The sequence below is a fragment of the Rhineura floridana genome, chromosome 13, assembly GCF_030035675.1.
Source record: "Rhineura floridana isolate rRhiFlo1 chromosome 13, rRhiFlo1.hap2, whole genome shotgun sequence".
NCBI lineage: Eukaryota > Metazoa > Chordata > Lepidosauria > Squamata > Rhineuridae > Rhineura > Rhineura floridana.
The window spans coordinates 22,177,303-22,321,481 of record NC_084492.1 but is presented as its reverse complement, the minus strand read 5'-3'; the positions used below and the strand labels follow the sequence as shown (position 1 = coordinate 22,321,481).

Genomic DNA, 144,179 nt, shown 5'->3' with positions numbered 1-144,179 from the left:
CATATTTGGGTAATGCCAACCATTTGCAATTAGTCAATAGGGTGTGTACACCTAGAAGGATTTCTAAGCTGGAAAAGGTATAAATTAGGGATTAAAAATAATAATTATGAAGGATTGTGTTTTCTTCATATGCACTCACCATGTGAGTGTGGAAGCTAAACAGCTGAAATCCTATGAATAGTGACTTCAGTTTGAACAGGAAAAGCAGCATTCTAGTCCTCACTGTTGCAGAAAAATTGGCTTGGATCAAGAGAAGAGCAAGCAGAGTTTCACTCAAGCAGTGAAGCTTTCTTGCCTCTTCCTTTCTCCCACAGCCCCTGAAGGTGAGGGGACCCTCCAGAACAGTGTGGGACGTCATGTGCATGCACAGCTGGAGAAAGGAAATCAGCAGAAACTAGTTACTACCTGTCCCTTGCCTAAGCAGAAATGCCTTGCACGTGTGCAAGAGCATCTCTGGATCCTGCTTGCTGGTGCCATGTGAGCAATCCACAGCAACATCTCAAGCTCCAGGAGGGCTTGGGAACAGACACTGGGGTCCTACAGAATTCATTAATTCCTTCTCAGAGTCAATACTTTGCCTCCTGTCCCATCTCCTTAAACCTCCAGGTTTTACACAGGAAGCTGCCTTATACCACATCAGATCATAGAATAGTAGAGTTGGAAGGGGCCTATAAGGCCATCAAGTCCAACCCCCTGCTCAATGCAGGAATCCAAATCAAAGCATTCCCGATAGATGGCTGTCCAGCTGCCTGTTGAATGCCTCCAGTGTCGGAGAGCTCACTACCTCTCTAGGTAATTGGTTCCATTGTCGTATGGCTCTAACAGTTAGGAAGTTTTTCCTGATATCCAGTCAAAATCTGGCTTCCTGCAACTTGAGCCCATTATTCCATGTTCTGCACTCTGGGACGATCGAGAAGAGATCCTGGTCCGCCTCTGTGTGACAACCATTCATGTACTTGAACAGTGCTACCCTATCATTATCCATTTAACCCAGCAACTTTTACTATGACTGGCTGCAGTTCCTCAGACCTGGGGCCAAATGCAGCCCTCTGGGACCCTCCCGCCCTTGGAGCTCTCCCTTGGCCACCCTCCACACCAGCCCTACTTCGCAGCTTCTTCAAGCGCTTTTACTTGGCTGGAATGTATCCTTGAGCTGTGATAATGCCTCCTGCTTGCCTGGATGGAGACTGGACAGAGAGGTGTGTGCGCGCATGCATGCACATAGAAACCTGACTTTTGCAGGCCTGGAATGTAGACAACTGTACAAAGGAAAGGGTCACATCCGTTGCTCCACCCACTTTTGTCTCTGGCTCCGCCCACCAACGGCATGCACCCCCCCCCCAGAAGGTCCCGTATGAGGAAATAAGGCATGGAAAAGGTGCCTCGCTCCTGCTTTAACTGGACACAGCAAGGATAGAACTTGGGACCTTCTGCATGCAAAGCAGGTGTTCTGTGTCTGACCCATGATCCCTCCTGATCTATGCTCTCTCATCAGAAGCCCAAAATTTTTAATATCTTTTTTAAAAAAATTGGAATGTGCCTTATTTTCTACGGAACATAACATTTAACGTTTTCGGTATATATTTCTGGATTTTCTTTACTATGATCCCTGGTCCTTGATCTGATATACTATGAAATACAATAAGCATCTTATCCTAATGTAGTGGGGGTTGTATAATTTGGTAGGCAAATCTTTCAGTTGCCTTAATAAGGAGACGAATTATTAGTAGATGGCTGATTTAATAAACTTTGCGTCTGAAGAGCCAAATTAAAATCTGGATTTCAGTCCTGCTTGCAGTAAGTCATGCCAGTGGGGGAGCATTTAACATTTGCAAGCCAAGGTTTGCATGCACTGCTTTAAGTCATGTGTTCAGTGACCTTCATTTGCTTCTGCAAACAGAGCCACTTCCTTGACTGACCAGGTGATGCAGAGTTTGGCAATCGAATCCAATTTCTCTTGGGCACAGTTCATACATTCCCTGGGAATGCCTGTGTGGAGTTCTGAGAAAGGGAAGCTGCTGCTGAACACTTGCAGAAGGAACCTCCCCTTTTCTCAGAATTCAAAGTTTCTGGCAAGAGATCCCTAGACATGCGAACCAAACCTTTCCTTTTCTCTGTTAAAAGTGTGACTGGTAGTGGAACAACGATTTGCAAGTCCATTCTAGCAGGCTACAGCAGTGGAAGAGATAGTGAGGCAGGATCCATTCCAGCAGCTCTGATGAAAGATCAACCCCAGCAGGCTCCTGCAGTCCATGAACTGTCCCCTTTCCAGTTGGTCATTATAAGAAATGCTATGTAACTTGGTGCCTGAGTTTGCTTTTTTTCTCTTCCCTCCCAATTGCTAAACCACCGTTTGAAGTCGGTTTAACATCCTGACTTGTTCCAAAACTGGTTGCCACGCCTGCCCAGTTTGGACAAAAATGAGAAACAAATGTTAACTAGAAGCTCCCAGTTTACATGCAGCTCACAAAAAGAGAGAAGCGAAGGAACTGTGCATGCAGGCAAAATGCTTGTGCAGATCTTGGCTTATTGAGCCAAGATACTATCATCTAAACCAGCTCAATAGCTTCCTACATGGCCCTAAACAGCAAACCTAAGCCCAAGTATGACCATCTAATGTCTGGATTCGTAACCGCCAAGTGTTGCTTCATATGCACACATAAATCACTTGATGATTCTACACTTGCTATCTCTCAGCCGGGTACAGGAATGGAAAAGGGCGATAGCTCAGCAGGAGAGCATCTCACGCTGAACATCCTAGGTTCAACCCCTGGCATCTCCAGGCAGGAGACATTCCCAGCCATATCTGAAACCCTAAAGAGAGCTGCTGCCAGTCAGTGCAGACAATACTAAGCTGTATAGAGCAAAAAAAGAAAGAGCATTACATTCAAGTTGGCATCGGATTATATGAACGCCATAATTCTACAGGATCATTCAGACCATGGTATTTCCGATCTCTATGTATGGATGTGAAAGTTGGACAGTGAAAAAAGCTGATAAGAGAAAAATCAATGCATTTGAAATGTGGTGCTGGAGGAGAGCTTTGCGGATACCATGGACTGCAAAAAAGACAAATAATTGGGTGTTACAATAAATCAAACCAGAACTATCACTAGAAGCTAAAAAGATGAAACTGAGGTTATCATACTTTGGACACATAATGAGAAGACACGATTCATTAGAAAAGATAATAATGCTTGGAAAAACAGAAGGAAGTAGAAAAAGAGGAAGGCTAAACAAGAGATGGATTGATTCCATAAAGGAAGCCACAGACCTGAACTTACAAGATCTGAACAGGGTGGTTCACGACAGATGCTCTTGGAGGCCACTGATTCATAGGGTCGCCATAAGTCGTAGTCGACTTGGAGGCACACAACAACAACAACAACATAATTCTACAACGGCTCCTGCAGACATGCAAGTCATTGCATCGTGCCATAGACAATGAATGATAAATGTGCCTTGTGTGAACAGGACCTTCATCTGGTAGCCTACCTTTGCCACCTCCTGGGCCATTTTCACAACGGTGAAAAATTCATTTCGTATTCCGGGAAGGCAGATCTGTTCAAAGACGCATTCCTGAGCCTGAGCAAGCATCATCTTGACCAGCACACTCAACATGGCCGGGCTCATGTCGTAACTTGGAGTGTGAGTGAAAGTCTCTTTTAGATAATTTAGAACTCCTGAAATGGGAAGTGGCGGAAAGAAGAAAAAGAAATCAGGACAAATGGCTAACGAAATATCACACTGAAATAAAGGCTGCGCTAGCAGCTACTTCAGCTGTGTTGGGGGGAGAGGAATGTTGTATTAGATGACATTGTTGGGGATTCAAAGCAACACACACAGGGCTCTGTGACAGCCCCTTTTTGACCCAGGCATGTCTTTACTTGCCCCACACCTAACATTAAATATGACATCAGATGGAGGGCAGATGGGCATGGCTTGGCCAAAACAGTCTCAAGGGCCAAACCCGGAGAACTGGAGGGCCTAATCTGGCACATGGACTAGAGGTTCACCACCGCTGACCAGAACCAGGGAGTTCTAGAATCAGGGAGATTCAGGTTCCAATCCCCACCCTCCCTACACTACTCTCTCACATACTAGCCTACCTCACAGGGTTGTTGTGAGGATAAAATAGCAGTGATGAGGAGTACCACCACATAGGCTACCCTGAGTTCCTTAGAGGAAATATAGGTGTTTTTTTTTAAAAAAAGTAACATCGTATTAATGGAAGGCAGTTGGGAATAAAACTGTTAGAAATGGAAAAGAGAAGGGATATTTGAGAGTCTGAGGAGGAAGAGAAATCCCTGAGTAGTTGAGCCAACTGATTTAGGACAACACCCAGAAAAAAAGTCTGAAGCTCATCCACAGCTGTGCCAAAGTGGCAAGCAAGGCAGAATGGTAAGATCAGCAGAACCAAGTTAGGTGACAAGTTTGGAAAATTAAAACAAACATTTACTGTAGTATAAACATTAAAGTAATGCTTGCTGGGTCTGAAATCTAATCTCAAAAATGCATGTTACCCAACTGGTTGGTCAAGTTTTAAAAGCAAGTTTTTAATTGCCCAACGTTACAGATCATTCCATTGTTTGATCCTGTGAACCCCCCCACCCCAAGCAGGTTACTGACATTTGGGGGGCAGCTTTCTTTAAGTTTTAAATTATCTCTTGCCATTGTTATATGAAAAGCAATCTTAGGGTGGGGCAATCTCTTATTAGAATTCCCATTTCTAGTATTTTATTTTACTTTAAAAAGCAACTGAAACAAAAATTGGGAGCAAAGGTTATTCTCAGTTTCTCAGAGAAGAGAAGTGAGTTTTAGATAAAAACTTGCCAAACCCTCAATTTCTTAACAGATCCACAGACAAAAGTCCACAAAAGCTCATCTTAGTTTAGTTTATCCTGACATCATATGTACTTCACCCACTCTATCTATCTATCTATCTAATCTATCTATCTATCTATATCTATATATAATCATCTCTGTATGCACAGGGTTGTGTTTATAGGCAAAAGCCATAGCAACAATCTTCACTTTGTCCACAAAGAACTATGTGTACAATTATGAACGATAACTCATTGTGCAGTGTTATGCGGTCATGCACCACAGGCAGAACAAGAAGCATTTTGTTGAAAAGGCAAATCGAAGCACATCCTAGACAGATTTAGGCAGTTGGGGGGGTGTACATTGCCGAATAATCTCATATGAGGCTGCGTACAGAACATATATTGAAAACTCATTATTTCCTGCCAGGAATCCTGGGAACTGTAGTTTACCAATCATACAGCTACAGTTTCCAGGATCCTTAACAAACTACATTTCCTAGGATTCCTTGGGAAAAATAATGTACTTTCAAAGTGCTTTAAATGTATGGTGTATGCAGCCACAGTCTCTGTGTATTTTGATTGTTTTCCATTTGAAAAGGGGATAATCCTGCACCAACAACCTACGGACATTGGAAACTGCCTTATACAGAGTCAGACCATTGCTCTACTGGCAGAAGCTCTTCGTGGTTTCAGATAGGGTTCTCCCCCAGGCCTACCTGGAGATGCCAGGGATTGAACTTGGAACCTTCTGCATGTAAGGTAGCTACAGCCCTTCCCCAGATTCTGTGACCAGTACAAGTTTAAGCAAATACAAGCAGGACTTGCAGCTAAATGTCGCAGTGTGTAGCCTGCTCCTGTTCAGCCATCCCAGTTTTCCATCCCCTTCCCCCACCCCGGTCCTGTCAGTGTTCCATGGCCACTGATGATGCTTAGTGCTTGTTGGGCTGTTCTTTTGCTCCCCTAAAACTCTTTTTGAACTTCTGCAAACCTTGGGGCTCCCCCAAGACTGCTTATAGCTCCCTCTTGTGCATGGATGGTACCATTTTGGCTACATTAGCAGCAGCACTCACGTTGGAAACAGAGGGGGGAAATCTATTTTCTACATGATTTATTTTGCTTTTTGCCAGTCTTGGGGAGCTGGAAGGATCTGTGCTGAACTGGAGACTCATCTCTAGGCCATCGGCAACCTAACCCCATCCTCCAATGTTTTTTACATTGCAACATGCATTTTTCCATACATTTTGAAGCTCATTATCTTAAATTATGTTTCCATAAAGCAGAATTCAGCATTCATTACCAATTTCTGCATGTACATAGAACTGCAGAATATACACAGAACCCTAAATATTATCTCATCCCTCTTTAGAATCTAAGATTTTAATAATAAGGACAGATTTCTAGCCTAGCTTTCCCCAATCTGATGATGTTCAGATATTGTTAGTCTATAGCATCCACCATCCCTGACCATTGACCACGTTGGATGAGGCTGATGGAAGTTGCAGTCAAAAGCATCTGGAGAGCACCAGGTGGAGGAAGGCTGGTCTAGATGAATGACAACACTGTTATAGGATTAGCACTGAGTTGGATGTCTTCTCTGGGTCCCTTTCAGCCCTATGATTTTATAGCTCTAAGATATGAATCTGCAGAAGAGGAAGATTGCAAAAGTTAAAAAAAATGGTCAAACCAGTTTCTTTTGTTAAATCGATAATCTGGCAGATTCCCTTTTGTTGAGAGAATGGGCCTTTCCTTAACAAAAGAGTTGGCAGAGTACAGGTGATTTGTTGCCATTGGCGCCAATAGCTGGAGACCCTTCTGAAAGGTAAGCCAGAAAGAAGCAGGTCTTCTTCTCTCTTGCCCTGGCTGGAAATGATGTCGATGGTGGATGTGTGAAAAAGGACAAAGAAACTGGCAGATGGAAAAAGACACAGAATCTCCCTGTGCAGTATCTAAAACTATAGAAACCCAATGGGGGAGGCACGACATATTGGATTAATGTTAATGCTGCGAGCCCTTCTAGCTTATGCTCAGCCAATTTAATATGTGAAAATAAAGCTATCACAGAAAAAGCCCCCAGTCCCCAGTATCCACCCTTGCAAGGAAATTCAACCCCAGGTATATGCTGGGACCCCTGAAATCTCTCATTGTTCCAAACTGTGAAATCTCTCACTGTTCCAAGTGTTATTGCACTTAGGGTGAGGAGGATTAAAAACATGGATTATTGGGACTATAGGGACCTTACAGCAAATCAGACCATTGGTCTATCTCAAGTGAGGGAATCCTTTGGCTCTCCAGGTGTTGCTGATCTACAGCTCTCACCATCCCTGGCCATTGGCCCTGCTTGCTGGGGCTGAAGGGAGTTGCAGTTCAGCAATATCTGGAGAGCCAAAGGTTTCCCATTCCTGGTCTTTTAGTACAGTCTACAGTGACTGCTAGTGACTTTCCAGCGTTTCAACCAGGAGTCCTTCCTGCTACCTGAAGATGCCACAGACTGAACTGCAACTGCCTGCATGCAAAAAACATGCTCCGCCACCAAGGTACAGCCCTTCCCTTGGAACAAAAGCCGCAATAAATTATATACTAATTGGTGCAATGCCACTAAAGTGACATTAGAGAAGGTGGGGGGGTGACCACATTATGAGGATAGAAATGCAGTTAATAATGGACCACAGTGGCCTATGCCTTCAAACTACAGCTTGTTAATCATTAACCGCAATACTCATTTTGACTCAACTAAATGCGCCACTCAGGGACAGTCCCAGATTTAGAGGTGGGTGGGTGAGAAGTTAAGACTAAATTTGAAAGGAGAATGTTTTAATTTTCTTAAAAGTCCCTGACCTTTTGGGCTCGAATCCCAGCTCTCTTTTGTGAAATTAAACTAAGAAGCTCATGTGAACCTGTCGGCAGAGCTTGGAAAAGTTACTTTTTTTGAACTACAACTCCCATCAGCCCAATCTAGTGGCCATGCTGGCTGGGGCTGATGGGAGTTGTAGTTCAAAAAAGTAACTTTTCCAAGCTCTGCCTATAGGGCTCTATGGAACAGAGGCAAGCAAGAGGAAAAAAGGCAGCTGGATCAAGCAACTCTCCAGGCTTGCTGGGGCAACACCACCCAGCTCTTCCTACCTGCGGCTTTCTGGAAAGCATCAATGGCCTTCTGAAGCCCAGCCTGTGTCTGCCGATTGCACCTCGTGCCAATCTGTGTGTAGAGAGCTCCGGTGTTAAACAGAATGCTGGCTTTTTCAAGTAACAAATTTTTCTGGCAGACCGGTACGCCAGTGAAGGAGTCATACCTTTAACAAAAACAAAAACAAAGTTAGGGAACAAACAGAGGAAATAAGACAAAGTGCAATACTTTCACCATGGGTTGGGTCAGGCACAACACCAACCATGGTTGCTGCTAGCCTTAATTTAGACTGCTGGGTACACTACAAGCTTGCAGGGTCTACTTTGTGTTTTTTCCCAGAATCCCAAGATCCAGTAATTAGAGCCAAGTGCAAAATAGTGGTGTAGGAAGAGAGGCAGACAAACACTTAGAATGAAGACAGAGGGCACCTCTAAGTGCATCTCAGTCCAGGAATTTGTTGCAAAACTGAGCTCATAGCCCTTTCACACACAAATCCATTCCTGCCCCTGCCCCCTTTTTACTTTATTTCAGCAAACTGCTATCCTTAAACAACTGGGTATCTGAAATCCTTGATGATATGCTGCAAAAATCAGCCAGAGACCTACCAATAAATCCTGATTTACCTTTTGCCCACCCTGGTCTAGACTCCAAGCCATGTTCTGTATTCCAGATCTATACAAACAGTACCATGTCAGCCCAGACAATCTCTGGATACCATCTCAAACGCCTGAGAACATAAGAAGAGCCCTGCTGGATCAGACCACAGAGGTCTATCAGAAGTCCACCAGCAAGACATAAGCATGATAGCATTCTCTCACAGCTCAATGGCAATTGGTATTCACAGGCATGCTGTCCCTGATACTTGAGGAAGCATACTGCCATCATGATTACTAGCCACTGATAGTCTCATCTTCCACAAATCTGTTAAATCCCCTTCTAAAGCCATCCAAGCTGGTGGCCATCACAACATCTTGTTTCCAAAAGTAGAGCAGTACCTGAAACCATCGTTTATCGGTTTAGAGTCAAGACTGATTTACAGTGTAGCTTCAAGCCATGGTTTCCTGGTTTGACAGTCACTTGCAAACTATGGTCTGCTGGGAACGGTTTCGTGTTATGTTTGAACTATTTCTGCTAATATCAAGCACAGTGAGTGGGCTAATGCAGATATAACTTTGGTCAATCTCTTTAACTCTGATTCAGAGACATGGAGAAGGACTGCATGGTCCTTCTCTAGAGTCTCCCTTCTTTTCTCAGTAATTCCCCTGAAAAACCACTTTACCTCTAGGTTACAACCATGGTTTTGAATCTAGTGTTCAATCCATGGTGACAAAAACCCTCAATTAGCCTCAACCATGGTTAGCACCAAAAGTGATATAATGTTTAACATGCATTTACAGAGTGCATTATTGTTAAATAAATAAAACCTCTCTTTTTAGTCTCCTGCTGTTTTGTCTTTAAAATGCTTTTAACTACAGGCGGGCCACACTTATACGGCGGGTTCTGTTCCGGACCCCCGCCGTAAAGCAGAAATCGCCGTAAAGCGGAACCCCATTGAATATAATGGTGCCGTCGCACGAAAATGACGCCAAAATGTCGCAAAATCGGCTTTAAAAAAGTGAAATCAAAGCCGCCGCATTAGCAGAACACTGGGAAGCAAAGCACCGGGAAGCAGGGCCCTACTGTACTTGTTTTTATTGATAATTTTAATGTTTCCTGTAAACCGCTTAGAGGTTTTTTACAATCAAGTGGTATATAAATTTTATTTAAAAAATTAAATAAATAAATTCAAACCCAGGAGGGAAAACTGGGAAGAGGGGAAGGATTAGGATAAAGAGCACACGATCTTGAGGCTCACTCCCAACCCCTTTACTACAGTTAAGCATTTGACCAACAGTACATTTGCACCAGCAGAGTGATTAAGTCTTTTGTACTTCCACTAAGAGTTAACAATAATCTGGAGCACATAACACACATTAATTGTTGAGCTTTGTAAACTAAAAAGCACATTTCCCCCCTTGCTCTCTTAAAAACAGCACACCCCTTCTTTGCAACGCTCGACTGGACCCCTAAGAGCCTTTTTGGCCACCTGGCAAGGTTTGCATTTTCCCTTCAGAAACACCAGGCTGCAACCTCCTGGGTCAGATTTCAAACCCGCTACGTGCAGCTGTGTTCCCAATGCATTAGAACTAAGTGTTAGATTAGCAGTCTATTTGTTTTAAAACAGAACTTACCAGGTAAATAATATTCCCAGGTGTCTGCTAGGTGAAAAAAATCGGTTCTCTACAAAGCCAAGCTGAACAAAATAGCTCATCAACATCTCAACTCCTGATTCATCTCTACTGGGGGTACGGCAGGCCTTAGAATACATAAAACATACATTAGCCATGACATATAAAGATATGCCACACCAGCACATTAGTACAGAATCCTGTGGTACCTTAAGGCACAGAAATATGGTGGAACAACCTTTCATAGACCAGAGCTCACTTTGTCGTGCATGAAGTGGCCTCTTAAACAGTTAGGTGTACAGAGAAAAGTATTTATAAAAGTGAGGCCAAAGTGAAGGCAAGTGATAGCAGAAAATATGGCCACATTGTTACGCAGCACATGAATGAAGACAAGATCCAATAAGTGTGTGTATCCCAATTCCAATTAATCATCAGCTATAAATTGATGGATAATAAACAAACACCTAAAATATGGCAATTGCTTTTTGCATTGAGCTCATTACTTCCAATACCTACCAAGTCCGTATTTTATCAAGTCCCATTATCTACCAAGTCCAGGTATAGGGTTGTGTTTTGTGCTCCCTGCCAATGTGGCCAATGCTTCTTGGGAGATGTCTAGCCACTCTTTTATCTAAAATTTTTTTTTTAAGTTCTCATCTACAGTTTTATAAAAACCTACAGCATTTTCTAAATAGTTTCAACTTACTTGACGTAAATCCATAAGATCAGCAATTTCATGTTCATATTCAGAACCGTCTTCACTGTAGTGTTCCAGAATAAAGTCCTGAGGGTAATAAAGAAGGCATGTTGAAGAGCTTTAAATGACATAGTTCAAATCCTGGATTTGTTTCCTACAACCACACAAGTATTTTAAAAACATTCACAATACTATCAACAAAAAATGAAAAACTCACATAATTAGGTACTCCTGAAATGACACATGCATTTGTCACTATATATCTAACCTTGCAATGTGCATCCCTAGAGTTGATGATACTTGAATCCACATCTAATTTTTAAAATAGCCCCCAGCCTTGGGTTATAACACTGCACTCTGGGAATGTTTTTGGTAGGGTAAGCCTGTTGCCTAATTCTGACATTTATTTGCCCTCTGGCAAAGACAGGCTTCCTGCACATAGGTCTGTTTCATCATCCCATTCAGGGCACAAAAATACCATTGAAATGGACTATGGATTTTAAAACAAAACAGGAGGGGCAGGGAATTCAGCAGAATAAAGCTGAGAAGTCAGATGTGTCCAGTATTGCTGGGGAGCACATTCAGAGAGAGGATGGGCCACAAAGGGAAAAACTGATTTCATTCATGGTATAAATATTTACACAGCTTCCTAGTGCACCAGACGGAATCTTGATCAACCTCTCTGTCTTTTTTTAAAAAAAGGTGTTTCATGCAATTTATTTAATGCACAGAATCAGCAGCACCAGAAACACTTGAAACAAAATCTGTATTAAAAGTCACAATTGCCTGCCTGAGCCAAACTCTGCTCTTTATTCAAGCTTCTGTTGAGATTTGTTTGGTGTTTTACTTACACCAGGAAGTTTAAAATTAGACCTCTTCTACCTTTTTTTCGATTGGCTCATAAAAGCAACCCAAGGAATAACTTTGGACAGACAAGGGATTTTTATACCACCAATTCATTGGATCAAGACAATACGCAAAAAAGAGATCAACCCATTGATCTAGAAAAGAGACCCATAAAACCTCACAACAATCTTGCAGTAAAAGCAGTAAAACCTGTAGACAACTCACTAAAAGCGATAGGCCACAAAACCAGCCTTGGTCAACTCTGGGGCAGTTATCTAGGACTATTCTGCTGCAGTACTGCAATAACCTCCAACATGTCTAAGATTAAATGAATGACACCCGTTTATCATAACAATGGTCATTGCTCAATTCCAGTCAGCACATAGAATCCCTCCATTCCTACCTTTGCAGGACCTGGCAAATGGGTTTCTGGCAAGAAGACTTCCATTAAATGTCATCTAAGCCAGTGTGGTGAAAGGTTTAGGGTGTTGGGCCTGGGAGACCAAGGTTTGAATCCCCAATCAGCCATGAAGCTCACTGGGTGATCTTGGGCCACTCACTGTCCCTCAGCCTAACGTACCTCATAGGGTTGTGAGGATAAAACAGGGAGAACCATTACACCACCTTGAGCTCCTTAGAGGAAGGGTGCGATAAATGTAATAAACAGAGAAAGAGACAGACCAGCACACTAGGTTAACGGCTTTGAAACAAGCCAGGATATCGAGCCAACTTCAGACCATTGCTCAGTAACCTTACTTGCTCCAAAGCTGTTAACCATAGTTTTGAACATGTTGGGAAACAATAGGTAATGGAAGACTTCTGGGTTTGCCGGTCTGTGCAATGGAACTGCATGTGCAGTCCAAGGGTTTTCTATATCTCCAGCTTAATGAAGCAAACTATGATCGTCTAAGTATGGCCATTGATCAAGTCCTGTTTTGCGTGCTCTTTTCATTTACTCTGCAACGGGCAGTCCCGAACTTTTTAACAAAAACCAAGAAAGGTGTTTGTTTTTTCACAAAGATATGCTCAAAAAGCACAACCGTCTACAGTCTGTTCAAAGGGAGCCCCACCAGCATGGAAACTGGCAGGCTGTACATTATATGGGCTGCTTTCAGACATGGAGCTAATTGCATTAGTTTAACGGATTAAAATGGTGGTGCTTCTGTTCGGATTTCTAAAGTTCCTTTCACACTGCAGTACCTGTTGCGTTAAGGAACAGTAGCTTTTTCAGCCGATATACCAGCATTTCACGCAACAGTTTCACACAGCTGCAATGAGCATCTTGCTTTCGTCCCTCACCCATTATACACATGCACACTGTAGCTCCTCTGTGCAGGAGGCCTAAGATCTCATCCCGTCGCCTTGCAACCCCTCTCCCTTTAGCATCTGATATGCCTGTCACGTGATCAGCTGCAACTACTGAAAAACTCCTGCGATTTTCCGGGTTCCCAAGCTAGCAGGCGGATTGTTTCTAGCATTATTTATCATGAAAATTAGCACTAAACTTGCACTATATTCCACTAGAATTCCAAAACTAGCTTGTACATTGTGTGAAAGTTCACATATAATGCACAAACTACCAGGTAAGAAATTGTCAGAATAACAGAATAAAGTGCAGTGTGAAAGCAGCCATGGTGTGTTAATGTTCACTTGCTCATCTCTGCAGGAGACACAAGAGGCATTCATCCCCAGCTCAGAGATTTCATTTCTACAGACCTAGACTAAGAGGCTAAAAGGACAATAAACCCAGCAACTCACACTAACAACAGTTTAACAAGGAAAGGCCTCTGTGGACAGATGTGTATCCACAAGCACTGTGTTGGCAGCCCCTGTCTATCTTCCTATAGAAAAGGATATTTACTAGGGGATAGCTGCAATGATCTCTGCCCCCATCCCCCAAGTCTCTGTACTCAATGGAAATAACACAGTAGAAGAACCACAAAGATTTTTGCAATTTTAATATGAACAAGACATCCAATATCATTGTGTTTGTTAGAAGACCTGCCCTGTACTCTTAAACCTACTCTTGGGGTTTAGGGCATGCAACATTTAAAAAATATTTTCTCTTAACCATAAAAGCTAGAAATAATCTAGGTGGCAGTTGTGAATTTACAACATTTTTCATAACAATGCAACACTGAGATCTATTGTCAGCTCAAGATTTTTATTAACATCATCATTTATTATGTATTTACTGCATATGCTCCAAACCAAATTTTGTGGCTTGAAAATTCCTCTTAAATTATTATCCTGGGAACACATGAATACTTAAACCATAAAGAGAATTTGTATCTGCATCATCGCCCCAACATCTGCAATATATACTTTTCCCCCATTTAAAATATTGCTGTTAAGAGTTGCTTATTAGAAACTCTACCTTCAAAGGAACTGCAAAGTCAACATCTTTGGTCTCTTTCAAGCCAAGTGGTATCAGAGGAATGCTAAAAGCCTCCCTGTGTGAAAAAGAAAAAAAATTAAAATCAACTTTTTTTGCTTTTGATCCACAAGCCAATGTGGAAAAGTGGTTTTCTGCCGCATTCCTATATACCATTCATAAGTACGTTCTGAACTTCTATATTCTGTTCATAAGTACGCACTGCTCTTTTTTCCTGGATTGTTTCACATATATACCCAATAGGATCTATTGCATCATTTTAATAATCAAAAGTGGTTTGCAATTTCTTCCTTCACTCTAGCAACAAACTGGTTCAGTGGGTAGTTATAGTTTCCATTTCAAAGAAGAGAAAGTAGAGATGAAAGATAAAGTGACTTGCCCTAGGGCACTGAGTTTAACCTAGGCAGAAATTCCTGATCATCTATTAAAGCCAACCTCTATTAAGGCTGACCTTCTAGTTCAGGGGTCGCCAACCTTTTTTGAGCCTGTGCACACATTTGCAACCCAAGAGAAACTATCATGGGCACCACACCACCAAGCACACACTTCATTACACTGGCTACAATAGAATGCTTGTTTCAGTTCTAATTTCAGCGAGTGGAAGGAGCACCTACAGGCATCAGGAAAGGCTTCTGTGGGCACATGTGCACCCAGAGGCACCACGTTGATGAACCCATTCTGGTTACTGTACCATACAGAAACTCTCCAATTTATCAGAATAAGGAGCCTATAAATCTATCAGCCACCACAATTATCCAACACAAAAGTATTGAGAGGATCCATCTGGAAGTTCAACCGACTTTCTGTCATTCTGGATCTCTGCAAGATTAGGACTTCTTCAGAAAGCAAGTTGAGACAAGGCATCTGAGAGGCAAGGCAAAGCCAGTTAAGAACATAAGAAAAGCCTACTGGATCAGGCCAGTGACCCATCTAGTCCAGCATCCTGGTCTCACAGCGGCCAACCAGATGTCTATGGGAAGCCTGCAAGCAGGACTTAAGGACAGCACTCTCCCTTCCTGCAGTTTCCAGCAATTGGTATTCAGAAGCATACTTCCTTTGACAGTGGAGTTCACTACAGGGTGCTTCCCTCCCCCCTTTTGAAGACAGTCCTCCATTTGAAAGTATCCTCTACTTGAAGGGCTATTCTGTCTAAGTCTGGTTTATAGATTGAAAAAATGGAAATGGACTGCCTTCAAGTCGATTCCGACTTATGATGACCCTACGAATAGGGTTTTCATGGTAAGCAGTATTCAGAGGTGGTTTAACATTGCCTTCCTCTGAGGCTGAGAGGTGGTGACTGGCCCAAGGTCACCCAGTGAGCTTCATGGCTGTGAGGGGATTCGAACCCTGGTCTCCCAGGTTGTAGTCCAACACCTTAACCACTACGCTACACTGGCTCTTAAGAAGCCTAAAAAGGGAGACATGCAGTAGCCTAAAAGCTGCCCATCAACAGTTAGCATCTGGACAGAAGATTAAGAAGGCACATAAGTCACCAAGTCACAGTCTTCCCCACTATGGCAAGAGGTATCGCATTTTTATTGAAATTATAGTAATCATTTATAAATTTGCAGCTAGACATATAAATTAGCACAGGCAACTTTCCAGCAAGCCCATGTCCTCTTTTGTCCATTTTTTTTTTTTGCAATGTATAAGCGCACCCTAGTTCCCTAAAGGTAGCCCAGGCAGGTAAAGCAGGTATGGAGAAAAAGCAGGTGCAGGCCTGAGGCCAAAGGGAAAGGCCTAGCAGAAACACAGTAGCAGATTAAAAATCTGTCAAATGTGTCTCCAAGGTCCTTTATTACCTAGAGCAGTGGTTCTTAACCTTTTCCACTGCCAGCACCCCTTGGATTTCCAAAATATGCTCTCGCACCCCCTGAAAAAATACAGTTCATTTTTTTTAATTTAATTTAATTTTAATGCGTGTTTTAGCCTAACTTAGCTAAGATAAATGACAGTTTTCCAAAATCTTTGGTTGTATAGTTACCGCCTCGCACCCCTAGAAAAAGTGTCTCGCACCCCCGAGGGTGTGTGCACCCCAGGTTAAGAACCACTGTGAGAAATACCTAGTCTACACAAGTAATGTAATAAGATGGTGGAACTCAGAGCTGGCACTCCTTCAGACTGCAGCGATGCCATTTTTTCATGTCCCTCACACATACACATTGGTTTACAAACCCAACTCCTTGCACAGAACTAGCACAGAGGGATGAAAGGTTCTAAGTTGTAGCCAAGGCCACCCTTGCCCACCTTTCTCCTTGCAGGAAGATATCTTTGAACAATGCAATCCTTTCCTCTCCACTTCCAGTATGAAATGGGGTGCTGTAATCCACCACCTCACTCTTCTGTATGTAAAGGCTAAGCCAAGGTCTGCACACAGGAAGGAGAAATGATACAGGACCAGGACAGGGCAATGACCAAATCAGAGGGGCAGGGGTTGGAGGAACAAGGCAGGCAACCAGTAAAGCCACTTGAGCCCACAGAGGCCTATGGTTTTCCAAAGAGATGCAATGGCCTAAAGGAGCAAGGTCCTAGACAGGCTCCAAGAAGGGCTGCAAGAAAGCCAGAACAAGCATTGCCATTGATGAGGGAGGAGGGTGGCTCCATCAAGCCCCATAACTGCCATCAGCTATCTGAAGTGCCATCTGCACCCATATGTTTAAAGCAGTATCATACCACTTTAACCAGTCATGGCTTCCCCAAAAGAATCCTGGGAACTGTAGCTTGTTACAGCTGCTGAGAGTTGTTGGGAGACTCCTATTCCCCTCAGAGAGCTACCATTCCCAGAGTGGTTCAACAATCAATCCCTCTTCCCAGGGAACTCTGGGAATGGCAGCTCTGTGAGGGAGAATGCTTCAAATAAACAATTAATAATACCAATGTGTTACTTCCCACAAAAGAGTGTAGGCATTCTATTAAGTACAGCCCCTCAGCATTTCTGCATAAACATCCAATGTAGTACAGAGTAGTTCCAGGCTCTTTTTCTCCCCACCCACCCCTGCTCCCCTCATCACTGATACACAAACCAACAACCTGATCCAGAACAGGTTACAAAACCAGTCATTGTTATTCCAAAGCATGCCACTTACAGAGCAAAAAACCAACAAGACAAAAGCCAAACCAAATCCCTGGCATGAGCCACGACATTAAAATGAACCCTTTGCTTGTTGATGTGAAGCATTCCCCCATGATCCGTCTTTATTAAGCTGCCAGGTCTGTGCACACATTTCCATGGGCAGCTGTGTTCCCGCCAGCTCTAAGATGAATGTAGAGTGGAATTCAATCTCTCATTGTGACCATTCGAACTGCCAACTTCATGGCAGCGGGTAGCACGGGGGGGAGAATAATAAACTTCTCCATTTGGATTGGCAGGGCACACTGTTGGAAGTGGGGCAAGAGCAACTCCTGTTTGGGTTCTTTTGTTTGTATTCCAGAAGGAAGATAGAGTTAGGGTCCTCCAGCTGGCTAGGCTTGCCTACCTGTGCTCTTCTCTACCTAACTTCCCTCCATTGTAAACTGATATGCTCAGGGAAGTTGACCTGTCCCTCCTTCCTTTGTCTTCCTCTTCGACTGTCCAAGGAGAAGAGACATCTTTGTCTTTGCTCTCTCTCCTGAGCCATGAGGGCAATACCCAAATCTGGGCACTGAGCCTCCAACTTAAGTTAGTTAGAACTAGGCATGCCTTTCCTATCTACTATATATTTCTGTAAATAAAGTAGCTTTTCTTATTTTACTAAGTCTTAATTCTCAGTGATCTAAATGCAGGATAAAAGCCTGCTACTTAGGTAAATACACACACTGGCACACACACAGCTCAGGTGCTGAGTATCTCTGCATATTTCCATAACACACAATCCTTTCTTTAAAAAAATCCATTGAATCTATGCTGAAGTGTGGGCTATGGGCCTGTTAAGATCAGGATTTTATCCCACTCTCCATCAGTCAATCAAAGCAAGACCCCAAGCATGTGTCTCTTTAAAAAGCATGCTAGTATTTGTTTGCAACAGTGCTCCTCAGGAGATGTTTAATTTGGGGAGGCAACAATTATTTCATTTGGCTCTGTCCACAGTCTCAGCTGGTATTATTTCAAGCAGTCTCAGGTGCATTCCGCTTTCTAAGGCCACATCTGCACTATACAGTCATGGCTTCCCCCAAAGAATCCTGCAGTTTGTTACAGGTGTTGAGAGACCTCGGGCTACAATTCCCAGAATTCCCTGGGAAGAGGGATTGATGGTTAAGCCACTCTGGGAAGTGTAGCTCTGTGAGGGGGTCTCCTAAAAACCCAGCACTCATAACAGACTACAGTTTCCAGGATTCTTTGTGGGAAGCCATGATTGTTTAACATCATAGTGCTTTTAAATGTATACAGAGCGTATGGGGGCAAAATTAATACATTGCTTTCCCAATATGTTCCTTTCCCTCTTTGCAAGTGACGTGGTAGAGTAAGGACTGCACAAGGCTATAGAGTGCGGATGCCACATCTGGTGAACGGATAGCATTACCAGTTGGTGTGCAGACCAATGGCACTGCCAGGCCACACTGGGCAGAGCTACCTACTCTCCAGACATGATGTCCTTTTCATGCAGTTCTCGTGGGTGGCCGCCAAACCATGCCCCCCAGGAACAGTACAGCCCCCTTTTGCCCTTAACTGCTGCCTCTGAGTGGCAACCACATGTTCAACCCCTCACACACACACACACTCTATAGGCTATGACCTGTGGCAGTGACACTGCAACTATCTCTAGGCTTTTCCAGATGACCTTTTTATTGAGCATTCATTCTGATTTGTTTTCACAAAGTTTGCAAGGGGGTTATATGACATTGGCTGTTTATTGAGTATTTGTTTCAATTTGTTTGCATGGAGGTACAAGACTGCATCAAGTGAAGCACCAGCAGTGACATCAGTAGGAAGGGCTGTAGCTCAGTGGCAGAGCGTCTGCCTTGCACGCAGAAGGTCCCTGGCTCAATCCCCAGCATCTCCAGGTGGGACTGGGAGAGAAGCCTGTTGGAAACCCTGGCAGCTAGTCGGTATACAAAATACTGAGCTCAATGGACCAGAGGGTCTAATTTGGTACAAGGCAGCTTCCTATGTGATTGTTATCCCGCACTTTCCAACGCATTTTCCTGTCACTTTCCTTACTGCAAAAGTTTTGATTTTTTTTAAAAGGGAAAGGGAACCGTAAGAGCACCAGATCCCCTTTTAATTCCACAACGTAAATTTGCTGGTATACGAGTGAAACCCACCCACACATTAGCAATGGTCCGGAAGCAGCCTCCGTCAAAGACAATGGACTTGAAGTTTAAGAGAATTCAAATGTACACTCTGGGATAAATCTTTTTTTTTTTTTTTTGCAGGAGGGGGAATAAATTATTAAACGAAAGGGAGAAATAATTATCAAAAAGTGAACCAGCATTCAAGCTGCAGCCTGGCATAAAGCTTCCCACTGCCAATCTCCTCTCCCCTTCGTCTGTTGGCTTTGAGCAGATTAATACAAAGGAAGGAGTTAGCCTTCGCCCTCTCTGCCGCTCCCCATCCAAACCATCTCCCCAAGGCATTTCTGGGGATTAGAGATCAGAATTAATTGCTTTTAATACCTTTTCCAAGGAGGTAGTAAATACCCTAACTTAATCTCCTCAGTCAACAGCCAGACCAAACTGAATATTTTTGGCTGCCCCTTGCACACCTTGTTCCCTACAATTTTTTTTCCAGCATTCTCCGCCAGCCAAACGTTCATTTTTACTCTCAGGTAGCATACAGATCCATAGAACAATAATGCAATACCTCCTCCTCTCCCTCTGGCACTCCCACCACTTACTCGGTGTTCTGGTAAACCTCGACAGAGATGTTGAGTCCTTCCAGTTCTTCCTTGAGGATCTGCAGATCCGAGTTTACATAACTGAGTTCAAGCAGCACCTGCTCTCGCACTTTGTTGTTGGTAGTCGCTCTGCCAAAATCAAATTTAAAAGGACACATGCCTTTGAGAGTGTTTTGAGAACAGCCTCTTAGCTGTGTAGCAGGCCTCAGTGGCATTCTCTACATTTCTAAGATTTCCCCCTTTTCCTTAAGAACAGATGTGAAAAAACTCTTGTTCAAGAATGGACATGGCCAGCTGCCAAAAAAAAAAAAAAAAAGTAGAATGGCTTACAGATAATACCAGTGGCAGCAGTTGAACAAGGCATGCGAAGACAGCAGGCTAGTTTAGGGGGCACAAGTGGTCCACACAGCCCTCCAACAGAAGGAAATGGTCAGGGAGCGACAGCCAGGGGATCTGCTATTGCTACCTTCCATCTGGGGCAGCTGTCTTATTCTACCTAATGGTAGAGCTGGCCCTGACAACAGAGGGAAACAGGTTTATATCTTTCAAAAGATGACTTATTAGCAACAAAGATCAGCTAGAATCTGTGAAGCCCTCACCTTCTCCAAGGAGGTTTAGCTAATATTTTTGCCATGGCTTCAACTTCAAAACAATGAATTAGGCCTATGCCCTTTCAATAAAAGGGGGCCATTTTAACAAACCTTTTCCCCTCGGTTTTGAATGGATGATGACTATGATGTTTTTGCTGTTAGCATGCTGCCAAAGCTTTTTGTAATGGTACTGTAGAAGGCATGTTTTATATATTTTTCATGAACTGCATATGTTTTTCAATGAATGTGTCAATGTTATAATGTATTTTATTTATGCTTATGCTTGTAAATATGCTGTAAGCCACTTGGAGACCTCTGTATAACAAGCAATGAATAGGTCTAATAACAAAAACAGCAACAAGTATGCACACAGCTTTCAGTTCCTAGCTTGGATTCTAAGTTAACTTAAGGAAGTTCAGGAAGCATGTCTCACATCCCCTCCTCCATGACACAATGTTTAGGAAGGACCCTGTGCCCCATCCCACATTGTTCAGTGGGGTGTGGGGGCAAATCTCCTGTCAGGCTTTTGTGGGGGACACAGATGGTTGCAAGAAGAAGAAAGGGATGAGAAACGTTCATTCTGCATACTTCCTTCGGCTAACGTACCTTAGGATCCAAGCCGTTCTATTTATGAAATGAATTGTTTGAAATATTCCAGTTATATTATGCATTGAGCAATCATTGATACTATTCTAATGGCTTGCTTTTGCTGAAATACCTTTTTACTGAACAAGTTATGAAAATACATCTTATTGCATTTGTTTGAAACGCTGATGCTGTGTCTGTGTCGTTATTGGCCTTATCCAAGTTGTAGTAAACACTGAGTGCATTGTTTAGTGGAAAGGCAGAAGATAAATAAATTAGATTTGTTTTAAATTAAAAACATGTGAAAAGAAAAGCAGAGGAGGACTTTTAGAGCAGACACATTTCCTAAAGATGAAAGCCTAAAAATATTACATTAGGTCTGCATGCAGAATTCCCTGCTACAATTTATTCAAGGAAGATATCGGGAGCAACTGAGCACCTGGCTGGGAACTGGAGGCTGCTCCTGTCAAAAAGAACAAAGGCTGCATTCTGTGACTGTGGACAGAGGGAGGAGGAAAGTCGTGGGAACATACCGTAGTAGGTTTTCAGCACCAGCTCTCATCCTCACTGCTTTTAGTATCTGTTGGTTCAGGACTGCTCTTTGGTTTTGCAGTTTGCTCCGTCCAGTCTCTGCAAGAGGGTTGCATCCCTGGATTACAGAAATGCATTATTGGTCAAAAGCAGATGACCAAAGAATGAAAGAACGAACAAACCAACCATACATGTCATCCAACACAGTGTTTCCCAATTCTCATTAAAGAGGAATTGTGTCTTTGACCAAGTCCTGTATCTTGAGCCAAGATCTGCCAACAGACCTTTTGTTACCCTTTTTAATAGTTTCTATTCTTTATAACTCTTCTGCAAATCTCACACAGTGACAAGTGGAACCCACAACAAAATGTTACAGCGTTGTCTGATATGCCTGTTCAAGACACTCCATTCCATTCCATTCCCTCTCCCTCCTCATCTTCTTTTTCCAACCCCCCCCAACAGTCAGTATGCTGCGTCCACTGAGCATGCTCAGCTGTTATTGGTAGTTTGAGGTTTCTCCTTTCCCCTTTTCCAGATTTTTTTTCCCTGACAGGCTTTTCTTCTTATTTTTCTGCAAGCCTTTAGGTTCCCCCGAGCCTGCTGATACTTCCCTCTTGTGCACGGATCATGGCAAAAAAAGGCTCTGTTTCGAGCCCTTGCCAACTTTTTATGGCAGTGGAATACAGAGCAGATCATCTGAACAGGAATACAGTTGACGAGCAGGTTCAAGCAGAAAGAGGTGGTCTTCCAAATACCCTGGCCCCGTGTGATAGGTGTATTATTGTTATTGGTTTAGAAAAGTTTGTTTTATTAAAATGTATATATAATATTTTAACTAATTTGACATTTTTATTTTAGATTTTAGTCATATATGCTAAGATTCATGTACTCACCATCTGTTTTTAAATATGTGTATGTTTCATTGTATTTGATATGGTCTGAAAACTTACTCAGTAAACTTATTGTTGTTATTATTAATATATAAAATATAACAACAGCAGCAGCAACAACAATAAATATCCTCTCATCCTTCAGCCCAAAGATTTTTGGGAGAGCAAACAACAATCCATTAAAATACAACAAACCAATATAATAACCAGCCCAGCCAATGGCTATATTATGTTAACACACTGAACTGGGCCCAGAAACAACAAAAATGGAAACCAGTCAGGGCCTGCCTCTCTTTAGGCAATACGAGCCCCTGCCTTCAGTGATGAACCAGGAGAGTAGCAGATCTTCCCTCCAAGCCCAGTGACCACTGCCTTCAACATATCCACCTGCTAGCCACAACATGCTGCCACCCCCATCCCTCAGCCCATTGTAGCATGGCCTCAAGGAGTGCTATTGCTGCTTTGCTACTGGGGGAAAGTAGTGATGGTGGCACTCCCAAAGTGCTATCTGGACCCCCCCCCCGTGCCTCAGTCTGAGGTAGGGTCCTTCCTCAGTGAGTGGTCTTGAGGGGAAGGTGTTCCAAAATTTACTACTGTGCAACTTAAAATAGTATTTCCTGGCACTGCAAAGCAGTGGTGCCGCAGGCACTCTCTGGGGCCACCTCATCCACAGTTCCCTGCTCCAAGACCTTTTCTCAGAAAGACATTCCTAGGCGAAATGGCCCAGATGTCTTGGAATGCGTACGCTGGTGGTGGTAATGCAGCAGCACAAATTACCCCTAGAAAAAGTTGGAAGTGGCAGGTCTACCTGCCTCAAGTGGCGCAACACCTTGCACTAGCTCTGAAGCCAGTGTAAATTAAACAAGGTTGGAGCAATGTGGTTAGAAAAATAAACCCCAGAAATTATGCTAGCTGCTCCATTTTACACCAGCTGCAGTTACCCAACAGTTTTCAACAGCTACCCAGAGAGTGGGTTACAGTAATCTATTCTGGAGGTGACTAATGTGTGCATGTGCAACAGAAGCCAGATCTGCTTTCTCCAGGAAAGGGTGCAGCAGGTACAACAGTCAACCTGAGCAAAGACACTCCTGGCCATAGGAGCTACCTGGACATCAAGAAGCAGGAATGGATTAAGAACATTCTCAGACTGTGAACCTGACCCTTCAGAAGGAGTGCAACCCTATCTAGAACAGGCTGCATATATCTAGTGCCAAATTAGTATTCTTACTGACCTAGCATACTTCTGTCTTGCCTTGATTAAGCTTCAGTTTGTCAACCCACATCCAGCTCATCACTGTGGCCAGACAGGGATTCAGGGTTCCTACAGCCTCCTTGGCATCAGAGAGAAAAGAAATATAGAGCTGGATGCAAACAGTACATTGTATTGATGACACCCAACCACAAATGAGCTTTCCCAGCAACTTCATGTAAATACTGAACAGCACAGGAGATAGAAAAGAACTATGAAGGAGCACCACAAGCCAATGGCCTAGAGTTCGAACACTAATCAATCAGCACCACCCTCTGGGATTGTCCCACCAGAGAACATCCTAGTTAAATGTCACAGAAAAATACCATGGTTGATTGCTTCAAAGGCTGCTTAGAGGTCCTGCAGAACCAACAGCAACACTCTCCCACTGTCCAGTTCCCAGCACAGATCATCTAACAAGGCCATCCAACTCTGGGTGTCAACTCAGATTGGAGAGGATCTCAATAATCAGTATAGTCCAAAAATGCCGGAAGTTGGGTTTCCATCATCCCCCTCTCCCCAACACTCTACTAAAAATGGTAAATGACAAGAATGGACAATGGTTATCAAGGACAGTGATGTCCAAGAAGGGCTCTCTCAATAAAGCATAATTGTTCACAGAAAATCCACATAGTCCACTACCCATATGGTGAGTTTGCCTTCTGGCTGACTAAGAATGCCAGGATAGACATAGGTCAAAAGAGCAGAGAGTTAATCTCAGTCCCCCAGGCAGCTTGTTCAGCCCCTGAGTAGAGGGCACCTTAAAAACATTTTTTTAAATGCTGGCAAATAGGAATTCAAAATATCTTTCCAATCCTGGCTATCTTGATGATTGAAAACATGACTGTCTATAGGAGGATTCTATAGTGACAATGGAGTGTATTTTCCTTCAATGTTCTATTACAAAATCTTGATCAGATAGAAAAAATCTGGCCTGCATTCAGGGTACAATCTCACAAAGAGAACCAGAAGGCATTCCACTTCTGCTGTATTGTTAAAATAGAAATGTCTTCATTTTTGTGGTCAGTGATAACAAAAATCCTCTTATGGATGGATAAGAAGTTCAAATATTATTATGACTGTAGAACAAAGTTAAAACAGTTTGCTTAAGAAGAACAAATTCAGCAACGATGGTGACAAGGCCTCAACATCAAGAAAATACTGGCATCTAATGCTGGTTTCAAATTTTAGGAGATCTGATAAGGCCGGTTTGAGGTGATCCATGGCAAAAGCCCTCTGGCAGGACCCCTCATATTTATAGGCTTCTGACTGTGGGTTTACCTGGCAGCACACAACCATTTAAATTTCCCACAGCACCTCAGAGTGATACTACATTGGGGACATTGTGAGAAATTAAAATGGTTGTTTCCCATTGCCATGTAAGACTGGCTAAGGGAATTGGGCACGCATCAGAGCTGGCTGGCAAGGCCTTAGCTCTGACTGGGAGTTCCAGGGTGGATCTGATCCCTGCTAAAAACATAAGGGCTTCTTCCAGTGCCAAATTTAAACATGCAAGCCCCACTGCAAAGAAACAAACAGGAGCACCCTAGTGCACTCTCACTTGTTCCAGGGGAGCGGCAGGTGGGCTTGGCCTGTCAAAAACCTATGTGTGGGCCAAACTTTGCAGAATCATTAACAGCAGCTATCCATCTCAAAAATGCCTTATGCAGGAGAACGTACACATTACAAAGAAGGAAATGCACCACAAAAAAGGCAAGAGGACACTGATTTGCATACATTTTGCATATCCTGATGTATATATGCAGATTAAGAAATTGTTATGTTGATTTGAGGAGAAATACACTACGTCTCACTTTAGTAAAGAAGACTGCGACCAGGTTGACCTGTATGTCTGCTCAGTTTGGGGAGAGTGCTCTTGCACTCAGATCCTGCCTGTGGGCTTTCCATAGGCATCTAGTTGGCCATTCTTATAACAGGATGCTGGACTAGATGGGCCATTGGCCTGCTCCAGTGCACTTTTTTTATATTCCAGTCCAGGGGCTAACTATTGATAGGCAACTTCAAGTCTCCTGATCTCTCTTTTTTAGGGTTCTTAATTTTAAACAGGACTTGGACTGGACAATTCTTCAAATAGAAGATTCATTAAAATGAAAATGTGTCATCTGTAAAGTAGGACACATGGCTACTCTAAGGATGACTTCCTAGTATGCGTTATACTCTGATCTGATCCCTCCATCTTCCACTCTGCTGTCTTTATGGCATCCAAAATCTATTGTCTGGAATGTGATGATTTTGTTTGTATTAGCATGCTGCCAAAGCTTTATGTTGCTGTATGGGTGGGTGTGTTTTATTATTTTGTTTTTATGGTATGGTATATTTACTTTTGTTTTTAACACTGTTGTAAGTTGCTTGGAGACCTTCGGGTGACCAGTGAGTAATTTATACTAATAAATAATAATTACAATAATAATAATAGACCCTGCCACATGGCAAGTCTGCTTCTGTTCCACAGATCAGAAATTAGCAACATCCATTACATATCATTTACCAATAATGTGTCAGAAATAATGGACATTCCTTTAAACTAAGGCAACCAGGCTACCAACATTGCCCAAGAATTGTTGCTTAAGGTATGATCTCTTGGATCATCTCCTACGAAAATTGTCTCACTGGACTGAGGTATTTCTTAGGCACCTTGATTCCATGTCTCCACAACTTGTTCAACATTCAAAGTCTCAAATCTAAATCATGTCTCTGTTCATTCCAATGACAAAATAATTGCCTAATCACCACCACATCCTGCAATAGCTTTTTCAGGAAACAGAGTTCGAAGCCTCTGCTTGAAGTCCAACTGTAGCAAATGCTGGGAAATATTTGAAGAAACCTGTAGGAGCTGAGAACACCACCAGCTGGCATAACAGCATCATCCAACGTCCATTCATTATTGGGTCTAGGCAGGGTATAAAGATTTGCGATATTTTTTATGTCTGTAAAACACACCCACCAACACTGCAGATATGAAAATAGGGACATGCCAATAACACCACAATCATAATTGCCAACAATCACTGCCTAGCCCCAAACTACATATTTACAGCATTTGGATGCTATGCAAAACCATTGTTTAGTATGATGTGAACAAGCTGCAGTAAGCCTCAGGCTCATGTACTCCCAACTCCTCCTCTGGTGCAGCTGCAAGAACGTAACTGGAAACTTTCACTTCTCTTTTCATTATAACCGCAGTTTAGTGTTGTACTCAAAACCTAAACTGTGGTTAACATTAAATGTAGTTTGTTTAAACAAGCCATAGTTAGATTAAACACAATTTGTCAAATTTGGGCAATAAAAGAAGTTACAGTAATCTAAACCAGAAACAAAAGCTTCACAACAGAAGGAGGTATAGTAGAGAGGGCAAACATGCAAGCCACAGGTTCACTATGGCTCATTCATGCGCTCCTGTTGGAAGGAAGTGCAGGATATAAATCAAATAAATAAATAAATAAATAAAAATGTCACATGAAACTATAGCTTATCATGATCTATGATTTATTCCATTGCTGAAGCTCTGTATTACTCTATTAGAGCCTGTCCTGCAGTATTTAAAAAACCAAGAAGCTATTTGTTCATTTGTTTGCCTGAAAAACATAAGTCTCACAATACATTGCCAACAGTTCAAACTGAGCCTCCCCTGCCTAAGAAAAGGACTTCTCTGTACTTTAAGCTTCACATGTGTGCAGACTGTGTGTATTTTAGACTCACAGATACCATCCGTGCCCATAACTCAGAGGGCTGGACTTAGCCATACTTAAAGCAAACCCATGGAAATAAATGGGACTTTAGTCACGACTCGACCCAATACAGAGATGTTAACTTCCATAGACCTGGAGGAGAAAGCCAAAGAAGCATGTCAAACGTAGCCAACTCACACTAACAAAATTTCAGTGTTGTGTCCCCAAAGGAGGGAAAAACAGGTACAGTGTTTTACATGCTCCAGTAAACAGGGACTGTCCCTGATAAACAGGGATAATTGGAACATGTGGGTAAAGTAGTCCAAGAACTTTGCATAATCATCTCTAGGAAGTGTCATGTTTGCCAAACTGCCTGAATAACATGCCAGTGTGAATTAATCTTTAGTTACTGACAAGCTTTGCTCTGAAACCAACTATAAGGGAGACCCAGAATTCAAAATCTGTGGGCCTGGTTCAAGTGCTACTTCTGGGGGGGGGGAGGTTGAGGTTGGGGAATCTCAACCCCATAAAAATCTCAACCCCACCCCCCACATACAAACTTTGCACCATGGAGAAAAAAGCCAATATTGAATCCAAGCTCTACTCTATGTATTTGAGCATGGGGAATGAATTACAGCTCACTGGAAGAGTACACACTTTCCCAGGTTAATTCCCAACATCTCCAGTTGCAAGAGGATCAACAAGCAGATGGTTGAGTAGGACCAGCCCTATGCTGAACTATAGTGAGCCACATGGCTAAGGCAGCAGACTGGACGGGTCAGGTTCCGTCATGTCTCCATTCAGCGACAGATAATTGGCTGGCTGGCTAGCAGGTGGCCACTGCCACCACTCCCTTCCACTCAGCCCACCTGTCTGCTCACTGCCAAACAAAACAGTGACGTGGACACTTCACTCTGAGGAAGGGCAGACCAAGGCACAGTTGGCAAGATCTTTTGGACAGCACCTGTTGCTGTTTTGCTGCAACAGCAGGAAACTATCTAAAACAGTGGCTCCCCAAAATTTTCCCCTTACTTGAAAACTGTGGAGGGTCTCAGTGGACCACTTAATAGGTAGTATACAATGCTAGCCCTAATCAGAACAGACCCATTAAAGTTAATGGACAGAACTAACTTAGGTTAATTAATTTCATTGGGTCTACTCTGAGTAGGACATTGCGCAATACAATCTAATGAATTTTTTTTGCCTGTTGCAGCAGTTGTAATGTCCTTTACTAGATGCTTTTTGATTTTTAATTGTGTTTGTATTGCTTCCTTTACTTCCTATACGTGGACGTGGACAAGGTGCTTGGACAGGTTCGTGCGACCACTTTGGTACTGGATCCTTGCCCCTCTTGGCTAATTAAAACTAGCAAGGAAGGAACAGTTGGCTGGGCCAAGGAAGTGATTAATGCCTCTTTACGAGAGGGAGTGGTCCCTGACTGTCTGAAAGAGGCGGCAGTGAGACCACTCCTGAAAAAACTTTCCTTGGACCCAGAGGATTTCAGCAGCTACAGACCAGTAGCCAATGTTCCGTTCCTGGGCAAGATCCTGGAACGTGTGGTTGCTGACCAGCTCCAGGCGCTATTGGATGAAACCGATTATCTAGATCCATTTCAATCGGGGTTCAGGCCTGGTTTTGGCACTGAGACTGCCTTGGTCGCCCTGTTTGATGACCTATGTCGGGAGAGAGACAGAGGGAGTGTAACTCTGTTGATTCTCCTTGACCTCTCAGCGGCTTTTGATACCTTCGACCATGGTATCCTTCTGGAGAGGCTTGCGGAGTTGGGAGTTGGAGGCACTGCTTGGCAGTGGTTCCGCTCCTACTTAGCGGGTCGTCTCCAGAAGATAGTGCTTGGGGAACATTGCTCGACACTGTGGGTTCTCCAATGTGGGGTCCCGCAGGGTTCGGTTCTGTCTCCCATGCTTTTTAACATTTATATGAAGCCGCTGGGGGCGGTCATCAGGAGTTTTGGAGTGCGTTGTCATCAGTATGCTGATGACACGCAGCTCTACTTCTCCTTTACATCTTCTTCAAATGAGGCAGTCGACGTGCTGAACCGTTGCCTGGCTGCGACAATGGACTGGATGAGAACTAACAAACTGAGACTCAATCCTGACAAGACTGAGATGCTGTTGGTGGATGGTTTCTCTGATCGGATGGTGGATATATACCCTGTCCTGGATGGGGTTACACTCCCCCTAAAGGAACAGGTGCGTAGTCTGAGAGTCATCTTAGACTCTTCCCTCACACTTGAGGCTCATGTAGCCTCGGTGGCCCGGAATGCGTTCTACCAACTTCGGTTGGTAGCCCAGCTACGTCCCTATCTGAGTAAGGAGGACCTCACATCAGTGGTACATGCTATGGTAACCTCGCGTCTGGACTACTGCAATGTGCTTTACGTAGGGCTACCTTTGAAGACGATTCGGAAGCTACAGCTAGTGCAAAATGCGGCAGCCAGACTGCTAACAAGAACTAAGCGGTCTGAGCATATAACACCTGTGCTAGCCCGTTTGCACTGGCTTCCAATATGCTTCCGGGCCAGATTCAAAGTGTTGGTACTTACCTATAAAGCCTTATACGGCGCGGGACCACGATATCTGTCGGAACGCCTCTCCTGATATGAACCGGCCCATACACTACGGTCTACTACGAAGGCCCTCCTCCGGGTTCCGACTCATAGGGAAGCCCGGAGAGTGGTGACAAGATCTAGGGCCTTCTCAGTGGTGGCCTCCGAACTATGGAATGGTCTCCCCGAGGAGGTGCGCCTGGCACCGACACTATCATCTTTTCGGCGCCAGGTTAAAACCTTTCTCTTCTCTGAGGCATTTTAATTCCTGTTAATTCTAAATTATTATATTTTGATTTTAGACTGTACAGTTTTTTGTACAGTTTTGTATTGTGATATACTGTATTGTGTTATTTTTATTGTATTTTTATTGTTCACCGCCCAGAGAGCTGTTGGTAGTCGGGCGGTATATAAGCTTAATAAAATAAATAAATAAATAAATAATAAAATATATAAAGTTTTTTTATTCTGCAAAAAAAAGTCTGGCTCTGCAACTGATTTCACCTGGAGAGATATGCAAACCATCAATATTTATTTATTTATTAAATTTCTCTCCTACCCTTCCTCCTGAAGTAGCCCAGGGCAGCAACCATAAGAAAACAGTTTAACAACAATAAAAAGAAAAGCATTCTATAAACAGTTAAAAACCTTCTAAAGCACACAGTTAAAAGCATTCTTCCATCCAGTGGTTTACGCATTTGTGTCTCAAATGACTGCTTCATAGCCAGCACTCTCAGAACAGTTAGCAAAAAAATTTGACACTGGGTAGTCAATATTCCAATCTTAAGAGTATAATATGATAATAAATGAAGCTGTTATCAAATCCGGAAAAGCAAAATATAAAATGCCTTGTGCCTAGAAGAAGTAGAAACCAGTTCCACACACCCTCCTTTAAACACTGACAGTGCTGGATTTCAAAATTAGAAATCTCAACCGTGGCATCAACAAAGCCCCAATTGCTCTATTCGTCAGAATAGATGTTGTCATGTAATGTAGCCAGAGGGTATGAGGCATTTCAATTGATACCATGGGCGTTTTCAACTGATAAGCTGAGATGCATTCTAATGGCACAAAGTTGGATCTAGGTGTGCCTCAGTGGTTAAAATGAGACAATCTGCTCTACCCAATGTTACTGTCCTACCTCCAGAGTAAACAAACCCTGACTCAGTAAATACTTCAGTGCACACACAAATATATGCTTAGCCAAGGAGCTCCATTAACTCCTTTGTCTGGGCGCTCTACATTAGAGGACTTTAATTTACTTCCTGTATCTGCTGGAAACTTCGGTCACCCAATGAAGGAGTGTCGATCAAAGAGTCTGACAAAAAACACATGCGATACAGTATATCACTGGTTTTTGGAGTTCACTACCCCAAGATCTGATGATTGCCACTAGGTTAGATGGCTTTTAAAAACAAAAGGATTCAGCAAGCTTGTGGAGGGTATGTTATTATTAATTCAGCAATGAAAATAGTTACCTAGTGCGGCAGTTGATGGCTACAGGGATGGTCCAGCTATAGGTTTCCTGCATCAAGCATGGGCTTGGACTAATGGTCTACAAGGCACCCTTCAACTCAATGGATAAATCTGCTTCATACATTTATTCCACTTTAAACAGTCCTGGCTGCCCCCAAGGATTTTTAAAGTGGTATGAGAGTGCTTTAAATGTATGGGGTTTCATTCAGCTAAGGCCTGTTCAGAGTAGACCCACTGAAATGAATGAACCTAAGTTAGCTATTAACTTCAATGGCTCTACTCTGAGTAGAGCAAGCACTGAATACCACCCATGGCACGGGTATGGCCTATAATTCTATTATTAGCCAGATCAGCTAAAGGGATCATCCACATTCCGAGGTAGTCTCTCTCTGAATAGCAGTGAGAGAGGGCTTCATGCCCTGCTTGTGGACTTCTGGAGACACAGGGCCAGCCCTATAATTAGGAAGAATGAGGTGGAGCAGGTGCTGGAGGTGGTGGTGAAGAAATGCTCCCCCCACCCAAAATAACCTTCCCCCCCCCTACAGTGGAGTACACCAGTCCATCACCTGCCTTGATGTAAGATTCAGCTGTCATTCTGGTGGGCTTTTGTATGTAGGATGAGTGGACTTGGGGAAATGTGTTGTTCTTATCCTCGAGTAGCAAAATGTCCTGGGCCCAAGAGGGCATCTGGATGACCAATGTTTGAAACAAGAATGCTGGACAAGATGGACCTTGGTCTGAGCCAGCAAGTCAATATATTCTTAGGATGGTGTTACTGACATAAGTAATGCAAAGCTTAGAACCTCTGTGTACAAGTAGAATTGTGAAGAATGGTTATTTAAAAAATCAGCACATGGAATATTTTACCACCTTCTACGTGTACTCAGCCACACAGTAATTACATAAAACTGAGTCATATTCATGACAGCAGAAAGGTGGGTCATAGCATAGAGGCCCGAAGCAAAGTCATCAACTCGACCTTTCAGAGAAGTAGTGTGACCCGGGGTTTGTTAAAAGCCATGTGATCAATCACCAGAGGCAATGCAGAATTTCCTCCAGTTCCCAAACAGAGAAGCCGTTGTAAACTGGAAGATAATTTACCTCCCCTTTTTTCAGGCTGTTGATATTGCCTTGAAATTAAACAAGCAGGGGGCCCTTAAGCAATGGAACCAATGGTGGGTCCCGTTAGGCGAGGAATCTGTAGCTATCCAGATGTTGTTGGATTCCAACACCCATCAGCCCCAGCCAGCATAGCCAAAGAGCAGGGAGAATGGGGGTTGTAGTCCAGCAACATCTGGAGGGTCATAGGCTCCCCATCCCTGCTTTAGATAAAGGTGTGCAAACGCCATGACCATGTGTCAAGAGACATTGATTAGTACATTTTCTTTAGCCTTCCACCCAGACTTCCTGTGTTTAAACCTTTAAAGGCACGAGGTGGGTGTTCAAACAGAGAGGTCAATTTAAGATCTTCTTTCTGTATAATCATTGACAAGGACCCAAAGTTCTCTCTCTTTCTGATTTTCAAACAGTGAAAAAGAGGGCAAAGAAACACATCCCTATTTAGTAAAAAGGAAGCTGGGTTTATTTCCATCCAGGCTTCCAGGTCATCTGCTGCAGTTCAACCTGCACCAAGGCACCTGTTCTCTATTATAATACTTCTCAGCCCAGCATCTCATCCAAGTCTTAGACCACTCCATACATTATACGCAAGAAGGGGTCCTCACATAGTGACTAAGGAGCAGGGCCGTACAGCTGACCTCGCCCCCAAGCCACATGACTTCCCTTGACTCACCTGTGATGTCCATGCATTGGTCACAGATGTCAGAAGGAGGAAAGCCTACACATGTACATCTCTGGGCACATAAGCATCCCTGGAAGCCAGTAGCCTGACTGCACAGGGTCCAGCTTTCAGGGAAGTCTATGTGAATAGGCTTTCCTCCTGTAGGTGCCTGTCAGAGGTGGGGCTGGGGGAAGATACACGACCTTGAGGCAGGGCCAGCAATGCAGTCCCACTCTTTAGTAACTAAATGCATATGAGCCACAGAAATACAGATTTGCTGTAAGGAGAGGGAAGAGTGTAGGGAGATCAAGCTGTACTCAATCATTTTTGTGTAATCCCAGAGTCAAGTTACACAGAGAATAGATAATAGGGAGAGGCTAAGGGGGAGGGTTTGGTGTCTTCGGGTCCTGCTGGAGGGCTTTCCAAAAACACACAACTGGCTGCTGCTGGAAACAGAAATGGTGGACTAGATGGGTCTTTGGGGCCAATGCAACATAGATCCTCTTAAATTCGACCGTAAGAAAGGTCACTGTTACTACTGTTTTATACATAAGAACCTATAAGGTAGTGACTTGTACAAGGCCACAAATCCCTGAATGTTCCACACACGATTTACTGGAAAGTATTGCTTTTTAACTAACTAAGCAATGTACTTTCATGAGATTTTATGCCAGCAGTTATCTGGTAGATATTCCCTTTTACAACTAAAAAGGAACACTTTGACTTAAAAAAAATATGAGGAAATAATTACTCTTTCAAATTGTTCTTCCTTCAGAGCTCAAAAAAGGAACACTAGTAAAACAAGTATTTTTCTAACACACCTTTCTCTTTATTTTTTTAAGGATCCTTTTGTGCTTCTAAAAGTCTTCCCCAAATTATTAAGCAAGTGCAAGGAAGCCACTGACGTTGGAATTACCTTTGGGCATTTTAATGATCAAATCCACACTAAGAAAAGAATTAGTCAAACTATGCAAATAAGAAAGTCAAACAGAGTTTCAGCCAAAGCCTGTTTCTCTTTGTGAAGGTGTTTTATTAATGTGAGGAATGTACTCAACATTCCCACCCATTGGCACACGCACCGTCCACATGAAGATGAGTTATAAATGTTAACAGCTCGTTAGTTCTCCTGAATCAATATCTCACTTGTCCCATTTAAATATATAGCTGCACACTTAGTAATAAGGAAGTTACCAACTCTAGCTAACTTGCTGGAGAGTATGTTTGCACATCACGCTGGAGTTACTGTACCTACAGCCATGTCATACCCTGTGACTAATCTCTCAGCTATCTCTGACAGGAGCAGGGCTGCAAGGAACAGCAAGATGTTCCTGCAATCACCTCTTTCCTACTTTGACCAATGTTTGAAAATCCATAGATGTTAAAGTCCCCCCACCCGATTAGAAAACCCCAAGCATCTCATACTCAGCCACATCCATGTTGAAAGCAAAAAAAATAGGTCACTTAAAAAATAAATAAACAGCATGCTTTTAAAATACAGTTTAATCAGCATGCTTTTAAAATACAATTGGGAAGTAAGAAAGTTAAACAAAGGCAAATGCATGAAAGACATTTTCGTACAGCCATATTTTAAGGCAGCTATTTTCCTGCTCATATAAACAACTTGGGATGTAACCATTAATGTTTATCTTCGTTAAAGAGCAAAGAAGCTCCTGTAAGGAGCTCTGGTTTGATCTGGAGGCTCCACTTGTACAAAGATTGTCATTGCCATGAACAACGGAAGACCAGAGCAACAGTGACAGATAAGAGTCACAAGTAGGGGGAAGACTAACCCTAGTATCAGTTGTGGGCCACCCAGAAAGTTGGCAGGATTGATATATGTTGCACTAGTCCAAATACTTTAGGAACACTTTTTCACTATATAACTCCTTTCAATTGTCACCTCTAAGATTTTATTAACATATATTGGGCACATAGTACATTTTTCCTTAGCAGCTTTTTGACGTTCGCCTCCTCTTTGAGCTTTTTTCACCCTCCAAACCTCTAATAACAACACCATCAGATCAGTGGCTGGCTTTGCATTAGTCACAGCTAAATCTTGTCAAACATTCTTTACCTGTATGCAATTGACTATAGACTCAGCCTAAGTAATGCCTCATACAGATATTAATATTCTATTGGTATAAATGTTTTTGCTTATAATTTTTATATTTGATTGCTATCTACAAATCTGGAACTTGTCTCATGTACAGTCCCCTTTTCTATGAAGAATGGTCAGTACAAAATGACTAAACAAGGTTTTCTATAAGAGGGAGAAGGATATGGTGTTTTCCAGATACCAGCAGTACTTCAAATGGATTTGGTAAGACTATACCCATTACTCAGAAAAAGTGCCACATGTACATCACTTCATTTGCCATATACATTTTTAATGAAACATGCAAATAGATCACCCTTGATTATTTTTTTAACACGATCATGCATGGAGATGACTGGTGCTGAAAGCAAGTCTTCCAGTGAGGTTTTTGCAACTACCCTTCAGTAGTTACAACAACCTCTTTTGAACTCTGACAAGTGTCAATCATCTGAAGTCACTGAGACAATGGACAATCGACAGGTGAATGATCCCATCTGCCAAAGTTGAGGAGGTAAAAAACTGGTAGGATCCAGTTCTTCATCCCTGATCTAGAGTATCAGAAAGTCTTCAGATGCAAACTGAAAATTTTCAGATTTAAATTACCTTATGCAAATGGCTAATATGTTGTCCTTTGGTTCCACAATTCTCATGCAAGAAATAGGAGGAATTTAATGTTCTAATATGGCTTATTAACCTCACCCCCTTTAGTAGAGAAGAACCAAAGTTAGATACTTTTTTCCTACAAAGAAGTGCTTTCTATGCGGGAAATCTGATATGTTTGTCCCACTGTTTAAAATGAAAATGGTTCACTGTCTGCACATTATTTAGGCCTGATGTTACACTACATAGAGCCATCTTAATCAGACAGTGTTCGGTCAAGCTTATATGGAAGCACTTGCATAACTTTCGGATGAGGCACCTGTTGAAATCTGTTGATGCCGAGAGCTCACAAAATGAGCTGCCAAAATTTTAGTAGTGCCCTAAATGTAACCTGGTAATCTAATATGCAGGGAGATGTTCCCAAACCTTTTAAGTACTCACCTGGGGCTAGTGGCTGTATTGTCAGGTTCTTAGCAGGCTGAAAAATGCCCTGATCTAAAATGACTTATCACATTTCCTTTTGAATAGTTTCCCCTTTACAATTCCAGGGCCAGTAGCTTCTTTTATTAATCTGCTCTTAGCTAAAGTTAACTCAGGTTTCAGACTTGCTTTGTAACCATCAGAATTTGGAGAATGTTTAAGGAGAGGAGGTATTCTCACTGTGATCAAGTTTGCAAGTTGCTTGCTACAGCCATAGCTGTAATCCATATACCATTAAAGCAGAGACATTGTTTGTTTATTTTCCATCTTTCTACATGGAACTCAAGGACTCTTATCCAAGTACTGACCAGACCTGAACCAGCCCTCAAGTTAGAGGCTGGATAACGTACCTTCAAAATATTCCCTGGCTGGAATGTAACAAGCTGCCTTCTACAAGATCAGACAAATTGTCCATCTACAGCTGGTATAGCACAGTGGGGAGGACAGCCTGGCTAAGAGTCCAGAGTCTGTGAGTTCAAATCTCCGCTCGTGTCTCCTGGGTGTCAAGGGCCAGCTAAAGATCACCCCCAAAGGGAGTGGCTCAGGGGTTAAGTGCCCTGCCATCTGTGCAGCCGTGGGCAAGGTGCATAGTCCCAAGGAGCCCAGTTGTCCCCCAGCTGGCAGTTGCGGACAAGGAAGGGCCTGGCTTGTGCAGCTGTGGCAAGCTGAGCAGGCCCTAGCCAGCTGGGGAGGACTAGCCTCAGAGGGAGGCAATGGTAAACCCCCTCTGAATACCGCTTATCATGAAAAGCCTATTCATAGGGTCGCCATAAATCAGGATCGACTTGAAAGCAGTCCATTTCCATTTCATCCCAGTATTGCCTTCTCTGACTGGCAGTAGCTCTTCATGCAGGGGCCTTTTCCCCTTCACCATCACAAACCTGATCAGTTTAATTGGCTATGCCAGGGATCGAACCTGGAACACACTCTGCATGCAAAGCAGGCGCCTTCCCTGAGTTCAGCTTGAAGCTCAAGTATTCCCGCTGAAATGGCTTGTGGATCTCACTGCATGAGGGTTAGTCCAGAAACAGGGGCTGCAATACTTGATTTTAAAAAATGGCTTGCACCAAAGAGATCTTTACTTTAGCTCAAGGAACCACCCACTTGGTTTGGTCTGGAAACTGCAGATATGCAGTCTTTAGTAAAAAATTAAGCTGACCTGGCTTCTGGAAATCCCTGCTAGGTTGATTTATTGCAAGTGGGGGTGGGGATGTCTTTCCCTTTAAGAAGCTGAGATTCCCATCTCAGAGTAGAAGAGCAGCGAAGGGCAGGGACTACTTCTGTACCCAGTGCTGATAATTGCAGCAGGAGAGGGGGAAGAGCTCCTCTAAAATGGGAGGAACGTATCATACCGTCCAATTTATTAAATAGGTTGCTTACTACTAATTTTCTCTCTTAGATGTCCCCCTGGGCTGGAATGTACCAAATTAGCACCTAGTGCTGCAGCATACTATCAGGCTATACCTATTTGGCTGGTATAATAACAGCTTCCTTGGTTTATAATAGGATTGAATAGGTCCTAACCAGAGCTTGGAAGTAACTAGTTACAAGTAACGAATTACTTGTAATTCATTACTTTTTTGAGTAACGAGTGGGTAATTCCTTTACATTTTGACTGTAATAGAACTAGGAGTAATTTTACTACTTTTGTGGAGTAATTGTAACGTTTCCAGAATTACTTTGGGGCATTACTTGGGGAGGGGGAGCAGGGGAATTCTTCTGCTCCTCTGATTTGTGGATAAAAATCATGTGTCTCATACTGGGCTTCTGTCGCTCTTTCCTCATGCTCTGTGGATGGGTAGGAGGCGATGAGGGAGGAGGCGGAGAGTGAGACGGGGTGGAGTGGAGAAAACAATTATTTTAAAAAATGGATAGTGGTGGTGAAGAATGGAGTAGAGGGAAAAAGGATCCAGAGGTCAAAAACATGGATAAAGGAGGAGAAGGAGGCAGCAGGAATGGAGATAAAGAACTGTGGAGGTGAAAGATGACCTCCCTCTCTCTCTCTCTCTCTCTCTCTCTCTCTCTCTCTCTCTCTCTCTCTCTCTCTCTCTCTCTCTCTCTCTCTCTCTCTCTCTCTCTCTCTCTCTCTCTCTCTCTCTCTCTCTCTCTGTGTGTGTGTGTGTGTGTGTGTGTGTGTGTGTGAGAGAGAGAGAGAGAGAGAGAGAGAGAGAGAGAGAGAGAGAGAGAGAGAGAGAAAGAGAGAGAGAGAGAGAGAGAAAGAGAGAGAGACAGAGACAGAGAATACTGTGTTTGCACTTGGCACACAAAGTGGCCTCCACCACACTCTCTGCCTACTGTGCTGCATTTGCAGTATTTTAACCTTTTCGCATCTCAGGTGAAAATGTTTGCTTGAGTGTCCCTTAGTTGGTGGCAGGGCAGGGTCTGGGAGATGGTTAAGTGAGAGAGGTTATGCTTGCTGGCTGAGTGGGGGGGTGCACTTGGTTTGGCGTGCAAAGATCTGAGTAGTGGCCTCAGTCTTCCTCCCCACCACCCTTACCAGCGGAGAGACCACCATTGCTATCTTATGAATAAAAATAATTATTCTACTACCTGTTTATTTTTAATGTTGTTTTAGGCTACTTAGAGGTGCAGCAGCCAAGGCCAGCACCTTGTAGGCATTTTTTTAAAAAAGGTAACTGAAATGTAATTGTAGTGATTACTTTGGAGGAAAAGTAAAGCAATCAGTTACTTTCAGAGCAATTGTAATTGTAACGGTGATTACTACTTTTTGGCGCCATGTAACTGGAACTGTAATTTATTACTTTTTAAAAATAATCTTCCAAGCTCTGGTCCTAACGTATAATGAGTTTCTGCATTCTGAAAATTGGAGGGCACTAGATTTGTGTCAACAACAGAGAGTGTCAAAATATAACATTGCAGGCTCTGTAGTTTTTGTTTGTGTTTAAATGATGGTTTGAAGTTGGAAGCAAGTGGCAATCCTATGCACAAAAACTGGGGGCAAGCGCTATTGAACTCAGCAGGAGTAACTTCCAAGTAAAGACACACAGGCTGCCCAAGCTCTAAGAAAAATGGAGAGTGGCCCCTGAGCAGCTGGTGAACCTTATTGAAAAGCTTGCTGTCTTTCCTACTCTCTCCATCAGAGAAAACAAATTGTTGTTGTTGTTTATATCCCACCCTTCCTCCCAGCAGGAGCCCAGGGCAGCAAGCAAAAGCACTAAAAAAAATTAAACCATCATAAAAACAAACTTTAAAACACATTAAAACAAAACATCTTCAAAAATGTTACTTAAAAACAGCTATCAAAATGACTCTGATTGTCATATGGTACATGTTAGCGGTTATTTGTGGGTGCTGCCCCATCAGTGGAGGCGAGTCCATAGGATAAAAGGGGCACTGCCCACTTTAAACCCCTAAATCTATAGCCCAGTCCTTTTTCGGTTCATTACACTGTGCTGTTTGTGCATTTTCTCTGACAGACCTCCTGTGCCTTCAACATCTGAATTAACAGGTGGAAAGCCAATAGCTGTTCCCAGCGCCATGGTGCAATGCTGGGTGAAAGTGTTCCTATTTAATTTCTGTCCATCCAGCCACCGTTATGGACACAGTAACACTGCTAGGAAATATAGCAATAATTCTCACTCAGCGTTGCTCCATTTATCAGCTTCCAAAAGACAACTACTGTTATGATCATCTTGCTCTAGTTAGATAAATGAATATATTAAAAAAGTAAAATCCCCAACACACCCACTGTTATTATTAACATTTATACACCACCTTCAAAAGAGGCAAGGTACATAATGTTTGAGGGTTGTTGTTTTTTTTACAAGAAGAAAAAAGCCCTCCAAAAAGTCAAATTGAAATAATAAAAATTACATTTTTGACAATACAAGGCACAGCATCACCACCTCTTTGTCCAAATGCCTGACGGAGCGACCCATTCGATCAGAAATGAGAAATGTCTACTGAGAAGTAAAAAAAAAAAAAAAGAATCCCTTTGCGTTCTATGGGACTCACTCCCGCCAGCAGGCGAGTATGTACGATCAGAGTCCGGTTCCATCACGCCCCACCCCGCCTATCGGAGCGCCGCCGGCCGCCAGCCTCCGCCAGCCAACTCATCCAGCCACCAGCAGCCACCGATAGCAAATGGGGCCGATTGTCTTGACTTGCCTTACGAAAGTAGCAGTCTCCCCTCTGGTCCGCCGCTCGGCAGCCCGAAGGCAGCAACGCGTCTGTCATAGCCGTCCGTCGGTCCCGAGTCGTCCCACCTTGCGCTGCGAGAGAGACGCGACAGCCCAGGCTGGAGCTCACCGCCTGCCTCGGAGCCCTTCTCAGCACTGCCCTGCGTACCACCCGGGCAGCCGCAACTACAGCCGCCGCCGCCTCCACCTGGGTAAGAAACGGCTGGACCAACCCCTGAGCCCGGCTGCCCTCTAGAGTCCACCCTCCTTGCGTCGCTCCTCCTCTACCTGGGGAAGCCCACGGGGTGTGTGTGTGTGTGTATGGGGGGGGGAGAGAGAGAGACGCTTCCTTCGATTTGTGTATTTGTATGGAGCCAGGAGAAGTCCACTCCTAGCAACTGCCTTTATCAGGCTGAGCCACAAGAGTCAATAGAGATTTCGGGGCGTGGAGGAAGAAGAAGCCGTTTTTCTCGAGCTGAGAGCAAGAGGGAGAGTCAGCGCCTGATAGATTCACAAGCGAAAGGAGGTTCCACGCTACCCAGCAGCTTCTTGCCTTCTGATGTTCATTTCACCAACCGAGTTGTCATGGAAAGTTTAGAGGACACTCTGGTCAGGATGCTCGGCAGGAATGTTATCCCACAATCCCTTTGTTTGGCCAACCACAATGTTACAATATAGCGTGTAAGTTTTTGAGTTCTCCAGAACTCTTCCTCAGACTAGAAGCATGCAATGTTTTGTATTTGATAATAAGTGTGTGTTCGTTGTAAGCTGGTTTGGGTGCAGCTCACTGTGGAAAGGAAGGCCAAGCAAGAGATGGATTGATTCCATAAAGGAAGTCACAGACCTGAACTTACAAGATCTGAACAGGGTGGTTCATGACAGATGCTACTGGAGGTCACTGATTCATAGGGTCGCCACAAGTCGTAATCGACTTGAAGGCACATAACAACAACAATAGCAAACTAAATCAATTGATCAAAGCAAAGGGGTGGAGGGGGAAAGGTGGCTGATGTTGATGGAGCCCGCATTTAGTTGCAGTCGCCAGATGGAATGTGGGAGCAGGTCACAGGCATTCAAATTAGGTTCTTCTAGATGGTATGCCCTAACGTGGGTTTTGGAACTTTTCTTTAGGGCCAAACAGCAACATTTGCTTTTTGTATAATTAGAAGAGCATCATTGTGTCTCTCAAAAACTGGAGAGACACAGGAAACTCCCGACTCCACCTGGAATATAAGTGAGTCTAGTGCCACCTAGTGACTAAACCATATAATGGCAGTATCCACGCAGATTGACTATAAATCATAGGAGTGATGTGTGTGTGTGTGTGTGTGTCAAGTGTCAGCTGATCAGGTGGCAGTTGAATAGCACAGTGTCTTGTGGTATTGTGTTTACATTTGAAGGGGATGTCCACAATGCCCCACCCAATGACTGTGAAAATAATACTAACACTGGTGGGATCTGTCTAGCTGTCACGGCAGGGCCGTGGATAGGGCCCAGAAATGATGAGCCAGGAGAGGGGAACCAGCAGCTGTAGAACAAGCCAACAGCCAGACCAAAGGGCAAGTCAAGAACCACAGACACACCAAAAATTCACAATTAAAGCAACCAAGGTTGCCAAAAGGTGCTAGAAGAACCCAGGAAGGCTTTGTTTCTCAGCAAAGTTCAGGTGGAACAGAACTTGGGTGGGCATATTCAGTCTGGACCCAGAGTGCTCTTTCCTGAGAAGCTGCCACTTGCAGTTCTATGGCTTACCAAAGAGGCAACCTCCCCACAGATAACCAGCAACTCTTCATGCTAGCCAACGATGGAAGTTTTTTTTTTTTAAAGAACTAAGTGTTTGTGTAAATTATGAAAATTTACTGATAACTAGTCCATTGAGTGAGTCTTAGCTGTGCCACCCAGGCCGACTGAAAAACTCCCCCCTGCGTTATGAAGCTGGCAGTCAGAAGTGAAATCATTTTGGCCCTACCTGTTGCTAAGTTCCTTCACTGTAAAATTCCTGCGGGGGGAGTTTTATGTGTACACTTTTTGTTGTTGTTTGGGTGAGCTTTTTGTAGAATGAATCATTTTATGAGTAGACAGCCCCAATCTTTGAAGAACATGAATTCTTGGGCTAATTCACCACAAGCTTTTTCATTGCTTCTTTGGCACGGGCACACAGTCGCAATTGGCGGTTGTGTGCATCAGAGGGAAACAATTAGTTGCCAGGAAACTTTTCCCAGCTGGAAGCGTTCTTCTCCCTGGTGCTTTAGAGCTGCTTCTTTTGCCATCGCTTTGTCTCTATTTCTGGAGAGGAATTTTCTTTCTATGGCTTCTCTTTATCTTCTGTAACACAAGAGATAATGTGGTCGACTATGGTTCATTACCCTTCCCTCCGTGGTGATGACTGAGTCATCCTCTGGAGCGTGGGGAGCTGCTCCAAAAATGCTGTTCATAAAAAAATAAAAAGGCTCAGGAGGAATTAGAACAGACTTCCACCCAACATTCTTGGGCACCCAGTGGTGTTCCGGTTAGAGGGCAGTGTACACTGATAAAGTCTAAAAATACAAAGCTACACAGGAGGGCTTTTACAACCACTATGTCAAAAGGTGCCAAGTGTCAGTTTTGCAATGATGTCAGTGCAAAACCCAAACCTGCTGTTCTGAAAAGCTGTGCATGGAATTTCCTATTTATCGTGAAATAAAGTCAAAGGCAGAGACCTCCTACTCAGTGCAGTGTACGGATGTTTTGTAGAAAAGTACTCCTGTTACCGACTAATGCTTGCCACAAGATTTACATGATAATAAAAGAAGAAATTTAAAAGTGCAGCCTGATCAGAAACATATTAATTCAGACATGGGGCCCACTGAGCTAAACAGGGCTTATTTTTCATTTGTTTGTTTGTTTTGTATTCATTATTAATTAATGTAATGCATGTTAAGGCTACTTCAGAATCAAAAGGCCGGATAGAAATCAGATCAGTCGGTCAATAAGTGTGCACAGGATTGCAGCCTAAATTAGTTGCTACTGTGCAGAACAGTTCTTGATTATATCTACAGGACATATACAGAGTCTGGTAGACTCCTGGATTGGACTGTGACACAATGGGATCATTCCTTCTCACCTGTTTAAGGAGCCTGGGTAGGAGACATTTATGTAGACTACTTGCTTCTGGCAAGAAGGGTTTAAGTGCCCTCAAGCCAGGCCAGTCACCAGAAGGCCATTGTGGGAAGAAGGGAGCCGAGTGTTGGGGAGATCTTAGATGGGAACACTCAGGAATAAAGATGGATGCCTCTGAAGGCTGCAATTCTAAACACGCTTACTAAGGGACCAAGCCCCACAGAACTCAACAGGACTTACTTCTGAGTAGATATGGTTAGGATCGTTCCGTTAGTCACGTCTTGACTAGGGATTCTCTGCAAAGATATCAATATCAAATCAAAGCATGGTTGGCAACCCCCTGCCTGTAATGCCCTGTCTGACTTTAATGTGACTGCTCCAAACCTCTTTACAGACTTGTCCCTTCACTGTAGAGAGACGTTTGGGAAATGAGTAAGAGCTGAGAAGATTCTCTACCTTTTCCTGCCTATCCTGTGGGCTGCTATAAACTCATTTTGACAGCCAACCAAATCCCAGTGAGTAATAATTGACAGAGAGAAAAAACGCATGGTTTGGTCTACCTTCACAGGCAGTAGATTGGGAACAACAGCAATTGAAGCCACACTTCCCAGTATGTGAATTATTTTTTATCACTGTTGGGCAAGAAACAAACCATCATGCAAATAACAAGGTGCATCATCAGTGGATTTAGGGGGGTTGAGCTGACCACATGGAACCACTGTTGCTGCTTTTATGGATGTAAGAGAGTGAGATCAGAGGTAAATGAAATGCAAATAGAAAAGAAAAACAAAAGACAGTGATGATTCCCTAAATACAATACCATACCAATTACAACAAGATTCCTATGAGCAAGGCAGTAAACTCAGCACCCCACAACCTGTCAGTGTTCTTAACTAAAAACCAAAACTAAAAAAAACCTGGCAACCAGACAGCCAATGTCACAGAAATCCCCATGCAGCACAACCTGACCTGGGGACTACAATTAGTGCAGAATGCTGTGGCACAATTGCTGACATGAGTGAGATCCTGTCAGCACATAATACATCTGCTCTGAAATCTGCACTGGCTGTTGATTTGCTACCAGGTCATGTTCAAGGTGTGCTTTCCATGTTAGGGGTACCACACAGTACTTGTTCTGCTCTTATAAGAAATTGATTCTTTAGAGTGGCAGCACCTACACTTTGGAATTCCTTGCCTATTGACATTAGGCAGTTGTCTTCATCATACTCTTTTCGACACCTGCTAAAAACATTTTTTGTTGAAGCAAGCCTATCCAGGCATGTAAAACCTATTATGTTTTTTATGTGATTTTAACTCATCGGGGGGTTTAAATGGTTTTTGCCAATAATTTTATTGTTTTAATTCCTTCTGTAAACCTCTTTGATGTTTTTGTACAATAAAGTGGTATATAAATGTAAGTAAAATACATAAATAAATTTCAGAGTCAGTACGGCCCTTGGGTCTCTTTATTCTTTTAGGAACAAAGGAATCTGCCTTATACCGAGTCAGGTCATTTGGTACCATCTAGTTCAGTACTGATGACGTGGACTAGCATTGGCTCTCCAGGATTCCAGGCAACAGTCTCTTCCAGAGATTGGATTTTGGACTTTTGCATGCAAAGCATGTGACCTACCACTGAGCTACAGCCCTTCCTCAGTTTAAAAATTATTTTTAAAATTGTTCTTTTCAATTCGCTAATGAATGCACAACAAATGCAAATCCACACCATGCATTTAAAACACATTCAACATACATTTGAAGCACATGAGTCCCACAACAGAACTATGGGAACTGTAGTTTGGTAAGGGTGGTGAGAACTATAACTGTGAGGGGGAAACGACACTTCCCAGGATTCTTTGGGGGAAGTCAGGCACTTTAAATGCGAGTTGGATGTGCTTTAAATATATTATGTGAATAAACTTTGCCTGCGTATAAATAATTTTAATTATTTTTTAAGATGGAAATCAGCTACAAAGTTTACTTGGTGACTCCCATCTCTCAGCCTAATCTGCCCCTCAGGATGAAAACAATGGAGGGGGACTATGACTACTCAAGCAAGAAGGGCACACTGAAAATGTAGAGGAAATAATCATATACTACGATAGTGTGAAATCAGATACATACTGAGACATAGTATGAAGAAATATTGATATAAACATGATTGTCAAAGATGTTTATTATTTACACAACTTGTAAAGATATTTATAGTTCAATCCTGTATGCATGTTTACTCAGAAGCAAGTCCGAACTGCAACTTCAAATGATAAGGAACCTTCACTCACCCAACCCAAAATTAAGAATCATGCCACTTTAAGCAGTTTTGCAACTGTTTTATACTTGTTTTATGGTTACTGAATTTTAAATAGATTTATTTCCTGTTGTGAGCTCCCTTAGTTTCCAACCCTACCTCACAGGGTTATTGGAAATATTCAATATATATATATACACACACACACTGGAGATGTAAAAATACATATATCCTATAAAATAGTTTATTGTCAAAACCAGTTGGTCATTGCAAAACTTAAAAAAAAATCAGTATTAGTTTCCTACTAAATAAAAGCATTAACCTTTGGATGAAGGGTGGGTAATAAATTCTAATTCTAATAATAAGTCTAAGTAAACTCTGCCTAGTTGCTTTTTTAAAAAAGGATTGGAGGGGGAGAGAAAGATTTACAGCACAATCCTTTGCTATGTTCACTCAAACGTCCCACTGATTTACAGCACAATCCTAATCATGTCTACTCAAAAGTAAGCCTTACTGAATTCAGTGGGGTTTACTCCCAGGTACATGGGATTAGCATTGCAGCTTTACTCCCAAAAAAGTGGGTAATGGATTAAAATTTCATATTGGGAAGGTTTTCAAAACAGGCTATGAATTAGAGTCAGACAAATAAACTGCCCTCTTCAACAGCCCACTAAAATTTAGACTTGTTTTATTTCTTATAATTAGAAAAGTATAACATATTATACACTCAATCAACTTCTGATGTGCATACAAACAGGAAAAGGAAACTATTTTCAAGATTTGTAGTGGGTTCTAGCTATTGCCTGGAGGTCAGCAAATCTCTTGTCAATCACAACCCTCACTTCACTTATTGGCTAAAAACCTGAAAGGGCAGGGATTAGAGCAGCCAGCTTTTAACAGAAGTTGCGGGGGGCAGCTGACATTTTGATGTATGTCTCTTGAACCAGACCACGTAGAAACTTTTTTTAAAATGAAAGCTAAGAGTCCGGAGATTAAGATGGCTCATCTGGAGACCCAAAGAGGAGCCCCAAAAATGGAGTCTCCAGGGAAAAACCAAAGACTTGGCAACCCTACTTCTGAGATGTTACTTGGTATCTTCTATAGGGCCATCATAGTGTGCAAGTCTAAACATAGGCATGTACACATACTCACCATGGTGTCTGGCCACATTAACGGCTGAAACTACTATGGCAAAAGAGGTTAACCCAGAGTAGTTATTGGGATTTATATTGAACTCAGAAATTTAGTGGCTTGCCCTAATGTTCAATAATTCTTAACCATGGCTGATTTGCCAAGTTTCTCATAGAAGAGAACCAGAAGTGCATTCAGAGCAACTTAATGTAAATGTTCTGCCTTCAAGTCGATTCTAACTTATGGCAACCCTATGAATAGGGTTTTAATGAGGCTGAGAGGCGGTGACTGGCCCAAAGTCACCCAGTGAGCTTCATGGCTATGTGGGGATTCAAACTCTGGTCTCCCAGGTCGTAGTCCAACACCTTAACTATTACACCACACTGGCTCTCCGAGAGCAACAGAGGAATACCCTAATTTGTTTGTTTTATTTAATCCCACCTCTCCAAGATTTGAGGCCGCTGACAGAATCAAAAAAGGAAAAGAAATACTGCCACAATCAAATCCACAAGATGAAGCAACAATGCATTCATTAAAACAGCACTATAAAATAAAACAACATAGGCTGCAATCCAGACTTCATTTCCCAGGGAGTAAGCCCACTGAATTCAGTGATATTTACTTCTGAGTAGACAGGATTAGGACTGCAGCCATAAACATTAACGGAACAAATGACAACATCAGTTGCATATATATTCTGAAATGTAGGGTCTTACAACTTCTACAGAAGGATGATAAGAAAGGAACAACTGTGTACCTCATTGGGGAGGCAACTATGGTAAGGAACAGAGCTGAATCTGTAATTGCAGCCCCTGCAGGAACTTATTAAGGGGTGAGGGGCTAGTCTCAATCTAAAGGTATCTAGCAGATTTTGATCTTCGGGCATTTTGATACAGATGCTTGAAGAGCAGCAATAATATATATTGATATTGGTCATCTTGGATTTCAGTGTCATATTAGGATACTAGAAAGTGGTAGAAAATAGCACCAAGCCAACATTTTAGTATCAGAACATGAAAGACTTTTCATCTACCAAGTAACACTAATTATGAGCAAAGCCACCAGTCAGCAGCCAAATCTATCACATATTAGGACTCAGTTTGGCCATGTAACATGATAATAAATGAGAGAGCACCTCTGAGAATATACAGACTGTCTGTTCCAAAGGTCAGGCAAAAACATTTATGCATTGTCCAGCTAGTATGGCAATGTGATGAGTGAGCTAAGATGACTTTATCAATAAGAATTTTTCTCTTATGGTTGCCAACATTTTATTGGCCCTGCTCCTATTTCTTTAAAAGCACAGAGGAAACAAAGCAAAATGAAAAGGTTCCTGGGATAGAGATAAAAGGATAGGGAAAAGCTGCTTTCATTTGCACTTAATAAAACAGACTCTCTTTTGTTTATTAATGTGAATACCAAAATATGCACAGAAAGCTTGATAGTGGTTGGTAGAATAAGAAAAAAACCCATTTGGCTATGGCATATGAACACATGTTTTTGCCACATAAACATGGCAAAATAGGCACAAAGGTTGTGCACATATGGTAATGAACATGGATATACATATTCCTCAGACACACACTTATGCATCTTTTTTGCTGTTCTTTTTGCTGTTAATTTTGATGTTGTTTCTGTATTTGATTATTATGTGAATTGCATCATTTCATTGTAATACTTTTGTTGGATTGTTCATGTTGTTGTATTTGAATTTGTTTGACATGTTATGCAATTAATTGTTAATTGTATTGTGATATTGTGTTTTGATTCTGATTTGACTTTTATTGTATTTTATTGACTTTGAACCCAGTCCACCATGAAAAAGTAGCATATAAATAAATTCGACTGAACTAAACGAGATTGGAAGCTTCTTGGAGCATGGCCTTCTTGTTTTTACTTATGTGTAAATTACCATGTACACTGATGGCACTGTATAGATGATTCATTCAAAAATGTTTATTGCATGTTTATCCTCTCTTTCCCCCAAGGATCTCAGAGGTGAGCATATGGTGTGCTCCTGACAATTTTATCCTCAGAACAACCTGAGAGGTAGGTTGGGTTGAGAAAAGGTGACCAACACAAGGTCATCCAGACAGGTTTATGGTTGAGCAGGACTTTGAATACAGGTTACCTATTTAGCATTCTACCAATACTACATGGCTCTCAAGTGTGCATTATTCATGTATGTATTTATTCCATTCCATTTATGAATTGCTTCTTATAAAACATTTCAAAGTGATTAACAATAAAAACATAAAAAAAAAGATGCTCGGACACAGGTTAGAGCAGCAATAGCTGCCTACCAGGTGGCTATTGCATCAGCAGAGTGCTGTCCCAGGAGGTTGTTCCAGGTGGTCCAAAGCCTGGTCGGTCCAGTTGCTCAGGAACCCTTGGAACAGTCTAAGGCCTCCTGTGACAAATTGGCAAAGCACTTTGCTGATAAAATCGAACACCTGAGGAGCTCGATTCCGTGCGCCGTGGATACAGTGAGTGAGCTAGAGTTGGCCAGTTGCAAACTGGTCAAATGGGATCGATTTCGGCCTCTTCCTTCTGAGGATGTGGACAAGGTGCTCTCATCTGTAAGGCCTACCACTTGTCTAAATGACCCTTGCCCATCGTGGCTCCTTATGAGCTGCAAAGAGAGATTGGGTGAGGGGATCAAGGCAATGGTAAATGCATCCTTGCAAGAGGGTGTTATGCCACTAGCCCTCAAGGAGGCTATTATTAAACCCATCTTAAAGAAGTCCTCCTTGGATCCCCAGATCTTAAACAACTTTCGCCCAATTTCGAACTTACCATTCTTGGGCAAGGTCATTGAGCGACTGGTGGCAAATCAGTTGCAGACACACTTGGATAAAACGGATTATCTAGATCCATACCAATTGGGTTTCAGGACTGGACATGGAACTGAAACAGCCTTGGTCGCTCTGGTTGATGATATGAGGAGGGCATTGGATAGGGGAGAATTCACCTTCCTTGTCCTCCTGGATCTCTCAGCGGCTTTTGATACCGTAGACCACGGTATCCTTTTTGATCGCCTGGAGAGTTTGGGATTGGGAGGCATGGTTTTACGGTGGTTCCATTCCTTTGTCTCTGATAGGCGCCAACAGGTAGCATTGGGTGATGAGGTTTCAGACCCTTGGCCTCTCAATTGTGGTGTACCACAGGGTTCTATCCTCTCTCCCATGCTATTTAACATCTATGTAAAGCCGCTGGGAGCGATCATCAGGAGATTTGGGCTGCAGTGTCACCAATATGCAGATGACACTCAGCTCTATCTCTCATTTAAATCTTCACCGGAGAGGGCTGTGGAGACCATGTCCAAGTGCCTGGAATCCGTGAGTGGATGGATGGGCAGGAACAGGTTGAAGTTGAACCCTGATAAGACCGAGGTACTACTTGTGGGAGACAAGGGAAGGTTAGGAGGTGTTGACCTGGTGTTTGGTGGGGTGAAGTTGCCCCTACAGGACCAGGTCCGCAGCCTTGGGGTTGTTCTTGATTCCAGGCTGTCCATGGAGGCTCAGATTTCGGCCGTGAGCCGGGCAGCTTGGTATCAATTACACCTTATACGTAGGCTGCAACCCTACCTCCCTGTTCAACAGCTCCCGCTCGTGGTACATGCCCTGGTCACCTCTCGATTGGACTACTGTAATGCGCTCTACGTGGGGTTACCCTTGAAAACGACCCAGAAATTACAACTTATACAGAATGCAGCGGCGCGCTTACTTACCAACAGCCGCCGCCGGGACCACATTACGCCAGTATTATTTGATCTTCACTGGCTGCCGGTTGTTTTCCGGGCCCGATTCAAGGTGTTGGTATTAACCTTTAAAACCCTGTATGATTTCGGCCCAGTTTACCTGAAAGAGCGCCTCCACCGCCACCAATTATGCCGCCCAACTAGATCAGCCACACAAGGCTTTCTCTCAATCCCGCCAACCAAAACAGCTAGGTTGGTGGGTACTAGGGAGAGAGCCTTTTCTGTGGTGGCCCCCACTCTCTGGAACTCCCTCCCATGTGATCTTCGACATGCCCCTTCCCTAGATGTATTCCGCAAGGCCCTGAAGACGTGGCTATTCCAACAGGCCTTTGAGGTCCTTGGGATGGGTAAATCTCCATGATTTTGTCATCTATCGTATGCTGCTAAAATACTTGTTTTATATATGTATTGATAACTGTCCAGTATTTATTTTATCTACTGTTATTAATGTGACTGCATTTTATATTATTGTATTTTATTTCATTTTAATGTACGTCGCCTAGAGTGGCTAATTGCCAGATAGGCGACACACAAATTAAATATTATTATTATTATTATTATTAAAAACAATCAAAACAAAAGCAGTTTCAAAACTAATACAGATATAGGCTGGGATAAAAATCTCCATGCAAAAGGCTTGTTGAAAAAGGAACGTTTTCAACAGGTGCCAAAAAGATGGTGCCTGTCTGATATGTAATAGGAAGGAGTTCCAAAAGATATGTACCTGCCGCATTAAAGGCTTGATTCCTACATTGTACTGAGCGATGAGATGGTATCTGCAGGAGGCTGGGTATATAAGAGGTGAGATGATCTTCTAAGTATTTAAACAATAATACACCTATGGAAAAGGACATGTGTGAAGCAGTTCTTACTTTTCTTTTTCACATTCAGCACATAAGGGCATTATTTGATTTTCTGTATGGAATCTCTGCAAATTTATCTTGCTTTTTTCAGCCTGAAGTCATTCATCTGCACTCAAGCCATGACTGAGCAATGTGCTTTTTTGCAGTAGTGTTGGTTGGCTGGTGACGTCCTTAGGGCGTGTTGGTTTGGTCTTTGTGAGTTTGCAACTGTTCTTATCCTTCATGCCAACAGCTGTGCATCAATAATTCTAAAGCTCTGTTCATGTGTGTTTCATGTAGATACATTTTGACACCCACCCACCACCCCCCAAGATTAAAGGGAACTAGAGGGGAAAGTGCCCTGGAACCATCCTTGATGAAATGGACTATAGTCCATGAACACTTATATTATTAAAAACGTGTTAGTCTTTAACGTGCCCCAAGTTTGGTCATATCCACACCATACATTTAAAATACTTTTATATCACTTTAACAGCTCCTCCCACCACCACAAAAAATCCTGGGAGCTGCAGTTTATTTGTCATAGAGCTACAATTTCCAGGACCCTTTGCAAACTACAGTTCTCAGGATTCTGTGCGGGAAGCCATGACAGTTAAAGTAGTATAATAAGAGTGCTTTTTTTGCTGCAACAGAATGACAGGGCTACACCTCTGCAGGTCCTTAATTCTAGGCATTGATCTCAAGTCCTTGAGTGACCTCTTCTGGCCAATGTAGGACACGTTTTTGGAATGCTGTGATCTTCAGACACAGTTGTCTCCAACTTTAAAATAAAGCTGAGGAATCACACAATCGTATATATAAACCTGCCATTTGAGGATTAAACAATACATCATGCATCTGATAAAGCAGATTCTTGGTCCATGAAAGCATATGCTACACTAAATCTGTTCACTTGTGCCACAGGACTCTTGCATGTTTTTACTGTTAATCTTTAAGGTATCACAGAGTACTGTTGTTGTTCTTTTTAACCCTGTCTTCCTAGTTCTTAAAAGCAAAATGATAGAAATATAAGGGGAATGTCATTTGTTCTAAGTGGGCCCCCTGTTGTAGGATGGTGCAAAATAACTGAAGACTATTATTATTTAGATCAGCGGAGAAACTGAGAGAAAGTGGTGGTATCTGAAACAGTGAGCAGACATGCATGTCATTTCCATAAAAGGGAAGGTGCTCCCCCCCCCACAGTTGAAGCTGAATATTAAAATTATCATGTATATAAGTAATGCATGGTAGTTGTTTTAAACTTTTTATATTTACAATTGTTTTTTAAAATTATGTATACATATATATATAATGGCTTTAACAGTTTATATATATAGTTTGATATGTTATTATATTGTATATCATTTCTGGATGCCTCTTGGAAAGCTGCTATTATTATTATCATCATCATCATCATCATTATTATTATTAGTCACATCGCACCCAGTGGTCTCTAGGTGGCTTATGACACATTCTCTAACTATTCATAAATGAAATAAATACATAAATTCATTTAGTTGTTTTTGTTTACACTTTTACTGCTAGGGAGAGATGCTTGTGGGATTTTCTATCTCATGGGCCAAAATAACTTCACTAGCCTGGGGCACTGGGAGAGGGGTATGCAACTAAGTCCTACTCCAAGTAGCCCCATTGAAATTAATGAACCCAACTTAGGCTGCACTCCAATACACACTTACCCGGAAGTAAGTCCCATTGAACCTAATGGAGCTTACTCCTGAGTAGACATGGATTGCAGTCTTAGCCCTGTCCATTAATTTCAACGGGTCGACTCTAAGTAAGCCTAGAGCTGAACACCACCCTAGGAAAGGGGCTTCATTTCTTGCTCCGCCTCAGGGAGCAGACTGTCTTCGCCCGCTCCGGCAGACGCCTGCAACCCTATCCCGGCTTCCCTTCAGCCTAGCGCTAACACGTTTAAGGCACCTGCGCGGAGCTTGCGTAAGCTACTTCCCTGAGAGAGGCGGAGGAGGCGGGCCCGAGCAACCTCCGCCTCCCGCCCCTTCAGAGGCTTGCCAAGATGGCGGGTGGCGAGAGCGACGAGGAGGAGGAAGAGCTGGTGAGCTTCGGCACCCCGTTGGAGCCCCTGGAGGAGGGTGAGTTTGCTCTGTGTGTGTGGAGGGGCGTCGTCGTCGTCGTCTCACAGGCCTGCCTTCCCTTCGATGCGGTTCTCGGAAATAAGTCCCGTATAGTTCAATGGGGTTTATTTCGAGGACTGCAGCGTTGTTCGTCTGAGTGGGAGGGGGATGGACGTTGCAAGGGCCCCAAGGAAGAGAGGAGAAAATGGGGGGCGTTGTGTTTGGCGGGGCTGCTCTTGTATAGGGCAATTTTTCCAAATAAAGGGATTAAGGCAGTTTTGAACCTCTGGGGTTAATTGGTGTCGGGCCTTCATTCTGCCCAGAAGACACCCTTGTGTGTTGCAATCCTTTTATCTCAGAGGTGGGGGACCTGTGGTCCTCCAGATGTTGTTGGACTCCACTTCCCAGTATCCCTGGCCATTGACCATGCTGGCTGGGGCTGATGGGAGTTGAAGTCCAACAACATCTGGTGGGACTAGCCCAGCCTGGTGGTTGCTAAGATTCTTGCTGAGAATGCCGGACTGGTTGGGCCTTTGCTTGATTCAGGCATGCCTTCTTACGTTTGCATGCAAAAGTGCGTACTCAGTAGCACGTAAGTCAGATCAGTTACATTTTAACAGCAATCACATCAACGCCATTGCTATTTTATCTTGTTGTTTTTCTTGTTTAAATCAAGGATGGGAAACCTGTGGCCCTCCAGATGCTGCTGGACTTCATCTTGCATCAGCCCTGACCATTGACTGGGGCTAGTGGGAGTTGGAGTCCAGCAACATAGCGAGAGCTTCACCTATACTCTGCTGACCCCAATCAAGAGAAACAATCAGCTCCTCTTCTGGTGGACAGTGACAGGCAGTAGGAGGAGTAGTGTGGACTATCCTCTTCTAACCTGGATAGGCTATTCTTGAGTAGGGTTTATTTGTGTTCCTGTTCCAACTCAGCAGTCCAACTCAGGGAAAGCTGGCATAAGTTGTGCTGGAGCAAGAGAAGCCGGCATAAAGTTCCGCCGCATCCAGTTGCCATTCAGGAGTCTGTGGGTTGGCTGAACGCTGGCTCAGCCGGGAGCTGCGTGCAGGGACCAGAAAGTAGAAGCCTGCTCTCCCAAATACCCCTACCAGGGAGTAAGCCCTCTCCATTAACTTCTATTGCAGTTGTTTTCTTAGACTGATATTTTTTCTGGCATAACGTCTGCATGGATTGGGACCTGCAGGAGCACTCTGAACACAAGTTGCATGTGGCCTAAGTCCCCCCACCTCTGCCCCTCTCCTGGCACCCCCTCAAGACACCCATTTTGGGCCTTATGCCAGCTCCACTTGCGCCGGTCTCAGTTCAGCTGGCTGGGTCCTGGGCTTGAATGACTTATGCCAGCATAGCCTGGCTCAGCTGGAGAGCCGCCACATCTAATTACCCTCAGCCAAGCTTAAATGCAAGTTAGATTGTGCCCTCACTCAAGTTCACCTGTCATGATGGCTGTATGTGCTGCCACCTCTTCAGAAACGGCAGTAGCTACATATTGTAGCAATCTATTAGAAGTGCTGGTTCATGCAGCTGGTTTCTCTGAATGAGTGTGGGCCTGCAGGTTCCTAAAATAACTGTGTGCCGGACACCACCATGAGGTCATTGCCTCTCATGCTGCTTCAAGGTTTCTTGCTTTTAAATGGAATCAGAAAAGACAGTAATTCTACAAATAGAAGTGTCGCTGAACTCGGTGGTACTTACTTCTGTGTAGATATCCATCAGCTTGCACCATAAGATTGTTCGTATGTAGCTGAATGGAATTGGTCATATGAACTGGACCTAACATAAGTAATATCACTTGTGTGTGTAGCTCAGTACTTCTAAACTGACATTACATATTCTAGTGGTTTTGTTTAATTTTTTCTGGTGATACATGCAGCTAGAAATGTATGTTAGCAGTAAGATGTAACTGGTATGGAAATGTAGGTGAAATCTTGTCACTTGCCATAATTCCTACTTTTCGATCAGATTGGTTAGTGAGTCTGTTTGTTTCTGCTGCGTTATATGGCTTGGTTAACTTTCTTGTATCATCTTGATTATATGAATTGAGAAGGGGAGCTGATAAGTGGAGGGGCTGCCCTCCATATGTCAATGGGGAGAGGACTGGTTTCTAGTCCCTTAGCCCAGTAGTTCCTAAACTTTTGGTATGGTGACCCATTGACTTATCGTCATAGGGATTTTGGATATTAGGTCTTCTCTGCCACCAGAGAGTGGTTCCCAAATGTTAACATGTAAGACTTGAGACTTTCCTATATCCAGTTACAAACATCAACACAGTATTATAATATGACAACAAAACATGGTAAGAAGTATTCATCATACCAGTTAAGGATTAAAAGCAATAATTATTTTGGGTCTACTTATAAAGCCTGTGACCCACTTGCGGGTCACTTACGTGCACCTTGGGAAATGCTGTCTTAGCCCACTGAATCTGTGGCTTGGAGAACTCAGGTCTTTGGTGTGGGGCGGGGAAGTAATGTAATAAATTGGCATTCCCAGACATGATGTGATCTAATTTTCATGTCTTTCAGATAGCAGGAAGGAATGCTCACGTGGACGTAAAAGGTTGCCTTCTTTCCCCTTTCATTCACTCTTCAGATTAATTCATGCATCTTAAAATAATAATTGCAGGTGAACGAATTAAGAAACCAGTTCCTCTACAAGAACAGACTGTCAGAGATGAGAAGGGACGGTACAAACGTTTTCATGGAGCATTTAGTGGTGGTTTCTCTGCTGGCTACTTTAATACTGTGGGCTCAAAAGAAGGTTAGTGATTACTCATGTCTAAAAGTTTCTTACTTTCTTAACCTTCGTGTTTGATTGTTGAAAAAGTGTCCAATAAGAGTTGACTGAGTAGTTGTTAAAATGTTGGTCAAAAATGGAAAAGATTTGGGTTTAAGTTCCCACTCAGTGACAAAACATCTTGGGCTACATCTTAGCCTAATGTTCACAGGGTTGTTGTGAGGATAAAATGGTGGAAGAACCAAATATGCTACCCTGAGCTCCTTGAAGAAAGGATGTAATATTTAAAATATTTTTAAATCATTTTCACCCTGGATTTCAGGGCACAATGCCCTTGTACAGGTGGGCCCCGCTTATATGGCAGGTTCCGTTCCGGACCCCCACCGTAAAGCAGAAATCACCGTAAAGCGGAACCCCATTGAGTATAGCGGGGCGTGTTGCGCAAAAATGACATGAAAATGCCGCAAAATCGGCTTTAAAACTGGGAATGAAAGCCGCCGCATTAGCGGAACACCGGGAAGTGGAGCGCCGGGAAGCGGGGCCCTACTATAATGTGGCTTGCAACAAGATTTTAGAGATAAAAAATCAAAATACAACAATACTGTAACATACAATATCCAGTTAAAACCAGCAGCAGTTAATGCTTCCCAACACAGCAGTGAATTGGTACCTTTTTACTGTCTATAGACATTTGGAGGAATACCTCTCAAACGCTCTTGTGGTTCAGGCTTGATTTATTTTACATTTATATTCCATCATGAACTCAAGGCAGTACGCATGGGGTTCTGGGCAGTTTCCCATCCAGGCAGTGACCAGACCCAGACCTGTTTCGCTTCAGCAAGGTTACTGTACCACCCACCTTCAGATCATGCTGTAATGCAACATAACACCGTTTAGTATAGCAATGTAGCACAGTTTACCATAGAGCTCACTATGGAACAAAGGATGATAATCTGAACAGTATGGGCCCAAGTCATTGGGGCTTCATAAGGAAAAACTAGCACCTTGAATTATGCCCAAAATGCCTTAGGAAGCCAATGCAAATGCTAGATTACTAGCATTGTGTAATTACAGTGCAATCCTGTGCATGTGGAGCTTACTCCCACATGTGTGAATAGGATTGCAGTTATAAGGTAATTTAACTTAAGATGTAACTTTTCAATTTTCCTATGAAATATTACATGGATTCGTCAATAAAGCTTATGTCTTATGAAAATGGATGATTGTCTTTTAAAGGATGGGCACCATCAACCTTTGTATCATCACGTCAAAACAGAGCAGAAAAAACAGCATTGGGGCCAGAAGATTTTATGGATGAAGAGGTAAATTTGCAAAATAATGCAGTAAAATAAAAAACCAAAACGCTATCATCATCTTGGGTCTTTGTAGTTCCAGCTAAATGGGATGTATATATATATGTGTTCTGGTTATTCATTAGTCTTGAGTACATGTGTATACTGCTTATACTGAGGTGCATGATAAATATTTATACCTTGGTTTAGCCAAGAAACAATGCCTTTTGCAGTGATGATGTAATCAAGGTACTTTTTATTTTTTTCATTTCAAGATTACTGTTCTAATGTGGATTTGAGGAAGAATTTGATTTTTTTCTTGTTTCCCTACCCCCCCAAGGATCTTAGTGAACATGGGATAGCACCAAAGGAAATCTCAATTACAGATGAATTTGCTTCCAAAAACAAAGATAGAATAAAAGAGAAGGCCAGACAAATTGCAAGAGTTATTGACCCAATCCCTGGAGCCACTGTGCTGGATGAATTTATAGCACCCGCAAAGTAAGTATATATTAAAGAAAACCCAATGTTGTGTTAGTTTTATTTATTTATTTACTTATTAAGTTTATATTCCACCCTTCCTCCCAGCAGGAGCCCAAGGAGGCAAACAAAAACACTAAAAACCCTCTAAAACATTATAAAAAAGACTTTTAAATATATTAAAACAAAATATCTTTAAAAATACTTTTTTTAAAAAAGCTTTAAAAACATCTTAAAAAGTAATTCCAGCGTAGACTAGGATAACGTCTCTACTTAAAAGGCTTGTTGAAAGAGGAAGGTCTTCAGTTGGCACCAAAAAGATAACAGAGATGGTGCCTGTTTAATATTTAAGAGGAGGGAATTCCAAAGGGTAGGTGCACTACACTAAAGGTCTGCTTCCTAGGTTGTGCGGAACGGACCTCCTGATAAGATGGTATCTACAGAGTGTAGTGATCGATTGGGTATAGAAGGGGTAAGACGATCTTTCAGGTATCCTGGCCCCAAGCTGTGTAGGGCGTTGTACACCAAAGCCAGAACCTTGAACTTAACCTGGTAGCTAATGGGCAGTCATTATGAGTAAAGGGCTCTATAACTGTCAGTGTGTTCAATTTCATAGCAAATTTTAAGGACTTTTTTTTCAGTTTGGGAGTGGGCATAAACAGACTTGGCAACACTACTTTTCCCTCCTTAAAAAACTTTGGTGATGCTAAATTTAGGGCCTGTGTTTTTCTGAATGTTTGCAAATATTGTTTACACAAATATTTCAATGTGCGCAGTTGCAATAACAATTTGTTGATACATTTCCCCTTCAGAATAACCATTGGTGTTGACTTGTTGAGAAAAATGGGCTGGAAAGAAGGACAAGGAGTCGGACCTAGAGTAAAGAGAAAACCACGCAAACAAAAGCCTGGTATATTCCATTAAATTTTATTGTATTCTTTTTTTACAAAAGGAAAAGTGAATGTGGTCTTTCTGTTCCAGTCTATTGGAAATATGTTTGTACAATCCCCATTTATATTATATTCCATTCTGTGCTCTTCTGTATAGTGACCCACCTACACTGGTGTTGCCCGACTGACTTCAGTGGGGCTATAGCAGTGTAGATTTTGAGTGACTTGCCTCTTACATAGATAATGTAATGAAGAATTGTAGAGATTTAACCTTGTATCTTCGCACTTGGTTGCAGACCCTGAAGTGAAAATATATGGCTGTGCTTTGCCCCCAGGATCTGAGGATTCAGAGGTATTGTTTGTGCAACTCTTCTTTTTTGGTTGGGGTGGGTGTCATTGGTTTTTATATTATCTGAGATTATTTAAATGATACAAAGGATACTTTCTTATTATGGATGGAGTGTCTCTTTGAAAACTATTATTCCAGCTTTATAGATCAGCACAAACGTATGTAGAATTTTACAGGATAGCACAGGGAACCAAAGAGAAGCCTTTGCCCCAAGAAGCTTGCAATATAACAACTGGCAGTGGGGCAGAAAAGGGCATCCTGGGGCTACATGTTGCCCTTGGCCTAATTTCAAAAGCCTTCTGCAACTGATCAGTTTTGATCTCTGGCAACCTGTCCTGCAGCCTAGTGGCTGAACAGGGAGTGGTGGGAGGGAGAGAAGAGGTGGCACCCACTTTTGCTCTGGTTTCTCCCTCTGCTGGCTCCAGCCCTGCAGTCATCATGTAGCCTCCTGGCAGAAATAGGTTGTTCATGATGCTTTATTATAAATATTGTACATTAACTTTCTAAAGGAAGAAGAGGACGAATATCAGCCAGAAAATGTGACATTTGCACCCAAAGATGTAGTGCCTGTAGACTTGATGCCTAAAGATAACGTCCATGGACTTGGTTACAAAGGGTTAGATCCCAACAAAGCCTTATTTGGAACTTCAGAAGAGCACATCGACCTTTTTAGTCCCAGTTCTGAAAATTCAGATGTGCTTGGTGATCTGCGTCACAGTAAAGGACGGAAGCTTGGTATTTCAGGCCAGGTAAAATATTACAGGTTAAATGTTTTTTGCCTTTGTGCCTGTGAAGATAGACAGGCTTGTAAGTGAATGTGTGATGCCTGGTAAAATGTTTAAAGCTAAAAGAGGGAATGAGTAGGATTTCCGTTGTTCGGGGTAATAGCTTCAGTGTCCTGCCTAACTTTGTTTGCCACTGATTAGAAGAAAGGACAAAATAGTCAACTGACATTGGTTACCCAGTTCAGCTTATCTTGCTGCAGAATTTGGTTTAACTTAATGCAGATGGTGTACGCATGCATGGGTACAGTATACACAGCCTTGTGTATCATGACATGGAAGTCGCAAGTTGTCTGGCACAATTAATTTGCAGGGCCAGTGTTGTGGGTCAGCGCTGAGCAGCTGCCAAGTGCCCATGCAAGCACACCACTATACATATAGCGTGCATGCTCTACCCAGCTGTACTAGTAGACACTGCCACCTGCCTCTGCGCCTGGATGTCAGCAATAGTCTCCCAACCCACCCTCCCTCCCTCCCTCAACAAGCATGTTGCCTTTGGCAGCAGCTCCTCCTCTTCCCTTCTCTGTCTGAGGGATCCTGCTGTTTGCCTGCTAGCATGTGAGCAAAGCGGTAGGTGCTAGGAGCAGCTGCTTTATATGAGACAAAGTGGTCCTTTAGATTTCCTAGGTCAAAACAGTGTAAGGTTTCAAAGGCATTTGCCAGCATTTGAATTGTACCTGGAAATTAATTGACTAAAGTAGCATCCTAACTTGACAAGCAAGATAGTCCCCAACGTTGCCCCCATAGCCAAGAGAAAGCAGACAAGGGGGCAAATCAACCTTCCTCAGTTCTTTGCAGATGCTGTGTAGGGCCTTCCTCATTCTGGTGCCAGGGACAGCAGTAGGGGCCCTCCCAATGTTGCACTGTGCACAGTTCTCTTGTTCAGCAGCCTAACATCAGCCATACAACCTCATGTGAATTTTTTGAAGAGAAATTTCATCAGCTGTTAAAATTGTATTCAGTTGTAAACATTCTGTATTATGTTGTTTTTCTAAGGCATTTGGTGTAGGAGCTTTAGAGGAGGAAGATGATGACATTTATGCTACTGAATCACTTTCTAAATATGATACTGTTCTGAAAGATGAGGAGCCTGGAGATGGGTTGTATGGATGGACAGCACCCAAGAAGTATAAAAGCAAGCAAGGTACGGAGTTGGGATTTCAGTAGCCCCCAAATACTGTTTAACTGTAACTTCCTGGAGGATGGGATCCTGTAGAAAGAGCTGCCATATGTTCCCAACCACTGCTGTTTGTTTTTTGCTTTGAAGACTTATGAATTTTCTTTTTTTATACAGGAACTGAAAGAGAACTTAAGTACATCGGGAAAATTTTGGATGGTTTCTCACTCACATCTGAGCCAGTAACTTCCCCAAAGGTATGTAAACCAATTTACTTTTTTTCTGAATAAGGCATTTCATAGGACAGTTCCCTTTCTTTACATACCTAGATTTTTGCTGAAATTTGTATGAGGGAAGAGATCAAGAGACATATCAATGGTTTGTGGTAGGAAAGGTGTTCTCTCCACATTACCTCCCTGTTAATGGTGGTAGTGGCTTATATGTATAAACGTTCATTTGCAGTGGCATCAATTCATCTAACTGTTCAATTAACAAGACTAATGTGTTTTTGCCCTCCAAACTCTCCACCACAAAAAACCAAAAACACTTTTATCAAAATGATTTAGCAGAATCAATTCATTCCTACTTGCATAACCCAAACAAGTCTCTTACTTAAATCTGTTTAGGAGGATATCTTCAATACATCACATGACAGGTTTTCACAAACTGCCTGTCCAGACATTGCCTCCTCAATAGGTCTTTGTTCTTTCTCTGCAGTAAAAATAAGGTAGGAAGAATGTAATTGGTTGGGACTCTACTGCCTTAACCTGGCAAATAAGAGTGAACAGCCAGTGGGGGAAATGGCACAGAAGATTGTTCTTCAAATCTGATTCTTCCAGTACTTAGCTAGGGTAGTTTGGGTTGCACAGTGTACCTTGCAATATAATGGAATGTGGCATTTTTGCAGATTTTGGCAAGGTGATGAAAACACTGGAGCAGTGGATGTGTTAGAGACAGCTTGGGACCACTAGTGGTAGCTGTCAGGTAATGGTGCTTGATATTCTGTGGCTACCAGGAATTCAGTAGTGATATCTATAGTTGCAAAGTTTCAGAATGATCAGTATTAAATCTGTGTAGTGCCCTCTGACCGATAGCTGCATCAAATGTATCTAATGCTTAAATAATCAGAATGAGACTATATCTACAAACCATCCATTCTGTTCTGTTGCTTTTTCTTTAAAAGATTTATCCTCCTCCTGACCTGCCAAGGGATTACAGACCAGTCCATTACTTTCGACCTGTGCTAAAAGCTAGCAGTGAGAATTCCCACTTGGTGCAGACATTAGCAGAATCCACAGGGAAACTTGAGATTGATCCAGCCTTCCAAAGCAGACACCAAAAGACTGCTTCTCAGAGGAGGGAATTGCTGGGTGAGACTAGTCTTAAAGGTATGCAGTATGCTGTGCATTTATTTGCATTTCACATGTTTCCATCGTTATATGGATTCATTTTACTTCAACTATTTTTAGGTATTTTATTACCAATTTTTATTAAGGACAAGCTTCCTAAATGTACAGTAGTACCCTCCTTACTGAACATTGATTAACCCAATTGCTTGATCGATATCCCCTTCATAACCACACAGAACTAGCAAAAGCATTCCAGGCTGTATTTACTTTCTCTGTATGCTTGTGTGTATGCCTCCATGCTTCCTGATGCATTACTCCTGTTCCTCTTCATCATGTTTTCAGACTTCACATACAATTTGCCCAGCAGATCCACAGGCTCATGAGCATGAGGGAATATAAATGCTCTACTTCAGTTTGAGACATAGGATCCTCTTCTTCCTGCAAGCAGCATCATATCCAAAAACACTCTAAAATTGCTTAGCATCTATCCCATCTCCTCTGTGCCTTATCTTGATCTGTGCTAAAGGGCTGCCCACAATTAAGAGGCAGATCTTGTGTCCCAAGTTTCAAAAGGAGAAAACAGTTCTGTCTTCCAATTCCCCCCCCCAGTAATCAGGGTTGCTGAACACTGAGTGTTCACCAAATTGCAATTTTGTCTGTTGTAAAGGACCTCCATAACTTGGAATCACTCACTGGTGAGACCCAAGTGTGGCTTCCCACATGTGGATGTGCATACATTTTTTTCTTTTCTTTTTAATAACATTCCCTGTAAATTTTTAAATGAAAAGGTTTCTTAATTGCCCTGTTTTACCCCATAGTGTTATTTTCCTTGTTTAGGTCCAGCAACGTCTGTTCTAGAATATTTATCAGATAAAGACAAAGAGAGAATCCAAGAAGTGAAACAGGCAACAGAACAGCACGTGAAAGCTCCTGTGCTGTCTCAGCAACCATTGCATAACAGACACCAGCTGCCTGCTTTACATGATACTCCACAGAAGTGGCAATTGCTGTTGGGGATGCAGGTGGCCACAACCAGTTCTAGTGACTTCAAACCATTTGCAAAAAATCCAGAAAAACAAGAGAGATATGAAAATTACATAGAAAGTCTTAAACATGGAAAGAAAGGTAATTAGCAAAAGTGCATGCAGCTGTTTTTCATTATCTTAAGACAGATTTTGCACCTTGATCCATGTCTTGTGCTTGAGCCAGAGGGGTCTCAAAAGTACAAATATCCAAATAAGAGGCAAGGTGTCAAACTAATACTAATAAATAGAAATTTAGTGTGATGTTGAATATGTGTATGTCTAATACATTTTGACAGACTCTTTTCTTAATGAGCAAGTAAATCTTCTGTGATGTTAATGCACAGACTTGTGATAATGATCCACTTAGAACTTGTATTTTAATACAACAATGTAATAAATTTATATTTTCTAGAACCAGTTTGACACTTGCCTCTTCAGCTTTTTGTATAGTGGCTTTCCTTTTTTCTGCTTAAACTTTTGCATGCCATTTATTGGTGTGAAGCTTCACTAATTTCAAAAAATGCCCTTCCCTTTGCATATGTGTTATGAAAGTTCATTTCTTTTGTGTTTCAGCTTGGTCTTACGGGCTGCTAAGCACTCCTCCTTTATCTTCTTGTAGATGTACTAGAAAGCTGTTTGGATCCAAGTATGACAGAGTGGGAGCGTGGAAGAGAACAAGATGAGTTTTCCCGTGCTGCAGTGCTCTACAAGCCTTCCAGTTCTGTCTTATCCTCAAGGTTTACCACTGCTAAGCATGAGGATGACACTGACAAAGTAGAAGTTCCTCGAGATGAAGAGGTGTGTTCTTCTTGGGTCCTGTAATAACTAGTGAACAGTAATGATTTGTATTAGCTTCCACAATGCTGATCTATTTAATAGAGTTCTCAAACGTTTATTTTTCAACAAAGGCAATCAAAATTTGTGTTAGAAAGTGACTACTCTGGAGTAGATGTACACTTACTATAGCTAGTACATATTTATTTTTCCTCCAGGACTATAGCTGCTAATCACTATATGGTTATTTTAGACTGCTGTTGATGACAAAGAAGCTGCTGCAAAGATGAAGATGTTTGGCAGACTCACAAGAGAGAAGTTTGAGTGGCACCCTGACAAACTGTTGTGCAAAAGATTTAATATCCCTGATCCCTATTCAGAGTAAGTTGGATGAGTACATTAGTGCCTCCCCCAAAATAGTTGCAGAATACACCATTAGATATGAAATAAAGTTGTAGTGTTTTTTTAAAAACAGTGTAAATTATGTGCGACAAGTCGTCTTGATTATCTTGTTAATTTTAGTCTTGATTATTGTCAGGAAATTCTGTTCCACAAAAGACTAAAATTGTGCTCATTTGTAAACAGTTTACTTTTTTCTCATTTTGTATAATTATATTTCTCTGTGATAGCAAAAAATTAAAAGAAAGTTGATATAGAAACCCCCAAACCCAATTTTTATTTTTCATCAGGTCATGTATTGTTGGACTGCCCAAAGTGAAACGTGACAAATATTCTGTATTCAATTTCTTGACGGTATCGGACTCCGCATCAAGGACATTGAGCCAACCCACAAACGTAGGAGTGCAACAAAATAATACTTCAAACAGTAAGTGGTTCATTTTGTTATCAATGGGAGTAAAAGATTCAAATTGTTGAAATACTTGGGTCGTTTGAATATAGTAAGCTATATCTTAAGGAACAACAGATGGAAATCAGATAGGACAGATGCAGAATCGCAAACTATTTGGAGTTAATGAATTTAGCATCTGGTCCACAAAAATAAAATAAAAAAAGAACTGCTATTTAAGTGCGTTCATTGAATAGACTTTAAAAATATAAGTAGTAATGATAAAACCAATGTAACCAGATGACTTGGGAAATCTGATCAATCACATGGAAAATTTATTCATATCTTTTAAGAGCCAAAGAAGCCATCGAGATGGGATGTTTCTGACAAAGAGAAGAAGAAAAACGATGCTATTAGTGAGTTCATAAGTTTGGCTAGAACAAAGGTTGTTCAGGAGGAGCAACCGCCAACGCCAGTTGAAGCAAAGGACAAAAACAGAACTATTGAAGCTATTGCCAATAAGGTATTGTGGCTCCAATTTTTTTATGCTTCCATTGTACACTCTTAATATACATGGATCTTCCACCTTCATCTTAGAATATTAACACTGGGGCTGATCTACTTCCTTACCTTGCCTCACTTGTTACCTGCGGCCATAGAAATAGTGTTTAGTAAACTAATAGTGTCATAAACTTTGGTGAAGCTCTTTAATATTATTTGTAATTAACAGTATCTTACGATGGCCCAACTTACATGGTCGCAGCTGAATCAGAGCTTACCTAACCTAAGTTGGGATCCTAACCCCAGCAGCAAAATGAAATGCACAATAGGAGAGGAAAGTGAAAGTAGAAACAATGACAGCTGCTTCCCCAGAGCCCCAGGCAAGGTAGTACCACCCACTGATCAGATGATTATTCATCAGTGATGCTAGAAAGCATCGATCAACATCTGGTAATAACACAAACCTTGAGCCAATGTCATTTACCGGTTCTTGCATAGAGGCACAGATAATTTGCCATAACTGGCAAACTTCCCTCCTCATCATAGACATCTGTAGCCAAGTATTCAAGAGGATCGTACACATAACATGTAGGGCACATTTTTGTCACTGGAAGATGGGCTTGATTTTCCCTTCGTTCCAGTGCCCAGTAGAAGTTGTGCTGCCTCTAGTTGTAGACATTGTTAACACAGAAACTGTTTCATACTCTTATACCTTTCATTTTAAAGAAAAAGTGAAGGAACCACAGACGCAACAAGGAGGAGCCACCTCCATCCATAGACCAAACAATTAAGAGGGCTATAGGTGGAATTTGGATAAATTGGTGGCAACTTCTCAGGAGAAGGGTTGAAACCCTGCTGCAGTAAATTATCTGACATATATAATGCAGAATTGCACTCTTGACTCAAGAGTGTCATTCTGTGTTTATGTACTACTGAAGTTCGGGTGAGATGAACAAGTGTTAATTCTGCATCCTACTATCATTCTGTTGATCACTTACCAGTTGTCTCTTCTGTGGAGTACTGTATTTGGTCACAATACAGTACTGGAAATACCAGTATCCATGGCACCAAATGCTGCACACTCTAAACAAACAAAAAAAACACTTTCTGCTTTAGAAGTGTTAAAGTACGTGTCTGAATCTGCTCTAAAGTAAGTGACAAGACTTACGTGCTGAACTAGTGCACAATAAGCTTTGCTAGAGCTCGTCTGATAAATTCTAAGGAGTATAAGAGCCTTCTGGATCAGACCAATGGCCCATCTAGTCCAGCATCTTGTTCATATAGTGGCCAGCCAGATGCCTATAGAGAGCCTGCAAGCAGGATCTGAGTTCAAGGGTACTACCCTCCATGCAGTTTCCAGCAACTGGTATTCAGAAGCATACTGCCTCCAACCGTGGAGGCAGAGCATAGCCATCATGGCTAGTAGCCATTGATAGCCTTGTCCTCCATGAATTTGTCTAATTCTCAAGGATAAGAACTGAGCTCTAGCAAAACTTATTGTGTACTGCAGTTAAGGGAGCTTCCTTTGTGTTTTACATATAAATCCGTTCTAGTTGACATTACTCATTTTAGAATGAGTGTGATGATTCCCCCATTACCCTAAGTCAGGGATGGGGAATCTGTGGCCCTCCAGGTGGTGTTGGACTCCGACTCCCACCATCATGGCCTATGATCAGGGATGCTGGGAGTTGTAATCCAGCAACATCTGGAGAGGCACAGGTTCCTCATCTGTGGCCTAAATAGCGTTCAGCCTTCGGTGAAGCCACTTTTAACTGCATTATTGCAACCCACTGCAGCTCCAGTCCTCTACTTGAAGACCGGTGGTTTAAGCTCATTTTACGAGTATCTAATCTAACGCTTTTTGACAAGAAGCATTTTATTTCTGTCATTTGAGACAGGTTAAGATTGCATGGGAAGTTTGTCCTGTGGCATAACATAGCAGTGTCCTAAATGCTGGAGTCTTGGTTCTATCGTCTATTGATTCTTTTAGGAACATTTGCTATTGATTTTCTTGTTCTTTACGTTCATAATGGAACTATTAAAGCTAAATATATTATTTCTCCTTCAGTATGTAAATCCCTTTACTTTTGGTTCTGTTCTGCAGGCAGTGAGTGAAAGTACTGGCCAGAGTGAAAAAACAATAGAAGAAGAAGAGAGCAGGCCATCTATGGATTTATTTAAAGCCATCTTTGCCAGCTCCTCAGATGAAAAATCATCTGAAGAAGAGAGTGATGGAGAAGAGCAAATGACAACGACAGAACCGGATTCTGAAAGTATGAAGCATTGTGATCTGCCAAGTGCTCCTTCAACTAATATAGAAGGTAAGAATCGGTGGCTTCGTACAGGATAGCACCAGTCCAGACTATGCTTTGGCAATATGGTAATGAGCCATGTGCTCCCTTCTCTCATGTACAATGCTTCAGTTACTTACTTTGGTCCAAACCGAGTTTGCCACTATGTCCAAATGGGGGTTTATGCTTTTCTTCCTAGCCAGGATTGAAAACCATGATTTGAACTTAGTGTACCATGTTGATTTGGAAGGCACATGCAAACTGTAGTTTGCTATCACATCCTAGCAAGTTATGGCTTCTGCAAAAAAGGAAGTAACCATGAGAGAAGGGACGCATTGGGGTTCTTTCGTTACATTTGAATTAGCCCAATGTCTGATGCATTCTTGTGTAGTGCGAGTGCTTTGTAAAATCCTAACGATTTCAGGTGTACCTGTCAAGAGTAGTACAACTGGAGACAGGATACAGTTTATTGGATCTACAGTATATTAATTGTTGATAGAAACCTTTCAAGTCTCTTGTAGTTGTGGTGCAGCAATTGCAAGTACTCTTGGATGAAACAGATTATCTTGACCCATTCCAATCTGGGTTCAGACCTCGTTATGGGACTGAATCAGCCTTGGTCTCCCTGATGGATGACCTTTATCAGGAGAAGGACAGGGGGATGCAATTCTGTTATTCTTACTTGATCTCTCGGCGGCTTTTGATACTGTTGACAATGGCATCCTTCTGAGCCAACTTGGTGAAATGGGTATCAGAGGCACTGTTTTACCTGGAGGTTCTAATCCTACCTCCAGGGTCATTTTCAGAGAATAACAATGGGTGATTGTCTTTTGGCCCCCTGGCAGTTATGTTGTGGGGTGCCTTAGGGTACCATCTTGTCCCCGATTCTGTTTAACATCTATATGAACCCCTTGGGAGCAGTCATCAGGAGATTTGGAGCAAGGTGTCAGCAGAATGCTGAAGATACCCAGCTCTTTTTCTCTGTAACATCTGAATCAGGAGAGGCCGTGCAAGCCCTGGATCGGTGCCTGGACTCGGTGGTGGGATGGATAAGAGCCAGTAAACAGAGTCTGAATCTTCACAAGATGGAGGCACTGTGGGTTCGTGGTTTCCACATTCGGATAATTGGTCAGTTGCCTGCTTACCCCCTGCAAGAGCAGGTTCATAGTCTGGGGGTGTTCCTGGATCCATCTTTGTCGCTAGAGGCCCAGGTGACCTCAATGGCTAGGAGTGCCTTTCAGCAGCTTCAGGTGGTAAGATAGCGGTGGCTGTTTCTGGACCAGAATAGCCTGACTACGGTTGTCCATGCACTGATAACCTCCAGGCTGGATTACTGTAATGCGCTCTGCATGAGGCTGCAGCTGGTGCAAAATGCAGCAGCCTGACTGCTCACTGGGGCAGGATATCGCCAGCATGTCACCCTGCTGCTGAAAGAATTGCACTGGCTGCCCATTAGCTACTGGGCCAAGATCAAGGTTCTGGTTTTGGTGTACAAAGCCCTATACAGTTTGGGACCAGCATACCTGAAAGTTCATCATATATATACCTAATCAATCACTGCACACTGCAGGAGAAGGCCTTCTCCAGATACCATCTTATCAGGAAGTCTGTTCCACATAACATAGGAAGTGGACCTTTAGTGTTTGTGGCAACTACCCTTTCAAATTCCCTCCCCTTAAATATTAGACAGGCAACCATCTCTGTTATCTTTTTGGTGCCAACTGAAGACCTTCCTCTTTCAACAAGCCTTTTAAGTAGAGACATTATCCTAGTCTGCATTGGAATTATTTTAAGATGCTTTTAAAGATGTTTTGCTTTAATATATTTTAAAGTCTGTTTTTGTGATGTTGTAGAGGGTTTGCAGGTGCTATAAGTTCATCCAACACAGTGGCTCCAGAGATTGGGTCAATAACTCCTGCATTTTATAGAAATTTTTTTATATATTTTAAAGTCTGTTTTTAAGATGTTTTAGAGTGGTTTTAGTGCTTGCTGCCCTGGGCTCCTTCTGGGAGGAAGGGTGGGATATAAGTAAAATACATAAGTCTCTTTGCAGTGAATAGTCAATGTTGAACTTCGGAAGAATGTAGAGTTAAGATATGGGATATTGTTTGCCTAGTTAACAAATATGGTAAGAGTTAGAGAAAGCAGACAATCTGATAGGGTTTTTTTGTGGTGAAATTGAGTGTTTTCATTATTTATTGCTATAACTAGATACAAAACAATGCAGACCCATGTTTGATTATGTAACATAAGCTTAGTGTGTGTGTTACACCTCGTTATTTTTTGTACATGTGGACATATATATCAGATTGATCGTAAATAGCATATTTACTTAAATTTTTAAAATTAGAAAAGAAAAAAGTAACCTTTCAAATCTCTCGGTATTCTTTATGAAAGAGAAAATGCTCTGAGGTGGTCTATGCTCATACAAATCTATTGTAAGTTGTAAGAACATTTTCTTATCTCGCCAGTGTCAGATATGGGATTCTGAATGGACGAATGAATCAAGGCACAGTTTGGCTCAGTATGGTGATTCTTGTTGTGGTATTATATTTTATATACCATTTTCAAAGCACCACTTGATTTTTAAAAAGTATATATATAATTTTTCTTCTTAAAGAAAGTGACGTTATCACACCCAAGCTTCCTGTTACCTTAACTCCACCCTCCGTGGATGTAGTTGATCAAGGAGAAGAATTTGGACCAAGATTGCCTCCAGTTGTTTCTTCTGGTAAATACATTTCAGCATAATATGTGAATTCTGCAGAGCACTGTGTATAAACCGCAATTAACATTGTTTTTCTTAGTTTATATTTTTAAAGGATTGCATACAAGAATTTGGAGGTTTTTCCTTATAGAGGTAATCATAGAGACAAGCAGTGAAAACAACTCTGAGATTTGATTAACATTATGCCTACATAAAAAGTAGATTACAGTAGATTCACAAAAATGACATTGCAGTACTAAGTACTAAAATACATGATTTTTGAAACACCTTTAAGATCCTTTGTATCATTTAAGTGCACGTGGATCTCCGAATAGCATAATTAGGGAGGAAATATCACTTTGTATTGGGAGAAAATGGTAAACCTGTATTTCTGTACTTTTATGATATTTTCAGTTTTTTGTTAAGAATTGTCTTACCTGCAAGTACTTTGCTTGCTATAAAATGTTTGCATACAATTAGGTTTGCGTACCTTTGTTTTGTCATTTTTGAGAAATATTTAAAAGTTAATTGAAAATACTATCATTGAACCACAGGCTCCTAAGAAAGCATGATTAGAATCTTGCTCATCTCATTGAGGCCCTGTACAGATTACAGGATCCATAGATGTGAAAGACAAAACATTTTTCTAAATCTTATAGTTTGTACAAAGCAAGAAGAGGTGGCTCTAAGGGTTGCTCATTCTCTGAGAGGATTTCAACAATCTGAAGTTAATAACTAGGCATTACTCGAGTATTTTTGATGTATCTTGACTAGGCATTTCCTCTATACTGGTTGAATTTAGACACTCCTTTGAAGCATGAGGAAATAAAACTTACAAGTTCTTCTGAAGCCACTAAGAAAGAGAAACCTAAAAGGAGCAAAGAAAAACACAAGACCAAAAGAGAGCACAAACACAAAAAGGAAAAGGTAATATATTTCAATTTGACTTTGGATGTGGAAACTTAGATTTATGCAAATAATGGGTGGTATTCAACTAAGTCCTACTCACCCATCACAATTAATGAACCTAAGGTTAGTTATGTCCATTAACTTCAGTGGATCTACTCTGAGTAGGACTAGTGTTGAATACCACCCAGTTGTTCTATGTAGATCTTCCCCAGCTCCATCCACTGGACAGAATTGTACTGGTCACTCCCTCCTCCATCAGATGCTTGTGAAAGGGGTGTTAGCTTTTATGTAAACCTTACATGCATGGATCCAATCTGAACAGCTCGTGATACACAGATGACATAAACAGAGCTTACATTTGGATTCTGCACATGCAGGTGCCTATACAATGCTGCACATACAATGCCTATACTGATCCTGTTTAAATCTTGCGTTTGGTGTTTGAAATGTCTGCATAGAGTAAATGCCACAAGGACTTGAACTTTAGAATAGTTGAAGGTCTTAAATGTACTTCTTAGTAACTTCAGAGTGTTAGGGACTCTAAACCCTCTTAAGCCACAGTACTGTTAGTGCATTCCTAAGACTAAAGCACACTGAAATTGATAGGACTCATTTTTGTTACACACCATCAAGATAATCTCAGTAAGCTTGTTTCAGCCTTTTATCTTGGAATAGCCATTGTCATCTCATACATGATCATAGAATAAAACTTACTTTCTTGTGTGTTTTGAGTTTTTTCTTTCATTGCTGGATTTCTCTCTAAGATACAGAGAGTCATATTAATATTAGACTTGAACTTCTTTTGTAGAAAAAGAAACACAAAAAATACAAACACAAGGGCAAACACAAGAATAAGAAATCGGAGAAGAACAGCAGCTCAGGCACTGCTGATAGCAGTGACAGCAACAGTGAGGAAGAGGCTACAGAAGTACCACCACAGGAACTTTTAAGAAGGTAATGAGAAGAAAAAGCTAAATACATGTACATCCCCAATACGTGTAACAGAGTCCTGATACCATTTTTAAAAATTCCTTAGGAAGAAAACATTTTGCAGTGGGGAGGAAATAATTAACCCTTTTTTTCACCAAGTCATCCTAGTTCCACATGCTTGTTTCCAAAGTATAAGGCTCTATGTTTCTTACCAGTTTACTATTTTTTATAAGGGATGTCAATACAGTAAGGATGTCTTGAGTCTTTGGCACCAGAAGATAGAGACTATGTTTTCGGTCTACATATCTGCAAGTTACATTCCAGGATACATTACTTTTTAATCGCTTGTAAAATTGAGCCCCAAATACATACCTTACAGAGAATACAGATTTAGCATGGGGTAAGAAGTAAGCTGTTGTGAAAACAGTGCAAATATTTTTTTAAGGTGAAGCCTTTTTAAATTAATTTAGCTATCAGAATAAATGTAGACAGTGAAAGAGGAAACAGATCTTAGGAAGGGAACACATATTAGTAGACCATTTTTTTATGTTTTGATTGGCTGTCTGAATTTTCAGATGGGAAGGACCATGGCATAGCGGTAGAGCACATAGCTCAAACCACTTAGGGCTGGGAAAGACTCAATGTCTGAAACCAGAGAGCTGCTCCCAATTAACATTGAGACAATACTGACCTAGACAGACCAACAGTCTGATTTTGTAAATGACTGTTTCTCGGTTTATGGTTTTAAACTTGTTACTTGGCTTCTGCTTCTTTTGTTGTTTTTCTCTCTTCCCCTGCCTTGCCTTATTTTGTTATTTATGCTTCATTGTGTTGATTGTATATTGCTAACTGCCTTGGGATTTGTCTGTTGACAAGATAAGATAGGATGTATATTTTTTAATAAATAAATAATGCAATATCTGAAATTTATAATAAGAGTTTAGGAAATCTGAACACAATCTGATCAAACAATATTTTGAGAAAGCAAACAGGCAGGATAAGGCCTCTTGTATGTAAGCTTGAAAGACAAAGAGGAAAGGATGCTAAATGTGAAAAGAATAATTGTGAAGTTAATAATACTAAAATAAGCATAAAATATAATTTGAATGTGGAAGTTATTTAAAGGAGTTTTATACTCAAGTGTTCATGCCAAGATGGAATAGATGCTGCCCCCACCCCTTTCATTACTCATTCCACTACTGGACAATGATGATAAAGTGTCTTTAGTGCCCCAGTATTCATGGATGAGGTAAAGAAGGCTATAAATAGAGAGAAAAATGAATAAGCCATCTGGTCCAGGTAGATTCTCTTTGGAATAGGGTAAGCACTATAGCTGCCAATAAAACCCCTGAATGATGGAAGGAGACAACTGTGGTATTGAGTTTTCCAAACCTGATAAAGGTTTAACTTAGTAACACACATTCCTTTTTTGTTGAATGTGAAATGGAACAAAATCTGAGCTATGTGGATTTAAATTTACATGAGCAGATTAATATCTTGGGGGTTTTGTGGCCTATGAAAGAAGATGGTTAAATATCTGGATATACTGCCAGCAAATATAAATAGCATGAACTATGACCCAGTGATTAAGATTAAATTAGATGTAAAACACTGGAATACATGGGAATAATTCCTGTGGAATTTAGTGAGAGTTGTTCCTGAGCGGACATGCATAGGATTGTTGTAAGCTTCCTTGTACTACTTGAGTAGCAACAGTTAAGACTTATCAAGAAATACTTGTGTATTGCTTATGCTTTCTGTAGATAAAGTGCTGTAATGTCTCAAACGTTAATAGATCTATTGCAGTTTATACTGTATTTTAGTCTGGTTCATTATGTGCAAAATAGTGCTTGATATAGTGGTGTGCTAGTTCTTAAAATATGGTACTCCAGAGAAAAGAGGACCAGGCTAGTGATATTGTTACAACTAAAAATACAGATGCTAAATGCCCAAGACACATGCGAATGCTGAAGTTATAATGCTTTTCTAAGCAGCATGATTAGCAGTCTCAATTTTCCTTTTCCCCTGGTAATTGCTGCTTTAAATAGTTTTTAGCATCCAGACCATGAATCTTGGTATACAGGTACTCTTATTAAAGTTCCATGTTCTCTATTATGGTGATTATAATTTGTCATTGTGAGTTGCCAGTAGTTATTATTTTTCTCTGAGACTTTTTTGCTGAGACTTTGCTGATACTGCTGTTTGTAGAATTTTTCTGAGGCACCAAAATTGCTACGTGCATATTGTGCTTATAAAGCTGCCCTACAGGTAACAGATTTGTCTCCACCGGTAAGCAATCCCAATTGACTTCTTAAAAAATTCTGAAATGAATAGAGGAATCTATCCCTATGTGAGCTGTGCAAAGGGCAATACAGGATATAGTCCACAATGCCTTCGATCTGGTTTGATTTTCATAGGCCAGTACAATAATTTGTGGCCTGTTAAAGAATTTGCCAGTCAGATATTTAGTGGGCATGGCTTGAAATCTAGGCTGAGTAAATGCCTGTCTGTTAGGAAAAGCAAGTTAATTCCAACAGATAAGCAGTCCTTTTATGGCTGGATTTAATTTTAATATGCCAAACTGAGGACTTTGAATTTTTCATATAAAGTTGATTTTGACATCAGCAAAAATGATATGACCCATCTAATGGTCAGAAATGTCCTGAGATGACATTACAGGGGAAGTTGAATAATTCAGCATCAAACAGTTACAACGTATGTGCCCAGCCTTCTTTATTCTTAAGGTATAAAAAATGCCAGTAGTGAGAAAGCACAGGCTATCTTTGATCTAAAACAGTATTGGGGTTTTTTAAATTTAAATCAAAGTGAGTGAACTTTACAAGTTTAAGTTTTGACAACTTGACTTTCTGAAAATTGATACATTTAACTTGTCTCAATGTTTTTGAGGAACATTGTAATGGCCATTGTTATAAACAATATAAATCTGATGGGTATCTTGGAAGCAAGCCCTTATTTTAAATGAAACTTAGCTCTGACTTGCAAGTCCATAGAAGTTATCTGTTAAAAAAAAGGCTTTTCTTGTATATTGAGAAAACAAAAAATAATTTTAATTTAAAATGCAGGCATTGAGGGCATTAACATGCAGATATTACATAGGATTCCAGGCAAAATAAGATGGCTAGGAGAGGGTGGTATTGCCCTGCCTCCTTGATTATGCCATCAATCCCCGCTATGCAAACATTGTAGACAAATGACCCTACACAGGAAATTGCGCTTATCCAAATGACTCCATTTCTCTCAGAGAAAAATTTGAGATGTACAGTGTAATCACATGCATATCTATTCAGAAATCTCATAGACTTGAGTGGGATTTGCTCCCAAGTAAGTGTGTATTGGATTGCAGCCTAAATATATTTTATTAAAGGGGGTTAAAATATTAACCATTATGATCAGCAGTTTATCATACTTCTATATATTGTGGCAATTGCATATTGTATTTTTATGGGCTGTTGGTTTCTCTTCATTGAGACAAGGATGTGTGTTTGTTCTTTTGGAGATCTGTTGATCTTGGGGAACAGTAACAGAAGTGGGTTTTTTCATAATGGATAATGAAAGTGAGAATGGGTAGCCATGGATAGACTTGTTTGAACTGCTGGTCAGATCAGTGTTTTGAACACTGAATGTTTTTCATTATTTACTTATTCAGTCCCTTCCTCCTTTATTTTCTTTTAGGCTGAAACATCTTCCACTTGTAAAGCGATAGCTTGGATTCTTAGACATCTTGCATCTTTTGATGTCAAAACAGATCTCCTCTATGATGGTAGATCAACAGTATAAAGCATATTTGAATGTTTTGTAAATACTGTATTTATGTTGGCTTTGATAGCATAAAAACATCTGTTTAATTTGTGTTTTCAGAGTTAAAAATCAAACGAAATGTGGTTTATGCTAGAAAAGGTAGTTCAACCTCATTGTAATATGAAAAAGAATCATGAAAGTTCTGCATTTTAATGAAGATGAGCATGAAATTTTTTTAATAAAGTAAATTTACTAATTTTATGCCTAATGTCTTAAAATTTCTAAAACGTCTTAATTAGGAATTTGAAAATTCTGTGAAGCAGGGAACCAAGACCTACTTTCTGGAAACAACTAAAGTAATTGCAATATAGAAGATTTTGTTTTATTATTATGGGGATTTTGTTTCTGATATTTAGGCATGTGGGTGCTTAAATATGCCAAAGCAGCACCATCCATATACCGAGAAGTATTGGCAGACGGGGGGAATCCTAAGGCTTGCAGAGGTGCAAAAAATCCTTAGAAGAAGAAAACTCTGAAAAAGAGGTTAGAACAGCCCAATGAGGACTGAGCATGCTCAGTGTCCACAGAACGTATCATTGGTTGGGGAGGGGGAAAATGGAATGGCCTGCCTCATGGCCGCTTCTGCTTTTCAGCACCAGAGATCAGTGGTCTCATAGTGAAAGCTGATTTTTGTACAGGTGATGGAATATTCTGTCGGATTTTAAGGGGCTTTTGTGGGAGAGGTAGGAAGCTTATGAGACTTTCTCATGATAAATATCTAAAGCGATGAAAGGGCTGCAGAGACCATTTTAAAATTTTCATACATGTGGACAAAATGTTACCCTTTCCCATAATACTAGAGCAGGATTGGGGAACCTGTAACCCTTGAGATACTGCAGCTCCCGTAATCCCTGGCCATTGACCATGCTAGCTGGGGCTGATGGGAGCTGGAGTCTGAAAATATCTGGAGGACAACAGGTTCCCTGCCCTTGTGTCATTTGATGAAATAGATGGGCAGGAGATTCCAGACCAAAAACAAAAATTGCACAGCACAAAATTAACTGATGGAATTTACAGCCCCAGCATGTTGTGATGGCCACTGTCATAGATGGCTTTAAAAGGGGAGTCAAAACATTTATGCATGGAGAGTAGAGTTCACTCTCAGTAGGCTATATGATTGATATATGGGTCCTCAATGTTTTGGGAGACTGCACTCCTACACAATGATGGAGTTGGTTACTAGTTCCCAGTTCCTTGTTTACACGAAAGTTGGAAATGCAGCCCAGTCAGAAAACTTAAAAGTACTAAAAGTTTCAACCCTATCTAAACTTACATGCTTCTGAATCCCAAAATAAGCTCCAGTCTACCACATCATTTATCTCTGTTTCCTTCAATTGAACTCATGTTTGCATAATGCTCATAAATGTTGGCTTACACCAGATGACAATACAAAAAAGGGTATACCTTCCACAATAAGCTTTGGGTCAGTCCCTATCGTACGTGCATGCCTTCAGGACAGTGTCTGCTATAAAAGGCACTGAACTTGCGTCTAGCCCAGTGTTCTGTTTGGGCACAGGACAGTGCCAAACATGGCATTGTCATAGCAACAATATGTGGAAAAGAATAAGGAACTGTGGGTGTACAACCCAAAATAAAGTTTTAGCCACTCCAAATCACACCCACACATTGAGAGTGTCCTGTACAACATAGCATTCAATCACATTGGCACAGGCACTTGATAATGTCCTGCTCCAAAGGAAAGTGTTGGGCTGGATACAATTGTATGGCTTCTCACTGAGGACACTCCTGTATATGTAGGTGTATGATCTGGAGTGGCCGAAACGTACAAATTACAGCTCTCAAGCAGCACTGAGTTTTTATTTATTACGTTCATATTCCACTTTCCTCGAAGAAGCTCAAGGTGGCATACATGATTCTCCACCTCCCAATTTTATCTTAACAACCCTGTAAGGGTAGATTGGGCTGAGAGACAAGTGACTAGCTCAAGATTGCCCAGTGCAGTTCCTGGCCCGGTAGGGATTTGAAAACAGGTGTCCCAGATCCAAACCCACCCCTCTTAACCATTATACTACATTGGAGAAAGTGGAGGGAGAAAGCAAAATGTACAAGCTTTGGGCCCCAAGAACGCATACCTACACTGCACATCCAGGAGAGTGCATTCTGTGATACGGCACTGAATTATAGAGGATATTCTCCTGGGTCTATGGGCATATATGATTAGGGGTGCTCTAAAGCACACCCTCAGTTCCTTGTTTGGGGATCAGGGCGATAATAAACTTTAGCTCATTTTTCTCATTTTCTGATAGATTTGTATTTTAAATTACAAATAAGGAACTGGAAAGAGTAACCAACTGCAGTGAATTCATACCTATCTCAGAGCAGGCACCAATAACCTCAATGGGACTTACTTCTGAGCAGACTCATCTAAGATTGTACTGTTAATATCCATCACTGATTGGGGTTGGTGGATATATTTCTTTCATCTCCAAATCATAGTCTTGATTTTGATAGGGTTGCCTAAGGCTCAGGAATCCCTCTGTCATAGCTCTGGGTGTTGTATTGTTTTGGTGGTGTTTAGAAATATTTAAAATATTTTGCTGTTCTGCTGCGCTCTAAAACACCAAAAGGAGAGTGCTCCGGGACATGTGCAGAGTCCTCAATGCAGCCTCCAAGCAGCACTAAGCTATTTCTCAGAATGGGATGGAGGGAGAAAGCAAAACTGAGGCTCTTCGCGGTCGTGGGGCTCCTGCTGGGAGGAAGGGCGGGATATACATCAAATAATAAAGAAATAAACAGCGGAGCAACTTCTTTGGGTCGGGCGTATGCGAGGAGCTCCAGTCGAGGAGCCGCTGTCCTTTCTCACGGCTGAGGGGAAGGGAACGGGGCAGCTCGCGAGCTGGGCCGGTTGCTAAGCGCTGAGGAGGAGGCGCCCGCTGCGGAAAAGCGACCAGAGAAGCCGGAGGAGGGAATTTCTGGCCTTCAGGATGCCTCCGCCGAGGATCAGCCCGAAAGACCCCTTGGCCATTAAAAGCCCGACTCAGCAGCAGTCTTGGGAGGGAGACCACGAGAAGCTAGCCAAGGTGCGGCGGCGGGAAAAAGGCGGCTCCAACCCTGCTAAAGTTTTGCGGGGGGCCGAGGAGGAAAGTTTGAGGGGAGGGAAGACGAGGGCGCCTTGTGTGTGTGTGTGTGTGTGTGAAATTTCTGCACACAGGAAGAGCTTTAGTTTTTTGTGTGTGTGAAAGAAAGGAGAGGGAGGGGCTATACGAATCGTAGTGTGTGTGTGTGTGTGACAGAATGGATTTATTTTATTGATGACTTTTACCCCAACTCCTTCCAGCAAAAGGCTCAAAGCAATCCATATACTGCGTTTTGGTTTTAGGCGGTGTTATATTATACTAATTACAGTACCGTTTCTTGTAAACTGCCTTGTGTACTTTGAAATGGAAATGGACTGCCTTCAAGTCGATCCCGACTTATGGCGACCCTCTGAATAGGGTTTTCATGGTAAGAGGCATTCAGAGGGGGTTTACCATTGCCTTCCTCTAAGGCTGAGAGGCAGTGACTGGCCCGAGGTCACCTAGTGAGCTTCATGGCTATGTGGGGATTCGAACCCTGTCCAACACTTTAACCACTACACCACACTGGCTCTCCTTGTGTACTTTAGTGGGGTATAAATCAAATAATAATAAATAATGTCCCCCTATTCAGCTGCCTTAACAAATAAACAACTGCTAGGGAAGTTTTAGGGTGCAATCCAACTCGCATTTTATGCCATGCTGAGGGGAGGGATCTCGAGCTGAGCCAGCTGGGTCCCTGCTCAGCTGGGCTATGCCAGCATAAGTCCCTCAGCCCACCTGAGCCAGGACCAGCACGCATGGAGCCAACCTAAGGCCCCCAAAAGGGGTCCCCATATTATTTAAATATATTAATATGGTCCCCCACCCCCATATAGCTGCCCTATCAAATAATCTAAGTTTAGGGAAGTTTTACAGCTCAATCCTATTCATGTCTATTCAGAAGTATGTCCTATTGAATTCTGTGGGGTTTATTCCAAGGTAAATAGGATCAGGATTGCAGTGTTGGTTAAGAATAAAGCATTACCTAGATAAGGTAGCATTTTGTTGAGAAGCCAAATAAGAATGTTGTTAGGTGGCCATTACTTCACATAGCAAGCAGCATGCTGCAAGAAACTATCTGGTGTGTGGAGAGATTTAAAGTAGACTCCAATAAACTATTTGCCCAGGATTCATGAAAATCAGCTTTAGTGTATGTAGAAGAGAGAAACTGAGAGAACAGAAGGTGTTTCATTATTAGGCAATTATTACAGTTTGTACAGTCCTGTTCTTGGCTGGTGTATCTACAAAAGCAATGATAGAAGAGAAAATGAGATATTCTGTTCTTTCACAGATTCATTTTAAAATTTTAAAAGGACATTCGGCAGCTGTGACCTCCTGTCATTTCTGTTTTGATGATACAAAAATTCTTTCTGCCTCTTATGACAGCACAGTGAAACTGTGGGTAAGTTTGTTATAAACCAGTAGAAAGAAATCTGATCATGACGCTGTAAAGTCTACATCAAAATGTACCATATTTAAACATATTTAAACAAAGGGGTTGAATGAACCATTACTAAAAGTCCCAAACAGATTATTATCATGTCCTAAAGTTGTAATCTTCACCTTGGAATAAGTACCACAGCACACAATGGAATTTGTTTCTGAGTAGACATGTATAGGATTGCAGTGTAAACTGAAAAAATGTACATGCCTAATTAAAGTGGCAACATTTCCATTTCTTCCACAATGAAAATTTAGGGCGCAATCCAGCTCGCATTTATTCTGGGCTGAGCGGAGATGGATGTGGTGGATCTCCAGCTGAGCCACCTAGGTCCTGGCTCAGCCGGGCTATGCAGGCTTAAATTCCTCAGCCTGGCTTAGCTGGGGCTCAGCCAGCTCATCCAAAACTAGTGTAAGTCCCAAAAAAGGGGTGTTCTGGGGATATATTGGGGCATGTCTGGAGAGGGGCTGAGGTGAGGGGACTTAGGCCAGATCCAACTTGTGTTCAGAGTGCTCCTACAGGTCCCAATTCAGGCAAAAGTTACACTGGGAAAAAGGTTGGTCTACGAAAATTAATACAATAGAAGTCAATGGGGAGAGCTTACTCCCCGGTAGAGGTACTTGGGAGAGTAGGTTTTTGCTTTTTGGTCCCTGCACGCAGCTCCCAGCTGAGCCGGCATTCAGCAAACCCAGAGGCTCCTGAATGGCAATTGGAAGCGGTGGAACTTTATGTCACCTTCTCTTGCGCTGGCACCACTTATGCCAGCTTCCCCTGAGTTGGATTGCTCTGTTAGTCTAGAGTGCTCATTTTTGTAGGTTTTGGTGATAGTTCAGTACATACTATGTTAAAATAAAAGAGTAGAAAGGTTAGGAAAATTAAATAATACAAATGGAAATGGGTGGGAAAAAGTCCTGAAAACCTGAGAAACTGGGCAGGGAATAAAATATAGAATGTATTCCTTGTGTCGTTGCCTTTTGTACATTTGCCTTTAAATATCCTAAGATGGTCCTTGTTGGAGAGAAATTGAGATAAATGCATCATGGGCCTGATAAGGTAAATAGAGAAAATTGTCAGACTCTAAAACTCAAGTTCTTTGGGCAAGTTATAGCAGAACGATTAAGAAAATTTTAATGAAAAATCTGCTACTTATTAGCATTTAAAGACAGTATATTTTTCAGTCTAAATGCATTACTTAGATCTATCTGGAAAACTCACTATGTTTTGTCCGATAAAATAAATAATATAACTTTACATGTGGCAAAATTTCTTTACATAGCTCAGTCCATACGTAAAAGGTTGGTTTTTATAAATTCATGTAATTAATTCATTGTTGTATTAAGTTTGAAATAATTCATCCTTTTTAATTTGTTCTTGTGGGTCTACGAATATAAATCAATTAAAGATGAAGCTTATTCAAGGCCATAGGTAGTTAAAATAGAATTTAGACCTGGAAAATGTGCGTCTACAGTCTATTGTTAGCCTTAAATAGATGGTTGTTAGAACAGGGGTGAAACAGATAAAATGACACCTCTCTGTTGGCCCATTCTAATAGGTTTCCTGTTGCTTATTAGTTGTAGCACAAAACAGTTTGTAAATAAATGTGTATATGTATATTATAGATGATGTATTATTAATGAACTTTGTGTACTTTTTGGGTCTTTGACCGTAATAAACTAAACAAACAAACATTACTTAATAATCAAGTTTATATTTATTTCTTGAAGGATATTGCCCATTCTATCTCTATTCAGACCTTTATGGGTGAGCATACTGGACCCATTTCTGAATGCTGCCTGAGTCCTGATAACAAAAGGTGATAATTCTTTTGTATTTTATATATTAGTAAGGAATTCAACAGACCTGATTGGTTTACAGCAACAGGGAAAGAACAATGACAAAACTAAATGGACAATGCAGTTCTGTTTTAGAAAGCCAGTAGGAAAAGTTAGTACCATAGCTGGGGGGGGGGGTCAGCTTGTTATATGTATTTTATAAAACACATAAATATATATATATGTTTTTCAAGTCAATAGGAAAATTAGATTTTAAATCAGTGGAGTTATAGTATTAGCACTGCATCTGATGAAATGGCCTGTAGTCCATGAAAGCTTATGTCATAATAAATTTGTAAGTCTTTAAGGTGCCACAACACTTTGTTGTTTTACTGCAAATGACTAAGGCTGCGAGCACACTAGTTGCCTAGAGCAAAATGTTTCCATTGGCCATAACTGGAGGGGCAACAGGTTGCAAAATCTGTTTGGCGCTGGGTTGTTGTTGTTTTAAATGCACTTGAGCTGCACCTTTTAAAGTAAAAAGGGGCAGGGTTTGACTAGCTTCGTGTGCCCTGGAGATGCACTGGAACTGGCAGAACAGTAAGTGTGTCTCTACCCTAAGACAGTTATCTCTTTGGAAATGCTGACTGGTGCAGTGAGGGCCCAGGAGAACCAAGGAAGGAGTGTATATCCACAGTGATATTCCATGGGTTCATAAACCATTCTGGAAAAATGAAGTTGGTGAGTGGCTGGGATCTCTCTAGCATGCCCAACTGCCCTGCAAGCAATGCAGAAAAGAGGGATGGAAAGGAAGCCCTTCATGTCTGCATTGGTTAAGCCATGGGAGGGGGGAAGGACTGGGGAAGGTTGGGGTGAGGGTGAGGGGAAGGGGAGTAAACATGAGGACAGAGAGGGCAGTGCAGCAGTGGTGGAGGTGGGGGAAGCTTGTTGAGTAACCATTAATGTTACTAGTGATGACTATGGACAAGTAACTCTCTTGCAGCCTAACTTACCTCATAGAGTTGCTTTGAGGAGGATAAAATGGGAAGAGGGGAAAACCATTAACATTGCCCTGGACTTCTTGAGGAATGGGCAGGATAAAAATTTATAAATAAAATGGCTCCGGGAAGTTTATAAGTGGGACATGAGGATAATAGCTTTCTGTGGTTGTTTGTACCCACCACCTGGAATTCAGAAATCAATAAGACTGTTGGTGTTATCATCTCTCTCTCTGTCTCTCTCTCTCTCTCTCTCAAAGGACTTTATACATCTCTCAAGATGAAGTGTTATATTCCTATCTCTAAAACGAGGAGATGCTTTCTGGAAAGCCTTCAAAATGCTTAATTCCTTGATATAATGCGTATGACATGTGGCTTGACTTAACTGTACACAGGGATTTTTCCTGCTTTCAAGCTGTGCTATAGATTGTTTTGATATGTGGTTACTGGATATAATTGACTGGTATTGACTGGTGGTAGTGGATTTGTAAGTACACGCAGCAGCTGGATAGTGTGAGGAAGGTGGTGTGTGTGTGTATGCAAGAAAGAAGTCAAATGTTGGACAAGACTTGTTTTAGTTTTAATGTGCACATAAGCAGTGGTTCTTCATGTCACATTAACCCATAGCTAAACTATGATTTAATGTAAATGAGCAGTGTGCTTGTGCACGCTGCTCAAAAGTCCGTTTTGCTGCTCCTCTGCTCCTGATTGTGCTGCAACAAATTTCAAACTTTGGCTTGTCATGTCATCTGTACCTTGGCTGAGTTTGCTTTCCCCAAACAAACCATGACTGGTAAGCCAAGAACAAACTTTGGCTACCTCTCACGGTTTGCTTGGAAATATATAAATCACAAGTCTGGGTTCAGACAGCAAGCCAAGATTTGTGGTTTGTCGCTCCTGGTGCAGTGCAGCTAGGAGCAGAGGAGGAGTGAAGAGGGCACTTCTAAGCAGCATGCACTAGCATACTGTTTCACTTACATTAACCCAGAGTTAAACATTAATTATGGTTTAACCAGATGTGTGAACCAGGCCACTGTATTAGTTGTCAAAACACTAAAAGGCCATCATGACAGCAGTGCTTATGTTCTGGATAATTCAATAAAAAATGTTATTTTGGTATAACGGATGGTGCTGAAAAATAAACTGTGGGAGTTAAATGTAAATATAAACACCTCTTACATAGACACTTTCCAGTTTGGCTTAAATGTTATTGAATATCTTTGTTGTATAGTGGGGATCTTTGTGCCTTTTTTTTTTATTGCTGTGTCACCAACAGAGCAGTTACCAAGCAGCATCAGCTGCTGGAAAATACACAAAAAAACTAACCGAGAAAACCTCATATTCAGAACAGCACACACATCCTAAAGATAGAGCAATGGCAGTTCAGTTCTATAGTCCTAGCGTGTCAGGTGGCTGTCCCTCCAAACCTAACACTGGTCTACCATAGTTATGATCCTGTACAACAGAGGCACTAGCCATAGAAACAAAAGCCACTATAGTAACAGCAGCATCTCTGGCAATCCTGACGCCACCTACCCAACCGCCACCCTACATTAGCCATGCATGGAAGTGACCGTTGAATAACCATGTGATTCCAACCTAGTATATGCACAGAAAACCAAGCAACCAGAAAGAGACCACAGTGCTTCTTTACTTTAGGCTACCATTATGCAGTTGGGAGGATGGTGGCAGTTAACCGTTCTAGCCACAGACTCTAGGGCTCCCCTCAGACAAGGGTTAAAATCCTCTGGCATCACAAACACAGGCAATCTGCAACAGCCAGCTCTTTGCCAAGCAGACAGAGACAGGAAAGGAAGGAGTGCTGTACCAGTAGCAATACTTAGCCAGCTCCATAGCCTAGCAGGTAGGAAACATGCAGATGCAAGGTCTCCCTCGGAGAAGGCTCAGGTCCTGTTGTGATACCAACACTTTCTCAAAGGTTCTCATCAGAACACTCAAGTCAGCCTTTTCCCAACCTGGACTACAGTTCCCATCATTCCTGACCATAGGCCATGCTGGCTGGTGCTGGTGTTGTAATCCAGCAACATCTGGGGACCCAAAGGTTGGGAAAGACTGTTAAGCATCACTATTGGGAGACAGCCGCATGTTCCAAGAAGAACATAAAACATAATAAGGATCTCATACAGACCTGCACCAGGAGCTTCTGGGTAGATCAATTGGGAAGAGCACTACAGTTGCTTTTGAATTTCATGTTGGGAAGATATGTAAATGATGTCTACAAGGCAACATTTACCTGCCAGGTGTTCTACCAGCAATTATTTTAGATGTGGAAGGGGTGGAGGCAGCAGGACTAGAACCCAAGTCCCTGACTCCACAGAGCAATTCCCACAACCAAATAGTCATAGCTGTAATCATTGTTTGGGGATACAATTTTGTTGCTAGTTTGCAACTGTGCTGTGCTAGCACAGGGAGATTTAGAAGCAATTCTGTCCCACCCAATGGCCATAACTCAGTGATATGATTTCTCTTTAAATATAAACTGAGTGAGCAACATCTACTTCCCTGATTCCCAAGGTTTTCTTCTTCTATAAGTGTATCATTTGAAAGTGAGAGAAACATTATAACTCATAATAGCCACTTGATTCTGTCTACATTTGCAAGTGTTATACATCTCAGTTTCCAGTTGGAATGTAACAGACGTGAACAAACTGGAGCTGCAATACTTGAAGATATATCTATAACGTCATTCCTTTTTGCTTGAATGCTATACCTGATGTAGGATTAATTTTTCCATAATATGTGGGGAGCATAATACATGTGCATAAATTACTAATTTTTGCTATCTTTAAAAAAATTAGCATGAATCAAATATTTTTGATGTCTTTGAACATATAAATGTGTTTAATGTTTAGGTTGATAACAGCATCATATGATAAAAGTCTAAAGGCCTGGGATACTGAAACAGGAAAAGTGCTTGTATGTATTGATTTTTTTAAAAAGCCTGTTTAATAACTAGAAACTAAACTTTCATTTCCCTAAATATTTACCCTTGCAAAGTGTACTTAGAATCCTTTGGGGTGGGGAAATAGCTTTGTGAGGGTTTTTGCAGATAAAAATTGGGTGGAAAATCATTATCTCAGCACTTCCCAGGTTCAAATCAATCTCCCAAAGTGGCTAATAAAATATTTCTTTGTTTATTTTTCATTCAGAGTTCTACCTGCTTTTCAAACAAATTCCAAGGGTGGCTTACAAAAAATCAGAAATACAATAACTAAGCAGTATACTAGAAAAGCAGCCAGCTTAAACATAGCTGCATTAAAACAACAGCAGAGATATAAGACATTGCATTAAAAAGCCTGGAGGGGGGGAACTGGTCTTTGGGCATAATCCAAGGCATATTTGCACTGGGCTGGGGGTAGGTGAATGTGGTGGACCCTGGCTGACCTGGTAGGCCCGGCCTCGACAAGCAAAAGCCCCCCTCATCCTGGTTGAGCCACAGCACTGCCAGGACTCTGCCAGCGCTGCTGGGAGTCTGCTGGGGATGGCCAGCCGGCGAACAAAGAGTTGGTGGAAGCCGGCCGGAGCCCCAAACATGGGGCGTTCCAGGGGAAGAGCGGGGGGGGGATTTACGCGACCTCCAAGTCCCCCTCGGAGCACTCCTGCAGGTCCTAACCCCCATGAGAATTCTGCCGGCTGATAGGCCAGTGCAGTAAAAATATTCCCATGGCGGCCCTACGGCGGGGACCGCTTACTCCCTGATAGGCCTGTTCATGGGAGCCGGCTCTTCCCTGCCGGCTTCTGTGCGCATCTCCTGATGGAGCCGACGCTCACCTAGGCCGGCACCTCCCGAGCAGGGAGTGGATGCTGCGAAGCTTTCCACGGGCTCCTCCTCCGCCAGCTCCCCATCATTTGGATTGCGCGGTTTGCCTGGTGTCAAAAATGATATCCGAATGGGTGTCAAGGCAAGCCTCCCTGGGGAGGTCATTCCATAAGAATGTGTTTGTATGTAATGTTTAGTTCCACCCTAATAGTCTAATTCAATTGGTACAGATTTTGATCATGCAGTAAAAAAAAATAGCAATGATAATGAAAGGGCAAAATGTGTTGTATTTTTATATATAATTTCTAGCCCTGGCCAAGATTTATCTTGGGCAAGTTACTTACTAACCTTGAGCTTCCTAATTATAAAGTTGGGGGGAAATGCATTATTACCTCAGAATGTTCTGAGGCATAAATAATCTAATGTTTAGAAACAGGGTATTTTTTTAAAGCTATGAGCCTGTGTCCTCTGCATGTTGCTGGGTACATGGTCAGGTCAGGAGGATTCAAATGAACCATGCCCTAGATTTTAAAAGTGTCGCAAATGTTGACATCCACCCACTCTTCTGCAGGGATAGATGTTCAGAACCTCGATCTGTAATTTAATTTCTGTGTGCATCTCTCTGTGTGTTTTTAAATAAAGATGATGTCAAGAATTGAAGTTTAATAATAATAAAAAAGTCATGTATCTGGCTGATGGATACCTGGCTGAGCCTACTGTTCTTAGAACTGGGGAAGTGAGAGCAAATTGACCACAATCCTGAGCTCAGTTTTGCAAGACTTCAGTAAAACTAACAATTCAATCCTATACATGCCTACTCAGAAGTAATCTCTATTGGGTTCAATGGGACTTGCTCTCAGGTAAATGTGTTTTGGATTGCAGGGTTAGCATGCTAATACGGGATTGCAGTTTGTGAGAACTGGAAATGCTGGTAAATTATATATAGGCCCATTTCAAATAAACAACTAGAGGCTCAGGGTTGTATCCAACTAAATTCTACCCAGTCATGTCCATCAACTTTGATGGGTTTACTCTGAGTAGAACTAACACTGGATAAAACCCTCAAGTTTTTTTAGGCTTCTAAGACCTGATCTGTATCAAGTTTTTAAAAAATGTAGAAAATGAGAATATATCTAAGCATTTCTTTATTCCTACTCTCAGTATGATTTCCCAGAACTTTTGTAAAGGACAAGCTAAGAAAGACCAAGATAAACTTTCTGCCTTGCAAGATTTTTGTAAAAACTTAGGGCCAAATGATACAAGGCATATGAGCTGGCCCTGTATCCACTCCTCTGTGAAGAGATAAATAGCTGGGAAGCTTTTGATTGGAAAAGCAGCATATGGGGAGAAGGGTTAAGCACAGCCATTGTCCCAATCAAATTTGCAACCTCCTTTCATTTCAGTAAAAGTGAAAATGTTTGGAGATTGCTGATGCTTCTACCGGTGTTAATTGAGTGTGGCTATGACACGAATTAGAAGCAGCTAAATTCCTTGCAAGTTATTTATTTATTTATTTATTTATTAAATTTATATACCGCCCGACTAGCAATAGCTCTCTGGGCGGTGAACATAAAATAGCATAAAAATACAATGAATAACAAAATAATACTAAAATACAATCAACAATCCAATACAATAAACATTTTTAAAATTAAATCAGTGTAACTTAAAATGCTTCAGAGAAGAAGTTGTGTTTTCATTTTTTGTATATATTTAATACCTCCAAAGTAGCTAACGCTAGTCTTCATAATGAAGGCCCATTGAAACCAGTGGAGCCTGTTACCTGCATCCCACAGTTAACTCAAATCTTATAAGTGTTACCTTGGTTTGAGTTCCAAATAACTTTAGTTGCATCTGGGCCAGTGTTCATATAAGTTTGGGACCTTGATCATTAACCATAAAAGCATAACCTCAAGGGCTTTTGTTTTCTTCTCTAGTGGACCCTAGAGCAGGATGGCCTTGTAACTTCATGTCATATTTCTCATGATGGTAAATATGTTGCCTCTGGTTCAGATATGGAAAATGCTTTATTCATCTGTAATACAGAAGATGCTAAAAAGGTGGCGTACATTAGAGGTAATGTATACATCTTTAGTTACTATATTTTCCCTTTTTATCTGTTGAGAGATTCCCAAAGACACAGAAGCCACTCATTTCAGTGAAACTTGTGCAGGACATAATTCTGTTAGGCTGTGCCCCTGTCTGTTTGCATACTGGTAGATATGCATGGTTACCTGAATCTAGAGCTTATTTGGATTTCTTATACATTTCCTTGGAAGGAGCAGAACTTTGTACATACTGTTTAATATATTGCTAAATATAATTGTATTTGTTCTTTGCTTTCCTTATTGCTTAGTTACAGAACATAATACAGCACAGACCATAGCTGAAAGCTTCAGTGTCTCTTGATAATGGTTTATCATGACAATTAATGAACATCAGGCTATACATGGCAAAAACTGTTAATTTTCTGAGTACCCAATGTGTTTATTCATGCACGCACACACATCACATATATCACCTCAGGATACATACCTGTTGCCCAGAATTAACAAAGTAAATACTGGGACTAGTTTTTGATGTGTAAATTGTTAAGAGTTAAATAAACTGGGAATCAAGTGGTACATGGGTAGGTAAACTGATTCTAAAAAATTCAAGGCAATATTGCTGTCACAACTTCACCATTACTGAACTGACATTTTGTCCCTGTATATCAGTTGTTGCATGTGCAGTATTGAGTGCAAGAGGGAGGCTTTGAATCCCTGCTAAGTTTCTGAACTACAAAACTACTTAAAATGTGGCAATATGCTGAAATACAGATGTGAATAGCTTCTAGCTCTGCCCACCTATAACTGAAATGACATTGTCCCAAAGAGCTTGCAGTCTTCAGTGGTGCAAAATGGTAGAGTCTTTGTTGTTTCAGAGTATCATAAAAGCACAGTGAAAAGATGCCGTTTTGATCCTCGCAACCAACGAATAGCTACAGTATCATCTGACAAATCTATAAAATTCTGGGATATTAAAGCACAGTCTGCCACAGTCACAATTGAACGGTAAGAAACAGTGAGACAGCTGTCAGTGATGTGGCTGTCATTAATCTATTTCCTATTAGTATAAAATGTACAGAGGTGAAAGTGTTAACATGCCCGCTTTTATACCAGGTGCTTAGTGTGGAATCATTATGCCTTGTTCACTCACATTTTATGGGTGGTCATTCCATACAATGTAGTAATCTATTTGTAATCCTCCTATGTTTTCCCAGTACTACTTATATATTTTTTCTTAAGGAAAGTCCAACTTTTTGGAGAAGGATAGAACAGTATTGCAATTTCTCCAGGTACAGATGTCATAAGTGCTACTTCTTCATATGTTTTAACAGCCGTGGTTTTGATATCGGCAGTGATATATCACAAGGTGAACCTATCACAGCTCAACATTATTTACTCACTATATCCTTTGCAGTGGACACCATTTTATAACCCTGTTAATTTTTAATCAATCTTTTTATTAGCTCTAAAATGCTTTTCCAGCTATATATATATATATATATTTATATTAACAAAATGCTGCTTTAATGAAAGAATATTTCTTTAGTTTCATAACACTGTAATTGATTTTTTTTAAAGGATTGCAACAAAAATACATGATTCTAAATGGCAGCTTAGGTTAATTTCCATTCTTCAACCACAGCAGCTATGTCACACCTGCTGTTTGGACAGAACATAGCAGAATGAACGTAGAAAAAAGGGGCAATAACCTTGATAGTGAGGAAAGTCATTGCAATTCTACTTGCAGCTTACAGCAGAAGAGCAATTATTTATTAGTGCTAGGAACTATTCACCTGAAAGCAGCCCATGTGTACAGGAGAGAGTTTATTCAACCCACTTCAGGGCACTACTAAGATGAAATCTTAGGCTACAATCCAGGTGAAGTTAGGTATTCCATTCAAGTTCCATTGATTTCAGGGGAGAGTTTTTAGCACATTCTTTTTAGGGCAATTCTACACAGGCACTGAAGCTGTGAGGACTAAGGAGATTAGTATTGAATCCTACAAAAAAAATGATAAAACACTGTTGCTGTTAAATCTGCCCTTAAAATGGATGGAACACTTTGTGTAGAATTCACATTTCAGACATGAGACATTCCAAATAATTGCACCTTGAACATAAATCACAGTACATACAGTTTTACTTTCTGCAGAAGTGCTTGTCGTATTTTACCAGCTTTTCTTTTCTGCAGAAGTGCTTGTCATTTTTTCCACATCAAAGGTTGTGCCAGATCCAGACATTCAAGATCTTCTTTCATAAAGACTGCTGCTGTTTTTTAACACTGGATTTTATTGCATTATTGATTATCTTTTCCTTTTCTGTTACATAGTTTCAGGTAAGGCAGAGATTCTTGAACACCAGGTACATAAAGAGACTTTGATTATAATTTAGTGGCTTGATTTTTATGAAAAAGTAGGTAAAGGATTTTTGTTTTGCTGAAAATGAAGAAATTACTACTGTTTTGCTGAAACATTAAGAAAAATGTCTCGAGGCAGTAATTCAAAAGAACTTGCTTTCAGACTCAGAGCTGTTTTGAACATTATAGAAAAGATAGGTCCCCATGTTTCCATATTATGTTGATAATGTCTTTTGTGTATCATTTCTAAGTAAGATGCATGACTATGGATATGCATCCAGGACTCTCTGAGGCCTCCAAAATATGTGTTTGTAGTTTTGCACATGTCTCTTTGAAACAGCAAATATATGGTAAATATATGGTAAAAAACCTGGCTATGTTCAGACATATGGATATGAATGTAGGCGAGCCTCAGGCTTGCATATCTCCCACTCTCCTTTCCTCTTCCAGTGCAGCTGCAAGGATGAGGTTTTTGACTAATCACAGATTAACATTATGTCTGAACCTGGATAAACTTCATGTATTCTAAAATCTGGTTTACTAAAGCAAGCCAACTACAAACTTTAGTTTATGAAGCTGACTTGTTTCAATAAACCTCAGTTAAAATTAACCATAGTGTAGGGTTCAAACACAGCCATAAACTCTAGCTAATCAAAAACAGAAGGGAAAGCTTCCAATCTCCTCCTTGCAGTGCACTGGAGGAGAAAGGTGATGGGAACATGTGTGAACCCAAAGCCCACCTAGGCTCATTCTTACAATGATAAACAACAGTTTACCATTACTTCTAAACGTACCTATTGTAGAAACATGGAATTCCTAATTTCCAACAACGTAGGAAGCAACCTTCAGGTTACCTCTGTACTTATGCAAATCTACAGATCAACTGAGCAATTGCTGCCCAATCTAATTTTATTTGAACATCATTACAACTCAGTTTGTGTGTTTCAGCAGAATAAAATGCTGAACAAATGTTGTTGTTCTTGTTATGTGCCTTCAAGTCAATTACGACTTATGGCGACCCTTTGAAAGTGACCTCCAATAGCATCTGTTATAAACCACCCTGTTCAGATCTTGTAAGTTCATGTTTGTGGCTTCCTTTATAGAATCAATCCATCTCTTGTTTGGTCTTCCTCTGTTTCTACTCCCTTCTGTTTTCCCCAGTCTTTTCTAGTGAATCATGTCTTCTCATTATGTGTCCAAAGTATGATAACCTCAGTTTCATCATTTTAGCTTCTAATGATAGTTCTGGTTTAATTTGTTCTAACACCCAATTATTTGTCTTTTTCTCAGTCCATGGTATTGACAAAGCTCTCCTCCAATATTACATTTCAAATGAGTTGATTTTTCTGTTACACACTTTTTTGACTGTACAACTTTTACATCCATTCACTGGTGATCATTCATGGCCAAGTAAGATTGTCTTCTAAGTTAATTTGGTTGGAAGACACCCGTGCGTGAATTTGTTTTATGTGGGGAGATCGGTGCACAATGATCAACACACAATCTTGACATAAAAAGGCTTTGATCTAATGGCATGGATACCACGACAATTGGAAGTATTTTATCTGCTGCAGCCTTCATCCGGCTTCACAGCTGTTGTAACATACACATTGTTATCCTCCGCCTCTTCTGCCATTGAGGACATTCTTGGATAATTCTTTGTCTGGTTCCTCTCCCTTGACCATACCGCCATGGGTGACCCTGCCGGGAGTACATGACTCCTGACGGCATCGCTCATAGGGTTCATTGGAACATGCAAGCCCACTTACCACTACAAGGTGACAATCCATAGAGTGAGCACATCCATTCATAGAGATCGGGAATACCATGGTCTGAATGATCTTGACTTTAGTGTTCAGTTATACATCTTTGCATTTGAGGACCTTTTCTAATTCTCTCATAGCTGCCTTCCCCAGTCCTAGCCTTTTTCTAATTTCTTGACTATTGTCTCCATTTTAGTTAATGACTGAGCCAAGGTATTGATAATCCTTGACAAGTTCAGTGTCCTCGTTGTCAACTTTAAAGTTACATAAATCTTCTGTTGTCATTACTTTAGTCTTTTTGATGTTCAGCTGTAGTCCTGCTTTTATGCTTTCCTCTTTAGCTTTCAACAGCATTCATTTGAAATCATTCCTGGTTTCTGCTAGTAGTATGGTATCGTCTGCGTATCTTAAATGATTGATATTTCTCCCTCCAGTTTTTACACCTCCTTCATCTTGGTCCAAATCCTGCTTTCCTTAGGATATGTGCTGCATATAGATTAAACAAATAGGGTGATAAAATATACCCCTGTCTCACACCCTTTTTGATTGGGAACCAGTTGGTTTCGCCATATTCTGTCCTTACAGTAGCCTCTTGTCTAGTGTATAGGTTGTGCATCAGGACAATCAGATGCTGTGGCATCCCATTTCTTTTAAAGCATTCCATAGTTTCTAATGATCTACACAATCAAAAGCTTTGCTGTAATCTATAAAGCACAGGGTGATTTTTTTTCTGAAATTCCTTGGTCCTTTCCATTATCCAACTTATGTTTGTGATATGATCTCTGATACCTCTTCCTTTTCTAAATCCAGCTTGGATGTCTGGCATTTCTCAATCCATATATGGTAAGAGCCTTTGTTGTAGAAACTTGAGCATTACTTTACTTGCATGGGATATTAAGGCAATAGTTCGATAATTACTGCCCCTGGGATCCCCTTCTTTGGAATTAGGATATATATTGAACGCTTCCAGTCTGTGGGCCATTTTTAGTTTTCCATATTTATTGACAAATTTTTGGCAAAATTTGGACAGATTCAGTCTCAGGTAACTTGTAGCAACTCTATTGGCATGCCATCTGTTCCTGATGATTTGTTTCTTCCACGTATTTTAAGTACAGCTTTCACCTCACATTCTAAAATTGCTGGTTCTTCATCATACGCTTCCTCCATGAATGAATCTGTCATCCTTGCATCTCGTTTATATAGTTCTTCAGTGTATTGCTTCCATCTTCCTTTTATTTCATCTCAGTCAGTCAGTGTGTTCCCCTGTTAATTTTTCAACATCCCTACTCTTTGTTTGAATTTCCCTTTAATTTCTCTAATCTTTGAGAATAGGGCTCTTGTTCTACCTTTTTTGTTGTCCTCTTCTATTTCTATAAAATAACTATTGTAATAATTCTCTTTGTCTCTAAGTACGAGTCGGTGAATTATTGCATTTAGGGTTCTGATTGTGTTTCTATCTCCTTTTGCTTCCCTTCTTTAACCATTTAAAGAGTTTTGTCAGTCATCCATTGAGGTGTTTCTCTCTTTTTAATTAGAGGTATTGTCTTTTTGCATTCTTCCCTGATAATGTCTCTGACTTCAATCGAAAGTTCTTCTGGTTCTCTATCAACTAAGTTTAAAGCCTCAAATCTGTTCCTTATTTGATCTTTATATTCTTCTGGGATGTTATTTAAATTGTATTTTGGCATTATGATTGCTTTCTTCTTATTATTATTATTATTAATTTATTTATAACCCGCCTTTTGGCCAAAGGCCCTCAAGGCGGCTTACAAAGAAAAATAAACACAAGTATAAAAATACATCAATGAAAGCAATACAATTTACAAAAATTAAACTAAATAACATTATTAAGGAAACAATGTCCAGGAAAGAAACTCAGAATTGAAGACCTTGTCTTAAGAAGACATCCATCCTTTTTCCTGCAATATTTTGCATCTTAATGTCACAATTCCCTGAAGCCTGTTCCAACTGATTGCGGTGGCAACTCCATGGTCTTTTCGACTTTGCCAACTCCTGCATCTTGAGTCCCGATGCCCACCAGTGGCGTCTCGTGGGAGCCGGCGAGGATGATGCTGCGGCTGGGGAGGACTCGGGGCTGCTTTAGCTTTACTCTGATTTGTTATTTTTTTTAGCTGTACTCTGATTTTTTAAAAAACAAATGAACAAATGTTAGCATTAGATAAATTTGCAGCCTTTTTTTAAGGCAGGCAACTGCATGGAGCATGTAGATTGTGGAAGGTGGAAGGTAAGAGAGGTTACAGTCTTATACATACTTATCTGGGCTGTAAGTCCATTTAGCTTCATGTGACTTATTTCTGAGCAGACTTCTATGGGATTGTATTGCATGTAATTGCTCATAAGTACATCTGTCGAAAGTGTACATCAGTAAAGACAGGGAAAAGACAAACTTGCTCTGTGGGAGAAAAATTATGGAGTCTGTTTTTTAAGGAATGTTTGTTTGCACTCAAAATATCCTTGACTAACATGGGTCCCAACTTTTCTGTCTTTTTATCTACCATACCAAAACTAGTGTTGCTCCTACTTTCATTTCACAGGTGGCTGTCCAAAGCTAACTTTATTGGCTGAGCAGAAAGTAATGCAGGGTGTTGTGTGCATTGGATAAATAGCATTACCAGCACTGAGGATAACGAGAGAGAGCAGCAACTGGCCAGTTGGTGTTCTCTGCAGTAGCAGTGCTGAGGTCAAATAGTCTGTATACCCTATAGAAGGGTAAATCCTGCAAATGCTATGGTATCCTGATGCAGTGATTTGTACATCTCTTTCAGGGCACACAGCAATGCAATTTCAGATTGCCGTTTCTCCTTAGATGGTCATTATTTGTGCACCGCAGGTTGGGATGAAGTCATAAAGTTATGGGATATCAGAACAGGGGAGTTCCGTTCTCATGGGCCCATTATTTTGGACCAAGGTCATATAGGTATCGTTGGCTGCTGTGATATTAGTAAAGATGGTGAGTTATGTAAAACACCACATAATTGCATCTTCTACACAAATGTATAAATGTGAAAAATGTATTTATTTCATTTCAGTCACAAGGGTCACGTTCAATCTACTAATTCAGTTCTCACTTTCAAAATGAAATGATTTTCCATTTTGATTAAATGCTTGCTTGTGTAATTGAGGTAAGCTGAACTGGATGGCTTGTATTGCTCTTTAATCAGCCTTCTAAAACACTTCTTAATTGATCAGCTCATTAAGATTTACCATTAAGAGGACATGTCTCAGCAGAGAAATAAAACACCAAGCTATATAATATTCTGAATGCTCACTGTTGTTCTGTTATATTCCTTTGGGCATTTTTACATGGTCTAAGGATGAAACTGTATCACTTCAGAACTGATTTAATGTTGGGTAGGTTTCTTGCCATCCTGAAGGCACATCCCAATATCATTGGCTGGTGGATAGATGAATGATCGTTCTTTCAAAATCTGAACCAGTTATTCCCACCCGCCAGTCAGGCATTTGTTATTTGGCCATGGGTATGCTGATAATTATTGCCCATATCATATTGTACATGTGACGGCTTCATATATGATCATATCATCATATTGGGACAACCCAGGCTTATCTGGGCTATGTGATAATAACCTATGGCCTGATCCTGTAAAGTAGCATAAAAAACACAAAGAAGTGTTTATGGGGGCGGGAGCAATGACTGCAGTTCTCGTGCAATACCACAGTCTGTGAGGTTGTGAGCTGGCACACAAACACAAGTACCAGGAACAGCTTTACTTTTAATTCACAAAAATAATGTGCTAGTTTTCTAAGCGAAAGAAGCTATTACCATAAGGGAACATTCAAACATGCAACCCCTACAAGGTGTTTGAATTGGTGCAGTCCCAATAGAGCTGTGTCACATGATTATCTAACTATGTAACTAGACTCTGAAATTATGCTTGCTTTTAAATTCATTAAAACCTCCAAAAATTGGCTTTTTTTAAAAAAAGAGCTAAAATATGACTTGCTATTCTTAATGCAGTATTTCAGTTGTATCAATAGTCAACTTTTTCCTGCATGAGTGAATCTTACCATGTTTAATAACAAAGCACAAGGCAGACACATGACATTTTAATTTTATATTTCAGCATCACTTGTGGTGTCTGGAGGTTATGACAAAACAATCATTATCTGGGACTCACAAGAGGCATATAAAAAGCTAAGTTTAAAGGTATTATGTAAGCATTCACTTGGGCAAAGAGGGACTTGATATTGTTTCTATAGAAGTTAGCTTGAAATTCCAACTGACTATGCAAGATCAGTCCCTAAATTAATGATATATTTTTAAAAGTGCTGTTTCCATTAGAATCATTCAATTGGGCTCCTTTTTTTCATCTCATCATTTGATATAACAATGAATGTGTCATGTAACTCATATGTCATTTTTAATATCCTGGTGATACTAAGCACTGACAATCCCCCCCTTTTTTTCTTTTATTGTTGGTACGTAACTCAGTGTCCGTAAATCCCCTGATAGTGTATATCAGCAACCATCCTCTGGATACCCTGTCCGTGGCACTAAAGCCCAACTCTACCATTTGCAAGAAGAAACAGTAATTGAGTTGTTGTTGCTAGGCAACTAAAACATAATTTCCAAGGTGGTTCATGATCAACCATTGTAGTAATTTAAACAGAAAGCTAATACCCAGTTTTTATATAAGAGTTCAGTGGGACTTGCTTCTTAGTAGACCTGTATAAGGTTTCACTCTTAGTAACCATAACATAATGAGATGTGTATCCAATAATGCTTAAAGTTAGTTTTGCTTATATTAGACCAGGGGTCCCTAATCTTTTTTGGGCCCATAGGCACAGTTTGAAATTTGAGAAACTGTTGTGGGCACCAGCACAAAAATGGCAACCATCGCAGCTGGCCAGTTACAAAAGATAAATAACTTGCCCAAGAAACTTGAGTACAAGACAGAGGTTGGTCTGAGTCCCAAATACCAAAACATATTTATCCCCACAAGGCAATACAATTTCACAGGACAACTACTGGTACTTAAAGAACCCCCTCCGTACAAAAAGCCCACATAGACAAAAGTCTCACAAACCACAAAAAACACTGGCAAAACACACCAGCACAACAAAAAGAGCAAAACTGTTTAGGCAAAACACACAACACACACACAATAAAGCATACAAGCAAAGCTCTCCTGGTCACTGCCTGCTATACTCTTCACCCCCAAGCTTACCAGGCAGTGGCAGGGCCCCCTTTTCTTCTTCTTTAGTGGATGAGCATACAATGGACAGAATAACTTATGCATCGGCTAGAAGATGAATCCCTGTATTAGAAAAATGAAACAGAACTGTAGTTTTTCCATAATAGTAGTGAAAACAATTCTATATGAACTTCTCTGGAGGATATAATATTTAAAACAGTATATTAAAATATTCTGTAAGTGCTTAAGAAAGAAGGCAAGGAATTTTAGATTATACCAGAAGCCATAAATATGAGTGTGTGTGAGTACACACACACACACATATTCTCAGAAGGTCCTAGAAGATTCTCTTCCCAAAGATCTTGAATGTAGAATACAGTCTAGACATTCACAATGGAAAAGGCTTTTAATAATGTTGAAATAAAATAAAACTAAAACTATCAGTGCAACTATAAGCATGTTTACTCATGTATAACTCTGAGTTCTTGGGACTTACTCTTTCCAAGTGTGTTTAGGATTATAGGCTAAAATAACCCAGGAAGCTTCCTTTTTGTATAACTAAACAAATATTTCCTTGCAGGGTCATACAGATTGGGTGACAGACATTGCAATCAGTAGTGACAAGAAGTGGCTTGTTTCTTCTTCAAAGGTATCAATAAACTTATGGAAATAACTGGAAACATAGTTAGGCTGTTTCCTTCTCCCCCAACTGTTCCTATAGGTACCCCACTGTGATACTTCGATGCCAAAAGGTTTTTGTGGGCCACCTAGGCCCCTCTCAGTTTAAGCATTTTTTTGAAAACTGACCACATGCACTTTTATACTACAGCCATACCCACTTTGACATGTAGTCCCGTGAGGGTTGACCATGAGTCAGTGCAGCCTTCGGCCCAAGAAGGGTTAGCCATCCCTGCTGATAAACATCCTCCTACTTATTGATAAACATCCTCCTACTTATTTTAGGACTGTACTTTGAGAGTTTGGGACATTGAAAAGGCTAATGACATACCTGTGGTAATACAAGCCATAAAAACAAGAGGCTCCAAGATAGCTAAGGTCAGTATATTATTCATCTGCTAGAACGGATAGATCTTCTTAATTACTCTCCAAGTATACCTACCTCTGTATGTGTCTACACATGCGCCTTTCTTTCCCTTTTCTGATCTCAGACTCCTGTGAGCTATAATGGAATTGTTCAGACAGAATCTTCTCAGGTCCATTTGACAGCCTTCTGAGTAGTGGCGTCTAAGGGCAGATCACCATTTGAGCCAGGGCTCGAATCTGGAACTGGTTTTGAATGTCATGTTGAATACAGGAAACAACAATACAGGAGGAAGCAGGGGAGGCTGGTTGCTATGGCAAGGGGGGCAAACTTCTACAATGATTTTTTCTGTACCCCAAAATCCAGAGCTATAGCCCAGCAATCCCATCTACCCCCCCTCCGAGTCACATTCAGAAATCTCTTATCATTCAAATAGTCCCTGGAGTGTTTTCTGTCCATCTCTCTTGGTATAAGCAAAGCTGAAAAATTACAGATTTCTAGGTATTTGATGCTAACTCCTGGGAATGTGAAATTTCTAGCTAAGTGTCCTCAGATGCTTTTGTCAGAGAATTGGTCAAGTGTCCACTGTAGTTTTGCAAGAGAGAAAACCAGAATAAGTTGACTCTGCCTCCAGTGACCCTTCCCCAATTCTGCCTCCCATTGGTTGCCCCACCAGCTCCAGTGGTTACCAGCCGCCATTGGGAGAAAGCTACATTTCCCATACTGTACAGGAGCCTTCCACAACCTGGTGCCCTCCAGATGCTTTAGAGTACAACTCCTATCAGCTGGCTGGGGCTGATGGGATTTGTAGTTCAAAACATTTGGAGGATCCCAAGTTGGGAAGGCTGCTGTAGAGTAGCCACATCATTTCCCCACACTTAACGGGATTAGAGTACAAGAGGATCTGAATCTCAGCACCTCTCCTTGTAAAAATAAATATGTACTTGTCTGAGGGAATAGAAGAGTGGAAAGGCACAATAAGAGCCAGCATGGCACACCTATAACCAATGCAAAAGATTTGGGGAATGGTAGGCAGTTGCTTCAATAGGATGTTGAAAAATGATACCTCCTTCTCATGCAAGTAAACCGAAAGGATCTTCTGACATATTATCTTATGCTATCTCATCCACTTGATCCACTTCCAGGATAGTATCAGCCATTCTAGAGAAGTCACATATAAGGATTCCACACATAGGTCATCTAAGTATACAGAATGGGCCTGGCATATGTATGCATGTGTATTAGTACCACTATCATTTTCTCTGCACAGACTCGTTCTATGTCTAAAAGCTGACTTTGCAATGTATCTCAAACACAGTATGCACTATACTAACATGTTTCTATTAGGGTTGTATCCAACTTAGTTCTAGTCAGAGCAGACTCATTGCAATTAATGCATCTAAGTTATGTCCATCAATTTCCTTGGGTCTACTTTGGGCTGTAGGATAATGGTTAAGTATCTGCTTTGCATCAGAAGGTCCCAGGTTCAATCTCCAGGTAGGACTGGGAGAGACCCTCATCTGAAATCCAGGAAAGCCACTGCCAGTCACTGTAGACAGTACTGAGCTAGATAGACCGATGGTCTGACACAGTATGAGCCAGCTTCCTATATACCTATGACTAGGACTAACAGTGGAAACAAACCAATGGGTTGAATCTAGGTGGAGTTGCAATCTTACCTCCGCTAACCTGAGAGTAAGCTCCATTGAATTAAATTGTAAGGCTTCAATCCTGTACTAACCTGAGAGTAAGCACCACTGAATGCAGTGGGACTTACTTCTGACTAAACATGCATGGGATTCCACTGCACATTAACCTTAGTTAATCAGTGGGACTTAAGTCGTTACTATATTTCCCAGTCATTTTGATGGAACCTAAGTTTAACTACCATAGGCTGGATAAAACCCAATATGATAATGGCCAAGCCCCCCCCCAAAAAAAATATTCCTAAAAATTTAAAACTTATCTAGTAGGATGTCTCTTTAACGTTCATTAGCACTTCCAAAAATGGATCTACATATCTACTTGTTAGAATTAAAATTCCTATTATATTTTAATCACTGATAAGTTCTTTTTTTTAAAAAATCTAGTGTGACGAATGTAAGAAGTCTTTCCTGATCTTCCAGAATGATGAAGACAAAGTAGAAACCAAGTGTGTTTTCTGTCGACTGGCAATTCATGACCAGACTGTTTTACCAGTGCCCCCTCCTTTGCCTCCTGATTTCTAAAGGAATCGGGAACAGACAGATTGTTAAAATGCTCATTTTTTTTTTTAAGTGTATGACTGTAAAGTGATAAAAATTATTTGCCTGCATACACAGAACTCAGAATTTGAAGGATTCACTGTGTCCTACTAGTTGACAAGCATAAAATAAAAATCAGTACTACCTAATGTATTTACACATCTAGTTCAATACGGCTCTCACTAAAGTGTAATTTAAACTTTCATCCTTGAGGTGAGAGAACAAAAGTCATATGAATCTAGTATGGAACACATGTACAGAATTTAACAGTGTAGGTCCAGCTGAGAGGTAAAACTTGTAATTCTAAAATATATTTATTAGAGCAATCAAAATGTCACAAAATAGTGTGCAAACCATGAGGTTTCCATCTGGTCAAAGTCTCTAGATGGAATGTGGGAGAATGTAATAGACATTCAAATGAGACTCTTATGTGCTATGCAGGTTTCAGGTTGCATATTATTTAACAGAGCCTAATTTGAATGTCTGCTATCTCTCCCACATTCAGTTTTGAGATTTTGACCAGTTGCAGACCCTATGACTTTTTCACAGCCAAGTTTTTTTCTTCCCTCCACCCTTTTGTTTACCACCTAGCCTAATTTATTATTTATTACTTTTATTTAGCAGGATTTATATGCTGCTTAATCATCCATAACCTCAAAATGGTTTACATAGAATATAAAATGTTCATTTAAAAACATTGATAAAATCAAATGTTAAAAGCAAGTTAACCTAAAATGTATCAAACAATAAGTAATATAAATAAAATCAGCAGTTGTTAAAATATACATAATAAAATAAAATTGCTTGTTAAAATCAAATGTCTTGGTAGGCTTGTGTAAACAAAAAGTCTTTAGCAGGCACTGAAAATAATAAAGTGAAGGTGCCTGCCTAATATCCATGGGTAGAGAGTTCCAGAGAAGAATATCTGCTGTCACATGGAAAAACTGATTCCTTGCAAGTGTCAAAGTGTTGTTCTGGAGAACTTGAAAGCTTGCACACAATTTTCTGGCATTTTGGTTGACCTAATACAGATTTTGGAATTTTTCTTACAGGCCAATATGGCTACCTTTGTTTTGAGCGTTGGAAATGTGTTCATATTTAGTTGCATTTGTAAATGTAGATACATACATGTGTATGTGTGTAGACTGTTAGAGTTAAGGAACACAAGAATCCTTTTTTTAAAATTAGGAGTACTGCTGTGTCTTGCTGCAGAGCTTCTTTCTCCATCAGTTCACAGGCCTAAATCTCATGGAAGACTACAGGAAATATTGTCTGCCAATTGCTCTTCTCAATTATTTGCAGAACTTTTTCAGGCAGTGAGTAAAAGTTGTATAACAGAAACAAATAAGCTTAGTAAGTATGAAATATTCTGTTACCAGCTCAGTAACAGAAGACTGTCTAGTAGTAATGTTTTTGAATTCTGGGTCTCTTTTCTCAGAAATGCATTTGAATTTACATTTATGTTTATAAGAGATTTATGGTAGAAAAAAACCCCTAGCCTGATACGCAGTTGCTTTTAAGGGTACCTTAATAATGATATATATCTGTAATTGTCATAGAGTTTTGAGTTCTGTAAATGGTATAACTTTCTCTAAACCTCCAGTGTATTTTTCTCCACCTCAAGATTAAATGTACAGTCTTCTAATAAAATGTTATATTTGTCAAGTAATGTGCCAGAGTATATCTTCTTATATGATCCCCTCTTATTAATGTATAATTTTGTGACAATTACTGTCCAGTGGCAAATACTCCCTTTTTAGGGAAGGTGATTGAGAGGGTTGTGGTGCAGCAATTGCAAGCACTCTTGGATGCAATATTATCTTGACCCATTCCAATCTGGAATCAGGCCTGGTTATAGGACTGGATCAGCCTTGGTCATCCTGATGGATGACCTTTATTGGGAGAAGGACAGGGGGAGTGCAACCCTGTTATTCTTTCTTGTTCTCTTGGCAGCTTTTGATACCGTTGACCATGGTATCCTTCTAAGCCAACTTGGTGAGATGGGTATTGGTGGCACTGGTTTACAGTGGTTCCAGTCCTATCTCTAGGGTTGTTTTCAGAAAAGAGTATTGGGTTACTGTCTTTCGGCCCCTGGCAGATGTGCTGTGGAGTGCCACAGGGTACCACCTTGTCCCCAACGCTGTTTAACATCTGTATGAAGCCCTTGGGAGCAGTCATCAGGAGATTTGGGGCGAAGTGTCAGCAATGCGCTGATGAAACCCAGCTCTATTTCTCTGTAACATCTGAATTGGGAGAGGCCATGCAAGCCCTGGACTCTGTGGTGGGATTGATGAGAGCCAATAAACTGAGTCTGAATCCTAGCAAGATGGAAGTGCTGTGGGTTGGTGGTTCCTGAGTTTGGATAATTGGTCAATTGCCTGCTTTGGATGGGGTTGTACTCCCTCTGAAAGAGAAGGTTCGTGGTCTGGAGGTGCTCCTGGATCCATCTTTGTTGCTAAAATCCCAGATGACCTCAGTGGCTAAGAGCGCCTTTTACCAGCTATGGCTGGTAAGACAGCTGTGGCCATTTCTGGATTGGGACAGCCTGACCATTGTTGTCCATGTACTGGTAGCCTCCAGGCTGGATTACTGTAATGCACTCTATGTGGGGCTGCCCTTGAGATTGGTCCAGAAGCTACAGCTGGTGCAAAATGTGACAGTGTGACTGCTCACTGGGGCAGTGTGTTGCCAACATGTTACCCCACTGATGAAATAATTGCATTGGCTGTCCATTAGTTCCGGGCCAAGTTCAAGATTCTAGTTTTTGGGACGAGGATACCTAAAATATTTTTCTGGTCTATGACCATAATAAATTTGTTGTTGTTGATACCTAAAATATCGTCTTACTCCTTATATACCCAATTGATCACTGCACTGTGCAGGTGAGGGCTTCCTGCAGATACCATCCTATCAGGAGGTCTGCTCTGCACAACATAGGAAGTGGACATTTAGTGTTGTAGCACCTACCTCTTGGAATTCCCTCCCCTTAAATATTAGACAAACAGCATCTCTGTTATCTTTTCAGCTCCTACTGAAGACCTTTCTCTTTCAACAAGCCTTTTAAGTAGAGACCGTACCCCAGTCTGCACCTGGGCTGGAATTGCCTTTAAAGATGTTTTTAAGGGTATTTTTTAAAGATGCTTTAAAAAGTGTTTTGTTTTAAGATGTTTTTAAATATGTTTTGTTTGAATATGTTTTTAAGTCTTTTGTTTTCAAGTTGTTTTCAAGTGCTTTTAGTGTTTTTGTTTGCCACCCTGGGCTCCTTCAGAAAGAAAGGGCAGGATATAAATTTAGTAAATAAATAATAATGAAACTATCATAGAAAGTTTTTACTACAAGGTGTTCTGGAATTATTTTTCAGAATATTACAAATGTGAGATTTATTACTATTGCACTTAGTTTTCATTGGAATTATAGTGCTAAATTGTGGGTGTAGGGAAAGTGTTAGCCCTGATTTAATTAAACAACATTTTAGCTATTAGCAGTCTGCAGTTTTCTAATCCTCTTTTAGCTTAAAAATTAAAAATTCAGAAGACTGTAAAACCAGTTGGACAGAAATTTGCCTCTTTATACTTAGTTGCAACACTTAAGATCTTTCGAAAGGATTTTCTCTACTAACCAGTAAAGGCCACTGTGGAGAATTTAGGTTATCTAAGGCCAGTATCAGCAGTTACTCAGATTACAGGGGACCGTGCATCCCTTACCTTTTGTGATGGCCTCGTTAGCAACTGTGTATGTGAGGCTACGGTGGGGGTGGCATGATTTGATTGAAACGACCAGGGGGGGGGGAGGTCAAGGGAGGCGCTTTTGGAGGTTACATTACCAGCCCGCCCCCTCCCTACTTTGAGCACCGGCTGGTTTTCTGCAAACCTAGCAGATTTGATCTCTGAGCCCTGTACGGTTGAAAAAGCAATGCCCCTAGGGTGGTGCGATCCTAGCCATAGCTACTCAAAACAAAGTTCAATAAGGCGTGATTTCAACGGGTCTGATTCCCAGGGAAATATGTATAGATATGATTGCAGCTTTACAAGGGACTAGGCACGTATATGCGATGCCCAGCGTTTCTGTTCTTCTAAGCCGAACTAAAGGCAAACCCCCCATCCTTATGCCCCCAATCCTTAAAAAGTGCTGTGGCTGGAAATGCAGGACGTTTTATATCCATGTGGACCCAGCGGCTAGATCTCAAGCAGACATCACCTTCGATGATTCTTACTTTTGAATGACATACTCTTAATTGGCTTAGCGTGTTATTAAGCATTTCAAAATGCAGTATGCCAACCTTGCTGTCCACAGCCATGCCGGTTCTAGAGAGGAGAAGATCCCCACGCCAAATTCTTAGGGTTCTTCCCCTCACCCTACCCCGTCCCATTTATCTTCAGCATTGCCGAAAGCTTATTGTTGAGCAGGCTGCTCTCTAAAATACATGTAGCCTGCTCTGCAGCTTACTCCAGCGGCTGGCGCCGTGGCTTAGTTGGTTAAAGCGCCTGTCTAGTAAACAGGAGATCCTGGGTTCGAATCCCAGCGGTGCCTTCGAATAAGAGTCTGCTCTTTTGCCAAACACACCAGGAGTTGGGCGTAATTTTTTTCGCCCACCCACGCTTTTCTGGGCAGGAGAAACGGGAGCTACGTAGGAGTCACCGTGGAAGAGACGCTCGGATTCTCGCTCTAACCGCTGCCGCTGCGCTCATGCTTACGAGGAACACGGCTTAGAGAGGCCTCCAACAACTTCCCCTTCCACAAACATACACACTAGGGCTCGGGCCCGCTCCTGAACCGTTTGCTGTTAAAACCACGCGTAAAAGTGCATCTTAAAAAATAAAGCTTAATGTGCAGACATAAAAATGGGTTATTACAGAGCGCGCGAGAGAGACTCTTAACTGTGTTTGTATATGGCAGTATTTTGCCAGTTTGTAAATAAATCTGCTTTAGAGTGTCTGTCATATAACATAATCGATAAACAATACGCTAGGCAAGTAAGGGGCTGCCAGCAATCTTTAGGCTGAATTGCCCATTTTTAATGTTTCCCCTCCTGTCCCAGTAGTGTGTGTGTTTATGTAGGTCCTTCCTTTCAGTAATATCACTTTTTAATTGTGCCAGTCATAGAGAAAATCTCCCTCATCAGTGTTTCCTTGCTGCCTGGAACGCTAAAGACAACGATCAGCTTAAGCCCATTGGTGATGCGTTATTCTTGAGAGAGAGAAACTTGACAAGATATAGTAAGTAATATATTAGTAGTATTCGAGTCCAGTTTAAAGAACCGTAAGAAACAAGAGCAAGGGGAGAGGGTGTGTGGCTGGGGAGAGGGTGGTGGTCTTGGGAGAGTCCCAAGGGCCAGATAGAGAGGCCTGGAGGGCCGCATTGGGCCCCTGGGCCTGAGGCTCTCCATCCATGCTGTAAACAATGGATTTTGTGGTGTGTTCTGGGTAGAACTTGGAGGCAGAAAACCATATGTAGTGATCAGTAGGTTTCCGATATAATGTGGTGTTTACTTGTCCATAATGTAATTGCAGTATCCAGACAGTGAAGCTGCTACGTGGACTTGTGGACCATAGGATCAGGTTGATGATGGAGTGAAAGTTACTGAAGTCCTGGTGAAACTTTTCACTGGAGGCTCTTGCCCAGAGAAGCCTTTTGTGCAAAAACAGATGGCTGCTGAATGCCCAGCTGTGATTAGAAGAGCTAATGGAAGAACGACTGGTAGTAACAGACTGCAGCAGCATGCTTGCTGAGCACAGGTAGAGTGAGTGACTGGTAGAATGTCTGTTGGGGAAGAACAGAGTGAAGCATCCTGGACGGCTCCTTGAAAGTTTGGACTAAAACCTGGAGCAGATTCCACTGCCCCACTAATACGGAACCACCAGCTGCCACTTCTCAATATGAACCATGCAGCAGCGTACATGGTTCTAAGGGGTGGGGGAGAAGATTTGCAACAACAACAATTACTGTTTATGATCCATATTCTATTAACTATTAAATGGTTGGAAGCAGACACAGAGAAACAATAAAGATTAAAGTAGATCAGAATCACTTGATACCATAATGAGTCTCGAAATGGGCTAATATTACTATTAGTAACCAAAATATAAACCAGTTGTCAGAATAAATAATGAAAGGGAAACTATGATGTGCTTGTACATTATTGCTCTAGCTTTTGCTTCTTTTGGTCAGAAGTGGAAGTACCACGTGGGGGGTGGATGTTAGGGCAGGATTTATATGTGGCAAGAAGGTTATTCTGAAAGGCTTCTAGTGTGATTGCCTATGGATGTCTGCTTTTGACAGTAGCCATCTGTTCTTTGCAATGTGCAGTTCCACCCTTTCTTCCAAATTAATGTTTAGGATGGAGGTGTCAAGTAACTCAGTAGGATTTGTAGCAGCAATGCGCTCTTTAGGACACTCTAAACACTGTCATGCTTATCCAACTGTGAGCCACTGTCTTAAGGAAGCTGGGAAATCTAAACGTGCCTTCAAATGTATATTGATGAGCTTAACAATATGTACTTTTTAAAAGGTGTCTAACAAGATTGATTTGTGCTGCCTTGGTAACAATTAACAAAGGCTACTGAAACCTTTCAGGGAAAAAATATTTCCCCCCCCTAAGCAATTGCCCTAAAGTAATTGCTAATTTAAATCAGGGTTGCCATAACATAAAATGTTTGTCTTGGTAATGGGACAATGCTTAGAAGAAGGGATTGTGGGGCTCAGTCTTCCCACCAGTTTGACTGGAAACCAGACCTGATTTGGTGTGTGTGTGTGTGCTATGTGCCTTCAAGTCGATTTCAACTTATGGCAACCCTATGAATCGGCAACCTCCAACAGCATCTGTCATGAGCCACCCTGTTCAGATTTTGTAAGTTCAGGTCTGTGGCTTCCTGTATGGAATCAATCCATCTCATTTGGCCTTCTTTTTCTACTCCCTCCTGTTTTCCCCAGCATTATTGTCTTTTCTAGTGAATCATGTCTTCTCATTATGTGTCCAAAGTATGATAACCTCAGTTTCATCATTTTAGCTTCTAGTGTTAGTTCTGGTTTAGTTTGATCTAACACCCAATTATTTGTCTTTTTCATGGTCCATAGTACCTGCAAAGCTCTCCTTCAACACCACATTTCAAATGAGTTGATTTTTATCTAACTGCTTTTTTCACTGTCCAACTTTCACATCTATACATAGAGATCAGGAATACCATGGTCTGAATGATCCTGACTTTAGTGTTCAGTGATACAACTTTGCATTTGAGGACCTTTTCTAGTTCTCTCATAGCTGCCCTTCTAATTTCTTAACTATTGTCTGATTTGGTAGCTCTTCCTAATTCCTGCTGAATGGAGACTATGTGGATTGTGTCCAGCTAAATTATACTCAGATTAGACCCAGTGAAATGAATGGAACTCAGTTAGTTATATATATTAATTCCAGTGGGTTAATCCAGAGTACCTTCAGATACATCCCTCTGTACACAGTGGTGAGAAAAATGGTCTCTGTACCTGTCTTAAGAGGACTTTCACCTACTTGTACTTAATATCTTCCAAGGTTAAGTCTAGGCATTGAAACAAATGCCAGTGAACCCTTGCATAAATTAAGCCCTGTGGTGGAATAACCAGAATAATTTATGAGAAGGAACAGTCTTGCAGGTTTAGGAGTTGTCTCGCAGTTTTGATGGGGTAGAGTGAGAAATTGCTAAGTGCAAGATCAAATGTCACATCAGAGACACTGTAAAGGTCTGTTGTCTATAGTGGGGACTTCAGTTCAACTACAGTGCTTTCAAATAAAAAACACACATATTCTAAAACCAATCCTTTAGAACAAAGAACATGCAGATAAGAAACACTTGGCCACTCTAACATTAGCAGTAGCACTAGATTACTGACATGTTATTTACTAATAATCTAGTGGGATGTATTTTTTACTTTTAATCAAAACCACTTGATGTTCAGCCATCCTTGTTTAATCTGTCAAGCATGAATTACCACAGTGTTTTCCTAGTCAGGTGTACTATGCACAGATAATTAAAGCACTAGAGAAAAACAAAGTCATTACTAGTAAAGTTTAAACCTGATTTATTTCACAGTTGATGGTAGTGGTATAGCTTTTGTATGCAGGGGAACCCACAGCAGTTGTTCATCTTACAGGAACAAGCTGCTACTACTAACATCTCATTATTATATATTTACAGTTTGTCATGGAGCTTGCTGTAGGCATCCCTCTGCAAGACGGTGAAGCATCACCCACGGCTCCAACCTTTAGGTATTGCTGCCACTACCCTGCTTATAAATCTATGACCTAGTGGGTTGCACAGGCACCCACAGCCCTTATCCTGGCAGTTGGGAAAGTGCCAGCAGACTGTCTCCAGTCACCACTGGAAGGGTCAGCCATTTTTACCTGAGCCCTTCTTTGCCCAGAACTTGGAGTGTGTTGCCACAGCAGTCTGACTCATAAGAGACAAACCATCAGTGGAGGTTGGTCCATTAGTGTGAATGGGGCACTACTCCACCAACTTCAGGCTGCCCTCAACCAGGTCCCACCTCCCTGCCATCTTTCTTAGTTACAACCAGGCCAGAGAGTGGCACAGCCTGTCAACCTCTTCCTGTTATTGACTCTGGCTCTGCTTGTCATTGGCTCTGGCTCCACCTACTGTTGACCTTGTTGCCTTCCACCCCACCAGTCCCAGTGGGTGCAGCCACCACTGTAACCATAGTTAGCCACTAGCCAACCCCCAGAATTTCAAAATAATCAAGAGGAAGGAAGGGGGAGGAAACTAAGCAAAAAACAAGTTAAACTAAAACACAACCTTAGCTTTTAGTTAGCTACAAGGTTCAGTGAACATGCCTGGAACATGCATGATTCATCAAGATGTTTCAGCGAAGCCAGAATCTGGTAAAAATCACCTCAACTGTACCTTGGGTGGCAGCAGGGTGGATGAGGGAGCCAACAAATAAGGTGGGCCCCTGGGACAATATGAGACAGGTCACAAATGCAGGAAACCTTTGAAGAAGGGTGCTTGGGGCTCTTACCACTTTGCCAAGGTAGGGGGAGAAGTGAGAACAAGTAGTATCTCCTTTTAGGTTCCTGTCAGATAGATGTAACTAGAGTTAACACTATCCTGTAGTGTGTGTGTGATGCTTAAAACATGCCTATCCAGACTCAGTGACTTTGAGCAATGGCATCTTTGGTCTAAGGAAATTTGTAGGATAGGCGAGGTGCCAGGTCCTGGGACGCTCAAGTGGGGAGGGTACTATTCCTCTCATGTCCTCTTTGTGGGCTTCTCAGAAGCATCTGGTTGGTCACTATGAGAACCAGATGCTGAACTAGATGGGCCTTTGGTCTGATCCAGCAAGGCTGTTCTTATTTTCTTATCACAGGCAGGATTTATGCAGGTCATCATGACCCCATTTGCTCCAAGGTAGCCGCATTTACTTTAGATAGCGTATTCTGGAGCATAGATATTGCAGATGACAAGAGTTTACAATATAGTAATTTAATAATAATAAATCAGTAGGACAAGCTACTGAAAATAAACAAAAATACAGCACCCAGCTGCAGACAGTGAAAGAGACTTCAGTAATATGTAAAACTGAAGCTATGCAAAGTGATCCTTTGGGTATGAAAGAGCAGAGATGTTACAACAAGCATGTACTTATTTTTATCCAGGAAATATTGGAGGGTAAGGATTGTTTTTATATGCTATACCTAATGTATATTAATGCCATCAACTTCAGAGATGTAGATTTAATAAACCAAAAAGTTGTGTAAAGTTCTGCAAGAGCCCTAAGAAATGAAAATGTATTTTTAAAACTCATAAATCCCATGGAAATGAATTCAATAAAAGAGGTGTAAACTGGGGATAAGTATAGTGGATTTTGAAGGGGAGGATCGAATGAAACTATGAAGGAGTCAGACAAGCAATATGTGTCTGCACATGATAAAGATCAACCGTAAATTACTGCCGTAATCCCAAATTCCTTTTGCCTCAGCACTGTTGTTTTATTTTGCTGTTGCAGAAATTGTGCTGCTGAGGATTTGCACGTAAATTATAAAATACTAGCAACAAAAACATAAGTACATATTTCTAGCAATGCTTTCAAGAATTCTAACATTCCTACCAGTAAAAACCCTGGTGTAGGAGAAGCATTTTGAGTGTCTTATCACTTAGTTTTAGTTATGTTTTAACAGTAGAACTTTAAAGCAGATTAATATATAATGCTTGAAGGGAGCAATTGTAGAGATATGTGTGTCGTCCTTATGTGACTATACAGTACACCTTTAAAGTGCTCCAACCTGTACTCTTAATTGTTCTCCAATTGTTCCTATTTTACCTGTAAGGCCACTTCACACAATTGCAATTCCTATATGGAATTACATATAGAATTGCATATTGTAGGACTACAGCTCAATGTCAAAAAGACTAAAGTAATGACAACAGAAGATTTATGTAACTTTAAAGTTGACAATGAGGACATTGAACTTGTCAAGGATTATCAATACCTTGAAACAGTCATTAACCAAAATGGAGACAATAGTCAAGAAATCAGAAGAAGAGTAGGACTGAGGAGGGCAGCTATGAGAGAACTGGAAAAGGTCCTCAAATGCAAAGATGTATTAATGACCACCAAAGTCAGGACCATTCAGACCATGGTATTCCCGATTTCTATGTATGGATGTGAATGTTGGACAGTGAAAAAAGCGCATAAGAGAAAAATCAACTCATTCGAAATGTGGTGTTGGAGGAGAGCTTTGCGCATACCATGGACTGCGAAAAAGACAAATAATTGGGTGTTAGAACAAATTAAACCAGAACTGTCACTAGAAGCTAAAATGATGAAACTGAGATTATACTTTGGACACATAATTCACTAAAAAAGACCATAATGCTGGGAAAAACATAAGGGAGTAGAAAAAGAGGAAGGCCAAACAAGAGATGGATTGATTCCATAAAGGAAGCCACAGACCTGAACTTACAAGATCTGAACAGGGTGGTTCATGACAGATGCTCTTGGAGGCCACTGATTCATAGGGTCACCATAAGTCGTAATCGACTTGAAGGCAGATAACAATATGGAAGTCACTTCTATGTATGAAGCTGCATGATTCTAGATAAGTAGTTTATCAAGTGCAATCAGTATGCATGGTCTAATGTAAATGTATGTGCACAAATACACATGGTTTGTTTGCATCATCAAGCCAGATGTGTACATTCATCAAACTACACACAGGATTTCAGGATCACCCAGTGAAGCTGACGGGGACTAGATTCAGAAATTACAACTGGAAATTCTTCTTCATACAACATTGTCAATTTAGGGAGCTTACAGCCACAAAAAGATCCTCCGTGGCACAGAGTGGTAAGCAGCGGTAACGCAGCCGAAGCTCTGCTCACAGCCAGAGTTCGATTCCAACGGAAGTCGAATCTCCGGTAAAAGGGGTCGAGGTCCACTCAGCCTTCCATCCATCCGTGGTCAGTAAAATGAGTACCCGGCATATGCTGGGGGGTAAAGAAAGGCCGGGGAAGGAACTGGCAATCCCACCCCATATATACAGTCTGCCTAGTAAACGTTGCAAGACGTCACCCTAAGAGTTGGAAATGACTTGCACTACAAGTGCGGGGACACCTTTACCTTTTACAGGCACAAGATGTGGAGCTGAGGCTAGTTTAAAATAGCTTATAAAGGGATTAGACAAATCAGTGAAGGATAAATCTATCAACAGACATTATTACTAGAGCTTTGGGACCCAGATACTTTTTGGACCATCTACTCTTGTACTAGTCCACCCAAATAATGAAGCCATCTAAGAATTTATCTGGATGCCCCCACTTTCTGAAGTATGGCATGTGGTAACTAGGAAGACAGCCTTCTCAATGGTGGCCCCATGCCTTTGATATACTGTTCCCACAGAGGTTCACCTTGATGTCACATATCACAAAAACCTTAAAAAAAAAATCTTTCCAGGCCTTTTAGCATTTTAAGCTTCTTGAGGAGTAAATCCAGGATACAAATAAAGTGCATACTTTGAAAAAATGGTAAGTACCTCTACGTTCCATGTACAGAGACAGTATCTTGTCAAATACCAGATTCTAGGGAGAGTGGTGCCATTAGGGCAGGGCTTTGGGGCAGAAGTCCAGGGTCCCACTCAGCAGAACTAGCAGGAGGCTTCTGAAATGCACTAGGTCTGCTACCACATTTTGAAGTAAGTGAAGTAATACACATTACCATCTGTGTACAGTTCTGGTCACCTCACCTCAAAAAGGATACTGTAGAGCTGGAAAAGGTTCAGAAAAGGGAAAGGTTACAACATTTGGGGCTTTTTAGTTTAGAGAAAATGAGAGTAATGGAGACCTGATAGTGGCATGTAAAATTGGGCATGGTGTGGATAAAGTGGACAGAGAGAAGATCTCTCGCATACTAGAATTGAGGGTTATCCAGTGAATGATGGAAGATTCAGGACAAACAAACAAAAATTGTTCACATGGCACATAGTTAAACTATGGACTTCTCTTCCATAAGATGTACTGATGGCCACTAAACTGGATGTCTTTCAAAGAGGATGAAACTAATTCAGGAGGACAAAGGTATCAATGGCTACTAGCCATGTTGGCTATGTTGTACCTCAACTGTCAGAAGCAGCATGCCTCTGAATACCAGCTGCTGAGAATCACAAGTGGGGAGAGTGCTGTTGCACTCAGATCCTGCTCACAGGCTTCCCACAGGCCTCTGGTAGGCATTTATTTATTTAATTTATATTCTGCCCTTCCTCTGCCCAGGGCAGCTAAAACAACACTTTGAAATCATTCTAAAAACAGTTTTAACAATGTTCTAAAAAACAAAAAGTGATCTCAGGAGTACCAGGAACAGTGAGCTTGCAGCCATCAAATACCTGGGCAAACCTGAATGTTTTTAAATTCCTCCTGAAAGTCATTAAAGAGGGAGACAAATGTGCCTCACCAGGAAGGCATTTCCACAAACAGGGAACCGCCACTGAAAAGGCCATCACAGATCAACACCAACCAGGCAGCCCACAGTGGCAGCACCACCAAGAAGGTGGTGGTGAGAATAGGAAAATTCTTATATTCTTATCCTCCCCCCGCTGCCCCTTCAAGTGCAAAGGCTAAGGTTGCCTAGCTGTACCACTGGGTAGGGACAAAAAAAGAGGGAGAAGCACATCATATTTATGCCCTGTTTTGTGAAAGCCAGAGGTATCTGTCTGGTTGTATTGGAAATAGGATGCTGGATTAGATGAATCTTGGTTTGTTCCAGCAAGACAACCATAATGTTCTTAAATTCTTAGTAGTTGACCTTACATGAACTTCAGCAGACTACAGTATGAGAAATTATCAGGTGATCAGGTTTTTGTCTCATACATAATTTAGCAACACGAACTGATCTAGGTAAAATCAATATACAAATGATCACAATATTTCAGTTGTGTTTTTCAGTGAGCAAAACAAAGCTTCGGTATGTTGCAAACCATTTCTCTTTAAAAAAAGATTTTTTAAAATAGAAAAGGATAAATAACGATAAATCATCTTTTTTTTTTACTGGGAAATTGTATTTTTCTTGCTATAGACCATTGTTTAAAATTATCTTCAAAAATCCAAGCAGCAATGGTTGTACAATCATGGGGCCAGAAAATCTTAGAGAATTGGCTGGTTAGATTATGAAATGAGTAGATTTCAAAGAAGTGATTTATTGTGCTATTTTTTAAAAAAAGGCATCACAATTTGTACTTTCAAGAAAGGAAAGACAGCCTGCAGGGTTTTTAAAAAAATATTTTTGTTTCCTCGCAGCAGTAATGACGATATTCCCTTAAAAACCACGCAATACTGTATTTAGAAGAGGAGGTCGAAACCTCCCTCGCCAACCATTTATTTTGTGGTAAAATTGGTGTTGGGGTCAGGAAGCTACAGTGACTGACTGACTACAGAGACACCCCCCCATTTCCCTAAGTAACGCCTGGCACCGCAGGGCTATTCAGCTAGGAGGCTGCTGTGGCCCTGAGAAGTGAGGCAGGAGGGGAGCTTTGTACATGCTCAGAAGCGCCTCGTTTTAAAAAAAAGAAATTACCTCATATGTTTAAGAATGGGATCTGGCTTTCAAATAAAAATAAAATCAAGTTTTGGGACTGAGCCTCAGCTCTTTTTAAGCCCAGACCACACAGACGGCGTGCTGAAGGGGAAGGGAGCGCTGTCTAAGGTGTCACTCGAGGCGGAACCAGGCCCGTCATGGCAGGGCGGAGCTGGGGAAGGGGAAGGAAGGGGAAGGCGGAGGAGGCCCCCCCAGGTCGAGAGCTCCGCTTTCCCCCTCGCAGCCTGCCCTTTTTCGCGCCCAGGGCGGCCCTGCCCTCCGCCCGTCCCTCAGAGCTGTCGCGTCACGCGGGGCTGGGCCTCAGTGGCAAGCGGCGGCGGCAGCAGCTGCGACGGGCGGCCACTCTCGTCTTCTGCCCCATCTCCAGCTGTGGCCGCGGGACGAGCTGCAGAAGCGAGGAGGCCGGCGGCCATGGAGAGGCGACGGGATGCTCCATCGCCGCCGCCGTCGCCTCCACTCTGGACAAGCGCCGGGTCCTCTCCGACCGCGGCGGCGGCGGCGGCGGCGGCGGTGCTGTGAGGGGGAAAGCCGCGGCCGAAGGCGCAAGCGCATCCTCCTCCCCTGGCGCCGGTGTGCGAAGGGCAAGGGGACCCGCCATGGACGCAGCTTCCGCGGAGCTCCGGGCATCGGGCACGCTGGGGCCGCTAGCTGCCATCTGCCTGGGTGAGTCAGGGCCAGACGGGACGGACCCTGTAAACCAGGGGAGAGCGGGAGAGAGAGACACCCTATTAACAAAGCATCGTCGTGGTTGTTAACTATTATTATTATTCTGCTCCGGGTATGCAGGGAAAGGTGTCGGAGAACTGGTTGTGCTGAGAAAATCCAAGGGGTGGGGGGGGAGGAAGAAGAGGGGTGGAGAGAGGGCCAGGTGGGTGCCTTGGCTGAAGAAGGTGAGGGACCAAGCAGGCATTTTGCAGCTGGAGAGGGAGAGAGATGTCAGGCAGGGCTGCTTTGCTGACTGTAGGATCACTGGCCAGGGAGAGCGAGAGAGCAGGTGGGCAAGCATCTACAAGGTGCACACACAGAGCAAGCGTTAGATCTTTAGATATTGCTTGGCCATTAGTGGATAAAACATGTACAGATGTCTGGATCGGATGGGCAGTCACTCCGGCTCAAGGTGGAAGAAACACAGGAACATGGATGTACAGGAACATAGACAGCAATCTTATACAGAGTCAGACCATTGGTCCATCTGGCTCAGTGTTGTCTGCACTGACTGGCAGCGGCTTTCTAGACTTTCAGGCAAAAGGCATTCCCAGCCCTACCTTGATTAAACCTGGGAACTTCTGCATGCAAAGCAGATGCTGAGCTATGGTACGTATGCCGGATGGACTCCCTAAGGATACACACTGGTAATATTGTTGGTTCCACGAGAGGGGAATCTGTGGGCTATAACCGGCGCAGAAGCTGGGCACATGGGAGGCTATGCTTGCACCCTGCACAGACCAATTAGAAAGAAATGTATTGGGTACAGAACCTTTGGTCCAACTTGCAACTTGCACATACAGAGGACAAAAGTGCACATACCAAGCATTGGGAGGGTGTACATATGGTATGTAGGGCTACAGTACCTGATGCATGAGTTTTCTTCATGCAAGGGCACTGCAGAATGAAGTGACATCAGCTCTGTTTGCTCAAGGAAATGCACATTTTTTCTGCATCCAGCTGATGCTCTGCATGGAAATGCACAAAAGAAGTGTGGTCTGTTGTTGCATTAATGATATATGTGGTTTTGACTGTGATTCTTGAGAATCTTTTTTTTTTCCTGGCTCCTTGTGGTAGCTGGAGGCAGCAGGATTATTATTATTTTTTGCAAAGTTAGTGGCCTGTGGTCAGAAAGGCAAGCCAGGACAAGGTTGGTAGCTCACTTCCATTTTACAAACAAGTTTGTTCCAACAGTCGTCTTAAATTGTTGCTAATAACTGCTTATAAATTCCACCTCTGCATTTGGAGGTGGTGGTGGGAAGAAAGATTCTTGGTAGTGTTGTTAATATTTTACATGAACACTAAGCTCATTTGTACAGACAAATGACACACAGGGATAGTACTTATTTCTGAAATAAATAGGACCTGGATACTAGTTTATAGGGGGAACTCTTTATAAAGCCACCCCAAGGTAATAATGCAGCTGTAATTTATGCGTCAATCTTATACCCACTTACCTGGGAGTAAAGCCCATTGAATTCAGTGTGACTCACTTTTGAGTAGAAGTATCAGTTGTGATTTAAGATGTCACTGGATGGCAGGGAAATTGAATTTCTGTCACTGGTGGTTTCTGTTCTGGAAAGGGAGTTGAACAATCTGCTTGACCAGAAAGCTGAGGAGTTTTGTCACATGCACAATTTTGTGGTAGATACAAGGATCTAATAATGTTTCTGATCCCCATGGTTATGAGAATGTGTGCACAAACCTGTTGTTTTTGTGTCCCTGGAATCGTGAATGTCTCTAGACTTCAAAATGTTTAACTGAACTGTGACTATTAATGGGCACACCTTGCCACACACAGAGTTGCTGTACAGAATAAATATTTGATGTTCTTAAAATAAGCCATTCTGTTGAAAGAAGTAGTGCTGATATTTTTGCTTAGACAAGGCTCTGAACATTTGACCAGATTTGGACTGGATACATCCTTATTCTAGTCCCTGTGTTTGGCAAAGATCTTCTCATCCACACAAGATGGAACAGATGGCTTTTAGCCAGCGCTCTCATCTGGTTGATAATAGTTCAGTATTGTCAGGATGAAAAAATCTTATTTGTTGTTGCTTTCCCTGGGTGTTCCACCTCTCACTTTCCCCTTCTGCCTACAGCAGTCTTTCCCTTTTCACTTTCACAACAGTTTTTAACTTATGAAATGCACATGCAGCATACATAGTATTATCAGCCTCCGATTTGTTTTATTGCAGTTCTCCATAACCCTATTATCTTTAAGACAAAGCTTTCAAGTAACTGGTAGCAAGTTCCTAATGCTCTTAGTTCATCATCTATCTCTCCAAGATAAAGAAACATTAGGATGGAAGAAATCAATGGGACTTACTCCTGGGTAATTAGTGTTACCTAATCATTTTATGCCTCCTTTTTTCTATTGGTGAAGTAGGAATAAATACCTCCCAAGAGCAGTGCTGAAATATGTGGTGGAGTAGAGGAGCTAGAAAAATTAGTACAGAGCTATTCTTTGAACAATGATAGTGTTAATGTAAAAGACATGTAATGCAAAGGAACGTTGCACTGACATGGTGTACAAGATGGAGCCAGTGGCACGAGCAGGGGGGCTGAACATCTTGGCTCCCGCGTTATATCATGAAACCTGGCTACAATAACACTCAGTGTAATTATAGCCAGGCTACTATTGTAGTGCATTCTACATGGGGCTACCTTTGAAGCATCTTTGGAAATGTCAGTTCATCCGGAATGCATCAGCAAGGGTGTTAGTGAGTGTTTGCCCATAGGACCATATGGCACCTATCCTGCTCCAGTTGTCAGGCACAATTCAAAGTCTTAATGATTACCCTTAAAACCCTAAATGGCTTGGATCCAGGACCCTGAGGGACTACAACTCCCATATCAGCCTGCCCATCCATTAAAGATCAAATGAAGAGGCCCTTCTTTGGATCTGACCTATGATGAAAGTGCAGTTGGTTGGGACAAGAAATAGGGCCTTCTTGGGGACTGCACCAATATTATGGAGCATCTTGCCCCATGAAGCTTAGGTGACTCCTTCTCTGATTGTCTTCTGCCAGGCTTCCTTTTATTTAAAGTAAAGGGTTGAGATTTCTGTAATATTGCTCTGCTAACCTATACCAATAGTATAGGCATAACTATGTTGGAGGGAGGCCTTCCCCTGGAATCTCTCCAGGTGGCTGACCACCTACAGGTGGCCTCCCACAGCTTAGGAATCTCATCAACATGTTTTAAATTGGCCTGCTATGGCAGGCTTCACAGTTGTGGAACTCCCTCTCTCTGGTTATTAGTCTTCATTCTTCCCTACCTCACCTTTAAAAAGTATCCTTTCCCCATCTCCCTCTTAAAGCCTGTTTTAACGGAAGCATTAATTATGAATTACTTTATTACATAAAGCACAGAGTGCTGTTCTACTTCTGTTGTTTTTCCTCCCAAAATTTGGAACAAAGTCAGCTCAGGCATCACATTAATGGATGAGGAATGTGCTGTGGGCTCAAAAACTTCCTTCTTTCTCCTTCCCCTCTCACATGCAGATTCTCTTTCGTGGTTTCTTCTAATCATAGTTTGCTGTAATGTCCAACCTAAGCAGGAATTGCTTTCAAACCATAATTAGTGTGAACAAGAAATTGCCTTCATACAACAATTTAAAGTGGGTTTGCAAGCCATAGTTTGGATGCTGTTCCTGATCAGTGCCTACCCTAGGTTATCCAGTTTGAATGTCACAACAAACCAAGGTTAGTACAAACTAGAAAAGGGATGAGGAAATTCACACACATGAAGCAGGGATCTCTCATGAGGCTGTCGCACATTACTGATTCTCCAATCCATGTTTTGGAGGATCAGAATGTGACGTTTGAACTGAGTCTGCACCTTTTTCAGGTGTATTCCCGCTGCCATTTTAGTCTCCACATGTCTACCTCTTTGTAGTCCAATACCAAAGTGCATTTCTTGGAGAGGGATTAATCCCTTCTCAAGATTTGTTTCCATGTGTTTATACTTGAATTGAGGCAATGGTTTTCTGTCCCACTAAAGGTATTAATTAACACAAGAAAAGCCAGGGTGATTCTGTTACCACCAATTACTGCTGTCATGAAATTGTCACAATCTGTACTTTATTGCATTTCATGGCCATTTGTCTCCACTGTTTATAACCCCCCAACTGTATGTATAATATGTAGCTGCTAACTGAAGTTAACACTTTATGCATCTGACACAGTGGACTCTCGTTAGACTGTAAGGTACGAAAAGACAGTTGTTTTTGTTGCAGTAGAATAACATGGCTACTCCTCTGGAAGTTGTAGTCAAATGTATGGAGCCATTCTGACTAGAACAGACCAGGAAAACATAAACAAAGCTGTGCAATGAGAAGAGAAGGCCTATTCAAGGATGGCAGATCTGATTAGACAGGAGTATCCTTGAATGAGGTGGATCTCACATGGAGTGGCATGCTGGTGCTGAGGTTTATTAATAGGATGCTACTGCGGTGCCCAAAGAAATCAGCATAAGCTGTGAAACGAGCAACATAATTACTCAGCATCAGAATGTGCATTAACTGTATAAAAAATAATATTCCAGTGGTTGTTAATAAATATGTAGGGAGCAATCAAATTCAGCAGCCTTCCTCTTCATCTCCATTGCTACCCTGACTCCAGCAGTTTGGAAAACTCAAGAGGCAATTTTACAGCTTCAGTCCCTCCCTGCCTCCAACTTTTTGTCACTGTGTCTATTATAATTGGGCAGTTTCTTCAAGTTTAAGTTAGATAGGAAGGGACATTCTTTTTGTTCCCTTGTTGGCTTTTTTCTTTTAAAACTCAAATACCCTAAGTTCACACTACAGAGCAATCACTTAAAAATCACACACACACATGCACACACGCACGCACATACTTTACCTCCATTGTATTGTCCTAGTGGTCAGTAACTGGCATAGCCAATCATTTTGTTATAATAAGAAAATATTACTTCAGTGATAATCCACAACCCATTTATTTACATTAATGTAATCAAAATAACCAGTCTGTTGTGGATATAATTTGTTATTGTTCCTGCAAAATGTTAAACTTTTGCATAGAGGCAGATAGCAGCTACATAGCCCATGAACAGCATTGAACCAACCCTTACTAAAATACTGATCTGTAGTCTGCTGTGGATGATGTTGTCTTGCATGTGTTGAGCAAGATGCTTTGATTTCAGCTGGTTTTGTTTTTGTGGATGACAACTGCTGAATATTGAATAGATGCCAGGGCCAAAAAAGAGAGAATATATTTATAGGGTTGAATCCAACTAACTTTTTCTGAGTAGACCCATTGGAATTAATAGACCTAAAATAACCATGTGCATTAAGTTCACTGGGTCTACTCTGAGTATGACTAACACTGGATACAACACATAGTTTGCACAAATGCTTAGCATTTGTGCAGTGCTTTCTTTTTCACCGTTCAGAGCACTTCACATACATGATACCAATAAACTTTACAACACTATATTGAAGATCAGCATTGTTGTTTCCATACTATAGATGAAGAGTTGGGCAGAGAAAATAGTGGCGTACCTGGCTACTTACTTGTGTGAGTCACTGCAGAGGTGAGATTCTTGAACTAAGGACTGTGCAGCCCACATCTCACACTGTTGGCCACAACACTTTACCAGGGTCCACCCCATCACCTGGAGACGTTCTAAACACATGCAACACAGTCTTATGTATGTGTATTTAGATGAAAGTCCTACTGAATCCAGTATAGCTTACTGCCTAATATATGTGTTTAGGATTACAGCATGGGTAAACTGATAGCTTTTGTGCCAACACTCTTTTGTCCTGTTCTAAAAACAATTTTTAAATAATTAGATTCTTTCATATCCTAAACATTGTACAGACAACTACATTCGTATTTTCTTCGGACAGCATGAAGAAAATGAAAATTCTGAATGAGCAATAAGCCAACCCTGGTGCTTCTTGGAAGAACATACATTTTGAAAAATGTGTTTTGTTTTTCATCTTTTTGTTAATTAATCCACTGTAATTTGTAACAAATAAAAATTGTTGTTTGTATTTTGAAAACAGTCAACCTCTTCTTGTCTGGGAAAATCGAAAGTGCTGTCCCTTCATTAGGTAAGATACTGTTTTCTGTTATTTATTATTATTACATTTAGATCCTGCCTTTCCTCCCAGGAGCTTAAGGTAGCATACAAACATGGTTCTCCCCCTCCTAATTTTATCCTTACAGTAATCCTGTAAGGTAGGTTAGGCTGAGAGATAGTAACTGGCCCAAGGTCACCCAGTGAGCTTCATGGCTGAGCAGGGATTTGAACCCTGGTCTCCCAGGTCATAATGCAACCACTGCACCCCACTGGCTTTCATATCAGCATATGTGCCTCATTTTCTTGGTCATAGAAATCACTTCCAGTAAAGTATAATGTTGAGAAAAAGATATATTTTAAGAAGAATTTTAAAACAACATAAAGATTCTGATACTGCATAGATGCTCTAGGTTGACAGAGAGGTGCGGATCCTCCTGGCATCATCCTCTCACAGATTTACTCAAGAAATCCAGATTGTGAATTGCAATTTCACAATTGAAATAGTTTTTTATGCCACTGTAAAAGAGAGAAATTCCTCTAAACTAATTACACTCATTCTCAGGAATAATTTGTATGCAGTCAGTGTTGCCCTGACTATTCAAAAACCTTAGTTTTGTTACAGATAGATGAGCACTCTCACTTATTCTGTGTATTTATCTGTTTAAGTATAAAAGTGTAGGGTGAGCAGGAAGGACACTGTCACTGTGAGGGTAGGAATAACATATTACTGCATCGGAGAGATAATTTGGTGTGTGATGGTTAGAGAGTATTGGATAAAGACTGATCCAGGTTCAAATCTCCCTTTGCCTTGTGCCATTTGCTCTTCCTCAGCCTAATGTATCTCACCAGATTGTTATGAGGATAAAGCAGGAGAGGGAGAGAATCTGTACTGCCTTTAGAAAGGGGTGGACAAAAGTGCAATAAAATAAAGGAGCTTTCTAGTGCAGCAGGACTTGTTTTAATTATTTATGGATTATATTTTATTGCATTGAAAGTATTTTTTTTAATGTGGCTGCAATCCTATACACCAGCAACAGGAAACCATAGGCCCGTGGGCATAATGAGCCCCAGCATGAGGCCTAATTTGGTCCACAAGGCCATTTCCCCCCAAGCCATACCCATGTACTGCACAGGTAAATGCATGGCTGCAGGTGACTGAGACGTGGACAGCCCTGCCAATCTGTCAAAGTGGGACACTGGGAGGAAGAGCCCACTGGCTGGATTGTGTTCCCCATTCCTGCTATACACACTTGCCTTAAAACTTATTTAATTCGATGTGGCTTACTTCTGCGTAGAGATGAATAGGATTGTGCTGTAGGTAAGTCACCGTGGTAACTTTTATTTGAAGGATGGGTTAAAAATCTATTAAGCTTTACTTTATAATTTTCATAGTGAAGGTCTGTACAACTTATGACTCATCAAGGTGGATCGCGTGCACTAGCCAAGTATCACAGCCTGCCAGGTGTTTGACAGCCCCTCTTCTCTTTGCAGTTATGCAATCCCAAGCAAGCAGTAAAAAATGGAATAGCTATTGAGCTCCTGGTGGGTCAGCCATACACAGCAAGTGGTTGTGTCTGACCTCATACGATCATGTACCTTTTGATCCATGATCACGTAAAACCAACTACAGCAGCACTGTGCTCAAAGAAACCCTCCATTCAGCATATCTTTTTCATAAAGATACTTGAAATCCAAAAAGCAATAACATGGCAACAAATCCACAAACATTGCTGCCTCTGACAACAAATTTTGAAATTGTTTATAACAATTAAGATGTATAAAATCCCAGTCTGCTTCTGTGTTGGAATTGCTTTTTAACATTTTTTTAAGATTTTTTTTAAAAACAATATGTTTTTAACCCTTTTTTAAAGATGTCTTTAAAGCTTTTAAAAAAAATGTTTTTAAAGTTGTTTTGTTTTAAAGTATTTTAAGGTCTTTTTTTAGTATGTTTTAAAGTGTTTTTAGTGCTTTTGTTTGCCGCCCTGGGCTTCTGCTGGGAGGAAGGGTGGGATATAAATCAAATAATAAATAAATAAATAAATAATGTATCTGTGTAGGAAGAGGAAAAATGTACCATTTGTCAAGACAATTGGTCTTGAAAATAAGGTATTATTTACTTGGCTTTGGCTTGTTAGAGGGCTTCCGCATCCCTTTTTCCTTTGGGCAGATCTGTGCAAAGTTCTTTATCCATATTCTTTTGGCAGGCTCATTTAGAGCTATTCATCCTCTCCTAGGAGATGTCTGTTTAAGCCAGAATACTGGATAGTTTAGTAAAGCAGAAAGGGCAGGAAAGGATAATGAAAGTATCACTGACAATAATTTTTAGAGACCAGGGCAATCTGTTGTGACAAAATATGTGTTTAACTTTTAATATTTAGCATTATGTTGTTGCAATTGAACAGCTGCTTGCAGTGGAAAACTGGAACAGCATACTGAGCGTCGTGGGGTCATCTATAGCCCTTCCTGGCCACTAAACTATCCTCCAGCCGTCAACTGCAGCTGGTACATTCAAGGTGATCGAGGCGATGTGATAACTATTAGGTAGGACTGGTGATTTAATTGTTTTTTTCATTGTCTTCCTTTGCTGAAATGGATTTTCAGATCCAATGCAGTAGGCTGAAGCTTGTGTGTGAAGGAGCTTTATTCTGCACTTTGTCCGTGGAAGTTAAAAAGGTTTTTTTAGCTTGACGACAACCCAGTGATATAGGCTGGGCTGTGAGAGAGCTTGTCCAAAGCTACCTGTAGAGACAGTGGCCCAGTTCAAATGTAAGGGTGGATCGATGACCAGAAACAGTAATAAGTGCTCCCTTCCTCCCCCTTCTCCCTTTTGTTTGCTCCAGATCACTTCCCTCCCTTCCTGATTTGCAAAAACTATAGCTGCCCTTTAAATCAAAATTGGAAACAATTTCCCACAGTTTCCAATTCTGGTTTGGAGGCAAACTATGCTTTGCACAAGTTTGCGCATGGTTGCCTGATTGGGATGCCTTGGCAAACCAGGAAGGAAGGGTGGAAATGGGTGAAGCATATAAAGACACAAGTAGCCAACCCACATCTCTCACAGGCCTGTAATGCAGCCCACTAATTCCATTTCAAACACAGCCTATCATGTGCACAGCTGTGTTCTTATACAGCTCTTATTTATGCTAGAGGAGCCAGCACACATAACTTCTGACAGGTTGTGCCCCACTGCCTGTTAGCAGACAGAGAGATGCTCTGACCTGCATTTGATACCTGTTACCATGGCCTTCAGGAAGAGGACAAGCGTACCAAGCCTTACAATTCAGACCCATTGTGCTGGCGTTAGGTTATACATGATGCCAGTAGCTGAGGAGGAAATACAACCGAGGCTTTCTAACTTCCCATTCTCTTCTTCTAAATAGTTAGGCAGAATGTTTTTAATGAGCCAATTAAGGCTTCAACTGTGTTCACAGTCTGCCCTTATTTAGAAAGAGTAACAAACAACAGTGACTTTCCTTGTTTTAATTGGCTGAAATAGTTGCTTTACCAATGCTATCCAACATTTTTTACCCTGGACATCTAATGTATTTGCTGGCAGGGGAGGCAAATTAGATTTCCAGCTCCTGCTGATTTCTAAATATTTGATTTAGGGCTGGAAGCTTTATTCAAGGTGTTATTGACTGATTAATCAAGAAAGGTTTTAGTTGATTAATTGATAGAAGCCCTTTTAATTGAGTGGGCTGAATCCTAAAGACAGCCTTGTTTCATTCTAGAATCGGGGAGGGGTGGGGAGGGGAGGGGAGGGGAGGGGAGGGGTGGGGAGGGGAGGGGGAATTAGAGGGAAATAATAAAGCAGGCCTTTCCTAGCAGTCTGTCGGAAGGCAGAGCTGGGGTCCCAATCCCGGGGAGCTGGATCCCGGAGAGTTGGGAGAAGAGTATTCGGATGGATGGCAGAGGGAAGGGGGAGGAACTTCCCCCCTTTGGAGCGAAGACGAAACAGAGGAACTGCCAGTGATAAGGTCGCTTAGCAACGGGGAGCCTGAGCCCTCCCTGGACATTCTCACGCCTCCCCCTCTTTCAGGCTCAGAGCAAGAGGGGGAAGAGGGAGGGCTGCTCACAGCCGAAAAGCGGGGAGGCAGTTTACCATCAGCTCCTCCCCTATCCCCCATCCTGGAATCGGAAACTTCAGAAGAGGAGGGGGTGATGCTTCCCCCCTCACCGCGCACACGCAGACAGCTGAAAAGAGGAGAGAAGGGGGGGAAGGCGGGCAGTACCTGAGGGGCAGTTAAGGAGGAGCGAAAGATTGCGCGCCCGTTTGGCCCCTTCTTAAAGAACAGGTGGGAAGAAGTCCCTTGCTCTGTCAACTTTCTCCCAATGCCGCAGGACCTGTATCCCTGTATTGCTTCCTGAGAAAACGCAGTCTTTGTTTGGACATTACCCTAATAAAACACGAATTAACTACAATCGTTGGTCTGGTTCCTGAGTCACATCCTGGGCCTGACACAGTCAGTGATTGCTTCTGTGCCACTTATGTTAGGCCCCTAGGAAGTCTTCCAAGTTGGCACCGGTGATCTTTCAGCAAAGTGTCATGTTAACTGTCACTGGGTTCTTTTTCATGTGGAACCACCTCAAAGCCTGCCCTTAGGGTAATTGTGAAGTCCTAGTAACATGTGCCCTACATTGAGGGTTTGAATGAAACCAGTTAAATAAAAAAAATTCAGTGTCTCTCTCCTGTATTTCTTAAGATCCTTCCTCTGAAAATAAGTTGGTCTTCCTTCATTTGTGTTCCCCCCCCTTTTTTTTTTCTGTTGGCAGTTTTAAGAACTTTGATTTAGAGGACTCTCCGAAATGTTCAGTAGACTGGCTGATGATTGGTCCATCTTCCAAGCGAGAAGAATACAGAGTCTGTGGGTCCTTCATCCCACCTTCTTTCATCTCTGCCAGGGATCATATCTGGATATTTTTCCACTCTGATCCATCAAGTTCAGGGCAGGCTCAGGGATTTCGCCTTTCTTATATCCGAGGTAACAGTTATCTCTCTTTGAATGGTTAAGTTGATTACTGCTTTGTTACCAAGCCCTATATATTTGTATTTATAACATTTCTATGTGAGTTTATTACAATTTAGCCTCACAACAGCTCTGTGAAGCTGTCTGTTTGTAGCTGAGTAGGGATTCAAACTCAGATCTTGGTAGTCCATGGCCCAGCATGCTCTTCACTGCACTATACTGGCTCTAGAACTATACAGAGGGGTATTTCAGTGGTGTTGTCTAAACTATAGAACAGCCCAAGAGCTGTTTTCAAGCTGTTTTTAAAGAGGCTCTTATTCCACCAGCAATGTTTCAGTTGATCCTTTGATATGCCCCTGTTGTTAATGGTTTTTGTAATACTGTTTTAGGATGCAGCTTTACTGCTGTTCATTTTATTGTGTTTTTTTAAATTTTCTTGTGGTTTATATTTCTTTTGTCAACTTCCTTGATTGTGGGTTGTATCCATTGCTTGTCGTGTTTAGAGTAGACCCATTGAAGTTAATGGACATGACTAACTCGGGTTCATTAATTTCAGTGGGTCTACTCTGAGTAGCTTAGTTGGATACAACCCTATAAGTCTACCATAAAAAGGGTTCAATTAAATAATTAAGCTCCAATCTACTTATAATGGTGGCAGATTTGCATCTTTAAACATGGATGTGACTTTAAAGGACCATCATTTTGGGCATTGATTGCTTTCTAGGATTTGCATTTACGCGTTGGGAGGGAGCGGTCAAAAGGAGCTGAAACCTCAGAAGTTCTCCTCTATAGATATCCTGTGGCAGAAGAGCCAATTTCTGTAGTTCTCAGATTGCTTCTTATTTGCCTTAACTGCATAGTATTCAGAAGCACCTCTCTGTGTTTCTTTAGATCAGCCCTGCTTTTGGCAAGATACTATCTTTTTTCTGCCACTTTATTTGGGAGAACGTGTGCTCTAGTTTTGCCTTTGAAAGGGGAAATCAGAACAGCTAGCATTTTACATTTAAGTTTTTTCTTTCAGTTGCCTAATCTTTTTTGCTTCCCTAATTGAAGATAAATTTGTCATCCTCCTTTAGAACAATTTTTGTCTCCTCCCCCATTGCTTCTGTAGAGAGAGACTGACTGCCCTCCCCTTCCTTCCTTGTTACTTCTTTAGAATTGTTTTTGCTTCTCCCATAATCACTTTGTCCACCTGGAAGATCCTTTTAGTTTACCTACAATCCACTTTTCTCCAATGTTTTTGTCTTTGAACGTTATATGGGATGGGGAACTGACCTGACAACTTTTTACTTGTTGTCCCAGAAACCCTGCAGCCTAATCCCAGATGTATGGGGCTTTCTGCTTGTGGCAGAGAGGTCAACAAGAAATTATCTTCCAACCACCATTACTCCCAACCAAAAAGGCGGCTAAGGGAGGGATCACTTGGGTGGGTAAGGCAGGGGTAATTGGATCTTCTTTTCAGAATCTGGACATTTTGGGGCTGAATAAGGAGGCACGCACACACATTTAGACAGGCAGATGCACACACATATTCAGACAAGCAGACATATGCCCAAGCATGTACACATGCTTAGTCTAAAACATAATAAAAACAGACTTTAAAATATATTAAAACAAACCATATATCATATAAAGAAATTTTAGACAAGTCACTGTTAATTTTTTAAAGACTATCCCTGGGACTGCTTTTGTGGCAGTTGCAATATGAAATGCAAAAGACATTTCATAGTTCTGTTGATGTTACATTTTTACAGTTTAGCTTTTTCATAAGAACAGGAGGCTTGATCTGAATTCTTTCCACATAGAAAATGTGATGATGTTCTGCAAAGCCAAACTGCAACATGAGGCATCATGAGTCTTCCTCCAGGGAGTAAGCATAAAAATCTCAAAAAGATTGGCATTGGCATTCCAGGATCTGCACCTCTCTTAAAATTATCTATACAACAGGGATGAAGCCCCATCAGATGGCAAATTGGCTGCCCTTGAATAGATTCTGCAGCTGCTGCTTTGTCTCTTTGCTCCGCTTCGTTATGGCTGCGGCAGTGTTGTCGGCATCTCAGAGGCAGCAAAAATTCTTAGATCTCTTTCCCTTTATAGCTTAGAAAGGAGTGCTCCTTCCTGTTTCCTGAATCTCTAAACCCTTTTTGTAATTATGCCGTACCAGAGAGAGAAGAGGCCCTTTTCCAAGGTAAAAAGAGAGCTTTCCTCCCTCTGAGGCTGGCAGGCTGGTCATCATCCCTGAAGTAGGCCTTTGTTCTGGTCTAGCAGGGCTCTTCTTATGTTCTCTGAAAGTCAAAAGTTAAAGTCAGTAAGGAAGGACTGGGGATAGGACCAGATGTAGTTGTCCTATCTTCTCACAGTGCAGTAGAGATGCTTCTTGCAGAACAATACTGGTGAGCAACCAAACAAACCTTATTAGATTCATTCATTCATTCCCATATGCTGGTTTATTCTCCAGAGAGACTAAACCAAATATGACATTAAATAGATCAGATCTATGTTAAATAATTTTTTATGGGTGGTGGTCTATTTGGAGGAGTTGGATATAGTGTGCAGGAGGTTGGGAATGTTGTGAAAGCAGCTTGAACTTGGCAAGAAAATTTCATACTTGCGTAGGCATAATATTTCAAAATTCTGAAGAGCTGCTATTTCAGAAACTTGACTCTGCTCTGTGCTGCATTCATATTTTAAGAAACAATACAAAGAAATATGTGCTCACAGAAGTTTCTAACATTTGTCTCTCATTTCACAGGAAAAATTGGCCAGGCTAATTGCCAGTCTGATGAATTCCATTGTCTAAATGGCAAATGCATTCCCAGCACTTGGAAATGCAATTCCATGGATGAATGTGGTGATAATTCAGATGAGAAAAATTGCACCGTTCCCCCAACTGAGCCCCAGTCCAGCATCTGTCCTTCCGGAACATTCCAGTGCAGCGTAGCCCATTCCACCAAGTGCTTGTTGAATGAGCTGAAATGTAATATGGTTAAAGACTGCAGTGATGGTTCTGATGAAGAAAACTGCCCTGATCTTTCATGTGGCAAAAGGCTTGGTAACTTTTATGGGTCTTTCGCTTCTCCAGACTTCTTCCGCTCAGATCACAGCCGGGCAGACCTCCTCTGCACGTGGCATGTGGACACTCAAGATAATCGCCATGTTCTCCTGCAGCTCGACTTGCAGCTTGGGTACAATGACTATGTGAAGGTGTATGATGGGTTAGAGGAGAGAGGTGATAAACTTATGCAAACTCTTTCATATCATAACAACAGGCACTCGGTAAGCCTGGAGTCCTCCAAGGGGCAGCTGACCTTATCATACCATGCCCGATCAAAAAGCACCGGCCATGGCTTCAATGCAACCTATCAGGTGAAAGGTTATTGCCTTCCTTGGGAGCATCCTTGTGGCAATGATGAGGAGTGCTACACCGATAAGCAGCGCTGTGATGGGTGGTGGCATTGCCCTAATGGCAAAGATGAAGAGAACTGTCCTGCCTGCCAGAAGAACGAATACCCATGTGAGGGGAACAGCGGGCTGTGCTATTCGTTGCTTGATCGGTGCAACAACCAAAAGAACTGTCCTGATGGCTCGGATGAGAAGAACTGCTTCACATGCCAGCCGGGCAACTTCCATTGTGGAACCAACCTGTGCATTTTTGAAACATGGCGCTGTGATGGCCAAGAGGATTGCCAGGATGGAAGCGACGAACACAACTGCCTGGTCATCGTGCCCAGGAAGGTCATCACAGCAGCTCTCATCGGGAGCCTGGTCTGTGGGTTGCTCTTAGTGATAGCGCTGGGATGTGCCTTTAAGCTCTACTCTTTGAGAACCAGAGAATACAGGTGAAGAGAAATAGTTTTTTTTTCCCATTTTGCTATTGGGGCTTTTTGTTTTCCTTTTTGAGCAGGCTAACATAGGCATCCAGCTGAATCTTTGAAAAGTAAGGTAAGTTTTGGTATGACTATTAAAAAATGCCCATTCCCATTGTTGCTTCAGTGTTATTACTCATCAATGCTATTTAACTTTGGCCTGGTTAGGTATAAGGTGCTTTATACCAAGTCACACCATCTGTCCATTTAGTTCAGTATGATGTACACCACTGTTCTTCAACCTTGGGTCCACAGATGTTGATGGACTGCAACTCCCACCATCCCTGACCATTGACCATGCTGCCTGCGGGTGATGGGAGTTGTAGTCCAATGACACCTGGGGATCCAAGGTTGAAGAACAGTGGTTTACACTGGCTAGCAGCAGTTCTCCAGATTTTTAGACAGGAGACCTGCCCAGCTGTACCTGGAAATGCCATGGATTAAGCCTGGCACCTATTGCAATGCAATGCTGGGGCTGTCCCACTGAGTGGCATTCCATTCCCCACCCCCACCCCTGTTCAGATCTAATGGGAAGCCATGGTTTCCAGGTACATGAATTAACCACGGTGAACCTTAGACTCTCCTTCCCCATTCCTCCTTTTTAATGCTTGTGAGGAGATTGGAAACATCCACAGGTCCCTGTGAGTTCTGAATTTGAGGCACAGAGGGTGCTTAAACTACAGTTTCTTGGTTTGGACATCACAAAGAAACAAGCCAGGAAGTCCTGTCTGCAACCAGCCATGCAGGAGGGAGCGCTTGAGCTTGTTGCTCATTCCCACTCAAAACGTAGTTTGTAGGACCAGGAATATTATGTCTGAATCCAGCCCTAATATGTTTCAAGCATGATAGAAGAAGTCTCCAGATCTCATACTGTCAAACTGAGCATCCTAGCTAAGAAACAAATAGTTTGATATATCCACATCAGCTAAAATTAAGGGCTTGGTCAGAATGGTCAATTGTAGTGCTTTAAGGCTAACCTGGAAGTAGAGGGAAACAGGAAGGACAAACATGCTAACAGTAGCAGAACATGTGGTGGGGCATGGCTGCTTACCTGGATGGGGCTGGGGGCAGGCTGGAGCTAGGTGGGTGCACCAGTGGGAGCTCCTGATGCGTGGTAGCAGTGCGTCTGCATGGCCTCAACCTCAGCTCCCCACAATCCAGGTATGCAACAGAAACACTGGTGTCAAGAGGGCACTTCCACCCTATCACATGCATGACTACTGCACACCAAGAAATGTGGGAATAGAAGCCCATCCTTTTGACTCTGCTATCCACACTGACCCTACTCATTTCTGCCATTCGAACCTGTAGAGCTTGGCACACCCTGAAGTGAGAATATAATTCCATTAACAAAACCTTAGCAACAGAATTTTGCACGAGCAGCTCTAGCTCTGTTACAGGCACCTGATCTTTTAGAGAGCTGAAAGACAGGCATTTTCAAAGAATCATGTCACTTTGCAATGTTCTTAGCTGATTCAGATCAGTCAAAATCTCTGTACATGGGGCAATACAGCTTCCAGTTGCGGTGTTAGTAATGTGTGGGTAGTGGCATTTGTCAATACTGCTTTGGACAAAGACGAACTCAAATAAAAGAGGCACAGATACTCTAGTTTTGTCTCTTTTGATCTTGTCAGTTTCTCTCCCCTCTCTCTCCCTCCCCCTTCCACTCTCTTCCAGGGCATTTGAAACACAGATGACCCGTCTTGAGGCGGAGTTTGTGAGGCGTGAAGCTCCACCTTCCTATGGGCAACTGATTGCACAGGGACTTATCCCACCAGTGGAAGACTTTCCTGTTTACAATGCATCACAAGTAAATGACACAATCTATAATCATCTACCCATCAATTGCAACACAAGTATAGTTCGAATCTGAAAATGTCTTTTTTTGTATTAACAATACAATCACTTTAGGACTGGAATAGAAAGAATGCTGCTGACTCCAAAACATGTATCCTGAGTTCAGTGGTGCACCTTCAGAGTACGAATGTCATGACCACTGCACCAAAGAAATGCAGTTTTGCATTTTAAAGAAGGTGTTACATTTTGTAAAGATGAAATCATTTTATATGAAAACTATGGATGAATGACATTCCCCTTCCTATGTCTAATTTTATTGAAATTCATTTGGTTTCCCTCAACATTCTTGAGATGTTTTGCTTTGGATAAAATTTCTTTGACGACTCTGATAAAAACACAAGTAGGAGTGCAGCTTGTTCACAACAGTGAAAACATGAACGAGTGAGGTGCCTGTGGGTTATTTGCATATATTATCCACATATTTAGTACAAAATTACACGCCCAGGCAATGTTGTAGCATCAGCCAGCCAAGCAATTCTGTCTTTTCTCCACTGCTGTCTGTACTGTTTCCAGCTGGCAGGTAGAAGTCGACATTTCATAGGATGCTTTGCAGTCCAATCCCCTCTGCATGTTTGTTCTCAAGAAAGTCTCAGCTTGGTTCGGTGGGACTTACTCCCAAGTAAGGGTTCACAGCATTGCATCCTTGGAAGTTATTCTTAGTTGACCTTTATTGGGTTGTTTTGAACTAAGTTATACTCAGAGTAGACCCACTAAAATCAATGGACCTAAATTAGTCATGGCAATTAATTGCAGTGTGTCTTGAGTAGGACTAATGTTGAATACGGCCCACTGAAAAGGAAAAGGTTGTTTGTTTGTTAATGAAATGGCCAGTGGCAACTTCCTTAAACATAAGACCATAAGAAAAGCCTGCTGGGTCGGGCCAGTGGCCCATCTAGTCCAGCATCCTGCTCTCGTAGTGGCCAACCAGCTGCCCATGGAAAACCTGCAAGCAGGACCTGAAAGCAAGAGCACTCTCCCCTCCTGCAGTTTCCAGCAGGAAACTGGTAATTCCTTCCTGTGTCAAACAGCGAGAGAAGGATTAACCCTCCCCACATCCTACAGTCCTGATCCTTTTGGGACACCCCAGTAACTGCTATTTATAGTGGAAAAGAGATCTACACAGTGTGCCAGGTGATACATTTAAAGTAATGTGTTGTCTGGCCCTTAATGTTTGATTGCATGTTAATACCATATTTATACATTTCAGTGCATTCAAGTACTACAGGGCTGGAGAACCTGTGGTCCTCCAGATGTCACTGGACTCTAGCTCCCATCATCCCTGGCCATTGGCCCTGCTGGCTGGGGCTGATGGGAGTTGGAGTTCAACAACTGGAGGGCCACAGGTTTCTCAGTCCCTAAAGTACAGTAATATTGCTAACCCCAAGCACTCATCTTTGTGAGATGGGTTTGACAAAAGTGAGCTTTGAAAATAAGAGATCTGGGATTTGTTTGCATTTATGCTTTGTTAAACACATAACCATTGACTGCTAAAATAGCTGAAATTCTCAAGTCTTGTGAGGAATGGAGAAAGATAAAATAAATTCCCTTTTTGCTGCCATAGTTTGTCAGACCTTACAGAAATCATTTTTCACCCAGAAAATAATGGGGATGCTTATTTACACAAATGCAGTTTTTGTGAGTGAATGCGTTTGCATTTCTCCCAGTGCTGCCAAATGCATTCAGCTCTGCAACATGATCCTATTATGGCTGATGCGGTGTTTGTAGTTACACAAGCAGTGAGGAGATCTTCTTTATGTTTTTGGTTTAGGCTTTTTGGGGGTCTTTTCATGCATCTGGTTTTTCCAGTCCTGGCGGCTGAAACAGGTGACCATTGCCATTGGATAACCCCAATAATCCCCTGTATTTGGGAGGTCAGGAAGTTCAAGAGAGAAAAAGACATCTGGGGAAGGTTGAATGGGTGTGGCATGAGAAGTTATACTGGTGCCATTTCTGAGGATGACTTCCTTCACATCTTCTGTTGTGGAGGTCTTGCTTCCAATATGCATGGAAGAAAATATAATAGCCAGGATGTTATGTATTATATTTTAATGAAAACCAGGGAGGGGAAAAAAACACTATTCTGTTTATCTTCACAGGCCTCCGTCCTGCAGAACATCCGAACAGCAATGAGGAGGCAGATGAGACGCCACTCATCTAGACGTAGCTCCTCCCGCCGGCGCTTGGGCAGGCTGTGGAACAGAATCTTTCACAGGCCACGGGTGAGATCTCAGATCCCCCTGTTAAACCCCACCCACACTTCCCAGACAGTGCTTGGGGATGGAATCATCAATCAGGCAGACGGGATGACTACCCAGAGTTTCCCAGCTTCTCCTGAGGGAGCTAATGTTGAAACAGAGACCTGCAGCCCAAATAGAGGACTCCCAGAGTCTGAAAACAGGAATTTGCCTTCAGAGAGAGAAGCTACAGAAGCATCCCCCTTGGATGTTTTGTCAAACACTTGCACAGCAACTCTGTCGGAACTGGAGAACGGACACAGTGACATGTCTCTGAGTACTGAAGATGCCTCCAGTGGTGAGGTTAGACAAACCAACAAGGTTGACTCAGGAAAAACATTTAGAGACCCTTTGTTGGAAAGGGTGACAGAAATGCACCAGTCTGGGGGGTCGGTATCCAGCAGGACTGTTGCAGAGAACAGAAGTTCCAGCAGGAATAATTTGCTGAGTGAAGTGCCATGTAGGGTACCTTTTAAAAAGTGGGACTCCATATACTGTGACAGCCCTATGAATGTTCCCATTCAAGTGGACGGCCAGCACTGTTGTTGCCCGCATTCATATCATGAAGAACCTTTGGGCATTCACCCAGCTTGTTGCCATTCCACGGAAGTGCCAATACTCGAATCCCCTCCCCCTCTCTTAGAAATCAGCCCCAGCGATGATGAGTCTTTGCTGGTCTGCTAATGGGATTGTGCCGGGCTCTGGGAGGGCCTTGTGAACATTTTGGATTATATTGTAGGGCACACCATCCATAACCAACATACCCATTTCTGTGACAACACATCTCCAGGGGAGCAGAATATACACAGCAAGGTTACATAGGACAAGCTTGGTGTTTGCAGCTGATGAAAGCATGATCACATGATCGTATTTTCCTTCTTTAAGAAATATCTTTTCATTAAATAATGTGGTACACCTAAAAGACAGTTGTTATTCCGAAAGGGCTTGCAGTTTGGAATATCTTACTATCTTACAATCTCCCTTGGTATTTGCATACAGATTTCTAGCAGGCTGAAATCATTAAAATATACCAATTGGCACCTTCAGTTTGTGTGTGTGTGTGTGTGGCATATGTTTTTGCAGCCAGCGCCAGATGCACAAAGCATCTGGCAGATACACAGTATGTATCTGGGAATGGAGAAAGCAGGTAGGGAAAGTTCTGTGCTGTTGGGCTAGAGAAGTGATGGTTAAATCTCAATTCATTTGTCTGTATCTGCTATGATTCTTCCACTGATTATAATTACATATGTCAGGAGGCCTCTCTGGTGCCCTCACTTCACAATCTGTGTGTGGTTACCAGGGAGAAAACTGGCTCAGGGGGATTCCTACACAGGCACGCAGATGTAACTCTTCAGAGCTATTGCATCTGTGAGAAGGAGCAGAAAATCTGCAGCTCTGCATCTGCCTGCCATCAGGAGCTGAAGAAACACCCTGGCACAGTCTTCTCCAGCTGTCCTTGATCCGGGGATGTGTGAGCACACAACCCACGGTGAGGATCTGCTGTTGCAGTATGACCCTTTCCCTCTGCATTCTGAGAGAAAAGTGGGCTTTTTAGCTTCTCATTCATATGCTAGAGGGGATTCAGCTGGCACACAAAGCAGGCACCAGACACTAGTAATTATTACTGTGACTGCTCAACTGGAGATATCCAATTATTGTTGATTTAGAATATTTGTTTAAATTAAAGCTATATTTTCAGTGCCCCGGGGTAAATTGTTTCAACAGGAAACCAAACCCATGGAGCATCACTTCCTCTCTTTTCTTTTTTCCCCTTTTTGAAAAAAAGGCTATTACACTCACTCATTTGCTTGCTCCTTTTGTACTGGTGACTATAGAGATAAAGAAATGTCAGTAACAGCCAAAGGTTCTGTATCCTGCATTCAGAGAAAATAATTGCATTTTCTGGTTGCTGTACAGCCGGTGTAATAACTAAGAAGCCAAGTTTTGATTATAGTGGGATTGTATCAAAGCCTGAATTCAATAGTGGTTTTACATTGGCTTATGTTGGATCAATTTTACAAGGGTGTTTGGTGAGCTGTTGTTTAATGCAGCATTGTGAGCCCCCTTCACTCACCCCAAGTTACCAATGTTAGCAGCAAAATCAGCAGCCTGCTGAATGCATAGAACTCAGAAGCACCAGCAGGAATTGGGAGGTGCTTTATATCGAGGTGGGGAATCTGTGACCCTCCAGATGTTGCTGGACTACATTTCCTATCATCCCTGACCATTGAGCATGCTGGATGGGGCTCAAGAGAGCTGGTGTCCAACAACATCTAGAGAGTCACAGGTTTGCTTTCCCTGATTTATATTATGCAAGCATATTTTCAAAGTGTCAGTCTGTGGTTTTTAAGCTGAGTTTCAGAGAACTGGAATCCTTCAGAAGCTTATCAGGAATTCACATGTGAAAAGATATGTGGTGACACAGAAGCTTGCCTGAAAGATAGTGATCTTGTTTAGGCCTAATGGAAAACCATGATTTCCTGCTATATAGATGAGTCTTGGGCTTATGTACTCCCCCTCTTTCATGTACCAAGGAGGAGAGTGGAAGCATCTACTTCTGATTTAAAAACAAAACAAAACCCACACAGTTTGCTGTGATGACTGTGCCCAGGAAACTGTGGTTTGTCAAACTAGTTAGTGAACAAACAAAGATCTGAAACATGATTTTGGGTTATTCTGATTAGCTAATTTTTTTTATTTAACAAACAATAGAAAAAGCAACAATAATATTTTTTCTACAACAACACGTCATATTGTATATTACTTTCAGAACTAACTACAGTTTCCAGTCCCAGAAGTTCTGTCAACTATGGTTAGTTTGAGAGTGGATGCTTCTGATCTCTGTAAATGTGAAAGAAGAGGAAAGAGGAGTACAGAAACCCAAGGCTTGCCACAGTTTTTTCACATTACTTCTGAACCAGGCCACTTCTGCCCACTACAACTGGACCTTCCTGTCTGCAATATGCAGACTAGTTTAGGGTGCATTCTAGCACAAATTCTCACTTTACACTTGTCCTCTGCGTCACTGATATTGCACCTTTGAACTTGCCACTGAGCCCCCACGTGCAAGTGTTCCAAGATGTTGATAGGGCTTCTTCAGGTAGAAATCTAGAAAGCCACTGGAATAGGCAAATAGTTCCCAGGTCATGGCCCGAGTATGAGTGTCTAAGATTTAACTGGTCAATTTTTAGAAAAACGATGGCATTACCTTGATGGTGCCTTTTACTTTTTTAAAAAAATACTAGTATTTTTTAAAATAAAGAAAATAACGTGTCTGGACATGACAGCTTCACTGGAGTACAGCACAACCCATTTACACTGGATTTTCTTCTGCTGTTCTAATATGACCATTAAAAAAAACCCCTCACAGTTGCTTGATTATTGGCCTGCTCCTAGAGCGCTGTAGTTGTTCCTCCCCCCAACCCCTCCCTCCTTTGGCTGAATCCCAGTCTGCTGTGGTAACATTCATCAGAAGTAATAATGTAGGTAGACCATTGTCAAGTCGACCTACCCATGCGATTGTTACTTGGAACAGCAAGGACATGAATCCATGCCACTTCAGTAATCTCTGTATTGGATCCAAGGGTACTCTAACCATTTTCCCCTGCCAGGTTCGTTCTCTTTCTCATTTTCTCTTTAGTGCATTCATTGCTTATTTTCTTTGGCCACAGACGCTGTACTGTTGGTATGTGTTGCAGCCAGCATAGTCATTAGTAGTTGCTTTGCAGAATGCTGATTGCTTTTTAACAATGTAACCAAATGTTTCACTTAAAATACCCTTTCATGTGTTTTTTAAAAAAAGTTAAGAACAGTGATAATACCATCAGATATACAGTGCTCCAGAGTGCCTAAAAACACTCTTATTTCTTTAACTCATTTCTCTTAAGTTAAATTTAAATAAGAAAGAGAAGAGTTTCTGATGGACCAAAGTAGCTGTGTGAGTTAAGCAGTGATGGTATAAATTGGAAAGTGCTGTATCAGCAAAATACTTCTTATTGTAAACTTTAGAAACTTTCCCTCTCCCTACTGTTAACTGAGGAAATTAAAATGTCTTAACTATCTTTTCTGTCAAGGAGAAAACTAATAAAATTAACCTAAAGTTGCCTTTCCTTTGTGAGACAGGTTGTACCAAACAGTAATGTTTCACTAGTTCATGAAGCATCACTCCCTCTTAACAGTGAACTCAGGTGGTGTGCCAAAGGAATTTGAGCAAAACCAGGGCCACTGAGAAACAAGAGGCTTGCTTGGGGAACCCTGACGTTTGCCGAAGTCAAACTGCAAATAATTTTATTTTTGTTATTACTAAAGGGGCAACTCCCCCCTCCCAAAAACAAACCAGTGAGAACTGAGAATGCTCAGTAGTCACAGGCTCTTGAATGTCAAGAGGAAGAAAACTGGAGAGCGGAATGAAATGGAGTGTCTTTGAGGAAGGCAAGGCTGGCTGACTGGCAGCCTGAACGAGTACTTTTGTTAGACGGTGATGATGGACTGCAACATTTTGTTGCAGGTCTCACTTTTTTTTAGTATATTTGGAAAGTTTTGAATTCAGAATCCTGCAAGAGAGAACATCTCTTGGTAGAATTGACATGTCTTTCTCATTTATTTCAAGTTAATTAAGATTATTTCTTAGAGCTTTTCCAAAAGATTTGTTTTTATAAATTATTTTTTTAAAGGTCAATTCCTGTAAAATTCTGCTTTTAGTGCTGAGTCAGAACCTCTGTATCAAGGCATGCTTAAAAGGGGAGGAGGCATGGCCTATATAAATTATGGAACCTAATAAATTTTGCATGATTTCTACTGCTTTGCATATTTCATTCTGATTTTTTATTTTTATCTGTTAGTCATGAGCTGGATCAGGGAACTGAAACCCCATCCATCTTCTGACCACTGGATATTGAAAAATTTCTCTGAATTCTGAAGTTTAATCAGGCATTAACCCCACTTTTTCAAGCATATTTTCAAACAGCTAGAAACTTAAGGTTAGTGTTGTTGCTATTTTGATATTCTTACAGCGCAATCCAAGCCCAAGAGCCACCAAGATTACTGAGTTTGGGAGAGGTGGATCTTGGGCTAACCTGTTTGAGCTTGGCCTGTGCCGGCATCCCTCCACCTGGCTGAGCTAGGGCTACACCGGTGTAACTCCCTCCATCTGGCTATGCTAGGTCAGCTGGAACTGAAGTGGAACTGAAGCTGACAGAATTTACTAAGATAAGTTCCCCAAAAGAGGCATGGGAAGGTTTTGGATGGGGGAAAGAGAAACTTACACTTATTCCAAACCTCTTTCAGCTCAGTCATGTGGCCTGGCAACCTGGTGAAGGTTATGCCAGCAAAAACAATTGTGTAAGTCAAGTAAAGGTTTGTTTCCCCTCTGCCAGGCTCAGCTGGCAATGACCTGACTCCGGAACAGAGTTTGGCATAGGGATAACATGCACCAGCTTAACTTAAGCTGGCTTCTTATCCTTAGGATTGCTCTGTTAGGAAGTAGAATTCTATGTCTAATGCTATATTCTGCCTCTTTTCTATGCATCTGTGTTGATACACAGGCCTGTCTCTATTTTGGATAGAAGGGGTAGCATTACTACGTGAGATAGCCATTTGCTACTTCAACAAATTAGACGATTTGTGCATTCAGTGCTGGAGAGGGAGATTACAACCTTCAGAAAACTAATTTCCAAAAGCCATCAACAGATGGCAAGACAATGCTATGAGAGGACAAAATAGCCTTGCTGGTGTTTTATTGCTGTTGTAAAAGTTGTGTGATTGCACACATAGGAGATAACAAATACAAGCCACTCTGTGTACTCTTGTGCTATAAAAACATAGTAAGACTTGCTGTCTGAAGTTTACTGACTCCTGCACCATCAGTACAATATCGCAAATAATCAACTGGAGAGTTGCACATATGTGCTTCTCTCCCAATGGTGGCACATGAGAGGCTAACCATGCCAACTCCTGTTTGACATCTGGTGAAATCTGTCAATCTGAAGGATCTCCTTTTGTCTGGTATCTCCAGTTTAAGAAAAGGATCTCAGGTAGCATTTGATGAGAGAGACCTTTCTGTCCAACAGTTTAGTCATCCAGTGTCCCAGGGGGTCATAGACTCCTTACTTTTTGGGGAACGGTCCCAGCAGCGTCCCTATGTCTTCAGTGGCCTTTCCTGCTGATTAGAACTAATCAGAATGAAAGGCAAGTCAGCCACTGAGAAAAGTTCTCAGTAGTTAACACACTCCCCTTTAATCTTAGTGTGGCAACCAAAAAGGGAAACTCGGCAAAGGAAGTTCCTTACCTTACAGTATCATAGTACATTTGCCCAAGTACATGCTCAGGCAATAGTAGATCTCGCTGAAAGGCAACACTTGGAGATCAACATTGATTGTTGCAATGCACCACCATGGGAAAGTACTCCAAATAAAGGAAGAGACTGAAATCTCATTTTATTGTGTAATCTTAGAATGGGGAGTGGCTGTGAGGGGGCATGGTGTGACTATCATGAAGGGACCCCGCACTTGTGTATTCACCACCACACTACTGTGTCCAAGACTCTGAAGAGTCATTACCACCAATCAAGAGTAGGGAGGACTGGACTAGACTGAAAAATAGTGTGACCTGGAATGAGTTGTCTTTCTCCTCAAGAAAGGAAGCACCCAGTTGGTGTCCTTGGGTGGCTCTGCGGGTCCTTCACTTGCCAGATCCGGGAGGAGGTGTGGAAAGAAAATGAGTGAGGTGGTGGAAGGCCAAGCAAAAGAGTAAGGTGAGATGGGGAAAAGTAGGATGGGAGGCAGCCAGAGAAATTGAGGGGGAAAGGTGGTGGGTAAACTAGAAGGGGGAGATAGGAGAAAGGCACGGGGAAACTGAGATGGAGAGATCGGTGAAGGGATACCATGAGGACCAGGCAGCAATGATGGTAGGGCAAATGACTGTTTTGTGCACCTTTGCATCCCCTCCACAACCCTCTGTAGTTCTGGCTTCCCAGTTGGATTGCATTATTGTAATTACCATGAGAAAACGTCATTGCCTAACTATAACACATGCTATCTTGAAAGCTTACATTTCCTCCCCCAATAACTTTTAAGATATACTACACTGTGACCCCTGCTCAGCTAAAAACCATGTGGCATGATCTAGGCAAAGTGAATCCCTTTTAAAAAGTCCCCCTGACTTCAATGGGAAACAACACAGTGCACTTACCTCTCTACTCTACTTCACAGCAAGTGCTTTCCTTAAAAGTGCTTAACTTGTGCTGGAATGCACCCTGTATGTCTATGACAAACGTCAGTAATCAGGATGCTTGGTAGTTTCCAAAGCTGCGGATTAGATTGTGTAGAGCTATTGTGTAAAATCTCTATTTTTGCATTTTAGAAAGGTTATTTCATAAGACAATCACCATAATTGTTTGCTCTCAGGCACTATAAGCCATGGCTATATTATGCAAGGCACTTGGCTGGATCTGTTATTCTGATGGCAGGTCCATAGAATTGTTTTAATGTGTGGTTCGGAACTTGGTTATCCACTGGCTTCTACACTTGTCAAATGTTCTTGGCTCAAAAAACAGCATTGAAATGCGTCTAAAATGCATTTTTTGAGAGAAAAAATGTTTAGAAATGTATATTTTGAAATGCGATTTTTAAAACAAACACAGATTAATGCAGAAATGCAACAGAACAGACTTAAGAGTGACCGCCTGCAAAAGTGTTGTGAACTGGAAATAGACTAATTCATCTATCCTTAGATAAAATAACTAGAATCCTTTAATTTTGGCAGGGCAGCAGAAATACTATATTCTGCTCTTTGGAGCATACTACAGTGTGATAACCCAGTAAGGTTTTTTGTTGTTTAGTTGTAACAAAAGTTGCTCAAAGCAGCCCCAAATTGGTTCTGTTTTGTCTCTTTAATATATTTTTCAAAATACAAAATTTGCCATCTTACTGAAAAATGTGATGGTTTGGTTCACTGACCAATTTCTGGTTGACCACCTTGTACCTGGTGGATCTGAGATTCTTGCAAATAATGCTGGATTAAGTGAATCATGGCCTCATCCAGTCAGCAAGGCACTTACAGTCTTGTGCAAAAGCACATATCTAGGATCACTCAACACTGATAAGTTTATGTCTGTCAGGCCCAGGATGTGACTCAGGAACCAGACCAACGGCTGTAGTTAATTCGTGTTTTATTAGGGTAATGTCCAAACAAAGACTGCGTT

At 41.6% G+C, this 144,179-nt stretch overlaps 4 protein-coding genes and 1 non-coding gene across 6 annotated transcripts in view; 4 read left to right on the top strand and 1 right to left on the bottom strand.

Moving 5' to 3' along the window:
• The window catches only part of RHPN2 (rhophilin Rho GTPase binding protein 2), a 55,892-nt gene extending 14,938 nt beyond the window's left edge, over positions 1 to 40,954 (bottom strand). The window contains exons 1-8 of the mRNA XM_061594568.1: positions 40,586 to 40,954; positions 21,635 to 21,750; positions 19,927 to 20,055; positions 14,096 to 14,171; positions 10,882 to 10,959; positions 10,179 to 10,303; positions 7,947 to 8,113; positions 3,496 to 3,683 (exon numbers count right to left, since the gene is read on the bottom strand). Coding sequence (XP_061450552.1) covers positions 3,496 to 3,683; positions 7,947 to 8,113; positions 10,179 to 10,303; positions 10,882 to 10,959; positions 14,096 to 14,171; positions 19,927 to 20,055; positions 21,635 to 21,750; positions 40,586 to 40,654 — 948 coding nt within the window. The 5' untranslated portion in view covers positions 40,655 to 40,954. The remainder of the gene's footprint in view (positions 1 to 3,495; positions 3,684 to 7,946; positions 8,114 to 10,178; positions 10,304 to 10,881; positions 10,960 to 14,095; positions 14,172 to 19,926; positions 20,056 to 21,634; positions 21,751 to 40,585) is intronic.
• A 12,641-nt stretch (positions 40,955 to 53,595) lies between these two features.
• On the top strand, positions 53,596 to 76,707 carry GPATCH1 (G-patch domain containing 1). The gene is made up of 20 exons (XM_061594268.1): positions 53,596 to 53,787; positions 56,416 to 56,550; positions 57,763 to 57,848; positions 58,159 to 58,319; positions 59,111 to 59,208; positions 59,485 to 59,540; positions 60,047 to 60,286; positions 61,316 to 61,463; positions 61,614 to 61,693; positions 62,620 to 62,824; positions 63,623 to 63,910; positions 64,430 to 64,608; positions 64,838 to 64,965; positions 65,274 to 65,410; positions 65,725 to 65,894; positions 67,977 to 68,193; positions 70,784 to 70,894; positions 71,673 to 71,797; positions 72,588 to 72,733; positions 76,403 to 76,707. The coding sequence occupies exons 1-20, from the start codon at positions 53,712 to 53,714 to the stop codon at positions 76,431 to 76,433; spliced, it is 2,817 nt and encodes a 938-aa protein (XP_061450252.1). The 5' UTR covers positions 53,596 to 53,711; the 3' UTR covers positions 76,434 to 76,707.
• Positions 76,708 to 80,857: 4,150 nt separating this feature from the next.
• On the top strand, positions 80,858 to 103,836 carry WDR88 (WD repeat domain 88). Its single transcript, XM_061594666.1, has 11 exons — positions 80,858 to 81,007; positions 82,771 to 82,859; positions 86,690 to 86,753; positions 87,540 to 87,779; positions 89,535 to 89,673; positions 90,521 to 90,650; positions 96,551 to 96,735; positions 97,871 to 97,953; positions 99,522 to 99,590; positions 99,905 to 99,997; positions 102,074 to 103,836. Exons 1-11 carry the CDS (start codon positions 80,858 to 80,860, stop codon positions 102,209 to 102,211), a joined length of 1,380 nt encoding a protein of 459 aa, XP_061450650.1. The 3' UTR covers positions 102,212 to 103,836.
• Positions 103,837 to 106,682: 2,846 nt separating this feature from the next.
• On the top strand, positions 106,683 to 106,756 carry TRNAT-AGU (transfer RNA threonine (anticodon AGU)). Its single transcript has one exon. It is a non-coding gene; the product is annotated as a tRNA-Thr (tRNA).
• A 9,650-nt stretch (positions 106,757 to 116,406) lies between these two features.
• LRP3 (LDL receptor related protein 3) lies at positions 116,407 to 137,438 on the top strand. Of its 2 annotated transcripts, XM_061594360.1 has the most exons (8): positions 116,407 to 116,962; positions 123,039 to 123,086; positions 125,458 to 125,596; positions 127,829 to 128,037; positions 130,775 to 131,861; positions 133,566 to 133,698; positions 135,514 to 135,569; positions 135,842 to 135,922. In XM_061594360.1, the coding sequence occupies exons 1-7, from the start codon at positions 116,437 to 116,439 to the stop codon at positions 135,562 to 135,564; spliced, it is 2,193 nt and encodes a 730-aa protein (XP_061450344.1). In that variant the 5' UTR covers positions 116,407 to 116,436; the 3' UTR covers positions 135,565 to 135,569; positions 135,842 to 135,922. The 2 variants fall into 2 exon arrangements, with proteins under 2 accessions (XP_061450344.1, XP_061450343.1); XM_061594359.1 differs by lacking the exon at positions 135,514 to 135,569 and having other exon boundaries at positions 116,410 to 116,962; positions 135,842 to 137,438.
• The last annotated feature ends 6,741 nt before the right edge of the window (positions 137,439 to 144,179 follow it).

Excerpts from the sequence above, each read along its gene's own strand:
- GPATCH1 (XM_061594268.1), top strand. The coding sequence starts at position 53,712 with ATGGCGGGTGGCGAGAGCGACGAGGAGGAGGAAGAGCTGGTGAGCTTC. Across the intron at positions 58,320-59,110 it reads GAATTTATAGCACCCGCAAA|AATAACCATTGGTGTTGACT; the intron begins GTAAGTATATAT and ends TTTCCCCTTCAG. Across the intron at positions 62,825-63,622 it reads GGGTGAGACTAGTCTTAAAG|GTCCAGCAACGTCTGTTCTA; the intron begins GTATGCAGTATG and ends TTCCTTGTTTAG.
- WDR88 (XM_061594666.1), top strand. The coding sequence starts at position 80,858 with ATGATAGAAGAGAAAATGAGATATTCTGTTCTTTCACAGATTCATTTT. Across the intron at positions 87,780-89,534 it reads CATTCCATAAGAATGTGTTT|TGGACCCTAGAGCAGGATGG; the intron begins GTATGTAATGTT and ends TTTCTTCTCTAG. Across the intron at positions 97,954-99,521 it reads ATAAAAAGCTAAGTTTAAAG|GGTCATACAGATTGGGTGAC; the intron begins GTATTATGTAAG and ends ATTTCCTTGCAG.
- LRP3 (XM_061594359.1), top strand. The coding sequence starts at position 116,437 with ATGGCAGGGCGGAGCTGGGGAAGGGGAAGGAAGGGGAAGGCGGAGGAG. Across the intron at positions 116,963-123,038 it reads GCTAGCTGCCATCTGCCTGG|TCAACCTCTTCTTGTCTGGG; the intron begins GTGAGTCAGGGC and ends TTTTGAAAACAG. Across the intron at positions 133,699-135,841 it reads CTGTTTACAATGCATCACAA|GCCTCCGTCCTGCAGAACAT; the intron begins GTAAATGACACA and ends TTATCTTCACAG.